This window comes from Neoarius graeffei, chromosome 1 (assembly GCF_027579695.1).
Source record: "Neoarius graeffei isolate fNeoGra1 chromosome 1, fNeoGra1.pri, whole genome shotgun sequence".
In the NCBI taxonomy this organism is placed as follows: Eukaryota; Metazoa; Chordata; class Actinopteri; order Siluriformes; family Ariidae; genus Neoarius; species Neoarius graeffei.
Window position 1 is genome coordinate 93,793,936 of NC_083569.1, and position 144,179 is coordinate 93,938,114.

The following is a 144,179-nucleotide window of genomic DNA, read 5'->3' on the forward strand; positions in this document are numbered from 1 at the left end:
TTGGCGTTGCTGTGTGCACGCGAATCGTTTTAAAAACGTTAATCTGATGATCCGGTGATATGGTCTAATGTAAACACCACCTTGGTGTCCTGATCCCCAGATCTTTAACCCAGCCACATATAAAAAGTTGTTCTCCTCCATGCTCTTCCAGGTTTTCATCTGTTTGTCCGTGTAGAATGATGTCTGCAGCACCAGGGTGTTTGAGATGTCGGGGAACTCAAAGGATGGATAATTTTCCAATTCATAGGAAAAATCCTTCTTTACTAGCGAGTAAGGATCTATCCCATCGCAAAGAGCAACTTTCTGAAGGTATCCTGACCGTGTATTGGCCTCTAAACTGTGAAAACTGTCAGAGACAGTTTCACTCACTCTTTACATGACAACAGCCAAATCAGTTTGCCTGAACACCACTTCATTCACCGGAAGTAAACTCACAAGCAAAAGTCATGTGACTGAATACAACCTACACGGCCGGCCCAAGGCATAAGCGAATTAAGCGCCCGCTTAGGGCCCCACACACCACCAGGGGCCCCCAAGAGCAGTTGGAATGCCCACCTGCGAAAATATTTTTAATTAAAAAAAGTAATATCAATGACATGATATAGCAGAAACAAAAGACACAAAAATAAGACACAAAATAAAGTTTTTTGTATCATTTTCATAGTTGGTACATTAGGTTAACTAATCCTTGCTGCTGGTTGCTGCCACTGCGCTCCTGCACAACCAGACGCACGTGACGTGACAGGAGTTATTCACTTCGGAAGATAGGTGGACTAGATGGCTAAGCCATGTCTCAAAAAAGAAATTATCCATCTGGGGCAGAGAAGAGGAAGAGACAAAAGGAAGAAAAAAGCAGCAAGAAAAAGGTAAATTTGAATGTCCAATGTTACTATTTTTGTGTCATTAAGGTTGTCTATGTTCTGGCTAGGTTGGCTGGATTAGCTAACAGAATGTCTGTCATAGTAGCTAACGTTATGCTACCCAACACAACAAAATGTAGCCTCGGATATCATCTTTAGTTCTAAGCTGAGAGCCCTCGCTTTACTTACAAACTCCAACCTAAATGTCATGACCGATATTAGCTCAAGTGGACAAAGTCATATCAATTTATTAAGATTGGCGCAGTAGTGTGTTCAATAAGGTGAGTGCAAGTTCTTGATAATTGCTGTCAGATCACTAGTGTGAGTTTAACAATCTGTCAATAGCTGTTATTATTAGCCTTTCTGCCTGCAGGATAGTCTATTGCCATTAACTGGTACTGCCCTCTGCTGGACGACACAATGCAATACATAATTCTGCCTCACCAATGTTGGCTTGGATGATTTTAAAATTTGAGTTCACTGTTATTGATAGTGTGTAGGCCTGCATGTATGAAATGCATAGTAATTAAATCCTGTTACACAATGTAGGCAAAAGTCATCGCCAGATATGTCAGCCTACTCTTAAGCATGAGTAATTGTACGCTCTTGAATATAAGTAAAGATACTAAATTAATTACATTAAAATAATTTATTAATGATGTACTGGTGTACCATTATTTTGCAGGAGCCCTGCTGAGGTTTTTTGGGACACAATCAACCACATCTGCCCAGGCAGATCTGGGTACCTCCGCCTCCTGCTCCTTTGATGAAAGTGCTCCAAGTGAGTCATAATATGTTACTACCAAATCATGAATTAATCACACTTTTATTTCAAAATAATGTTGTTGAAACACAGTTGAATATTTATTTTGAATGACATGACACATTTTACACATTTTGCCTGTTTTTATTTTTTACACATTTGGCCTGTTTTTATGAGTTTTCATATTTTCTCCTATAAATAGTTTTAAGTGCAACATAATAGGTTGTTGTTGTGTTATTGTTGATGTTATTATGCTGCAAATTTCTCTGTTCATTTTGTGAATTTAAGATTTCTTTTAAGATGTAAGGTTTATTCCAGATTTTAAGATTTATTTATCTGTTTGTTATTTAATAACATTAGAAGTACAAGTACTAAGTACTGTTTGTAAGAACTGTGTATGTTAGGTTTTGTTTTGCACATTAGTGCAAAATAAACTGGTTAACTTGTTTACATATACAGTGTCTTGTCTACTGATTTGTTGTTTTACTTACAAATATGCCACACATCACTCTGAATATTTTATATTGCAATAGCCACAAGTTGCAGTATAATGTAAACCAACTGAGGCCCACTTTACACGGGGACGGTATAAAACAAACGCAAAAGTCCGTTTTTGTTCTCACTTTTTTCCGCGTCTACACGACCGTTTTCAAGGAGGAAATCTGCGTCTATACGGTGACGCATAAATGTCTCCGCTATGTCTGCACGCATGCGCAACGTCTTCCGTCTTGTCTGATCTGCACATCTGCGCCGCTGTTCTGTCAAGTTATCCTACCAAGCCTACTATGCATGCGCGAAATCCAGGAGGGTAGGAAAATTCAACAGTAGTTTTGTCCCACCGATCAGCTGGGCTGATAGAAAATCGGTGAGAATTTCACGCATTTGCCGATTTTTATGTTTTGTGCGTATTGGTCGAGTCTTTGGCCGAGTCAAATAATTTGTAATGACTTGTTTTGAATAATAAAACGGTCTGTATGAGAACTTGCTAGGATAACTTTACAGAACACCGGTCCGGCTGAGGTACTGTAGTGCTCGAGGGAGGAGCAGGAGCAAACCGAAACTCTTTTAATCTGCCTTTATTAAGTAACACTCACTCTTGTTTCGGTGAAGAAGAGAAAAGGCAGTGTCCATCTCAGCAAAATAAACCCGTTCGGCTGCTAGTTTTGTTTTCAGTCTCGGGTTTATGGTTTCACGAGCGGCTTGAATAGGCGGCGCGCGCGCGTGTGTGTGTAACTTGGCGACACCAAACTGAGGAGCTCTAGCTGGGCGGGTGAGCAGGAAAACACATCTACTGCATTTAAAACACAGAGCAGCTTGAAGGTCCGTTGGATCGATGTAATCAGACATGCTCTTACTTTTTTACTTACTTTCTTACTTTCCGGGCTGGCATGTACAGTATATGACACATGTATGACGTAAACACGTACCCGACGTGAGCAGATCCGAGCGGAGTTTCGCGTATTGGGTAGTTTAGACGGATACGCAACGGGGGCCGTTTTTAAACTTATCCACTTTGGAAGGCGTTTTCAATTTTATCCGTTTTTCAGCCTCGGAAACGCCGTCCTCGTGTAAACGAAAGGCACTTCTGATAAAATATTTAGTCGTTTTTACCCGACAGCGTCCTCGTGTAAACGGGCCCTAAAAACGCAGATTATGGTGGGTGGCTAGACTAACTAGACTAACTGTGTAGCCTAAGAAATAATAAGGCAGCTAGCAGTGTAGTTTTGGTGGTGTGGGGGGGCCCCCAAATCAAATTCTGCTTAGGTCCCCTTAAAGGCTTGGGCCGGCCCTGACAACCTATATTCTATTCCAGGTTAACCACTCGCAAAGAACGACTGAAAAATCTTCAACTCCGTGGACTGTCAGTGAAGAAATTGGCAGGATGGTGGCTGCACGCTGTGACTGTATGGCAGGCCTCGGAGAAAGCTGTTCTCACACAGCATCGTTATTGTGGGCTTGAAGCTAGAGTGAAACAAAGGGATTCACTGACAGTGACAGATAAAAAGGCGGACTGGGTTCTTCCTACTGCTGTGAAAAAAAGTCTCCTACTCCCAGATCAGAGATATTTCCTTTCTAAAGAAATGCCCAAGTCAAGTTCCTCAGCCACAATCAGAAGTTCAAGACAAAGTTCTAGGGAAAGAAAAGAAAGAAAGCACAACTTTATTCATCACACACTTGTGAAATTTCCTCTCTGCATTTAATCCATCTGGGGCAGTGAAGACACACACGTAAGCAATGAGCACACACACATACCCAGAGCAGTGGGCAGTCATGCTAACAGCACCCGGGGAGCAGTTGGGAGTAAGGTGCCTCGCTCAAGGGCACCTCAGCCCAAGGCTGTCCCATATTAACCTAACCGCATGTCTTTGGATTGTGGGGGAAACCAGAGCACCCAGAGGAAACCCATGCAGACATGGGGAGAACACGCAAACTCCACACAGAAAGGCCCTTGCTGGCCGCTGGGTTTGAACCCAGAACCTTCTTGCTGTGAGGCGACTGTGCTCACCCCTACACCACCGTGCTGCCATTATGTGAAAGGGGAGAGCACAAACGCAGTCCCCCACTACCAGAAATTATGTAGTTGAGATTCCTGCATTTGAGGAATTCACAAAGGTCAGCACAGCCTGAGTGCAATGGCTGGGCCTCACTTTGGGCAAACCACCTTCTTGATCATGGTGTTGCCCCTGCCAGGGAGACGGTAATACTGTTTATCTTTTTCTCTGTTTGAATGATTGGAACCACAAACAGTGCAAACATGAACCATATTTAAGACAGATTAATCCTTGCTTACAGGAAAGACGATGTCTGGTTGTCCCCCAGTAGACGCTATCATGTGATGTGTGACGTCATGTGCAAGGAGTCTATAATATCAGCCAAATTCATCCAGATGACAGACAACTGTGTGATCAAAATATGACCATCGAAGAAGTCTCTTATGCAATTGACCATCTAAAGGTGAACAGATCTCCCGGTGCTGATGGTCCCTCTGCTGAATTTGAGGAGACCTTTCCAGAAGAGTTGGCCCCCTTTATAACTGAAGTCATATTAGAAAGTATTGAAGTAGACACTCTCCCTCCTTCAGTGACTCAGGGCTTGATTACTTTAATTCCCAAACCCAAAAACCATCTCATGTCTATTGATAACTGGCGACCTATTTTAATTCCTGAATAATGACTACAAGATTTTTGCCTCCATAATTGCTGAACAAATTAAAAATGTATTAGATTCAGTTATTGATGTTCAGTCAGGATTTTTAAGAAAAAATACATATTTCTAATAATATCAGGCTTGTCCTTGATTTGATTGATTATTTCCTTCTTCTGTCCTGGTGACAGCTACATCCTCTTTTTGGACTTCTATAAAGTATTTAATATGATGGAGCATCATTTTTTTATTCAGGTCCATCAAAAAATTTGGATTTGGGAGCTTCTTCTGTAAAGCTGTTAAAACGATGTACACAAATGGAAACAGCTCCATCAGATTAAAAGGTGATATCTCCCCAAGATCTGACCTGAAAAGGGGCATCTGTCAGGGCTGTCCAGCTTCCCCACATTTATTCATTCTCTGTACATGACTTCTTACCAGTCATAATAAAAACAGCACACTATAGGGAATATCCATCGCAGGCAGAAGCATCATAATATGTCAACTTACAGATGATCCAACCTTGTTTTTAAAGAAGGCCAGTCAAGTGCCTATTGCTCTCACAGTCACAGAGTCGTTCTCTGTAGCGTCTGGTCTTCATTCAAACTTCCTCTGAAAGAATGTAATATACCTCATGTTTACAACGTACCAGTTAAAGAAAAGGTGACTTACTTGGGGATCACGATCCTGAAGAATGAGGAAACACGATGCTCTGAAAACTTTAGCCAAATTGTTGATAAGACGAGGAAAAAGCTTAATCAGAGGTTACAGAGAGATTTATCTTTAAAAGGCAGAGTGTTGTTGATGAAGGCAGAAGGTTTATTGCGTCTCATTTCTGCAGCGATTCTTTTGTTTGTTAGGAAGCAGCCTTGTGACACAATCGCAATCGATAAATTACTCTTCATCTTCCTCTGGAAAAACAAGACTCCCTATGGAAATAAATCTGTTATCATGAATAGCTCGGATTCTGGTGGACTCAACTTCCTGGACTTCACAAGTCTTCATCATACTTTTAAAACCAACTGGATAAAGCAGTTCTTGACCAAACCGACATCTCTCTGGAGTTTTATTCCCAATTATATTTTGTCTAAGATTGGTGCTCTGGAGTTTGTACTTTTATGTGATTACAAAATAGAGAAACTTCCCTTAAAGTTCTCTGAATTTCACCAGCAAATGCTTTTCACAGTCTTTAATTTACAAACACTATTTTCCTCCCCATAAATGCTGCATTTGGAACAATCGCAGTGTGACATTTAAAAATAAATCCCTTTTATAAAAACTGGGTGGATAAAAATATAATTTTAGTAAATCAGTTATTAAATGTGGAGCTCTGTCACTCACCATCTTTATTTTCTTTCTCTCCCATACACAGCCACTGCTCTACACACACACACAAATCTGGAGCAGAGGATCATAGGAACTTCCGCATACATTAACAACTGTTAACAAAAACACTTTCAAACACTAGCGTTAGCACGCTAACTTAACAAAACTGCTGTCAAAAATGAGCATCAATGCACTTACTTTTAAAAAAAAAAGCAACCGCTGTCAAACTCTAGCATTAGCTTGCTAACTGTTAACAAAATGCTGTCATGCTCTAGCATTAGTGCACTAACTTTGAACAAAAACACTGTCATACACTAGTGTTAGCATGTTAACTTAACCCTATCAAAAACAAGCATCAACGTGCCAACTTAACAAAAATGCTGTCAAGTTCTAGTGTTAGTGCGCTAACTTTTAACACTAGTGTTAGCATGCTGACTTAACGAAACCCTATGAAAAATGAGCATCAACGCGCTTACTTAAAAAGAAAATGCTGTCAAACTTGAGCGTTAGTGCGCTAACTTAACAAAAACGCTTTTAATAACGAGCATCAACATGCTACCTGTTAACAAAAAAGCTGTCAAACTCTAATTTTATTCTGCTAATTTAACAAAATGCTGTCAAGAACCAGTGTTAACACACTAACTGTTAACTAAACACTTTCAGAACATGAATGTTGGTGCGCTGTTAAAAACGCTGTCAAACTCTAGAATTAACGTGCTAACCATTGTAGGTGCAATTAGTCTTAAGTGATCAATCTCATTAAATCATTAAATCAGTCTCATTAAATCTCATTAAATCAGTCTCATTGAATCAGTCTCATTAATTAATACCATTAATTTTGGTGCTTAATAATAAATTACCAAACAGCTAAATTATGGTATATTCCAAATTATTATGATCACTTACCGTATTACATAACTCATATGCACCTTGGAATTCTTTTGAGATTGGGCGACTTCAACTATATTAGGAACAACAAATAAACACACGGTTTCAATAATAATTGAATTTATTATAACAATGATAAAAATTGAATAATAGCAGTTGAAATATATACAAATATGATATGGTCATATACTTGATGAGCGCGTGTGTGTGTGTGTGTGTGTGCGCGCGCGCGAGGGGAGAAAGAGAGAGCAAGGGCGTGTGTGTGTGTGTCTCTGTGTGTGAGGGAGAGAAAGGGGGGTGAGACAGAGATTTCCTCCTTACTACTACTACACGGGCCACTGAGCTCTTAGGATGTGTCTCGTATGCGACTGCGCAGTATGAGGAGGAGGAGATAAAGAGGGTTTGAATGTGGGCGCGGGAGAATGTGCTATAAAGTTTGAATTGAATCAGAGCATGGAATGTTATCTAAGTAGAACAAAGGATTAGCTCTGTTGCTAACTAAGGTGTGTTTGTGGGGGGAGGGTGACGACCTCATGGTCCCTTGAGACAATACAATTAGCCCTGGATGCTAATGAGACAAAAGAATTAGCCGTAGCAGCTAATTCCACTAGCTTATAACATTACTAAATCCACTGAAATCTTGATGAGGTCAAAATATGTGTAATAATGAAATTTAGGTGTTAGGAAGGAATAGAGAGCATGCAAAAGCCTATCTATTTAGCAATTGAGAGATCAAAACAAAATAGAACAATCATCAATTCAACTCTGCGTGTCTACAGTGTAAACAATTAAACCGTTCCTGAGTTTAAATTCACACTACTTAATAAAACTAATTCGTAAGACTAGTCTTTTTGCCCAAAATGCCAATCTTATGTCAGTATCTTGCCTTGACGCAAGATTATGAGGAGGGGTTCTGGAGAGACGGAGTGTCCCAGTTTGGAGGCCTCCGTGAAGCACAGAGAATTTCTTGGTCCGACGTGTTGTCGTTCGTGAAGAAAAGAAGTCTCTGATCAAACAATGTGCACAGCGCTTTTAGTTAGAAGGAATCCGGTCGCTTCTAACTTTAATTAACTGCTTTGGGCTGCAGTCGTACGTACTTATAATGAACAAATGAAAAAAACGGTTGTAACTCATCCGAGTTAAAATCGCGCGATTCTGGATTTTTACCGTGGCCAGTGGTAAACAAAGAAAATGCGCTAAATCGTGGATGCTCTGAGAGCAGATGTCTCCTTTGTCTGTTACTGTGTGGTTCACAGAGCCGAGGAGATAGTGTCTCTTTATGCCTACGGATCCAAGTCCTAGAACCAAAGAGAAAGAGCAGAAGTTTACTGAGTCACTTATAGCTTCCTGGAGGATGTGACGTAGGTGATCCCGCCCAGGCGTGACGTAGGTCAGCGTGGAAGTTGGTTGGTGGGATCTGTAGTTTTAAAAGGGACTGTGATTGTACTTACACCATTAACAAAAACGCTTTCAAAAACAAGCATCAGCATGCTGTTAACAAAAATGCTGTCAAACTCCAGTGGTAGTGTGCTAACTGTTCACAAAAATGCTTTCAAACACTAGCATTAGCATGCTAACAAAAAATGCTGTCAAAAATGAGCATCAATGCGCTTACTTAAAAAAAAAAAACGCTGTCAAAATGTAGCATCGGTGCACTAACTTAACAAAAACGCTGTCAAACTCTAGCATTAGTGTGCTAACTATTCACAAAAATTCTTTCAAACACTAGCAGTAGCATGCTAACTGTTAACAAAAACGCTTTCAAACACTATCATTAACACTCTAACTGTTAAAACATTGTCAAACTCTAGAATTAGGATGTTAACATAAAAACACAGTCAAATTCTAGCATTAGAGCACTAATTGTTGATAAAAATGCTTTCAAACTCTAGAATTGGCGTGCTAACTGTTGACAAAAATGCTTTCAAAAATGAGCATCAGCGTGCCAAGTTAACAAAAACGCTGTCAAAGTCTAGTGGTAGTGCACTAACTGTTCACAAAAACACTTTCAAACACTAGTGCTAACTTAAAAAAAACACTTAACTGTCAAACTGTAGCCTTAGTGCGCTAACTGTTCACAAAAACGCTTTCAAAAACAAGTGTCAGCATGCTAACTATTAATAAAAACAAAAACATTGTCAAACTCTAATGTTAGTGTGTTAACTTAAAAACAATGTCAAACTTTAGCATTAGCGTGCTATCTTAAAAATATGAGAGTTACGGCGCTAACTGTTAACAAAAATGCTGTCACACGAATGTTAGTGTGCTAACTTAACAAAAATGCTGTCAAATACAAATGTCAGCATGCCAACTTAACAAAAATGCTCTCAAACTCTAGTGTTAGTGAGCTAACTGTGAAACAGTCAAATATGAGTGTTAGTATGCTAACTGAACAAAAACACTGTCAAACTTCACCATGAGTGCGCTGTTCACAAAATCAGCATCAAACACAAAAATGAGCAGCGCGCTAACTGTTAACAAAAACACTGTCAAACTCTAGCATTAGTGTGCTGCTCATTTTTGGAAGTGTTTTTGTTAACAGTTAACATGCAAACAAGTATTTGATGGCAATTTTGTGAACAGTGCACTCACGCTAGAGTTTGACTGTTTTTGTTCAGTTAGCATACTAACACTCATATTTGACTTTCTTTTAACAGTTAGCACACCGACGCTAGAGTTTGAGAGTGTTTTTGTTAACAGTTAGCGTGCTAACATTCGTATTTGACAGCATTTTTGTTAAGTTAGTGCACTAATGTTCGTGTGACAGCATTTTTGTTAAGTTAGCGCCGTAACGTTCGTATCTGACAGCATTTTTGTTAACAGATAGCACACTAACACTTGCATTTGACTGTTTCTTTTAACAGTTAGCATGCTAAGTGTTAATAAAACACTCAAATTCTTTCATTAGTGTGCTGACTTAACAAAAAAGCCATCAAACATGAGTGTTAGTGTGCTAACTTAACAAAAACAAGCCTCAGCGCATTAACAAAAACGTTATCAAGCAGAGGTGTTAGCATGCTAACTGTTAAAAAAATCACCATCAAACTCTAGTGTTAGTGCACCAACTTAACAAAAACACTTTCAAAACCAAGCATCAACACGTTCATAAAAATGCTGTCAAACTCTAGTGTTAGCATGCTAGCTTAACAAAAACCCTGTCAAAAACAAGCATTAGCATGCTAAATGTTAACAAAAATGCTTTCAAAATTGAGCATCAGTGCGTTAACAAAAACGCAGTCAAACTCGAGCGTGACTGTGCTAACTGTTCACAACAATGCTTTCAAGCACTAGTGCTAGCACACTAACTTAACAAAAAGCTGTCAAACATGTTAACTATTGACAAAACGCTGTCAAACTCTAGTGTTAGTGTGCGAACTGTTCACAAACATTGTCAAACTCCAGCGTTAACATACTAACTTAACAAAACGCTTTCAGAACGTGAGCGTTAGCATGCTAAATGTTAAAATGCTTTCAAAAACAAGCATCAACGCACTGTTAACAAAAACGTTGTCAAATTTTTGCATTAGTGCACTAACTGTTGGCAAAAATGCTGTCAAACTCTAACATTAGCATGCTAACTTAACAAAAATGCTTTTAAACTAATGTTAGCATGCTAACTGTTGACAAAAACGCTGTCAAACTTTAATGTTAGCATACTAACTTAACAAAAATGCTGTCAAACATGCTAGTGTGCTAAATGTTAACAAAAACACTGTCAAACATTAGTGTTGGCACGCTAACTGTTAAAGTGCCATCAAACACTTGCGTTAGTGTGCTAACCGTTAACAAAAACACTTCCAAAAAAAAGGATTAGCGCATTAACAAAAACCCTGTCAAGCTCCAGCATTAGCGTGCTAACTGGTAACAAAACATTTATTCATTTCATTTATTTATGTCAAGAAGAGAATGTGCCTGCAGTGTTTGTTTGTAAATAAAAGCTGAAGTTGATGGTGTTTGTGTGTGATGAAGTGTGAAGGAGAAACACAGTGGTGGTTGGTTTTATCTACACAGACATCAGCAGCTGAACTTCATCCATTTTATTGATCAGATTCAATTCTGCAGTAAATCTCAGTGTGAACTGTAAATCAGCTTTATTCAGATTTGATTCGGAACGACAAACTTCCACAATCATAATGTGTAAAAAACAGACTGTAGGATTCAAATTATTTATTGATGAGAAAACAAACCCCAGGCATTAAAATAAACTGTACAGCACTTTAAAAGGGGAAATGTCTTTCTAACATTCACCAGAAAAAGTAAAATATTTCTTTTGATTCTCACCATTTAATAGATGATTAAATCTGTGAGGTGAAAATTCATTCAGGTTTAAATACAGGAGAGATGATCAGTGGGGCTGCATTTTTGCCTTCATCGTTGAACCAAGTATCAAAATATGGATAAAGTTTCTCAGTGAAATGCTGATCAGTGAAAGAGTAGATATGAGATCTGGACTTCACATCATAAAAGGAGACCAGACCCTCATCATAATCCACAAACACCCCCACCGTCTCCAGCTTCTCTCTCAGTGGGAGGGGAACATCGGGATCAGCATTAGCCCAGTACTGATTCTCCTTCCTGAGTCCCACAGTCCAGACTCCATACTGAGGTTTCTGTGTAATCCACTCCTTCCTGTTAATGTTCTCACTCACAACTCCTAATGTCCACAATGTTTTCCCTCTGACCTGCACCTCATAATAAAATCTCCCTGAGGAGAAACTCTGCTTTCCCACAACACTATGATGGTATTTAAACCTCTGTGGTGTATCAGTGAGTTTCTGCCGCTCGCCTCCACATCTCGCTTGTTTTCCATCAGCAGACAGGATGAGTTCAGGATGAGCTGTATCAGGATCCAGAGTCACATCCACTGAGAGAAACACACAGTGTGTGATGTGAGTTTGAAGGTAAAAAAGATTAAATCATCATCCAGTGGATCAGATTTATTCAGATTTATGAGAGGATTTGTAGAAAATAATTCAACATTTTTAAATGATCTCTTGTAAAAAGAGAAAACTTGTCCACACTGTTCCAAATGTCTGTCGTTTTCACAGCATTTTTACTGAATAATGAACAAATGCTGACTGTCGAACCTGTAGACAGCATGTTGCTGTAGACCTGAAAAGCATCATGGTCTAAACTCTCTGCTGGGTGAATTCCACACTCAATAGATTTTTCCTGTGAAATACAACACCGTCATTTTGAGAGGGATTTTTTTAGCAGGACCTTTTTCACCTGCTTTTCTCCAGACAGTTTTGTTGTCAGAGTTTACTGATAAGATTCCACAATTTCTTCAGCCTTTGACTTCAGTAAGGTCACTGAGCTCATTATTTTACGATTGTACGGTAATTGATCAGTTTTCAGGTTCCCTGTGTGTGCAAGTTTAAAAGCGCACTGGGAGAGAGAAGGAGAGAGACACACCTTCATTAGCTCGTAGGTGAGTGTGTATAATATTCCTAAAATAAACAATTTACACACAGCATTGTGAGAGATTTTATTATCTGGAGGCATTTAGTTGATGTCATCAGTTTGGGGTTCAAGTAACATTACTGGATAAAAGTTAAAGTGGAATCGTGTGTGTGTGTGTCACTGAGCTCTGTATAAAAATCTGGAGGGCTCAGAGCCCATCCCGTGCTGTAGAAACGAGTGAAGCCACCTGGCCGCCATCTTACTGCTCACATCGCATGTATTTGGTTTGTGTGTTAAAGCGTCGTATCCGATCAAATTTGCCCCAAGAAAAGTAGCTCCTGACTTTTTCCTCTTTCATTCCCTCCTCTTATTTTCTCCACTTTACCCCCCATTCCTTACAGTTCTTTATCACACTCCGCTTCACTGTTATTGTTGTTTTTTCCCTTTTCCAGTTCAGTCTCTGATAATTTTTTTGAACGGTTCTGTTACTACTATAATTATTTTTATGGAGATTTCAGTTTCTCTTATACAGTGGATGTTTCTCTTTCGTATATTTCTTCTTCCTTTCTATCTATCTAGAGCAGCGGCCACAATTATCGGCAGTCCATAATTATCGACACCTTTTCAGATTTACCAATAAAAAACAATTTTACAAAGATGAGTTTCAGTTATAACAGTTATTATTGGTTAATTAATCAACCGGAAGACCTGCTTCACCCTTTGATCTTGTCGTCTGATGATGCAGCTCGTTACCTGAGATGGAATTTTTTTTAGCACAATCAGCAATTTGAGGAAAACCTGGGTGTTATCGCAGGTAAGCATGGTGGAAAGATCATGGACATGTTTTTACTGATCAAATTCACCAATATTTCATGATCTCCTTATCGAAACCTACTTTGTTTCTTACTCTTTCATTTGACAGTCGCCATTTTGTATCTAAATGCACGTTTGAGAGTCACGTGAGGAGTCGATAATAGTGATCACTTTCACCGGTGTCCACCATTATCGACACCCTGTGGAATTAAGGGACATTTACAACTGTTATGGATCGATCTTTGTGTAACATTGCTGAAGTGCTTTTATTTTTTTAAAGTGCTGTGATTTATAATAATTTTTTTCTGATTGATAACAGAATGGAATGTTTATAGAGTATTTGGAATTTGGAATCTGATTGTAATAAATAGAATTAGAGCAGAATTAGTGTGAATGGTTGTCTGTGTCTATGTGTTAGCCATGTGATGACCTGGCGACTTGTCCAGGGTGTACCCCTCCTTTTGCCCGTAGTCAGCTGGGATAGGCTCCAGCTTGCCTGCGACCCTGTAGAACAGGATAAAGCGGCTAGAGATAATGAGATGAGACATTTAAAATAGTTTTCACTGACCAAAGTGCTGTACATAAGGTAGCTAAGAAATCAGAAGTAAAATGGACAAACAAACACAAAAAGAAAAGATGCATTAATAGCTGCAACAAAAATACACATTACAAACACAGAGATTGACAGATAGACAAAGAGGCCAGAATTACACAAACAACAAATAACAACAACATTGAATAACACCCACTACAAAAATAACTCGGGAATGGGCAGCTAAGAGGATGCAAAAGCCAGTGAGTAGAGGTGAGTTTTGAGCCTGGATTTAAAAGAGGAGATAGAGGGGGCAAGTCTAATGTCTGGGGGCAAACAGTTCCACAGACTTGGAGCCGCTACTGCAAATGCCCTATCACCTTTTTGTTTGAAGTGAGCCCGGGGCACATGGAGGAGACCTTTATCAGCAGATCTGAGGGACCTAGGTGCAGGGGGTGGTTTTAGAAGATCTGAGATGTAAATAGGGGCTTGACCATGCAGCGCCTTGTAGACTATTAGTAGGACTTTAAATTGGATCCTAAAACTAATGGGGAGCCAGTGTAAAGAAGCCAGGACAGGGGTAATGTGCTCTCTCTTCTTGGTACTTGTCAGCAGTCTAGCAGCTGCATTTTGCACCAACTGTAAATGTATTAATTGAGACTGGGGGAGACCAAGATAGAGGGAATTGCAGTAATCTAGCCGGGATGTAATAAAGGCATGGATGACTTTTTCTAGGTCTTCAAAGGATCAACTGTGACTGAACGATGTTTTTCCCCTTTTGTGGAAAACACATGAACCACAAAATGAAACTCTGTCCATTCCAGCAGAATAACCATGTCCATCATATAAACAGTTCCTGGAGTACAGAAGCTCAAAGACAGAAGAACGACAGTCCTGTAACTGTGGGCCAAAAGGAAGATATCGACCAAAACAAGGAAGGAAACATGTCCAGGTAAGTTGTATTGGCCGTTCTATATATAGCATTGCAAAACTGTATGTATATCATATTTTATCTGTGTATATGATATATGAAATTAATTTTATCTTTCTATTATTTTCCTAGATAAACATAAAATTGATGGTGCCACATGGAACTGATTTAAAAGCTCTAAGAGGGAAAACACTCCCGTTATTTACAGACCCGGAGGTAGCAGCACCTGATCTACTGAAACAAGCTGTCCAGAAAATGTGAACTTTCAACAAGGACATGCGTGATAGACTGTATATTCTTTTCTCTAGACTGCTCAGTGGTGATCCATGTGCCTGGGTCAGAAAGGCCATTCAAACTGGCAGAATATAAAAATGAAACAGGAAAAGCATATTCCAGGATTACTTTTTTCATTTGCATAGAAAGACACTTTAAAGGAGGTTTGTGGAGCTCATGATTCAATATTTTTTACATAATTACATACTCTACTGTAGGATACATAATAATCTGTTGGATTTTTTTGTTTTTACAACAGTGGATGATACGTCAGACTCTGATTCTGAGATTGTCATCACATCAAGGAGCACAGGTAAATTCAATCAAGCTGACATTGTGGTACATACATTTATTATGTATTTAATTTTTTTAAAACAAGTATGTATGTATTCATTCATTTATAGAGATCTTGCAGTCACGTGACCGGAAAGTACACAACCGCCATCGTGTCGGTCAAAAACACAGCTGAATACTGCTGCACTTGTGTACAGAATGGATCAATTTCAACCGACGGACTACACGGCTCATTTTTCTAATGAACAGATAACTAGATATATGTATAAAATAAATGATCTACAGATTTGTGACCCTTATGGCTTTCCGGACGGAGTTTTCACGACCAGATTTTGAACTGCCAGCGGAATACCCGGACGTGTATGATTACCTCATCAACTTTCCCTCGCTGTTCAGTGGTGAAGCACTGCGTGCTTATAAATCTCTGGACAGTTATCTTTACAGAAATTCAGGATTTGTCAGCGACTCAGATGTGGCATCTTGTAAACAAGAAAATGATCCTCAGTGGATGGGTAAGTCACTTAAGTATTGAATATAGCACTGACCAGCCGATTATAGAATAGAATAAGGTAATTCCAAATCGTCCGTCTTGTTTACATGGATCTGGCGTTGGAGAGGTAGAGGCTTGGCAGTGGAGATTTGAGTGGCTGTTTTCTGAGCTTAGTCAACAGGCCGGCTCTGCCTGTAGCCTCGCTTTTGCTTCGGCTCCCGGCGCCGCCTCCTTCGCTTTGCTTCCGATAACAATCCACAGAGGGGTGCTGGTCTCGCAATCTGGTCTTGTCCGGAATGTTTTTTTTTTTTTCTCGTCCGGAATGTTGTGCATGCGATGGAAATCGCTACAAACCGTCATTTTCTGCTGGAAACCAATGTCCGGTAAGTCCATACGGTTGTAGTGGATATTGAAGTCCGGTACAGACGAACAACACGCAAAAATACACACAAAAAACAAAAAACATGCACAGGTAGGGAGAGCTTGTAGCCACAGCCGTTGTAGTAGAATTGTATATAGTAGGGTTTTCCAGAAGAAAAGGTAGAAGTAAAAGCAGAAGTAGAACCAGAAGTAGAAGTAGAAGGCGGAATATGGCGTTTGACCGACACGATGGCGTCTGTCACAATCTGGATCGGCTGTGACGTCACATGCAAGATCTCTATTGGATCTACATTTTAAGTGTAAAACCTAAGTCCTGGTCTATATTTTAGAACAAGGCTTGTTTTGATTTTGCAGTTACTATCAGAAACACGGACAACCTTTAACCATCGATATATGTAGGAGCCATGAAGGTATTTATTATGATGAAATGTATTATATATAATTTTGTGGTTTATATTATGGGTTATTTAGTTTATTATGTTTTGTTATTTTTTTGTTGTCGTTTATTTTGATATCACAGTAATTGGGTGACGAGCATAGCCTATGGGCGGTAACATTTAGCTAATATAGTCACAGGTGCAATGGCACGGGCAGAAGTAATTAAGACGAGAGGGTGAGCTACTGGGAGGCCGTATTTTTTGTTGACCGCTGTTATTTTCTTTATACTTTGAGCACTTTATGTTAACTTGTCATACTTTTTCAATAAAACCCGGTAAACGGATTCCTGGATCTCAGCGGATATTTTGTTTAGTAGCCTACAGCGCGTCAGACAATCAGCTAACACCCGTCCCTCAGCCTCTCAGCGACTGCTTCGGATACTAGTCGCTACATTTTTGTCAACAACAAAAAAAAACGGCATTAGGAAAGCAACTTGAGGCGTATCAAGGATCAAATGGGAGAAAGGATCATCAGAGATAACAAAAGAAGGAAGGCACTGACTCTCAATCATTACAGCCACGAGCCGAAGCACTCAAAGCCAGGTAGGGCTGGTTATGCCCATTAAGCTGTGTGCTAATTGGAAGGAATGTGGCTCGCATAGCCTATGCTGTTGTCTGTCCATAGGGGACATTGTTCGATTGAACACCGGTTGGAAGAGTTGGTCATACCAATCGCTGGCATTGATTGTGTGGATCCAGTGCTGTAGCCTAATATTTCTGTACTGTCAGGAGGATAAATCTCTGCTTTGTCTCTTTGAAATCGCCGCTGCTCTGCCAATGTGCGTGATGTTTTGGATCTGTGGAAGTGTTTGGATGCGTAACTGTAACCTCCATGCTACCGGTATGTTGAATCTCTGCTTTGTCTCTTTGAAATTGCCGCTGCTCTGTTAATGTGTGTGACGTTTTTGGATCTGTTGAAGTGTCTGGATGCATAAGAGTATTGAAAAGGAACTAGGAAAAAAAATAGTCAAAAGAGTGTTATTTCAAGTTTTGAAATGGAGAGTGGGAAAAGGCAATCTAAGCCCACTGCAAAGGCTTTGTATAACTAAACTGAAAAGCTTCAAAATGAAAGGAAAATGAGTGTGAATAAAATTAAAGGGTTCATACCACAAATGAAATCATTCATGCAAAAAAGAATGTTTTACAGGCACGATCTCTTTTAGAGAGTTTAACTGAACAGCGTGGAAATGCCACCATGTCACATGATACGCTAATTCCTTTACTCCCTGAGGAGGAGCAGAGGAAACATAATGAATGGTTTTCTAACATTATGGACTACAGCAACACATTTCAAAGGAGCGTTGAGCAGTGGTTGAATGAACCAGAGGAGCAGCTTGTGTCACATGATCAAACTGATTCTGGTGAAATTAATGAACAGGTATGTACTAGGTCCTAAACGAAGTCTAGTACTGGTTGCTAACACGGAGGATTTAGTTTAGACGTGCGCCCAGTGCACGCGAACATAGAAAAACGGAGAGTTCAGTATAGTTATAATTACCTCTAAGGTTTATTTTCCTTCACATATCATATAGCGGCAATAACGTTAACTCATAATACATGTAACTAAAAACAACAAACCGAATTGCTATCAAACCACAAAGGCACATAGGCACAGTCGAAAAACTGTTTGCTTCCTAACTCCGCAACACCTGTGTCTGGGTTTCCCTAGACTAAATGGCCTAATTGGGCTGACCTGAGGTCAGTTGAGCTACACAGCAATTACAGCCCCCTAGTGACATGGAGTACAATTACATAAAGCAAAATGAATATGGCTCATACACTCCAGCCCCTAATTGCATCTGTCAGAGCAATTACACCAAATTCAAATGAGCCATAAATAAAGAGAAAAAATAAAAATATATAGCCCATTTTCAAATGGGAATCAATTACTCTTTAGCTTCATTAAGCAAGCATATTTTGGTTATGGGTCGTTCAATGATGTTTGTTTTGGTTTTTAAATGAACCACACGTACCAGACCTCTCTTATCAGGGAAGGTTTCCAGGATTCTTCCTAGCATCCATGACCCATGTGGTGCTGTGGCGTCAGCAACCATGACCAGGTCTCCAGGAATAAAACTCCTCTTCTCTCGGTTCCATTTTTGATGCTCCTGTAAAAGCGGTAAGTACTCGTGGATCCACCTCTTCCAAAAGAGATCGGAGATGTACTGGGTTTGTTTCCACCTTCTCCTTGTGTAAACATCTCTTTTGTCAAACAGTCCTGGTGGGAGAACTGGTTTTCCTTTGAGGAGTAGCAGATGGTTTGGCATCAACGCCTCAAGGTCGTTGGGGTCCTCTGACAGCCTTGTGATGGGGCGATCGCTGAGCATAGCTTCAGCCTCACAGAGCACTGTATGGAACCCTTCATCATCCAAGGTTTGTTGATGGAGCACAAAATCTTCCTGATCATCCGTATAATGTGCTCCCAAGCACCACTGTGATGTGATGCAGCTGGAGGGTTAAAGCACCACTTGATTCCCTTCTTGGACAAGGCTCTTTCAATGCGGTCATGATTCAAAGAGGCTAAGGCTTCTCACAACTCTTTCTGCACCCACAAAGTTGGTGCCATTGTCGGATCTCAAGTGCGAGACTTGTCCTCTTCGACAGATGAACCTACACAGTGCGTTGATGCACGAGTCTGTGTCAAGAGAATAGGCCACTTCCAGATGCACGGCCCTGCTTGTCATGCAAGTGAACACTACTCCATATCTTTTCATGATGCTCTTTTCACATCAACTGGCCCAAAGTAATCTACGCCAACGTTGGTGAACGGCGGTAGATCAGAAACCACTCTCTCTTCTGGCAGGTCTGCCATTTTTTGTTCACCGGTCTTTCCACCATGGAGCTTACAGATGAGGCATCTTGATATGATCTTCCTCACTGCAGTAGGTCCACTTGTGATCCAATATTTTCTCCTTGTAGTGGAAAGAACGTGATTTCTACCTCCATGTCCAAGCTGTAGGTGGAGGTGACGGAGGATAAGGTCAGAGATGTGCTGGTCTTTTGACAAGATGAGGGGATGTTTAATGTCCTCAGGGATTGCTGCCTTATTCAGCCGTCCCCCAACTCGTAGAAGTCCTCCTTCTAGAACCGGATCCAGTTTGAAGATGCTGCTACTTCTCGGCACTTGTGGCTTACCAGAGGTTAGTGCAGCAAATTCAGTGGGGAATCTCTCTTGCTGACAAAAAGCAATTATGGAGGTCTCAGCTGCCAAGAGATCTTCCAGCGTCACCTTCTGATTCCCAAGCGATATTGAGAAAGCTTGCATCTCCTTTTGCATGTCCAACTTTGGTGCTCCATTAGCACTGGTGTTTGCAAGCTCCAACTCTTTTTTTTTTTTTTTCTTACTCAATTTGAGCAGAGTTCCTTTCAGCTTAAGGAGCCACGCAACTGCAACCTTCAATCTTTGCCAAGCAGAGAAATGGGTAATCAGTTGTGATGTGGCGTTGGTGTCCACAAGTATTGCATTGACTGTCAGATTTCTTTTTACTTCTGGGTCGTTGGCAGTGACACTTGTATCCACAGGAAATGTTGGTCACGTTTCTTCAGGTTCCTGTAGGAATTCCGGGCCTTCTATCCATCTTTGCTTCACAAGATCTTCTGCCTTCAATCCACATGAAGCATCATCATCAGGGTTCAGAGATGTGGGAATGTATCTCCACTGCTCAACTTCCGAGTTGTCCCTGATGGTGGTTACCCTGTTTGCGACAGGTTTGAAATCTTCAGTCCTCATTCTTTATCTACTTAAGAACTGATGTGCTGTCAGTCCAAAAGCAGGTCTTTTTCAGTGGAAGCTGGAGCTCTGATTGAAGCATCTTGTCTACTCGTACCGCAACAACAGCAGCGGTGAGCTCCAAACGGGGAATGGTGACAGGCTTCAGGGGAGCCACTCTGGCTTTGCCAAATAGGAAGGCAACATGAACTTTCTCATCCATGTTCTGCATCCTCAGGTAAGTAGTCGTACCATATCCATTCTCACTTGCGTCGGCGAAGTGGTGCAATTGGGCACTGACAGTCCTCCAAATCCTTCAGGCTTCACACATCTGGGGATCTTGAAATATGCCACCTTCTCAAGATCTGTCAGCCATTTGTTCCACTTTTGCTGGAAAGTTGGAGGTATTGGATCGTTCCAATCACACTTCGTCCTACATAACTCCCGCAACAGCAGCTTGGCGGGGAGTACGAGGGGTGCCAAGAATCCCAATGGATCGTAGACAGAACTGATGATGGATAGCATGCCTCGCTTGGTTGGCGGCTTCTCCTTGGCTTTCAGCTTGAATTTGAAAGTGTCCGTCTCGATGCACCACTGCAAACCCAAAGCTCTGTCCAATGGCAGCTTATCCCTGTCCAGATCAAGCTCATGCAGGTTCTTAGACTTGAGATCCTCTGGGAGGCTTTGAAGCATTTCTTGACTGTTACTGATCCATTGAGTGAGGGTGAAACCTCCTTTGCTGCAAATAGTTATAAGGTTCTTAACCATGGTAACTGCATCCTCTTCAGAGGGCAGACTCTTCAGGAGGTCATCTATATAGAAGTTTCGGTTGACCGTTTCGATCACTTCTGTTGGAAAGTTGGCCTGGTTGTCTTCAGCAGTCTTTCTAAGAGCAAAGCAGGTGACACTGGGTGATGAAACCGCTCCAAATAAATGGACAGTCATGCGATGCTCTACAAGATCTTGCTCCAGGTTACCTTGAGGCCACCATAAGAATCTCAAGTAGTCCTGGTGTTCCTCTGCCACCTTGACCTGGTGGAACATAGCCTTTATGTCTGCCATTATGGCCACTTGTTTTTGTCTGAACCTCAAAAGAACTCCAACTAACGAGCTGGTGAGGTTCGGTCCTTGCAAGAGCTGACGGTTGAGCGAGACCCCTTTGTACTCTGCTCCACAGTCAAACACCACTCGTAGCTTTCCCTTCCGTGGATGGTACACACCATGGTGCAGGATATACCACACCTTCCTGTTGGTGTTTCAAGCTGATGTTGCGGCACTTTTTCGGCGTAGCCATTGCTAATGACATCAGCAAGAAAGTTCTTGTACTCCACATAAAAGCTTATGTCTTTCTGAAATCTCCTTTTGAGACCACAAACACGTTGCATGGCAACACAGAGGTTATTCGGCATTGAAACATCTTTCCCTTTGAAAGGCAGTTGAAACGTGTAGTGTCCATTCTGAAGCTGAGCAGAGCTTTCCATTATCTCCACAAACTTCTTTTCTTCCCTTGGCATTTCTTCCTGTTCTGCAGAAGCTTGCTCATTGAAGTCGTAGTTGTACTGGCTGGTTAACAGTTCAAGTCTGTCAATGGCGATTCTGTTGGCATGAACTGAAGGGTGGTCATTTCCACAGTCGCTACTTCCCCGTAACGGGCCATTTATTATCCACCCCAGTAGGGTTCTGATAGCATAGGGTCCATCTTCACCTTCACGACTGTTAATCACCTCCCAAGGCTCCATCAGCTTGGAGGCGTTTGTGCCAATTAACAGGTTAACATCAGCATTTATTTGGGGAAGCTTTACATCCTCTAAATAAGGCCATTTTCTCAGCTCCCTTTTGCTGATTATGTTGGCTGGAGAAACGGGCATCTCTTTCTGGGTACACACTTTAGGCAGTGGATAGAAGCACTCACCAGAAAATCCTGAGATCTCCAGACTGTCAACAATAGAGCTTTCTACTGTGTTATTATGGCCCAAGGTGCGGATATGAATCTTGAATTTACATCCTTCCATGTTCAACTTGTCAATGAGCTTCCTGGTGCAGAAAGTTCCTGTACTCCCTGGGTCCAGAAAGGCATAGGTTTCAATAACCTTGTTTCCCTTTGAGCACTTCACCTTAACAGGCAAAATGGGAAAAATTCCATTGCAGTGGTCAGCCCCTGTAAGACCACAAGCGGAGGATGTTGTACAGCTGTCAGAAGTCTTTGAATGCTCAGTGTTCTTCTGATCCTTCTGAGTAACCCTTTCCTTCTCTCCAATATGCAAAACAGTGGGATGCGTTCGGTTGCACTTTTTGCAAGTGATGCGCCTGTCGCAATTCTTGCTCAAGTGTCCTGTGCACAAGCAACTGAAACACGGACCTTTCTCCTTTAGATAGTCCAGTTTCTCCCTGTGTCTTTCTTCCCAGTTTAAAACATTGTTCCAAGACATGACCACCAGCATCACAATACAGGCAGGAAATAGAATCAGTCTTGGTAAAGGACATCACTTTGTTCTGAGCCTTTTCTTTCTTGTCACAATCTGGTTTGCTTTATCCATCCTCATTCTTGTGAGCGCCTGCATTGCATCCATCCTCAATGACCACCTGTGTTGCAAAGCTGTTTCTTCTCAGCTGTGGTTTCACCTGTGACAGTTTCACCTGTAACTTGCTTGCTTTTATAGCTCCTTTGATAACAGGTGAAGTGTCCTGTATGTCACCAAAGACTGGATTTGAAGTGATTCTGACCTGGTGCTCAATGAACTTCACAATGTCTGAGAATCGTGCTCTTCGACCAATTTTTTTTTTTGAGTATTTCACGTCTTTGTTCTCCACTTGTCTCGGAGTTTATACGGAAGCTTCTGACTCAATCTTTGTTTGCTGGCATGTTAAGTTCCTCCAAGTACCAAAGATCATCCATAGTGTTGGAACACTCAAGGAGGAAAAGTCCATAAGCTTTGAGCGCTTTGGTGTCCTCAGCTTTGATACTTGGCCATCCTGTGACCACCTCCATGTAGGCCGCTGTTATCTTAAACTCATTTCCAAAGTGCTCCTTGAGCAACTTTTTGGCAACAGCAAGTCCTTTATCTGCAGTCATATGAAGGCAGCTGCGTACAATATCCCTTGGCTGCCCCCAGTGTACTGCTCAAGATAGTACAAACAGTCTCCTTTACAGCTGGTCTTTGCTTCCAAACAGTGCTCAAATGCCTTCATGAATGTGTTGAACTACAGAGGATCTCCATCATACGTTGGAATTTCTCGGTGCGGCAGCAGTTGTGACGTTTGCATTTGAACAAGGAGAGCTGTTATGTCGTTCTGTTGTTGCAGCAGAGTATAGAGACCTGCTGTCTGATTTTGGTCTTGCAGGGGTTGAAACGCTTGTTGGCCTAGAGTGGGTTTAAAGGGTTGAAAGCTTTGACTGAAGGTTGTCTTTGATTGTAACAGAGAGGGTTGAGAGCCTTGACTCACAGTTGGCTTTGGTTGTGCTGCAAAATGAGTGGGTAAGGATGTTGTAATGGCAACTTGTTTTTTCACTAAATTTGGCATAACAGTTGGTATTACCAATGTCGAGGCATTGCTTTGCTGTGGTAGAGGTGCATGCTGCTGTGAGGGTGTAGCCACAAATATTGAGGCCTGTGGATTGAGAGAGGTGAGTGAGAGCTTAGGTCTAGCCCCTTTCCTGAAGTAAGAAGCCATTTCATCAAATTGCCTTGAATGGACACTGCTACCAACCTGTAGCACTGCTAGCTTAGCAAAAGTGGCAGCTATTTCAGTGTCCAGCTCAAGCTGCTCCCTTTTTCTCCTCAAGATGAGCTCCTGCTCCTCCAGTGCATGCTTATCCTTTAAAGCAGCAGCTCGAGCCAAGAGCGCGGCCTGTTCCGCCTCTGCATTGCATCTGGCTGAAGAAGTGGAGAATTTGCTACTTGAAGATCCGCAACTTGAGCCATAGTGCCTTGACTGCACATTTGAAATGCTGTCTTGAGGTTGAATCTGATCATCTTCTCCCTTATCCTTTCCAACAGCAGCTCCATTTCCATTGCTGGCATCAACCTCCTTTCCATCTCCAGCATTGACATCAACAGTTTGAGAATCATCCCGTTCAAGTTCCTTTAAAGTGTTGTCAACAACCATGTGTGTGTGTTTCTGTTGGTCCAATTTCATTTTCACTTTGGACAGTTTGAGACTGCTCAGTTTGAGTTTCAGTTTGACGCGGTAAATCATCATCAAAATCACCACCCACTTTGGTAGCTGGACAAGCTTTAGTGTCAGACAACCATTGATTTGTACCCACAATAAACTCATTGATCTTCAACATTTTAGCTTGGTACCATATTTCATGTTTGTTTACTTCATCAGCAGGCAATAAACCCAATAAAGATTTATGCACCTGCTGTATTTTGTCGCACAACTCATTGAATGTTTTAAATTGATGTTCAACCACATTTACATGCTCTTTATCACCCATCAATTTAGCAATAGATTCTTTTACTTTTGACAGTTTACCAAAATTAGACTTTCTTTTTCTAAAATGCTTATTTTTTCCAACAAAACTTTGGGTGTTAATTTAACCACACGTTTTTCAGTTACAGATTTTACTCCTGCACCCACAACAAGTTCAGTCTCATGGCCAAGTTGGCCTTTTTCCTCTTCGGCCATAATGACCACGCAGAGTGAATTGGCTTCTTAATCAATATGCCTGCAAAATAGTTAGTTGTGCAACAACTTATCTAGACACGCAGAGTTATTTTTAGACGGTTGCGAGTCTGCTACCAATGCATTGGGTTTACGTGAATGTGTGTGCACACAAATTACCATGGCCATTCATAATATTAACACTGATCAACACGTACCCCAATCGAGTGTTGGCCGGCTTTGATGAATGATGTCCCGGTGTGATGATGCTGGTATTCCGCTGGCCCTGTAGCTCGCTCTGGTACAGCTCCAACTAGACTGCATTTCCGCAGAGAAAATGCAAAGTGTGCTTGCTGAGCTGTAGCGGAACAGCTATCATGCTAACAGCTATCATGCTAACAGCTAGCTAGAATGCTAACGGGTGCATCGATCCAAAAGCTGTATACAAGCACACTACACCAGTGGATATGTGGTGAAGTGTTACTGAGCAAAACTCCATTCATATGAAAGGGGCCAAAAATCAATGGAAGCCTATGGACGGAAAAAAGGATGTGTGAAACCCAAGAAAAAGACGAGTGCAGGTCTCAGATGAGGGGATGGATATGTGTGGGGACTTGCCCTGAGGCATCATATGAAGTCTCTTGAAGTTTGGTCACTCAGTTAAAAAAATTTGACGGAGAGTGAAAGCTTTTTTCCCGAAACGCCATTAATGTTCAATGGGGCCAGAAATGAATGGAAGTGAATGGATGAAAAAGTGGGGGATGAAAAGAAAGGAGAAAATGAGTGCGGGTCAGAACCGAATGCATATACATGTCTGGGGAGCTCGATTCGTGAGCCCTATTCATTCTCTATGGGAAAAAAAAGACAGAAAAACGACAAGAATGAGAGAACGGGTGTGTCGATCCAAAAGCTGAGAACAAGCACGCCATTCCAGATTGGGCCCCTACATTTCAGCGTTGGAACAGTGTCTCTATCTCGAAAGCCCTAGAAGGAGGAGTGGATCCAAAAAACAGGTGAAAACGAATAATAATAATAATAATAATAATAATAAAAACTTAAGAAGAACAATAGTGTGCTTTTTCAAGCACACTAATTAGCAAACGGCAATTCCAAACATTTGGCCACCTCACATCCGTGATTTCCAAACGAACACGTAAATCCGCAATGTAACAGGTCCGCGTCCTCTTGATGAACAGTAATCCAAATTGAAACAGTTTTTCGACCTAAATAGTACTGACTAAGTCCTAAGCGAAGTCTAGTACTGTTTGCTAATACGGAGGATTTAGTTTAGACGTGCGCCCAGTGCACGCGAACATAGAAAAACAGAGAGTTCAGTATAGTTACAATTATCTCGAAGGTTTATTTTCCTTCACATATCATACAGCGGCAATAATGTTAACTCATAATACATGTAACTAAAAACAACTGAAGAAACTCAGCTACAGGCTGCTTCCATAATTAATACAGATGATCTGCAAGACAATGTAAAACCAGATGACAGTGTGTCAGATGTGGGAAGCAGAGTGTCTAAATCACAAAACTCTGCTACAGGAAGAGGGTCTGTTGCTTCCAGTATTTCTTCTGCACATCTCAGAGCAGAGGCTGACTTGGCAGCTTTAAGGATGAGACAAAAAATTATTAAAAGACAAACATGAACTGGAAGAGGAGGAGGAACGGCTACATAAAAAGAAGGAGCAACTTAAATTGGATGAGAAAATTGCAGCAAACATGGCTAAATTGGATGTGCTCAAGTCTCAGAGCATCTTAAGTGGGAAAACCTCTGTATCAAAGCGCTCAGATGGAATGAACTCCTACCTGGCAAAAGGACAAGGGAAAACAGACCCTCAGTGCTAAAGCAAAGTCATTTGTACCACAAAGGTCACAACGTGAAATCAACCATATTCATCTGGATGCAGGTACAAGACCTAAGGAGAAAAATCCATCTGTTAATTAATTTATAACCTATGTCACTTACTTCCTATGAACCAAACTGATATGCAGTGAATCACAGTCCTCAAGAAGGGATGCAAATGCAAGATGGAAATGCCTTGAATGCAAATATTGGTCCAAATGAAGATCAAAGCAATATGTTTGGCATTATGAGCAAACAAAATGAAATAACATCACTGTTGGTACAGCAGCAATGCCTTTCATCCTTGCCTAAGAGGGAGATACCAATTTTTGACGGTGATCCATTACAATTTCATGCGTTTGTGAAGGCCTTCGAGAATGGTGTGGAGAGGAACACTGCAAATCACAGTGACAGACTGTATTTCTTGGAACAGCACACAAGGGATCACCCCAAAGAACTGATCCGAAGCTGCCAGCATATGGAGCCTGAAAGAGGATATGCTAAGGCAAAAGCGTTATTAAAGGAGCAGTTTGGAAATGAGGAGAGGATTTCATACGCATATGTCACCCCTCACCGAATCCAGGGACACATGTCGGCCAAAACGAATCCGAGATAATTGCAAAAGAAGCATTTTTTTTTTTAAATTTGTGATTTTTGTTTTTTTCCATCATGTGCAAGTTGAGATCTTGAAGAATGCAATCAGTATTTCAGATAATAGATTTTGTTGGAAATGCATACATTTTTTGTTGCAAATTGTCTCATTTTTGTCAGGACTGTAGCCTGCTGGGTGGTGTGGGTAAATTACCATATGGGCCATTCACATGATGATTTAAGTCTTTTTTTTTTTTTGCGAATCAGCTGTATGATACGAGCTGAGCACATGGCTACTTAACCTGCATACAGGCGTGTGATTTCACTATGGAATGAGGAAGCTAGACAGAGCGCAGAGGAGCTGAAACACCGCGAAGCAAACAGACACACGGTTTTTACATCGGAGACAACCATTTCTAGCAAAAAAAACCCCGCAACCTCATTTTCCAGATTGAATGGAATACTTGAATGATCGGATGATACACGGACTGTTCTAGGACTACTTTCCATCGGAGGCATTGGTGTGTGCAAGGCGCCGTTTCTCTTTCTGATGGGGTAAGTTTATTAATCGAAGGCTGTGTGGTTATTTTTGCATGTAACGGAGTGTGTTGTGGTTTGGTTAAGCCTAGGTCACAACCGGACGTACGATTTTTTGGCCGTGCGATTTTTGGCGTTTCCCAAATCGCTGCAGTTTTTTTTTTGTTCATGGAGAAAGACGCGCATTGGCCGTAAGTTTGTCTTGCAACCTGAAAAAAACGTAAGCGCCCGTAGAGTTTGACATGACAAAGAACCTCTGCGGAAATCCTCTGCTCCTCCTACTCAAGCGAGTAGGACGCTTCTTTGCTTTGCTCCTGCTTTCTTAATCTTTATTTCTATACTTTACTTTCTCATTGAATTTCCACTATTTTTTTCTCATTTTATTTTTCATCTTTATAAGCTTTTAATTTAATTTTAATTTAATTTCCACTTTTTTTTTTTTTTTTAATGCCAGGGAGCAAAAAATCCTGCAGAAAATGCATGGAATTAGAACAGAGGATTTCTATTCTGGAATCAAAGATTAATGCTCTGCCAAAGACGGATGAATTAAAAGCGATATCTCAGGAAAGGAGTACAGAAACAGTGGCTGAGAATGCAGAGACTGCACTCCGACAGACTGAGGACATTGCAGATCAAGTGGAAGAATTCATAACTCAAGCTGTGCAAAATGTGAGTACTGAAAACTGGCAAATGATGGGTGCTAAGCCCAAAAACAAAAACAGAAGAGTAATTACTTCAACACCAGCTCGTTCTACAAATTACAATAGGATCTACAATCCTATGGAAAATCCACAGCCCATAAGGCTTCAGAACAAATTTGAATGCCTCAGGGATGTGGAAGAGGATTTGTCAAGCGGACAAACACATAGTAAAAAGAGATCACACCAAGATCGAAGAGCTGTGAGAAGAGGCAAAAAGCAGCTCGTAACACCACCTGATCCCACAACCCTTGTTCTTGGTGATTCCACTGTAAGACAATTAAAAGGTTATGAGATGATTATTTGTTGTCTTCCAAATGCATCCATCTCTGACACCAAAGACAGCATTTTGAAACTCATGTCCGAGCATAAAACTATTAAACGTATTGTTGTGCATGTGGGAGCAAATGATGTTTTCAGAGAACAGCTGTTTGTCCAAGATGATTTCAGAAAACTTTTTTTTTAGCTCTATAAGACTGGAATTCAATCTTTTATCAGTGGCCCACTCCCAGCAAGAGGAAGTCTTGCTTTTTCTCGACTCTTCAGTCTTAACACCTGGCTTGGAAAAACTTGTTCTTCATTTGGTATGAACTTCATAGACAATTTTAACCTTTTTTGGAATTGCAGAGAATTTTACAAGCCAAATAGCACTGAACTCAGCTGGATTGGAGCCAAAGTCTTAGCAGACCACTACAAACTTGCAATCTTTTCTCAGCCAGCACCGAGGAAAACAGTTGATAAGATGTCGCAGACTGACATAGTTACAAAGCCTAAACAATCATCTTTGCAAGTCATCATCAAGGACACACAAACATCTGACTTGCAGGCCTCCCAACATTCAAGGACAGACGACTCCACTTCTCCTCAGATGGATTTCCCAAATAGCATGAAAAAATTGCTCCCAATGGCTACACTCTCTTTTTCCAGCCCAAATCTGTCACGACAAGCAGTGTACCCAGTTCATCAAAATTGTGTTCATCCAGGACTTTCAGCTGACTACAAATCTTTTTCACCATCCAAAAGATACAGGTCATCTCCAATCCTTTCACCCTCAAACCAAATGGAACATTTAGAAAGTCTTGTTTGATGTACTCTGGGTCCCTGCAAATGGGTGTAGTGTTGAAAACAAGCTGGGACCCAATGTTGACACTATTCCTGTGTTGATAAGAAACAGAAAACATAGAGCACATTTAACCCTGGGGGTGAACCAATCTAATCTCCTTCCTGTTTTAAAACAGCATCAGAGTGCACAACCAGATATTACTTCTAGAATTTCTGTAAAGCTAGCTCTTCTGAACATTAGATCACTTTTAAACAAGTCATTTTTAATTACTGATCTTATTTGCAAACACAATCTTGATTTTTTGCTTCTAACTGAAACCTGGCTGGATCAAGCAAATAGTGCTACCACCCTTATTGAAGCAGCTCCCCCAAATTTTAATTTTTTGAATGTTACCCGACAAGGGAAAGGTGGAGGGATCGCAAATATATTCAAAGTCTCTTTTCAATGTAAACAATCCTCACTTGGTGATTTTATGTCCTTTGAACACTTATGTGCACTTGTTACATGCTCTCCTAACATATTATTATTAACTATTTATAGGCCTCTGAGACATTCAGCCAAAGTCTTTCTTGAAGAGTTTGGTGAACTGTTATCAGTCATTTGCTTAGAGTTTGATTGTCTTATTATATCTGGGGATTTTAACTTGCATGTAGGTAATACTGATAACATTTATGCCAGAGAACTACTTGCAATTATTGATAACTTTAACCTAGTACATGTACAGGGGCCGACCCACTCTCGTGGTCATACTCTTGACCTCGTCATCACAAAGGGTCTTACTGTTTCTAATACTGTTGTTGACCTGGCCTTATCTGATCATTTCTGTGTTTTCTTTGAAGTTTCTATGTCTCCTCACATTCAGAATAGCTCAACGACTATAGGTAGGAGAGTCATAAAAGACAACACATGTGCTCTTTTTGAGCAAGCTCTCTCACAGAACTCAACCAAAATGTCAGACTCTGTAGATGATTTACTGGAATTTTTTAATTTAAATATGACCCAAATTATGGATGATATTGCTCCATTCAAAATAAAAAAGAGTCAATGATAAGCAGAAAGCACCATGGAAGCAGTACCCGGCTGTTAAACTGCTAAAGAGAGAATGTAGAAAGACTGAAAGAAAATGGCGCAAATCTAAACTTCACATCCATTATCAAATCCATAAAGAGATGCTTTGTAATTATAATTATGAAATTCATAAAGCAAGACAGTCTTTCTTCTCCAACATCATCAGCAGGAATATGAACAATGCCTGTGTGCTATTTTCAACAGTAGAGAAGCTAACTAATCCCCCACCACAATTAGCACCTGAACTTCTCTCAGTTAATAAATGCAATGAGTTTGCATCCTTTTTCAAAGGTAAAATTGATAAAATACGACAGAATATTTCTCATAATATATCTCAGTTGCAAAAAATTGAAAAACTGCAATCACCAATGACAGAGATAGATAACTTCAACACAATGTCAGAATTTTGTTTAATTGATTATGAGACTCTTGAAAAAACTGTACAAAATCTCAGTTCCTCAACATCTGAACTGGACATTCTGCCCACCAACTTTTTTAAGTCTGTTCTTCATCTTATAATTACAGATGTGCTTCAAATTATAAATACATCCTTGGAGACTGGCGTTGTTCCTGTGTCCCTAAAAAAAGCTGTTGTAAAGCCCCTTCTTAAAAAAAAATAATCTGGATCCTTCAGTGTTAAATAACTACAGGCCAATATCAAATCTACCATTCATCGGGAAAATCCTGGAAAAAATTGTCTTCAATCAATTAACTGCCTTCTTGATATCAAACAGCCGTTTTGATAATTTTCAGTCAGGATTTCGTGCCAATCACAGCACTGAAACAGCGCTGATTAAAGTTATAAATGACATACGTCTTAATACTGATGCAGGCAAAACATCGGTCCTGGTATTACTGGACCTCAGTGCAGCTTTTGATACTGTTGATCACAACATACTGCTATATCGACTTGAACACTGGGTTGGATTGACTGGTAAAGTTATCAATTGGTTAAAATCATACTTAGAAGCTTCTTTGTTACCCTGGGAAATTGTTCCTCAACGTCAATGTCCTTGACCTGTGGTGTCCCCCAGGGGTCGATTCTTGGACCATTACTTTTCAACCTTTATATGCTCCCACTTGGGCAAATTATCAATAAAAATTCAATTTTTTATCACTGCTATGCAGATGATACCCAAATTTATTTTGCTCTATCATCTAATGATTATGCCCCCCTTGAATGTCTCTACCAGTGTATCGATCAAATCAATAGCTGGATGTCACAAAATTTTCTTCAGCTGAACACAGATAAAACAGAAGTAATTCTATTTGGAAAAAAAGATGAAAGACTCAGGATTACCACTATTCTTGACACAAAAGGGATTAAAACTAAAGAAATGGTTAAAAATCTTGGTGTTTTCATTGACAGCGAGCTAAACTTTGACAGTCACATGAAAGCAATCACTAAAACGGCATTTTATCACCTAAAAAACATTTCCAAACTAAGAGGACTTATGTCAAAAAATGATCTGGAAAAACTAATACATGCCTTCATCTCTAGTAGGGTTGATTACTGCAATGGCCTTTTCACAGGCCTGCCAAAAAAGACCATCAAACGACTTCAGCTGGTTCAAAATGCAGCGGCGAGGGTTCTCACACGAACAAAAAGAACAGAGCACATTACTCCAATTCTAAGGTCCCTTCACTGGCTTCCAGTAATTGACTTTAAAGTATTGCTGTTGGTATACAAATCTCTAAATGGTACAGGGCCCAATTACCTCTCTGATATGTTGCAGCGGCCTAACCCAATCAGATCTACCAGATCAAAACAGAAAAATTTACTATTAAAACCAGTTGTTAAAACAAAGTGTGGTGAAGCAGCTTTTACCTACTATGCAGTACAGCTATGGAACTAACTCCCAGAGGACATTAAAAATGCTCATGCTGTTGGCAGCTTCAAATCTAGGTTAAAGACCAAGCTGTTTTCAGATGCTTTCTGTTAAATAATTAATATTGTCTTCTTTACATCCTTTATAATTTTTACTTCTCTGCATGTTTTAAATTTACTTTAACTTTATCCTATTTTATTCTTTATTCTATTCTGCTGGTTTTTTTTTCCTTTCTCATCCTATTTGAACTACTACTTCATTTTATTATTTTATTTTTACTATTGTTTAATTCTTATTTTCTTTTAATTTCTTTTAATTCTTTTAATTAATTGTTTTAGAATAAAAATAAAATTATTTTATGTAATTTTATTTCTCTATTGTTTACTGTTTTTGTTTTTACTTCTGTAAAGCACATTGAACTGCCATTGTGTATGAAATGTGCTATATAAATAAACTTGCCTTGTGGCCGGTCTGCGGCTCGAAAATCAGCACATCACATGCGCGCTCTTGTGCGTTTCTTGTGTTTTTTGCATGTAGACCGGCTGTAGGAGCACATACGGCCGGTTGTGACCGAGGCTTTACATGAAACTAGCGTTGTGTTAGTTGTGTCATCATTGTGCTATCTTTCTTTCTTACGGTGTGAGTAATTTTTCAACCACAAAACGTTAAAGTATACTTTAGGACTTATTTTTGTACTTCATAATTGTTTTGGGCATACTTTGCATGGAAGGAAAATTGACGTGGTGATCTTTGTTTACATGAAAGTAGTATCGTGCTAGCTAGTAGGGGGTAGGGCTTTCCTTAATGTCATGCAGATGAGCACCATTATGTGCCCGCCCTACACCCAGAGTAGCTGAGATGGAAAACTTTGAGGGCGATTTTCTCCCTTTCCTGTTTTAAGAGGTATACACTTTCAAAAGGCCACACATTCTTCAAATATTGTCAGATCTCCACATGGAAGGCATCATTGGAAAGCTTAGAAACTGTACTTTCTGAATCTGTCAATAACTCAAAATGCCCCCGGGCAGACGTGTGTCCCTGGATTCTGTTTTCTGACACATATATGGAAAAAGCTCTTTCATGGCCGTCAATCAAGAATGAGGATGTAAAGGCTTTTCGAGATTACAGCCTTTTCCTCAGAGGTTGCTGTAACGTCATGGAAAAGGTGCAATATCTGCATGAACTGAACATCCCAGCTAACATGCTAACCATCATAAAGTTGCCCTACAAATTCCGAGACAAGTGGCGTTCTGCAGCCTGTGAACTACAGGAAAGGTGCAGCCAGAGAGCTACATTCATTGACCTCACAAGCTTCATTGAGAAACAAGTGTGGATTCTAACTGATCCAGTGTTTGGAAGCATACAGGACGCTCCATCACTGACGACAAATAAAGGAGTGAAACAAGCCTAATCCACAAACTCGTTCTGGAATTAGGGAAACCAGCTTTGCAACCACTGTAGCCCCTGTGATGAACAGAACTCAGCCTGGAACTAAAGGAAAGGAGCATTACGAGTCTGCAAGGAGGACATGCATGTGTTGTGGAGGAGGACATGCTTTGGATTCGTGTCCACAGTTGGGGAAGAAGGCACACAAAGAGAAGATAGGCTTCTTAAGAGAGAAGGGTGTCTGTTTTGGCTGTCTGTGTATTGGACACGTCAGCAAAGTTTGCAGAAAACGGATTTCCTGTATAAAATGTGGTCTCAAACATCCAACTGTTCTTCACATTCCTCAAAAGGAAAAAGAGTCGGACCAAGCTGAGAGAAAATCAGAGGTGTCCGTCGACAGCGCTCTGATGTCAAGTGGGCTTACAGGGGCTGGTGATGACTGCAAACTCCCTATAGTTCTAGTGCAAGTTAAGTCCAAGAAGGGCAGTAAGATAGTCACCACCTATGCTTTCTTGGACCCAGGAAGCACTGCAGTATTCTGTACAGAAGCTTTAAGGGAAAAACTTAATGTTGCAGGAAAGAAAGTCCATATTCTCCTACAGACGATGGGCCAAGAGAAAGTGGTGAGCAGCTACATGGTGCAAGGACTGGAAGTGGCTGGCTTGAATGGGGAGCATTTCTGTGAGCTGCCCAACGCTTACACTCAAGCACACATGCCTGTTCACAAGGGAATTATTCCAAAACAGAGTGATATTCAGAAATGGCCTAATTTGAAGCATGTTCATTTACCTGAGATTGATGCAGGGATTGAGCTGTTGATTGGGACAAATGTCTCTAAAGCCTTGGAACCCTTGCAAGTTATCCGCAGTGCTGGAGATGGACCCTATGCAATCCGAACAATGCTGGGCTGGACAGTGAATGGGCCGCTGAGAGAAGACAGTGGTGATGCAGTGGGTGGTGAGCAGCCAGAGTTAACAGTGAACAGAGTGTCAGTTGTGACTTTGGATGAACTTTGGCAGCAGCAGTTTAAGACTGATTTCCCTGAATGCAGTTTGGAGGAACAGCCTGGCATGTCAAGAGAACAAAAGTTCATGGAGCTGGCTATGAGTTCAGCAAAGCAGGTCAATGGCCATTATCAGATCAACCTGCCATTGAGGAATAAGGACGTCAGTATGCCGAATAATAGGAAAATCATTGAGCAGTGTGCCTTACACCTGAAGAAGAGGCTTCAGAAGGATTCCTCATTTCATGCTGACTATATGGCCTTCATGAATGATCTTGTTGTCAAAGGCTATGCTGAAAGGGTGCCAGAAGAGGATTTGGAACATAGTGATGGCAGAGTTTGGTACATCCCACACCAAGGTGTTTACCATCCTACAAAGATGATCAGGGTTGTTTTTGACTGTGGAGCAAGTTTCCAAGGAACATCACTCAATGCTCAGCTCTTACAGGGCCCAGATCTTACAAGTTCGCTGATTGGAGTGATGAGCAGGTTTAGGAAAGAACCAGTGGTTATTGTGGCAGATGTGGAGGCAATGTTTCACCAGGTCAGAGTACCACCAGAGGATGCTGACCTCTTGAGGTTCCTCTGGTGGCCTGCTGGAGATTTAAGTCAAGATCATGTGGACTTCAGGATGTTGGTGCATCTCTTTGGGGCAACGTCCTCTCCCAGTTGTGCCAATTTTGCCCTCAGGAAATGTGCAGAGGATAACAAAGAACAGTTCAGCCAGGAAGCAGTGGACAAGGTCCTACACAGCTTTTATGTGGATGATTGCCTAGTGTCTGTGGCTTCAGAGGAGAAAGCTGTGTCTCTTTATCATGAGCTCATCGCAATCTGTGCAAAAGGTGGGTTTCGACTCACGAAGTGGATAAGCAACAGGCATGATGTTCTAAATGCAATACCTGAAGAGCACAGAGCCAAAGACATGGAAAATGTTGAACATGGACCAGGATTTGCCACCTGTTGAGAGAGTGCTTGGTGTGGAGTGGTGCATTCAGTCTGATACTTTTAAGTTCAAGATTGTTGTTAAGGACAGACCACTCACTAGGAGAGGAATTCTCTCAATGGTTGGCTCCATCTATGATCCTCTTGGCATCGTGAGTCCTGTCGTCTTGTCCGCAAAGAAGATCTTAAGGGATCTGTGCAGGAGAGCACTTGGCTGGGACGATGTCATACCCCAGACTGTGGCTCAGGAGTGGACAAATTGGCTGGATGAACTTTGCCATCTGGAGAAATGTAACATCATGAGGTGTCTGAAACCATCCGACTTTGGTGAAGTGACGACAGCACAATTACATCATTTCTGTGATGCAAGCGAGGATGGCTATGGAGCAGTGACCTACCTGTTGTTAAGAAATGCACACTCACAGGTGCACAGTGCTTTTGTCATGGGAAAGGCAAGAGTGGCACTGTTGAAACCTGTTACCATCCCCCGAATGGAGCTTATCGCTGCCACCATGGCTAGTCACATTGATATCTTGTGGAAGAAAGAGCTGCACATGCATCTTCAGGACTCTGTATTTTGGACCGACAGCACTTCGGTGCTCAAATATATCAGGAATGAGACATCCAGGTTCAGAGTCTGTTGCTAACCAAGTCACAGAAATTCGCAAGGCTTCACAACCCTCTCAGTGGAGGTATGTTGGAATGGCAAGTAATCCAGCAGATGTTGCCTCCAGAGGTGTGAAAGGCGATGCATTTCTCAAGGATGCAACATGGGTGTCAGGGCCTCATTTTCTCCTCCAACCTGAGAATGAGTGGCCTGTTGACCCTGAGGATGTTCAACTTCCAGCAGATGACCCTGAGGTCAAGAAGGAAGCCACAGTGAATGCTGTACATGCCAGCGAGGAGGCTGATGCAGTGACTCACCTGATCCACCACTTCAGCTCTTGGATCCATCTGAGAAAGTCTGTAGCTTGGATCTTGAGATTTAAAACTTGGCTCTCATCTCTCTGTCAGAAGAGGAGACAATTGAATATGGCTCTTGCACAATCTGATTTGGATATGGAATAATGACGACGTTCATTGGAGAAGGATATGAAAACATTCAAGAGAAAGATGCTTTCAAGTTGTCTTTCAGTGGAGGAGCTGGAGATCATCAAGTTCAGCCAAAGGAGGAGGTTTCCAGAGGAATTCTCCATGCTGGAAAAAGGCAAAAGTGTCAAGGGTCATAGTCACATCCACACACTGTCCACTAATGGAAGATGGGGTTCTGAGAGTTAGTGGTCGGCTCAGCAGGTTATCTATGCCAGTAGAAGCTAAGCATCCAATAATACTGGCAAAAGATTTATATATCTCAACCCTTCTGCTGAGACACATCCATGAAGAGGTGGGACACGGCGGGTGAAACTACATGTTGTCCAAGCTGCGTGAGAAATACTGGATCTCAGGAGCTAGTACAGCCATAAGGAGTGTTCTGTCAAAGTGTGTGAGCTGTCGACGTTTGAATGCTCAGCCAGTGTCTCAGCTAATGGCAGACTTGCCATCTGAAAGGGTGACTCCAGATGAACCTCCATTTACTCGGGTAGGAGTAGACTATTTTGGACCTTTTTGAGGTGAAGAGCAGAAGAAGTGTTGTAAAGAGGTATGGGGTAATTTTTTACCTGCATGGCCATAAGAGCAATCCACACTGAAGTAGCATTTTCACTCGACACAGACGCCTTCATAAATGCTCTCAGGCGCTTTATAGAAAGACGTGGTCAAGTACGGGAATTGCACTCAGATAATGGGACAAATTTCAGGGGAGCAGAATACGAATTGAAAACATCCATTGAGCAGTGGAATCAGGCACATGTCCTCCTTCAGAAAGGGATAAAATGGACTTTTAATCCCCCAGCTGGCTCACATCATGGAGGGTCTTGGGAGAGGTTAATTCGATCAGTCCGTAAAGTCCTCAGCTCCACCTTGAATGTGCAAAGTTTGGATGAAGAAGGACTTCACACAGTTCTCTGTGAAGTGGAAGCCATTATCAATGGCTGACTGATAATAAAAGCTTCCATGGATCCTCGTGACCTGGAAGCATTGACGTCTAATCACCTGCTGCTTTTGAAGGCATTATCATCTTTGCCACCAGGAGTTTTCCAGGAAGCCGACATGTACACACGCAGGCGATGGAAGCAAGTCCAGTACATGTCAGACCTGTTCTGGAAGAGATGGGTTAAGGAGTACTTACCTCAATTGCAGGAGAGGCAGAGATGGTCAGGAGCGAAGCGCAATCTTGTTCCTGGAGATCTGGTGCTGGACAGCACAGCACCTCGTAACTCCTGGGTCATAGGACAAGTCCTACAAACCTTTCCGGACAGAAGGGGCTTTGTGCGTCAGGTGCGCATCAAGACTAAGAGTAGCTGCTTGAACTGGCCTATGACCAAGGTCTGTCTGCTGCAGGAGGCAGGTCCTGGAGGTGGGGCAGCTGTTATGAATGACGATGCCTAGTCCTTTGACTAGACCTCTGACTTTAACTTGGACACTTGATTGGTAGTGACTGTGGTGAACACAAATCACAGGGCTACGTGCTAGTAACCTCTGGCCCTACTGACTGACCTTTTCACAGGATCGTGAAGACGGAAGAAGACAAAGAATGTAGTGTGATTATGTGGACTGTTAGTTTTAATTATTTCATGACTCCTATTGTGTATAATTATTGAGTGATAGCTTAATAATTAGGGGCTGGTGTGTAGGAGCCATTAAGGTATTTATTATATGTATTATAGATAATTTTGTGGTTTATATGATGGGTTATTTGGTTTTTATTTTTTTTTGTTGTCGTTTTATTTTGATATCACAGTAATTGGGTGATGAGCATATGGGCGGTAACATTTAGCTAATATACAGTAGTTACAGGTGTAATGGCATGGGCGGAAGTAACTAAGACGAGAGGGTGAGCTACTGGGAGGCCGTATTTTTTGTTGACCGCTGTTTTTTCGCTGTTTATACTTTGATCGCTGTGATTTTTCTATATACTTTGAGCACTTTATGTTGTCATACTTTTTCAATAAAACCCGGTAAACGGATTCCTGGATCTCAGCGGATATTTTGTTTAGTAGCCTACAGCACATCAGACAATCAGCTAACACTCGGCCCTCAGCCTCTCAGAGACTGCTTCGAACACTAGTCGCTACACTGTATGTGGGAAGGGAACAATAATGGAAGCTGTTAAAAATTGTTGATAATTGTATGCGTTTCCTCTCAGGTTTTTGAACCACAAAACCAAAGTACTCCCCAACACAAACCTGATGATGAAAGGTAAGTACTCACTTTTATACAATCAGTAGTTTATCTTTAAATTGTTGATGTGATTATCCCAGAGCATTTGCTTTGATGAACATGTAGCAGAAAACACTATACATGTAATGTGATGAATAAAAAATAATCTCTTATTTATAAATCTTACAGTTCTTCCGACTACTAAATGTTACTCAGAGCTCTACTGTAGCCTGTATCATGAACGTAGTAATTTTATGAATTTTATCATGTTTCCGAGATGGACCGGGACATTCAGCCACAAATCAGCCTGGACAGGTATTAAGGCAGACTGTGGCAGCCTGATGTTTCTTGCTTTCAGTGTTGTTTCATACATTTTAAATTGTTTTTCAGATAGTAAGATCTGATACTGAGGATCTGGATCCACCTGAAACAAATCCAGACAAGACTTTTTGCTACAGGAAAGTTAAAAAAAATGATAAGAACTCAATTTTAATTCATGGATTCCATGGGAAAGAAATTTGCATTTGTAAGATGTTTTAACATGAAAATGGTAATTTCCCAACAGTAAATACACAGACCTGTACACACCAGATGTTGAGGAAGAGGATGAGGAGCTGGCTGCAGTCAGTGTGAAAAAATTTACAAAAAAACACAGCAATGTAAACTAACAGCTATTAACTGTAGCATTCCAGTTTTTCACTGTACAATGTACACCACTGTACAGCTGTGGGTGACAAATTGGTGTTCAGGCATAGACAGCAATGTTTCACTCCAAATCAGATGACGGGGCTCACCACGGTCTGGTTTCATAGTTTGTCAAGATGCATTTTCACTTTTCCCTGTGATGTTTCCAACTGATTCAGATACCTCTTCACCAAATGTTACGTTAATAAACAACAAAAATTCAGATATCACCTTTTAATTATTTCTGTGATAGACTGGTCATGAGATTTTCTCAATCCATTTTAAAACAACAAAAGTGCATTTTCAAATGTACATGATTCTCAGGCTAGAAAATTTTACTTCTAGAGCACCAAATTACAACATGGTCATCTCTTGGCATACATTAAAAAAATGCAGGAAGAAAACACAACAACATAACCATCAGCGTGCCACATGTAGTTCGGTTCCACTGAGTGGTAGGTTCTTCTTACAGTGGGGCAAAAAAGTATTTAGTCAGTCACCAATTGTGCAATTTCTCCCACTTAAAGATGAGAGAGGCCTGTAATTTTCAAGTGGGAGAACTTGCACAATTGGTGGCTGACTAAATACTTTTTTGCCCCACTGTATAAGAACCTTCTGTGTGCTCTCCTCTCACACCCTCGAGGATTAAGGTCCCAGAGCAAATTCATCACATCATCTCTCTTCACTCAAAGATTGTACTTTTGTTCGAGTACCTGCCACATCATGCGTCAGACAAACAGTTGTCCAGGTCCACAAAGTTCCAATCTGATGGCGTTAATTATAGCGTTTGCAGAGGAATAATCCTTTCTGCGGTACAACCCGGCTTCATTGATTACTTTTAAAAGTCCCTGATGTTTACACTGTGTGAACTTGACATCATACCCATGATCAGGGTTTTTTCTAGAAAAATTTAGTATGAGGGCGCTCACCATGGCGAGGGAGCGAAGTGGGGGGGGGATGGTGCCGGTTGTCCCCCCCCCACCGTGCAAAGCCTTTGAAAAATGCTCCAATGGGACATTCTGAGGCTATCTGAGAGGGAAATTGTAACAAATTGTCTGTCAACATTGAAAAAGAAAGAAGTAATCATCTTCTGCCCCGGACAGTCTTTGGCTTTCTTCCGTTTCGTGCCGCAGGATGACATCTTTAAATACCCAAGTGTCAACAAAAACAACTCGCGAACTACTTCTGTCAAAAGCTCCCGCGCCGGTGGGTGAAAGGTCATTCAGTCTCGAGAAATCTCGCTCTACAAGTCAGCTGACCTTGTATGTAACCCATGTCAAATCTCGCGAGAGCAGCCGTGACAAGTAAACAACTAAACAACATGGCGCCTCAGTCTGGAAAACGCCAATTCGGATTGTTTTTGCACCGTCTGGCGGTGTATCTACTATGATTGGAATATTTTTGGAGCAATTATAACGTATTTGATGATCAGACACACGGTCACGTAGTGTTGCTGGGATGTTTTCACGGAGTTGGTAAGGGGGCGCACGCCGAGAGTAAGAGGGCGCAGCGCCCCTGTTCCCCCGTTTAGATGAAAACCTGCATGATTACATCATACGAGTGGCCCTCATTCAAATATTGTACATAATGTCAAGGCATATCTGGTCCTTCTGTCTGGTCCGTGCCCTTTTAAAACCTCTAGAGACCGTCCACACGAAAAGCAAAGCAGTGTTAAGTGGTTCGTGTGTTTTTCCACAAAAGGGGCAAAACATCATTCAGTCATAGTTGAAGTTCTTTCACCATAAACTCCATAGAAGACGACACGAATTGACCGCTCACTCCATCACCTCCCGGCCACCGTACTTCCAAGTCGCTTGCGGCATTTGGTACATTCCCCTTCCGTCAAGATTTTTGTTTGTACATTTGTTTCGGGACTCGTAAAAGTGTTCTCCACTTGTAGATTTGTCTCAGTGCTTGTAAAAGTGTTTCGCATCTTGTCAATTTGTTTTCTAAGATGTCAATTTGTTTTGTCCTTGGTAAAAGTGTTTTGCTAATTTAATTTTGTTTTATAAAATGTAAAAATGTTTCACAGTTTGTAATTTTGTTTTGCACTTCCCAGCCACCATACTAATGTTTGTAAACAAATGAACTGATAATATTTAACCTGTCAGAAAATCTTTTTGTTCCACTTTCTCAGTATTTTCGTAGATCACATTTTGTTAATCATTCGATGTCATTTGTATTAATTTCTAGTTTTGTAGTTTACCAATAATTCAAAAGAATGCTCTAATTTGTTCCAATTAGATTCAGGTTGGTGAAGATTCAGTATTTTCAAGCAAGTGTTTTTTTTTTTATAGAGATTTTAAATTTAGATCTAAAAATATAAAAATCTACTGATATTGTAATATGTGGTAGATATTTACAACAAACTGCAAAAAAAAATCTGAAAAATAGAAATCTGAATATTTCAAGCATGTAATTTTTTTATATACTAGGAATTTAACTCTGTTCTAATTCTATTTATTGTAATAGGATTCCAAATACTCTATAAACATCCCATTCTGTTATCAATCAGAAAAAAAAATTATAAATCACAGCACTTTTATTTTTTTAAAGTACTTCATCTACTTCAATGTTACACAAAGATCGATCCATAACAGTTGTAAATGTCCCTTAATTCCACAGGGTGTCGATAATGGTGGACATTGGTGAACGTGATCACTATTATCGACACCTCACGTGACTTCTCAAACGTGCGTTTAGATACAAAATGGCGACCAGTCAAATGAAAGCGTAAGAAACAAAATAGGTTTCAACAAGGAGATCATGAAATATCGGTGAATTTGATCAGTAAAAACATGTCCATGATCTTTCCCCCATGCTTACCTGCGATGATAATGTCCGGGTTTTCCTCAAATTGCTGATCGTGCTGAAAAAAATTCCATCAGACGACAAGATCAAAGGGTGAGGGCGGGTCTTCCGGTTGATTAATTAACCAATAATAACTGTTGTAACTGAAACTCACCTTTGTAAAGTTGTTGTTTATTGGTAAATCTGAAAAGGTGTCAATAATTATGAACTGTCATAATACCTGTGTATGGCGATGGGTTTTTAACGACATAGGTATACAGATCATGTGGGCCGAAGTCAGGTAAAGACGAGGGCTTCGTGTACTTCCGTACGTCAGTAAACAATCCTGGTGGAAGCAGGTAAATGTCGTTCTCTAAGCCTGCTAACCTCAATTTTTGCAAATACCTCTCCCTCTGCTCGCCCTGTAAATGCCCTACGTCGCTGGATAGTGAAGGTGTTTTCTGCATCTCGCTCCTTTTTCTTTTATGTTTTTCGTTTGTCGCCTTCCTCGCATTCAAACTGATTCGAGCTGTGACGTCCAAAATGGCAGCTTTACATGACTTGGTCACGTGGGTGAAAAACCTCAATTGAGACAGAATGTTTATCTCATTGTATTTATGCTCATTGTATTTTGTTTTGGTTTTAAATAAACTAAACAAAAATTTTGAACGCTTAAATATTGCCATGTTTTGTCCATATGTGCCCCCCTGAAAAAACACTGGCCCCACCTTGGCCCCCCTAGTAATTTTGGTCTAGAACTGCCACTGTGTCCTGTGGGGAAATTTTGACTGACTTTCCGCTTCTTTGTAAAGAATGTCCTTATGTCCATTGTGTCTGGGGAGGAGCAAATACTGCAAACAATTCATCATCAACCAAGAATACCCCATTAGGCTAAGCTTATTTCACTGTTTAGTTGAATATTAATTTAACGTGTCCTAGGGTTAATTTTGAGGGCACATAAAAGAATAAGGTTTTAGCAAAAGCTAGACATTGTGAGGTTGCAATGGGGATGACGTCACCTCCTCCACTTTCCAGCAGCTGCACCAACATTTCTGTGCTCGCGCTGAGATTCACTTCACTTGCGCGCGGTGAGCTGTTGTAGGGAGCGCCCGGAAAAGCCGGAGTGGATTTTCAGTGGTCTGTGTTTTCTCTTATCGGTCAAGTGGAATGGATTCTTTCACGAAGCAATAGAAACGGCGCTGGGTGAACTAATATTTTATGTTAAATGTGGGGGGTCCAAACGAAGAATTATGAAATGTGAGGGGGACATGTCCCCTTCACATTCAATGGTGGCGACGCCCATGCTTAGCTTCAATCAGATATATGAAACACAATGTTATTAAGCCGTTGTGGTTATGAAATGATTCAATGCCCTGTGCGTTTGATATGGTGTTCAGTGTGTTCACTCTCCCCTCGTTTGTAACATGAATTGCGTGCCGCGCGTGCCTTGGTTGGGGTTACTTTATGGGGCTGGAAAAAGTTGGCTGTGTCTTACCTGGCTCAGCTGCCCCACTGCCTTTGCTAGTACCTGCTGCATCATCCGAATCTTTTTAAAAATATTTATGCAGTGAGCCCCTGAGTCTCTTGGTTTCTTCCTCTCTTTTTCTCTTTTCTTTTCTGTGCTCCTGACTTGTGCATGTTGGCAAATGGCACCCACGCTGATTGTCGAAGTGCTATGATCGAACGATGTCGTTTTTCCCCCTTAATCGAAGGCTACGTTCACACTGCAGGCTGAAGTGACTCAAATCCGATCTTTTCGCCCATATGTGACCTGTATCCGATCTTTTATTGACAATATGAACGACACAGATCCGATTTTTTCAAATCCGACCCAGGCCGTTTGGATATGTGGTCCTAATTCCGATCCCTATCCGCTCTTTTCATATGCGACTCCAGTCTGAACCGCCAGGTCGCATTCATCCGACTTACACGTCATCAACAAGCCACAAACGTCACTATTCTGCGCTGAAGTAGGCGGCGGGTCTCTCAAAAAAAGTTACAATAACATGGCGCATAATCACGGGCGCAGATAGAGGGGGGGACGGGTGGGATTCGTCCCACCCAGATTTAAATTCACCTCGCTCGGTCCCCCCGACTTATAGGAAGGAAAAAACGTCTATGCTGTCTTTCTTTGCATAAGGCAAACCTCACGGAAAAATCAAAAGACTAATTACCATTCGGTTTATTGAGGTGCACGGCAGTGTTTACATAGTTGCAACAACTCACACAAAATAAAACAAAGACTGATATTCGGTTGGTTGAGCTGCGCAGACTGCACAGGTTTCGAGCTCGAGCTTGGTTGCTATGGTAACCCACAACAAGTTTGACAGGCATATCGGGGTTGGGGTTGGTTTGCTGGCAGCTTTGTCCCCCCCAGTTTTTTGTCCCCCCCAGTTCAAAAAACGTATCTGCGCCCCTGCGCATGACATCAATGCGAGGGATGCTTCGGGCTGTGAAGGTTCTGAATCTTCTCAATGGAAGGACGCAGAGGTTAGGGAGCTGATTTCCATTTGGGGGGATATAGCTATTCAAGCTAGATTGGATGAATCATACCGCAACCGGGCAGTTTTACTTCCGTAAACACTGGCCATGCTCACTGCATGTGACATCGTCGTATCCTGCAATGCGCATGCGGAACACTTTTAGGTCGCTTTTCGTTCATACTGAGGATCACATACAAGTCGCATATATTTGTTAATGTGAACGACCTCACAAAAAAATCGGATTTCACAAAAAAATCGGAATTGAGCATTAAGCCTTGCAGTGTGAACGTAGCGAAAGAGTCAGACCAAACCATTTTTGTGTAACGAGTGCAAATAGGCACTGTGCCTTTAAGAGATGAGAGTTTCATGAACGCACTTGGGTGTGCACGAGCAGTGGGAGAGATAGAAAAAAAAAGCGGGATTGAGCGCTCCGGTGTGCGCGGTAGCTAGGCGAGAGCTACACTGTGCTAAAGATTAAATAAAGTAAAGTTTAGAGAACTGCATAAGTGAGTACATACGTTTGAAGTTGGTACCACGGTTACTCTTATGTTTGCGTTTTCTTTGATACTGCGAGCACCGAAGTGGGCTGCCTTTAAGTTAATTTTCCCATTAGCTTTACAAAGTGGCATGGAGATGCACAGATGGGCTACACGGGTGAAGACGCCTGGAAGAGCGTAAAGGTGTGAGTCTAGTGCAATTGTTTATCGTCCAGGTCGCTTGAAGTAATAGAAAAGTTTTATTTCGTCATAGTTTCGTTTGGTTAAGTGAGTGCTACCCAGAGGAGAGCTAACAGTGGAATCCCGCCACCCTGCTGTACTACCACAAGGCGCCGCCATTTTCAAGCTCAGCTTCCTTTCTCCTGCAAGTGGAGCCTGCATTTGTTTCGTGAGCCTGCAGTTATAGCTACGAAAAGGTTTTCCCTGCCATCCTCCAGACATCCACGACGTGATCTCTGCTGTTTGAGGGTAATATCGGTACATTGCACGTCCCCATTTATACTGACTAATACATGCGTACTTGCGCGGCCTGAACTGAAGCTGCGCTCGTACACCTACAAGCACACATGCCACTCGCGCTTGGAGAGAGCCGGGACTACCTTTAGCTGCACTCTCCGCGCAGACTCAAACCGTGCCCGCCTCAGCATACTGCAACAGAGCTCACACAGGACATTCTCACTCATACTGACACTGTTTATTGCCCTTTTGAATGTTTGTGAAAAGAAGGATATAGCCTAATGTCTGGAAATTGATATTGTTTTGAGAAAACAAATGTTTTTTTTTGTAAACTGGATGATTATTTTGAATGTTACCTTGTCTTGAGAGAGACATCAAGGGGATGCCTTTTGTTCCATTGATATGGTTCATTGATATAAGTGAATGTCATTTGAGATGAATGTTGTATGTGAAGAGAATTCATTCAGTGAAGTTTATTTTGAAACTAGTTTAAAGTACCACCTCCCATAAGTGTATGGTTAAAAATGGCCTGTGTTATGGTATAGTAAATGAAAGAAAGGTTTGGTTTACTGACAGCTGGTGGTAATATAGTCAACAGTAGAAGTACTCCTTTGTTAAAAGAAACATTGATCTTTATTTTTGTTTTTTTATTTTTTTTAATTATCTTTCTAAAACAAAGCTCTGCTACAAAGGGGCTATAGACCCTGTAATCATTTTTCTTTAATCATCCCGGTAATAAATGTTACTATTGCTTATTACTTTAGCGTCTTGGGCTACTTATCTGGGGGTAGGGGCGCCTCACCTGTTCAGCTGGATTGGGAAAGTAGGGAGTGGTGCCGAGTCGATTTAGTACTCACCTTTTACACACTACACACACTTCAGGCAGCCACCGGACACTCTATATATCCTGAAGCCCACTTTACCCTATCCAAGCAAGTCAGTGCCAGGGCCAGGCTGCTGAACAGGAGACAACCTGCTCATATTTTTGAACACTGAGGCTAAAGGCATTGAGCGAGGAGGACTTGGATCCTGTCCTGCTCAGTCCACCCCAGACTTAAATATTTGGTAACCCCTACAAGGCGGCGGCAATACCCCCGACCGCCACATTTGCATTAGGGGTGGTAGGGGGTTCTTGACGCCTTTTTCAAAGACAATAAAGGCAAAAGATCTAGAAATCATTTATTGAATGCAAATATAGCACATTTCTCCCCCAAATCAACACATTTTGAAATGGAAATAAAATAATTTAATCGCAACTTCATGAGAGCCCAGTTCTGGGCCCTCCCCATTCCTGGGCCCGGGACAACATACCCGTTTGTCCCCCCCTGTCGGCAGGCCTGATCACAAATAATCCTCTTTAAAACATTGGTGTGACGCAGATAAGATGATGTGATGCACAAAATGAAACCTTAGATATTTTTTTAACCTTTGAAAGATGGGCGGGGCTTATCCCTGCTAGCCCATTGATCCGAGCTGCCCCTGCATTACTGTAGAATGGATTTATTTACAGAAAACTATCATCATGATATTGTGTTCATATAAATCTATTATCGAGCTAAAGTGTGAAGCTGTAGTTCAGTATAATGGTGAGTTTAATCCTGTAGGATCAGACTTTACATTCTTTCTTCTAACAGACACCCAGTAAACTCCCAGTGTAGGTGATAGAAACCACAGCAACCCAATAACAATAACAACTATTGTTACTCCATGATTAATGAACTGTGGATTTAAACACAGGTTACACTGAAGTTTTCCAGACAAAACGGAGGAGTTAAAAAACCTTCAACCTTTAAACCACTTGATTTAAAATTCATTTATTTTTCCCCTCAGCACTTTTGTTTCAAAACAAAATCATGTCCATGTTCTCTCTCTCTCTCTCTCTCTCTCTTTCTCACACCCAGCAGAGACTGTGATTTACCTGTACTGAAGAAAAAACAAATTGTTCTTACCTGCCAACAACCCTTTTATAAACTCTGAAACAAGAAGCCATATTTTAGATTAATTTATCCAAAAACAAGTCAATAAAAATAATAATTATGTGAATAATATTTACACTACAGACAAAAAAAACAGTACAAATATTTAAAATACCAAAAACGTTTGTTTTTTTCCATCAGTAGAGTTTCCCTAAAAATAGAGAAGGTAAAGAAAGGATATATATAGCATATGAACCATCAAATGGTGTTGTGTATTTCCCGTCAGTGACAGTGAGACCAATAATGAGATACACATCGCATTTATGATGCATATTTATTCCTTTCTTTGACACCACATGCCATGCACCAGAAACAAGACCACGGCATTTATTATGGTGTGACTCTGCTGGATGCCTGGTGGACAGCAGTGAACCAGCACTTTCACTTTACATCAATACTGTATAGTTATGATCGAATATCAAACATGATAAAGTATGTCAAACAGTTTTCTGGTTACATCTTTCACGTCCACGTGTGTTGGAGCTCGGAGCGCACAGCCACAGACTGCAACATGCGTGCACACCATGAGGATGAATTATAGTGTCTTGCAAAAGTATTCATCCCCCTTGGTGTTTGTCCTGTTTTGCCGCATTACAAGGTGGAATTAAAATGGATTTTCGCGGGGTTAGCACCATTTGATTTACACAACATGCCTACCACTTTAAAGGTGAAAATTATTTTATTGTGACACAAACAATAGTTAAGATGAAAAAACAAATCTGGAGTGTGCATAGGTATTCACCCCTAAAGTCAATACTTTGTAGAGCCACCTTTTGCTGCAATTACAGCTGCAAGTCTGATGGGGTATGCATCTATTAGCTTAGCACATCTAACCACTGGGATTTTTGCCCATTCCTCAAGGCAAAGCTGCTCCAACTCCTTCAAGTTAGATGGGTTGCATTGGTGTCCAGCAATCTTCAAGTTATGCCACAGATTCTTAATAGGATTGAGGTCTGAGCTTTGACAAGGCCATTCCAATACATTTAAATGTTTCCCTTTAAACTACTCCAGTGTAGCTTTAGCGGTATGTTTAGGGTCATTGTCCTGCTGGAACGTAAACCTTCGTCCCAGTCTCAAACCTCTGGCCGACTCAAACAGGTTTTCCTCCAGAATTGCCCTGTATTTAGTGCCATCCATCTTTCCTTCAGTCCTGACCAGCTTTCCTGTCCCTGCAGATGAAAAACATTCCCACAGCATGATGCTGCCACCACCATGCTTCACTGTAGGAATGTGTTCTGAAGGTGTTGGGAAGTGTTGGGTTTGTGCCACACATGGCATTTCCCATGATGGCCAAAAGGTTCAATTTTAGTCTCATTTGACCAGAGAATCTTCTTCCATGTGTTTGGGGAGTCTGCCACATGCTGTTGGGCAAACTCCAAACGTGTTTTTTTTTTTTTTTTCCCTTTAAGCAATGGCTTTTTTTCTGGCCACTCTTCCATAAAGCCCCGCTCTGTGGAGTGTGGTACTTGGCCTCACTCAACCACTGCCTGGTTTTCGAATCTGCCTTTGTCCATGTTTTGGATCTGTTTGCTAGCGTGTTTTTAATAAAACTCTTCCTGCAATTTGTAAACTCGCATGTTGCTTGTTGCGTTGTCACTGTTGCTGAAATCGCAGCTCTGTGTCATGTGTGTATATAGAACATGAATGGCTGCCTGTTGCTTTGTTGCACGTGAGTGTGAACATATCTTTCCAGCTGACTGAGGCAAATCTTACAGAGCAGAAGTTTCACAAACTGGCTTGTGGTAAAAGCAGCATCCTCTGACAGAGCCATGTTTAAAGTCACTGAGCTCTTTAGTCCGACCCATTCTACTGCCAGTGTTTGTCTGTGGAGATTGTACAGCTATGGGCTTGAGTTTATTCACCTGTTAGTAATGAGTGCAGCTGAAACAGCTGAATTAGGAGGGGTGTCTACATACTTTTGGCCGTGCAGTGTACAGCAGAGCTAATGTTATGTCAAAATGATCATTCATATCAGTAATCTTTGTATTTACTGAAGTTCCTTTCAGACCACACACACACACACCATTTCTTATGTGTAGACCTTTGAAAGTGCTTTATCTTACATTTGATTATTCAGTATGATTTTAAAGCACAAAAGGTTTATTCTCACCTGTGTATCTTTTCTCCTTTTGAAGCTCTGAGGCTGAAACAGATAAAATACTTTTGAGTATTTTGTGTAAATTCTATATCAATAAAAGTATAAATAGATGAAGCAGTGTAATATAGTGATAAAGTAAATGAACAACACATCAGGTTGCGGTTATGAAATATAAGTGTCCTCTGATGTTCTATATTTGTTAAATGATGAAGCACACTTCACACAGTGGAACATGATGTTACAGGTCAGTTATGACTCCGATAGAAAACAAGTCATTTAATGTATTGTGAGTGATGTGTTTGTGTCTCTGCTCTTCTTACAGAACCCTCGATGGAGTGAAATCAGAGTCAGTAGAAACTCAACCTGAATTTGTAATGCTTGAAAAGAAATGTGTAAATGTGATGATTGAAAACTGAGTGTGTGAATTTTAGGATATTTGAATATAATTGTCCTAAATTAAACTATCTGAAATTCTGACACTGAAAATTTAGGTTAAGAAATTCAAGGTTTCAGAAATTCTGGTTTAAAAAATTCAGGTCATAATAAAATGTAGTATAATATCGGGTTCTGCTGACTCTGATTTCACTCCATAAGCCTCCTTCCTGTTTGCTTCCTGTTGTCCAAATCTGGATACATGACCTGAGCTGCTCATAATCTGGTAGCATTCATTTCAATAAACATGAGGAGCAGCTGTAATTTCTGCCCTCTGCCCCGATCTGCACCTTCTCATGAACCTTCACCATGTTAAATTGTGTCTCTATAAGTCCTGGGTACTGAGGGGAAGGGGTTGATAAAACACTACTGAGTCAGTGTTAGTGCGAGTTCAGCACAATCACTACCACATTTAATATCACACAGTGCCTTACTGCTGCACAATATGATAGAAAATCATCAAATACACTACCAGGACAAAAAAGTCACAGTTTGGATTTAAATTAGTAAATACTTAAGAGCCTTTGATTGGATAATTACTGAGGTCATTAATATGTTTCAGCTGGCAGCAATTATTTTCAACAAATACAATTAGATTCAATAACAATAAAAATGTGTGTAGTGCACCATGTGAATAATATTTACACTACAAACCAAAAGTTCAAATTAGAGATAAGACATACTTGTAGGATCCTGTTTAATACACTTATTATTTCCCCCAAACTCTCGCGGTTACCAGAGGACTAGCCCCCCACTGTAACCCTAGCTATGTAACAGGCAAGAGGCCGAGGGCTACAGAAACGGAGATCGGCGCCGCCCTATGCACCATATGGTGCGAGAAAGGACTTTCGACTTTATTATTTCCCATGGTGTTAGTTGTACGTGTTGAATAAAACCAGATTTCACTTGATTGAACTTGAGATTTCTACTTCACGATAATGCAGGGTGTCCATAAAGTCTCTTTACAATTAAAAAAAAAATATTGCAAAGGCAGTTGTTGAGATATTGTAACTAGATTTATTTTATTTTAATCAGTGTTGATTAAAGTTGTTATTCACATTACAATTTTGTGTTTCAGATACTGTGTTGATGGAAACTGAACCCCACCCCTATAAAATGGCTACTCCTCAAGAAAAGACACAATGTGTATCCTGGTTTGAGTACCGTCTTGATGTGCTTCGTGCAACTAATGGTGCCCATATAGATGTCTATTAACTGCAGTTGAAAAAAAATTAATAAACACTGATTAAAATAAAATAAATCTAGTTACAATATCTCAATAACTGCCTTTGTAATAATTTTTTTAAATTGTAAAGAGACTTTATGGACACCCTGTACATTTCATGGAGTAAAAATGTGGTGTTGAATACATGAATGGGTTCATATGGATATGGACAAAAGTATTTGGACACATGACCATCACACCTCCTGTATATGAGCTTGTTGGACGTCCCATTCCAAAACCATGGGTGTTAATATGGAGTTGGCATTGCGCATAGTGATCTGAAGCTTGTGTGCAGCTGTTGGCCATGGAAACCTATTTCATGAAGCTCCTGATGCACATTTCTTGTGTTGATGTTGCTTCCAGAGGCAGTTTGGATCTCTGTAGTGAGTGATGCAGCAGAGGGTTTTTCTGCACTACATGCTTCAGCACTCAGCGGCCCTGCTCTGTCAGTTTCTGTGGACTATCACTTCGTGCTTGAACTGTTGTTGCTCCTTGATGATTCACAATAATAGCACTAACCCTATGGCCCCTGATGTTACAAGTCACTCATGTCGCTTGTATTTTATCTCTTGTGGGCATGGAGTGAGCACGACTGTTGTCCCCGGTGGGTGTGTACCGTCCATTCAGCTCCAATGAGGAGGAGTCCTGAACAAAATGTCGCTTCCAGCACACACGTTACGACAAGATATGATTTACTTGTCTTTAAAATATACTTTTAATTTTAACATTTTATCAAAGTGGAAAAAGTGAGAAATTGTTTTTGTTGTACGCTATATAACATGCATTTTTGTATTAGCGGAACAGAGCTCCATACTTAAGAGAATATGGGGCTGCATCAACCTAATTTTTGATGGCTTTTGACTGTACAATGTCCATCTGTATGTATGAACATATCTCATGAACACTTGACCACCAGACAACGAGATTTGTATCTTTATTTACATACGACATATTTTTTCCCCCAGTGCTTATTTTTAATTTCATCTCATTATCTCTAGCCGCTTTATCCTGTTCTATAGGGTCGCAGGCACGGACAAAACTCTACAATCATTTTACACTAATCAGGAGCACCACTGTTAGGCAGTGCCCCATATATTATATAAAAAACAAAATAGAGAAAATACTTCAATTTGTACGCATAACTTTATTGCGCACGACAAGCCTGTTTCGAGAGCGACTTGCACTCTCATCAGGTGCGTCATCAATACACGGCTGCTTTTATACTCGAGGTGTTTGCTAAAATAAACCTACTATTGCGCTTGTTTAGCGTGCCTTGGTGTGGTTTGCATACAATGTAATATTTTTCTGCGAGGCACAAGTTACAGCGCTTAGTGCTATTATTCAGACCCTCCAGGATTTCGCGATGTTGCGATTTGCAACTTCAACGCAAATTCAACCAATCCCCGTGAATTCAGGGCGGTGTTGCAATTATATCCAATCACTGCAACTTTCCCGCAAATTTGACCAATCGTTGGTGTCGTCTTGAGGTGACGTCGACAAACTACCTTCCGTCTTACTTCCATGTATACGTTCAAGAGAAGCAGCATGTGCGCAGTGTTGCCAGATTGGGCGGTTTTAAGTGCATTTTGGCGGGTTTTGAACATATTTTGGGCTGGAAAACGTCAGCAGTATCTGGCAACATTGCATGATGTCAGTCAGTCAGTGTTTATGTAGGCTTAAATTCTGTTACTGAAAGTGTGTTATGTTTACAGTGAAGGACTGTGTGCACTTTACATTATTTTTACTTAATACAAGAAATTAATGGATGCCAACATTTTGCCAAAATGGTATTTTATATTCCATTGTTTAGGCAGCTTCAGCATCATACTGTGAGATTCTGTTCAAATTGTTTTTTTTTTTTTCTTCTATGAAGCCTGAGCCATTTATTTTATTAGTTTATAATTATTGTTTAATTTAGTCTTCAGGAGAGACTGCCTGCACACAGTACTAGTATTAAGTTTTTTTTTTTTCTTACATGAAAGCTGAGGCATTTATATTATATTTTAAGGTAACTTCATGTTGTGCTGTGAGGTTCTATGCACTTTAACTTTTGAACCAACAGGTGCATTTGGATAAGTAAAGCCTATTTTTCTGCATTTTTGTAGTCCTGGTAATCTTTTATATTGGTAAAGTTGTTTATAGGACCATTTCTCAGTGTCTTTTTGTTTTTTTAATCAATAGTTTTTCAGTAATAACTTAATATTTAACATATCACTCAATTTTAATCACAAAAAGAGAAAATCGCAATAATTTCTCGCAACTTTCACTTCCTCCTGCAATGTAATCGCAACAAAAACCTAAAAAGCACTGCAACTTTCTTCGCAATTTTTTGGAACCCCCCGCAACATCAGACATTTTAGCCCACAACAATCACACAAAAGGCCCGCGAAATCCTGGGGGGACTGATTATTGCATGCCGGGGCATGTGCTATAATGTCCCATGCCAATGTGTAATTTTCTCCGGATTCCTTTAGAATCCATATATGTTTACTCAGCTCTGTTGTGTGACGCTTGCCCACGTGATGGAATGACGCAGTGTGATTATTGTAGCGTGACTAGAATGTATCCCCCATAAGCCCGATATAGGTTTCCTTACCGCGCTTGCTCTCAACGGTGGCTTGGTAAATAACGTTCTTTGTAAGGCACGCACCGTTGAGGGGACAGGTCGTCTTATTGTGGTAGTTACACATCTTGGGCAGCTCCGGTGTTTCCGTCAGTATTTTCTTGTTGTGTGCACTGATTTTGGCGGCCAGACTTGGCATACAGGAATAACTCAACTTGAGGGTGTTCTTGTTGAAAATCCTGGCCAAGGGATGCCCACGTCTAAAGCAATCCTTAATTGTTGCGAGGAATTTTCTCCCCACGTTTGTTTTAACCTGTTTGTTGTAAGGGGGGTTAAACCAGGTTATCTTCCGGCCATGGTTTCGTCTGGCATGGAGTCTTTGGGCGTTGGCCGCATCAAAGCGTAGGCGGTGCCCATAGCTGCTGCTATCAAGGGCATGTTGCACCGCTCTGTCGAAACATTCGGCAGACGAAGATATTTCGTTGAGGCATTTATTTACCCCTACTGGAATGTTCTTGGTGGTGGTGGGGGGGTTGCTCTCCTTGTGTACAGAGATAGATTTGCTATTAGCAACACAAGCTAACTGTACTAGTTAGTTTTGTTTGTAATGTCTCGATACAGGTTGTGGCAGCGGGGGCGTGGTCAAGCATCGGTCTGTGACCGGAGGGCAGAGTCAGGGAAGGTAAGTGGCAGAATCACTACACCTGATGTCAATTAACCTGTTTGCGTGTCTTCCCAGTGACCGCGTCCTATATAAGGAGAGAGAGCGCAGAGGAAGAGAGCTCTCTCCCCAACCAGACGGCTGATGTGCGTGTGTCTGAGTGAGTGAAAAAACTGAAAAGTGTTATAATAAAGAGTTTTTGGAAACTCAGTTCTGGCCTGCCGTACTTCTGTGCTCCACCCACCCGCTCAAAGTTCTACACGGGTTTAATGAGAAATCATCAAGGACAGGTTAAATTGAATCTATTGTGAAGAGTCCCCCCCCCCCCCCCCCCCATTTTATTTTAGTGAAGCAGTAAATAGGAACTAATTGCAGGTCGGAAATAAAATGAGGCAGGAAAGAAAAAAATAGCCAAGAGGAAATCATCGTTATGCTGCGGGGGCGAGGTCTGCTATCTCTGATTGCCTTGTTTTCTTTGTAATGTCTCAAAACAGGTTTAATGAGAAATCAGTTAAAATTAAACCACTTATGAGTTTTTTCCCCATTTTATTCTAGTTAAGCAGTACAGGAACTAATTGCAGGGAATGAAAAAATATTGTACTACGTGCCCCAAACGATTAGTCTGAGGAATCATTTGAGCCAGTTGTTTGGATTTACCACTTTATTACCTAATTTGCATAAAGTTGAGAAAATGTAAACTCGCATGTTGCTTGTTGCGTTGTCACTGTCGCTGAAATCGCAGCTCTGTGTCATGTGTGTATAGAGAACATGACTGGCTGCCTGTTGCTTTGTTGCTCGTGAGTGTGAACATATCTTTCTAGCTGACTGAGGCAAATCTAGCAGAGCAGAAATTTCACAAACTGGCTTGTGGTAAAAGCGGCATCCTCTGACAGAGCCGTGTTTAAAGGCACTGAGCTCTTTAGTTCGACCCATTCTACACTGAAAAAAATATCTTAGCAAGTGAAAATATCTAGAAAATAGTTGAAACGATCTAACATTTCCTCTTACAAGAATACAAGACACCACTTCTGAGATTATTAAACTTAGTTCTAGATTGCAACCAACTTATTCTAAGATGTCTTATCAAGTAAAAATATCTGCCAGTGCAGCAAGGTAATTTCACTAGTATTAAGTAATTTCCTCCTCAAATTCAGTTTTCAATTTTTTGCAGTGTACTGCCAGTGTTTGTCTGTGGAGATTGTCAGCTATGGGCTTGAGTTTATTCACCTGTTAGTAATGAGTGTGGCTGAAACAGCTGAATTAGGAGGGGTGTCCACATACTTTTGGCCATGTAGTGCACAGCAGAGCTAATGTTATGTCAAAATGATCATTCATATCAGTAATTTGTGTATTTATTGAAATTCCTTTCAGGCCACACACACACACACACACACACACACACTTTATTCTCACCTGCATTTTGCTTCTTTCGAAGCTCTGAGGCTGAAACAGATAAAATGGTTGAGTATTCTCTGTAAATTGTATATAAATAAAAGTATAAATAGATGAAGCAGTGTAATATAGTGATAAAGTAAATGAACAACACATCAGATTGCAGTTATGAAATGTAAGTGTCCTCTGATGATATGTATTTGTTAAATGATGAAGCACACTTCACACAGTGGAACATGATGTTACAGGTCAGTTATGACTCCGATAGAAAACAAGCCATTTAATGTATTGTGAGTGATGTTTGTGTCTACTCTTCTTACAGAACCCTCGATGGAGTGAAATCAGAGTCAGTAGAAACTCAACCTGAATTTGTAATGCTTGAAAAGAAATGTGTAAATGTGGTGATTGAAAACTGAGAGTGCGAATCTTAAGATATTTGAATATAATTGTCCTAAATTAAACCATCTGAAATTCAGATACTGAAAATTCTCATCTTATCTCATTATCTCTAGCCGCTTTATCCTTCTACAGGGTCGCAGGCAAGCTGGAGCCTATCCCAGCTGACTACGGGCGAAAGGCGGGGTACACCCTGGACAAGTCGCCAGGTCATCACAGGGCTGACACATAGACACAGACAACCATTCACACTCACATTCACACCTATGGTCAATTTAGAGTCACCAGTTAACCTAACCTGCATGTCTTTGGACTGTGGGGGAAACCGGAGCACCCGGAGGAAACCCACGCGGACACGGGGAAAACATGCAAACTCCACACAGAAAGGCCCTCGCCGGCCCCGGGGCTCGAACCCAGGACCTTCTTGCTGTGAGGCGACAGCGCTAACCACTACACCACCGTGCCGCCCATACTGAAAATTTAGAGTAAGAAATTCAAGGTTTCAGAAATTCTGGTTTCAAGAATTCAGGTCGTAATAAAATGATGTAGTATAATATCGGGTTCTGCTGACTCTGATTTCACTCCATAAACCTCCTTCCTGTTTGCTTCCTGTTGTCCAAATCTGGATACATGACCTGAGCTGCACATAATCTGGTAGCATTCATTTCAATAAACATGAGAAGGAGCTGTAATTTCTGCCCTCTGCCCCGATCTGCACCTTATCATGAACCTTCACCATACTAAATTGTGTCTCTAAGTCAGAGGTCCAAACAGTGTAACAACCTCCCAGTTACCTTTGTGATTATGTGATCAGGATAATATGGTCTGTTCAAGGTTCTGACTACAAAGTTGAATTCTGGGTAAAATGTTTTATTTCTGTTGCTGTTGGAGTTTGGAGATGTTTCGCTGCTGCACACGCCGTGTATCCTGTATGTAAATGTTTTGCAGAGATGAAAAGTGTCCTGCATTTTACGATTCCAGAGACTGCCAACGCAAGTGAGCACCAATATCACGTGACCACTGTGGGGTGTGTCCGACCTACTTTTAACCAAAACAAGTCAGTGTGGGCAAACATGGAGGACTCGACTCTCCCTCCAGCTAAAAGCCAGCGGAAAAGAAAAGGAAAGTCTGCCTAGTGAGTGCAACTGCAAGATAGAGCAAGATTAGATGACGTCATTTTTCTGGACAGATAACTAAATTATTCTAGCTAGCGCTTAGCGATCTTAGCCTTAGAATGTGTGGTCTTGACTCCATGGTAGTGAGTATGGAGTTATACACCTAATGTTTTGGTCTTACAGAGAAAGAAATGATAAAAACAGTAACAGAGAAAAGATAGATTCCTCTTTTGTTTCATGGATCTATAGGTTGCTTTCATCCGACATCACATCCGCCTTATTAGATATGCAAGACATGAAGTGGTGGTCAGCGAAACTCACTGTTTACAAAGCGTTACTATCACTGGGGCACCTTGCGAGTCGTTAAAATGCCTGACACTTGCATTGTTTTGGGCTGATCGAATTGAACAAACCATACAACTGATAAGTTTCTTCTGGGTTCCCCATCAAATGATAAAAAAGGATGAAAAAGTCAAGTTTCAAATCAAATCAAGTTTATTTGTACAGCGCTTTTAACAATAAACATTGTCGCAAAGCAGCTTTACAGAATTTGAACGAATTAAAACATGAGCTAATTTTATCCCTAATCTATCCCCAATGAGCAAGCCTGTGGCGACGGTGGCAAGGAAAAACTCCCTCAGACGACATGAGGAAGAAACCTCGAGAGGAACCAGACTCAAAAGGGAACCCATCCTCATTTGGGCAACAACAGACAGCCTGACTATAATATTAACAGTTTTAACAGATATAACCCTCAACTGTCCTCATGGGGCCGTCCTTCACAGGAGTGGGGCGATAAAACTCCGACCAGACACAGGGCACCAGGATGGATCAAGCAGATCCGAGGGGCAGAAGAGGCCAGCATCTCAATCCCAGGATCAACATGTAACTCAGAGGGACAGATGGGGGGGGGGGGGAGAGAGAGAGAGAGAGAGAAAGAAAACACGTTGTTAGGTATGCCCTAAAAATGACAAGTATTAAATCTGTGTGGTAGGCTCGCAGAGACGAGAGTCTTTACATCAGGCATAACACACAATGGCATGTTAATATGGTAAAAAATATATCATGACCTGCTCTGGCTGGATGCTTGATTGGGTGATGGGAGCACACTCCTCAGCAATGATGAGATGCAGATGGGACCCTTAGGCCTGGCCAAGACAATTCAGTTACATTTCACCGGGTCTGGGACATGCGACAGAATGTCTGACGGCCGATTCCCTGCAGGCTACGATAGCCAGTCGAGGTCCCCACCGTCTCCACCAAAAGATTTCCTGTTGACTCCATGTAACTCAGAGGGACAGATTTGGGGTGGGGGGGAGAGAAAGAAAACACAGGTGGTTAGGTATGCCCAATGTCACCTGAATAAGTAGGAACAGTATACATATTGCACCGAGTACAAGCAGGGACTCCGGCAACTAACTATGACAGCATAACTAAAAGGAGAGAGCCAGAAGGTAACACAGGCATGAGGGAGCCCCGGGACATAAAGCAGCCAGCCACTACACCGTCAACAAACTCGAGTGAGCAAGCGAGTGGGGACTGACAGCATCCATACATCCCAGTTTACCAAAACACTCTATGTCTGAGGACCCTCCAGATCTACTCCTTTACCTCATAAACACCATTAACAAAAGGCTTGACTAAACAGATATGTTTTCAGCCTAGACTTAAATGCTGAGACTGTGTCTGATTCCCGAACATTACTTGGAAGGCTGTTCCATAACAGTGGGGCTTTGTAAGAAAAGGCTCTGCCCCCTGATGTAGCCTTCACTATACGAGGTACCAGCAGATAGCCTGCACCTTTTGATCTAAGTAGGCGTGGCGGGTCATAGAGGAGCAGAAGTTCACTCAGGTACTGTGGTGCGAGACCATTTAGTGCTTTAAAGGTCAATAGTAGTATTTTATAATCAATACGAAATTTGATTGGGAGCCAATGCAGTGTGGATAAGACAGGCGTGATGTGGTCATATTTTCTAGTTCTAGTAAGGACTCTTGTTGCGGCATTTTGAACTAACTGGAGCTTGTTTATGCACTTATTGGAACATCCAGACAGTAAGGCATTACAATAATCCAACCTGGAGGTAACGAAAGCATGGACTAGTTTTTCTGCATCATGCAATGACATTAAATTTCTTATCTTTGCAATATTTCTGAGATGAAAGAAAGCTATCCGGGTGATGTTATCAATGTGAGTTTCGGATGAAAGACTGGGGTCAATAATCACTCCGAGGTCTTTTACTGCTGCACGTGAAGAAACAGAAAGGCCATCCAGAGTTACTGTGTAATCAGAAAACTTACTTCTAGCTATATGTGGTCCTAGCACAAGTACTTCAGTCTTGTCAGAGTTAAGCAGAAGGAAATTTATAAGCATCCAGTGTCTAATGTCCTTAACACATTCCTCAATTTTATTAAGCTGGTGTCTCTCATCAGGTTTTGCAGAGACATACAACTGTGTGTCATCAGCATAACAGTGGAAACTAATACAATGTTTACGAATAATATCGCCCAGAGGTAACATATATAGAGAAAAAAGCAGTGGACCCAAGACAGAACCTTGTGGAACACCAAACTTTACCTCGGTACGTCTAGAAATATCACCATTTATATCAACATACTGATAACGATCAGTTAGATAAGACCTGAGCCAGGAGAGGGCCATTCCCTTAACTCCCACAACATTTTCTAGTCTATCCAGAAGAATGTAATGATCAATGGTATCAAATGCTGCACTAAGGCAAGGCAAGGCAAGTTTATTTATATAGCACATTTCATACACAATGGCAGTTCAATGTGCTTTACAGAAGTAAAAACAAAAACAGTAAACAATAGAGAAATAAAATTACATAAAATAATTTTATCTTTATTCTAAAATAATTAATTAAAAGAATTAAAAGAAAATAATAAGAATTAAACAATAGTAGAAATAAAATATTAAAATGCCAAAAAGAAAAAGGAGAAAGAGAAAGAGAAAAAAAAACCTAGCAGAATAAAATAGAATAAAGTTGAAATAAATTTAAAACATGCAGAGAAAAAGATTATAAAAAATGTAAAATATTAATTATTTAACAGAAAGCATCTGAAAACAGCTTGGTCTTTAACCTAGATTTGAAGCTGCCAACAGCAGGAGCATTTTTAATGTCCTCTGGGAGTTAGTTCCATAGCTGTACTGCATAGTAGCTAAAAGCTGCTTCACCACACTTTGTTTTAACAACTGGTTTTAATAGTAAATTTTTCTGTTGCGATCTGGTAGATCTGATTGGGTTAGGCCGCTGCAACATATCAGAGAGGTAATTGGGCCCTGTACCATTTAGAGATTTGTACACCAGCAGCAATGCTTTAAAGTCAATTCTGTAGCTTACTGGAAGCCAGTGAAGGGACCTTAGAATTGGAGTAATGTGCTCTGTTCTTTTTGTTCGTGTGAGAACCCTCGCCGCTGCATTTTGAACCAGCTGAAGTCGTTTAATGGTCTTTTTTGGCAGGCCTGTGAAAAGGCCATTGCAGTAATCAACCCTACTAGAGATGAAGGCATGTATTAGTTTTTCCAGATCATGTTTTGACATAAGTCCTCTTAGTTTGGAAATGTTTTTTAGGTGATAAAATGCCGTTTTAGTGATTGCTTTCATGTGACTGTCAAAGTTTAGCTCGCTGTCAATGAAAACACCAAGATTTTTAACCATTTCTTTAGTTTTAATCCCTTTTGTGTCAAGAATAGTGGTAATCCTGAGTCTTTCATCTTTTTTTCCAAATAGAATTATTTCTGTTTTATCTGTGTTCAGCTGAAGAAAATTTTGTGACATCCAGCTATTGATTTGATCGATACACTGGTAGAGACATTCAAGGGGGGCATAATCATTTGGTGATAGAGCAAAATAAATTTGGGTATCATCTGCATAGCAGTGATACAAAATTGAATTTTTATTGATAATTTGCCCAAGTGGGAGCATATAAAGGTTGAAAAGTAATGGTCCAAGAATCGACCCCTGGGGGACACCACAGGTCAAGGGCATTGACGTTGAGGAACAATTTCCCAGGGTAACAAAGAAGCTTCTATCTTTTAAGTATGATTTTAACCAATTGATAACTTTACCAGTCAATCCAACCCAGTGTTCAAGTCGATATAGCAGTATGTTGTGATCAACAGTATCAAAAGCTGCACTGAGGTCCAGTAATACCAGGACCGATGTTTTGCCTGCATCAGTATTAAGACGTATGTCATTTATAACTTTAATCAGCGCTGTTTCAGTGCTATGATTGGCACGAAATCCTGACTGAAAATTATCAAAACGGCTGTTTGATATCAAGAAGGCAGTTAATTGATTGAAGACAATTTTTTCCAGGATTTTCCCGATAAATGGTAGATTTGATATTGGCCTGTAATTATTTAACACTGAAGGATCCAGATTATTTTTTTTAAGAAGGGGCTTTACAACAGCTTTTTTTAGGGACACAGGAACAACACCAGTCTCCAAGGATGTATTTATAATTTGAAGCACATCTGTAATTATAAGATGAAGAACAGACTTAAAAAAGTTGGTGGGCAGAATGTCCAGTTCAGATGTTGAGGAACTGAGATTTTGTACAGTTTTTTCAAGAGTCTCATAATCAATTAAACAAAATTCTGACATTGTGTTAAAGTTATCTATCTGTGTCATTGGTGATTGCAGTTTTTCAATTTTTTGCAACTGAGATATATTATGAGACATATTCTGCCGTATTTTATCAATTTTACCTTTGAAGAAGGATGCAAACTCATTGCATTTATTAACTGAGAGAAGTTCAGGTGCTAATTGTGGTGGGGGATTAGTTAGCTTCTCTACTGTTGAAAATAGCACACGGGCATTGTTCATATTCCTGCTGATGATATTGGAGAAGAAAGACTGTCTTGCTTTACGAATTTCATAATTATAATTACAAAGCATCTCTTTATGGATTTGATAATGGATGTGAAGTTTAGATTTGCGCCATTTTCTTTCAGTCTTTCTACATTCTCTCTTTAGCAGTTTAACAGCCGGGTAAGCAACACAAGGTCAAGCAACAAGGTCAAGCAACACAAGTAGCGAGACACAGCCCTGATCAGACGCCAACAGTAGGTCGTTTACTACTTTAACCAGTGCTGTCTCTGTGCTGTGATGAGGTCTAAATCCTGACTGATACATTTCATGGATGTTATTCCTATGTAAATATGAGCATAACTGCTGTGCCACAGCTTTTTCAAGGATCTTGGAGATAAAGGGGAGGTTTGATATTGGCCGATAATTGGACAGCTGACAGGGATCAAGGTCAGGTTTTTTAATCAGGGGTTTGATAACTGCTAGTTTAAAGGATTTGGGTACATAGCCAATCATAAGAGAAGAATTTATTATTTTTAGAAGCGGTTCAATTACTCCAGGCATTATCTGTTTGAATAGATGTGTCGGTAAGGGATCTAGTACGCAAGTTGAGGCTTTTGATGTAGAGATTAATGAAAGTAATTCAGTTTCTTTTAGGGGAGTAAAACATTCTAACTGATGATCTGATACAGTTATATTGTTAACTACAAGGTCACTTTCATTGTCTAACCTTAAATTAGTAGTTTGAATTTTTTGTCGGATATTCTCAATTTTGTCATTAAAAAAATTCATGAAGTCGTTGCTACTACATACTGCAGGTGTGCATGTGTTGATAGTGGACTTATTCCTGGTTAATTTTGCTACAGTATTAAATAGGAATCTAGGATTATTTTTGTTATCTTCTATTAGGGAGGAGAAATATGTTGATCTCGCAGCACTAAGAGCTTTTCTGTACTTTAGGAAGCTCTCCTTCCAAGCTAATTTGAACACTACCAATTTTGTTTGACGCCATTTACGTTCCAATTTTCGAGTGGTCTGTTTTAATGTGCGAGTGTCATCATTATACCAGGGTGCTAATTTTTTGTCTCTGACCATTTTCCTTTTTAGAGGAGCTACATTATCTAAAGTATGGCGGAATGTTGACTCTAAGCATTCAGTTGCCTGATCAAGTTCTGCAGGGGCTGACAGTGACCCAATCAAAGTTGACAGCTCTGGGAGATCATTTATAAAGCTCTGTGCAGTAGTTGACGTGAAAGTACGTTTAATACAGTAGCGTGGTGAGGTGCATATATTATTACTCAGACATATTTTGAATGAGATGAGACAATGATCTGAGATAACTTCAGACTGTGGAAGTATGACTATATTGTCTACGTTTAATCTGAATGTTAGTATTAGATCAAGGGTGTGACCACCATTATGGGTCGGTCCTATGACATTCTGCTTAATCCCAACTGAATCTAAGATGGACACAAACGCTGTTTTTAAAGGGTCTTCTGGGTTATCGAAGTGAATATTAAAATCTCCGACAACTAAAGCTTTGTCTAAGGAAATAACCAGATCTGAGATAAAATCTGCAAATTCAGAAAGAAACTCAGAATATGGCCCCGGGGGCCTGTAAATAATAAGCAATGGAATTAACTGGGTAGACTTATTTTTCGAGGCTACATACATTATGAGTATGAAGAACTTCAAATGTATTAAATTTATAACCAGGTTTGTGTGTTACACCTAGATAATCGTTATAAATAACCGCGACGCCTCCTCCTCTGCCAGTTAGACGAGGCTGGTGTATATAACTGTATCCAGGAGGACTCGCTTCATTTAATGCTATATATTCATTTGGCTTAATCCATGTTTCTGTTAAACACAGTACATTAAACTCCTGATCAGTAATGAGTTCATTAACCATTAGCGCTTTAGATGTAAGAGATCTAATATTTAATAGCCCCACCTTTAGATCAAAGGTGCTGGCAGCAGCTGTACAGTCAGTCTGATCTAATTTTATATTGATTAGGTTACTGGAACAAACTCTCTGAAAATTTCTACCTTTTTGTTGAGCTCGGGGAACAGACACAGTCTCGATGTAGTGGGCCCTGAGTGACGACTCTGTGCAGCTAGCAGACAGTCGGTTTAGCCTGTTCGTCTGCTCCCTGGCCTTGGCTCTGGATTGTCAGAAATTAACTAGGCCTGTTCTGAGACTATGACCTATGCTGCAGGAAATGAGAGCAGCACCTTCCCGAGTGGGATGGATACCGTCCCGCCCTAACAGGCCAGCAGTGCCCTCAAAATTAGCCCAATTATCTATAAAGCCCACACTGTTTTCAGAGCACCACCTGGACAGCCAGCAGTTCAGCGACCATAACCTGCTGTAAGCTACATCGCCACGCCGCATTGGGATGGGGCCAGAGCATACTACAGCATCGGACATCGCCTTCGCTAATTTAAACACCTCTACAAAGTTACTCTTAGTAACCTCAGACTGACGAAGGCGTATATCATTAGCTCCTGCATGGATAACTATCTTTGAGAACCTGTGCTTGCCTAGGACCCTAAGATTACCTGCTATGTCCGGCGCCCTGGCTCCCGGTATACACCTGACTAAAGCTGCTGGTGCCCCTAAAGGCTGAGCTAATTTCACGTGCCGTATGATAGAGTTCCCTATAACCAGAGCTCTTTCAGGTTTCTCAGTGGGTGCATCACTAAGGAGAGCAAACCTGTTCGACACGTGACGCGGAGAGGAGTGGTGCTCCCGTGGGCGAGCCTCAGCGGTAGCTTTGGCTCTACGCTTATGCCGCCGAGCCGTCACCCATTCGCCCCGCTGTAAGGGCTCTAATGCCGGAGTTGGGGGATTGCTAACTCCACCTAGGGCGTCCAGACTTTCCCTAACAGAAACTACACTGTTCTCACGCTCACTAACCTGCTCTAAAGCCTGGACACGCGCTTCTAGCACTGAAATCTTCTCCGTCAGAGAGCTAACTAATCTGCACTTATCACAAGTAAAGCTAATAGAGCTATCGCTAGTGACGGAGGAAGAATGACTAAACATCCTGCACTCAGCACACTGAACAGGCTGAAGGTGTGCCATGATGAAAAGATTCACGTACCTTAAATGAAGATCTGTTGATATTAAAGCAGATCAGATGGCCTCCGCTTGTGGACTTTACACAGGAGGAGAGAAAAAGAAAGCTTCCGGTCTCGGCGTTCTTCCGAAAAAAGAAAGAGAAAAAAACCGGAAAAAGGAAAGCGAAAGTGAAAAGTACAAAAATGAAAGCGACAGTATAATAAAAATGAAGAGGATACTGGAAATTTATTTATAGAAAAAAAGTTAAAGGATTAGTAATTAACGCCGGCACTCGCGGGAAAAAGGACTCTGCGCGAACAACTCAGGAAAAAGCAAAGGATTTAACCAAAAGACGATGAGAGAGGCGGCTCTTTAATGTTTTGTTGCAATTAATGGGAACAGAGTCGAAGAACGCTCCAGTTTGCAGTGACCACTTTGTGAAAGGTTGATAAATTCCTCTGATTTATTTTGTTCGGATTCGCAAATGACTTTTCTCACCATTTTCTGTTATTTCTTGGTGTTCTGAAGTTGAGGAGATGCTTCAGTCCTCAGGTGTGTTTTTGGTTACTGTTTCCATATTGTAAATGAAGACATATGTTTCCACTTTATTTATCAGGATGTCCTCACAATCTTGACAATATGCAGCATTTATTTATTCTCGCTGCACTTTCTCTGTTTTAATAAAAAAATTGTTTGCTGGAATAGAAGAGCAGGGAGGATTGAGAATCAAGTGGCTGTGGTTTGTTTACACCCAATACTAAAACTTGTAGCATCCTAGCAACCATCGCAAAGATGGGTACAAAAAGCCACAAAATTCCTCCTTACCCAGGTATAAATGATACAGGATTCATACTGTAGTGTCCTGATCCCCAGATCCTTAACCCAACAACATATAAAAAGTTGTTCTCCTCCATGCTCTTCCAGGTTTTCATCTGTTTGTCCGTGTAGAACGATGTCTGCAGCACCAGAGTGTTTGAGATGTTGGGGAACTCAATGGATGGATAATTTTCCAACTCGGAGGAAAAATCCTTCTTTACTAGCAGGTTAGGATCTATTCCATTGCAAACAGCAACTTTCTGAAGGTATCTTGACTGTGTATTGGCCTCTAAACTGCAAAAATAATCAGAGACGGTTTCACTAGCTCTTTACAAAATGGCAGCCAAATTGGTTTTTCTGACCACCACTTCACTCACCAGAAGTAAACTCACAAGCAAAAGTCACGTGACTGACATTCGTGAATAGCTTCTATTCAACTACAAATTACATCCCTGTGACTCAAAACTCTCTGAGGTCGATGCAGACTCAGGCTACATCCACACGACAACGGCAACGAGATTTTTTTTTTTTTTAATATCGCGTCCACATGGGCAATGGATCAGTAAAATATCAGGTACATATGGCAACGCAACGCTTGCTGAAAACGATGCAATACACATGCCACACCTCTACGTGCGCTGTAAAACAGTCCCATCGGAGAGCCCAGAACAATAGAAGAACGACGCATGCGCATAAACCCCTTCTTCTACCCGGCGTGAAGCACTTACAGGAACAAACACACAACAACAAGAAGAAGATGGCTGCGACTACACGAGGAAAAACCGACTCTCTTGTCTGGACCGATGACAAGGTGGAGTTACTCCTGCGAGTGACTCTGAACTATAAAACCTCTAAATATCAGGAGAATGTGGACTGGGAGACATGCCAAACCAAGTACGGAGATATTGCGCTCGCCTTTCGGCAGCAGTATACCACTGGGGACATGGCTGCAGGGAAGGACTTTCCTCACGACCCCAGCAACATCTCAAAGGCCCAGATTACTGCAAAACTGAAGGGGATAAGAAATAAATATCGGCATGCCATCGACTCTGGGCGTCGGAGTGGCCACGGACGTGTGGTTCTAATATTCTTTGAACTGTGCGAAGAGATCTGGGGTGGATCACCTGGAACCTACAACATCCCATCGGGCATCGAGAGTGCTGATATGGTGGAAGATTCGGCCTCCTCCTCGACATCTGATTCTCCCTGGTTGCCTGTCGAACTAGAAGTTTCTTCTGCTGCAGAGGTCAACCGTCGGAGAAATTTGCTTCAGGTAAACAAGCTCATGGTTTCAATCTTGAAGGGCTACTTGCTGTGAGTTATATGTTATGCTACTTCAAAGCTGGCACGGTGTAACGTTTGATATGTTCATGTTGCTTTAGGGTGTTGCAAGTGGATAAAGGATGTCCAAGGCACTCTTCTTCTTCCATAAAAAGCTTTTAATCAGTATAGCTAGTTCATTTTGAACATTAAAAAAGCCAACATGTTTCAGCCTCAGTCCAGGCCTTCTTCAGGGCTTAAAAATACAAACTGCTTTAGGGTGGTGTTGTAAAGTGTTTGCTACTGGGTGGTGATGCATTCTAAAATCTATTAACTTTGTTTTTTAAGGCAAAACTCGATAGCCACAGAGGTGACAGGCTAAAGAGGAAGGCCCCAGCGGATGCAGCCGTGCAGGAGGATCTCCAGATAAAGAGGAGAATGCTGCAGCTCATGGAGGAGTCAGAGAAGCGTGCCAGTGAGAACATGGAGCGGGTGAACAACAATATTGAACTCATCACAAACACCATTAAGAATGGGTTCGAACTGCTTCAGACACTTGTGCTCCAGCAACAACCACAAGCCCCTGCTCCACATCCATATACTGTAGCAGTGTTGTGCAAGTTCACACTTTTTTTGAACTAGTTCAAGTTCAGTTCAAACATGTTAAAAGTGAACTGTTCACGTTCATAGTTCAGTTTTAATTCTGAACTAGTTCAAAGTTCAGTTCATTTTACTTTTAGGTGGGATATGAAAATAAAGACTAAAATCATATGCTACATTCTAGCTCAAAACTACTCACATATTATAGATATTATATTCTATCACACAAAATGGAAGTTATTGTACATACTATATATGGAAAAAAGGACAAAATATTTTGATTTCTTCACTGACTCAACCACTGCTACCAAAACGTTACACGTGACTTCAAACAAATGCTTTCAGTTTCAACTAACAGTAACTTCTAATAAACGACAACTAGACTTCCTCATAAATGTGTGTTTCTAAAAAGATGACTGCCAATATGTATATACACTGAAGGAGTGCTATTTTAAGATCCATATCAACAGCATTGACCAGATCAACCATATTGATCAGACAGAGGGATGCATGCTCAAGGGCTTTTTATTTCTCAAAATACAAAACAGGAAAACTTCAGATAGCCTCATTCTTTAGTACACATCTGTGTATGCACACAACAATCAAATTTCTAAAATTATTTGGCATTGTACTCATCTGTGTTCTCCGTGCCGCTACTTGAACTTTCACTGGCCATGTTGCTGTGAGTGTGCGCCGGCTGTGGTGTGCGCGCTGTCTGCTGCCTGTAGCTAGGGAACGCTGGGTTACGCCTACTCTGCTCTGCTGCATCATGGGTAACGTAGTATGGAGCCAAATCATAGAGCCATCCACTATCTCCGGCTTCACACTGCGTTATCCATGATGCATTGCACACACGCGGCACCTCAGGGCAGTGAGTGACAACAACATCAGACTGACAGTGAAGTAGTAGAACGTAAAATATCTTGCAAGTAGACGTGCCACTCGATTCATCAGGTTTCATGTTTCGTTCATCTTCATATTTGTTGTTCATGTCGCATAATTTGAACGAATTCACGTTCAAGTTCTTTCATTACAAAGTTGTTGCGTTCAGTTCAAAGTTCATGGAAAAACGAGCGTGTTCAGTGAACGCGTTCTTTTGAACGCGTTCATGCACAACACTGTACTGTAGGCCATACATGCCAGCACACCATGCAGCACCACCTTACTTGCACACACCGCATCATCCTGCAGATGCATACACACCATTACACAGCACAACAAGCTACACACCATCACACACCACTCCACGTACACACACTGCTCCAGGTTTCTCTTGCAGAAGGGCACTGCTGCAAGAGGAAGATGTGGACACGTAAAGACTGTGCCTCATTGTGCTGGTTTCTTTTTCCCATGTGTGTACAGAATTTGGAAATCGTGCCTTCTGTGTGTACAAATTTAGTTTTATTAGTGTGCATAGTTTTATATAACTTTATTTTCTTATTGTGTGTGAACATTTTGAAAAGCATTTTTATATAATTTATATAACTTTTTATATTGTGTGTGAACATTTTGAAAAGCAGTCTTATCCAATAAAAAAAAGAAATTCAAGAAATGGTTCAGTTACTTGTTTATTTAAAAGAAAAGCTGTATACAAAAGTGAATGCAATGCAGTGGTTCATACAAAACAGTCTGTTGAAGGGTCTTCTGACCCTTTTCCCCTCTGCCTCCATTATAGTCAGGTAACTGTTGCTTTGTGTGGAAGGCTGTACTTTCTGTTCATCAAAGCAGGTGTAAATTGTCTGTCTGGCAGGTCAGTCAGGTTAATGTGTAAACAATTTCAAAAGATTCTTATCCAATAGAAAGCAGGCAAGAAATGGTTTGAGTCACTTGTCTATGTACAACATCCACACAGTTTACTAAATCCACACTAAAGAATACTATATACAAAAGTGATTGGTACATTAAAAAAGCAGTGAACAGAAGTGACAGTGGTACATACAAAATACTGTTCAAGAGTCAAGGAACTTTGTAAGGACTCTTCTTACCCTTCTCCCCTTTGCCTCATTACAGTCAGTCAGGTAACTGTTGCTTTGTGTGGAAGGCTGTACTTCCTGGTCACATTGTACAGCACTCACCACACAGTGTTCGTCCATGGTCTCACTGTTTTCTTTACAGTAGTTGTGGAGAGCAAAGCAGGCGTAAATTACACAGGGCAAGTCATTCAGGTTAATGTCCATTGCTCTTCTCAGGGATGCAAATCTGGCCTTCAGCCGACCAAAAGCACACTCAATGACCATGCGTGCCCTACACAAACATAACCCAAAGTACTGTTCTTGTGGCGTGGAGCCACCGTTTGAATATTCCTTCATCAGCAAAGGTAGTAATGGATAGGCTGGGTCACCCAGGAGAAATATGGGGATGGGTTCCTCATCATCCACTATCTGCTTTTTTAATGTTGGAATCTTGCCGGTTTTAAAGTAGGTGCTGATCTTTGCATTTGCAAACACTCGTGCATCCTGCATACTGCCAGGCCACTTTATAACTACATCCATAAATCCAGACCTGGGCATTTTACGGCCCGCGGGCCGCATCCGGCCCTTTGGTTCATTCTGACCGGCCCGCGTAAGGTTAATTAGAAATTACAAAATAAACGTATTTTCTAATTTTACCTCATGCATGGACTGAATGTGCATTGCTTTTATTTTGAAGTTGTGTTCAACAAAAACGCAATGCGCACGACAGGAACATGACATGAAATCCCATGAAACCTAATCCCGCGATAACTACTTCCGTAATTTGTCCAGACCAACCACAAACTTGTACGTCATCCTTCAAACGGTCCAGCCAATCACATAGTGTGACGTCACCAGCAGGCGCCGGAGCCCGAGCCGATCTGATACCTACACCGAATCGACACAGCATCATCATTATAATATGATGTATCTTGCTTGATATTTGGAGTAGAAAGACAATATTGTGATGTCTTTATTGTGTTTTGGGGTGAATGTGACTGAAAAAAAAATGGTACAAACGTTCACATTTTGTTAACCATTGTTTTGGGAAATTTGATTGAATAAATGACATTTTTTGTAAGGCAACCTCGTTTTTTCCATACTCTTACCAGACTTGGCAGCTTGTAAAAACAATGCTATTTACTGCTTTATATAAAGAAATACAATTAATATTATGCAGAATCTAGTTCAGCCTTTTGGTCCGGCCCTCCACAAAATTTTCTGTTTCTCATGTGGCCCCATGGAAAAAATAATTGCCCACCCCTGCATAAATCTGTACTTGTAGTCACACACTGCTTGTACATTTAAGGAATGTTTACCCTTTCTGTTGATGTAGTCCATGGCGTGGGATGATGGCTGCCTGATTTCAATGTGGGTCCTGTCGACCGCTCCCAAACACTGTGGCATGCCATGCATGTACACAGTGAAAGCCAGACACAAGCTCCTCTGCCTCGGGTTCTGTGAAGGGCAGCTTGATATATTTCAGACCGAGGTGGAGAGCGATGGCTTTGCATGTCTGCCTCACGACGACGGAGACAGCCTGCCGCAACAGGCCGAAGGAGTTTGCCGTCTTCCGTAGCCTTCCCTCGTCGCTCAGGTAGTACAGCGTACAAGCAACCTTCTTTAACGGTCCAATTGCTTCTCTCAGCCTTCAATATGAGGATGAAGTTCTTCGCTCAGGGCCACAAGTGAAGCTCTGGACATCCGAAAGTTCTCTCTCCACTCTGCGTCCACGACAACACCATTCACAAAGTTGTCCCACCAGCTACTGGTTCTTCCAGGTCTCACCCAAAATCATCTTCTTTTGGCCCGTCTAGTTACACGCCGTGGTGGGTTTAAAAGAATCTGACGCGCGTGGCCATGTAAGCGTCTCCGCCGCTCGCCTAGTTGGTCTAACACCTGTACATTTTGCTTCAATAATGTGAATAAACTTAGCAGCGACTGCAGCACTGAAACTACTACTACTCTGGGGACCGCCATTGTTGCTGTTACGAATGATGCGCGCGAGAGTGCTGCTTGTTCTAGTCACGTGGTTGTGATGTCATCGTAAACAAATCCGTTCTACTCATCCAGACGACTTCGCAACGGCGCCGTTGCCAGATTTTTCCACTCTGGAACCCGTTCTCAAAAGATTTCATTTTGGGGCACCCAAAACGCCGGTGCCGTGTAGACGCCAGGCCGAAACGATAAACAATTTTATCAGATTCACCTGAATCCGTTGCAGTGTGGACAGGGCCTCAGTGTTTTCTGTATGATCTTGGTGTGACTCAGTTCCATAGTTATGCTAATTAGCTAAAGCTCGTCACATTTGGCTGTTTCCGTGGGGCCATACTGTTTACCTCAAGAAGTAGGAAAACAGTCCCAAAATGGAGAAAAGCAACCCTCATCCACGTGATATTGTTCTTGCGAGACACAGGAAAATGCCATGCACAATTAAAAAAAAAAAAATTATTTCAGGTGACTTTGCAGTCAGCACCTTTAAGTTTCCTTCAATTAATTAATCAGTGTGATTTTAAAAGGACAAAAAGCTCATTCTTACCTGCTTTTTGCTTCTGCTTTTGAAGCTCTGAGGAGAAAACAGGTCCATTATTTTAACAAACAAACATTAGTCAATTAATTCCAGAGTAAATAATATCATATACCGTGAGTGATCTGAAGCCTTGCTGAAATTCTCTGTAAATTCAGTTGTGGATTTACTGATAAATCATCTGTTCTACTGTTTTGTGTTTATCCGTCAGTGTATTGTTTTTTGAAGATCATATTCTCTTTAAATTCTGTTTTCTGGATTTCTCTGTCTGCAGCTCTTTAATAAGTCTGCAGTACTGTGTCTATAATGCAGTCCGCCACAGAAGCACTGGGCAGCAACACTGTGACTGCTGTGCTGAGAAACTTCAGAGCTGCCCACTGTGGCAGTGGCTCGGCTATGTGGAAAATCAGCAGCAGTAGCATGCAGTGCTGACAGACACAGCAACATGCTCTCGACTCACAGTTCTTTCAGCTCCTGATTACTGCTGAATGTAGGCTGGAGTTCACTAGTACACTCGTGTATAGCTCATGAACAAACTGTGTGTGATTGGCGACCCCTGTATATTTTTTAAAAATCACTGCAGCCACTTTTGGTTGTGTGTGTGTGTGTGTGTGTGTGTGTGTGTGTGTGTGTGTGTGTGTATTATAATATCCTCTTTATTTTGAAAAAAGGGAGCCCAGTTGGTGGCATCTGGTGACTTTCAGGAGCATTCTATATTGGTACTGACACTGTCACTTTTTACTGTTAACATGGTTGAAAAGTTTACTACAATAAGTAGAGGTCTGTGATGCTGTGGTTTGCAGCATGGGGTTCACATGAGCAATAAAGTCATCTGACGACAATGTAGTATAAAATAATGCTGTTTTATTACCGGAACCACTGCCAGAACACCATGAACCAAAAGTTTAAATAAGTTCTGTTGCAGTTCAAAAAAATTAATAATACCCCCTGCAGACTGCATTTACTGCACAAATGCCACAATTTTGAGTAGTACCTTTATACTTCAGCCTACTTAATACTTCAAACTTCTATTTTGGTTTCACTTCTTTCCTCTTCTCTTTCTGGCTCTTCTGTCCTACTCTCACATTTAACTGTCAAAAATCCAAATCTATGGGGCGCTGAGCGCCATTCACACCTCTTTTTGGCATGATTGAAAGGTGGAGATGTATACCCACCACACAAAAACCATAAACCATGATCTCGCCCACACACTGAAACGTCATGGTACCAGTGTAGCAGCAAAGTGATTGAGGGCATTTGTTGTGATTGGGGATTTCCCAGGGGTATTTCTGGTCTGCCTGAGTGCATCATGGCAGCAAACCGACCCAACACACTGATTTTCCTTCAAAATATGCCCCAAATATCACAAGGTAGGAATCTGACGTGATTTTTCAGCAAGTGTTAGAGCAAAAATATAGCATGTCGGCAAATTTAAAGGGTGTCAGCCCCGACACACAAAAGCACTCTGGGGAGAACAATGCATATATTACACACACACACACACACACACACACACACACATTATCGAGGTTCCTGGCCTGCCTATATAGAAACTTGAGTTTGGTATTGGCCTTACGTATAATATTGTCAGCTATATGGTTACCACTAAGAGACTGGTCTAAATCAACGCCTGAGTATTTAACACAGGATTTGCTGGTAATTTTTTGACCATTACATGTGATGTCCAGAGATTCGTTACTATTAAGTCTATGTTTGGAGCCAAAAAGTACTGTATGGATTCTGTCTTGCCAAGGTGCAGAGACAACTTGTTGAGCCTGTGATCTGTGAGATAATTAATAAGTTGTACAGATACAGCTTTTTCCAAAACTTTACTTACAATACTGAGGATTGAGACCTGACGATAGTTGCCAGCTTCAGTTTTGCTATGTTTCTTACAGATAGGGGAAATTTTTAGCAGACTTAAAGTCAGAAGGGATCTTACCAGTAGAAAGGGACAGATTTAGAAGATGAGTGAGTGAAGAGGTTATGAACTCCGCTCCATCTTTGAAAAGATGTGTGGGAATCTGATCCAGTCCAGTAACCTTATTCGGATTTAGATTGAGGAGAGTCTTTTGGATGAATTCCTCAGAGATTGGTTCAAATGAGAACTGAGAGACGCACCTGTTCATAGCACTTATACACATGATTAGGGCCATATTTTCCACATCCGGATGGTAACTGCAGTTGCAGAGATGATGCAGTGATTGAAAAGAAGTTATTGAATTTCTCTGCTACCTTGGTCTTATCAAAACAGATCTGGTTATCAATGTTTAAACCAATAATCTGAGGGTTTGCCTTTACCTTAGAAGTGCCAAGTTTTTTTTTTTTTAATTCACCAAAGTTCAGTTAAAGTTAAACAACACTGATGACATTTTAAATTAAGAGCTTTTGTTTTAACTTTAAACTTTAAGGTATAACTACATAGTTTTTTCTTGTGAAATGTGCTGTAAACCTCCTTGTCCTTTTACTTTTCACTTTTGCAGAAAGGGTTTGTGGTAATGGAAATGAATAGATAAAGAAATAGAGGTGAGTGTTTGAGACAGGACTGAATTAAATCATGCTCTTCACAGAGAGCACGGCCAACTGGACTCCTGTGGACTGCTGACTAAAGCACAGGTTCTTTACCCTGGTCCTGGAGAACCCACTGTCCGACATATTAATGTTTTCTGTGCTCTAACACACCTGATCCAGACAATCAGCTCATTAACAGCCCTTCCTGAGTTAAAGTGTGTTAGAGCAGGAAAAGCACTGAAATATGTAGGACAGGGGCTTCTCCAGGACCAGGGCTGGGAATCTGTGGACTAAAGTTATGGGATAAACTGCAATATAATTGAAGCTAGAAATGTTATGAAGGTAACTGATTTAAATATTACCTTTCTTGTAATAGATAACTGCAATTATCAATCCCACAGCAATAAGACATGCTGAAACTGAAATGCCAACAATCCACCTCCAAGCATCAAAGACTTTACCTAAAATGAAACCAAGATTAGTGTTAGAGGTATTTTTAAGAAACCTGTGAAGAATCTGATAACTACTAAACACACACTTACTGACAGAACTGTAGCAAAAATAACCAGTAGATATACAGGAATAAAAATAATGAAAAAATCGTGTGTTCATCATGCTCATGCTTCATCTTTAATCACCTCATCTGTGATGATTACAGTAGAATCTTACAATATAAATATAAGAGCTTTTAATAATAGACACTTACGATTAATGATGACCTCTGTCTCCATCATGTGATGTTCTTGTACAAGTCTGTAATGATATCTGTTGGAGTCGCTATAATCATAAACAGTGGTGCGGCTTTTCACACTGAAGCCCTCAGTGTCTCTGTGTGTCTGTGTATCTTCAGCAGGCAGAGCGGCTCCTTCTCTGTCCAGCCACACAACCTCAGGTTCAGGTTTCCAGCCTCTGGACTCACACACTAGATTAATTAAAAAAAAGAAAGAAAGCACAACTTTATTCATCACACACTTGTGAAATTTCCTCTGCATTTAATCCATCTGAAGCAGTGAACACACACATGAGCAATGAGCACACACCCAGAGCAGTGGGCAGCCATACTAACAGCACCCAGGGAGCAGTTGGGAGTTAGGTGCCTTGCTCAAGGGCACCTCAGCCGAAGGCCATCCCATATTAACCTAACCGCATGTCTTTGAACTGTGGGGGAAACCAGAGCACCCGGAGGAAACCTATGCAGACATGGGGAGAACATGTAAACTCCACACAGAAAGGCCCTCGCCGGCCGCTGGGTTCAAACCCAGAACCTTCTTGCTGTGAGGCGACTATACTAACCACTTACACCACCATGCCGCCCCTCCTGAGTGATCATAACTCTCCATCATGATCACTGGGTGGCTTCCCTGAGCTACAGGCAATCAACAAAAAGTATTGCTTTAAATATACTGAAATCATGTTCAACTGTTAACCCCCATAGAGGTGATTATTTCACGCTCATTTTCAGTTTAAAGACTGTTTCTGACACGATCAAAGATCTGATGTCTCATCTCTAGCCACTTTATCCTGTTCTACAGGGTCGCAGGCAAGCTGGAGCCTATCCCAGCTGACTATGGGCGAAAGGTGGGGTACACCCTGGACAAGTCGCCAGGTCATCACAGGGCTGACACATAGACACAGACAACCATTCACATTCACACCCACGGTCAAGTTAGAGTCACCAGTTAACCTAACCTGCATGTCTTTGGACTGTGGGGGAAACCGGAGCACCCGGAGGAAACCCACGCGGACACGGGGAGAACATGCAAACTCCACACAGAAAGGCCCTCGCCGACCACGGGGCTCAAACCTGGACCTTCTTGCTGTGAGGCGACAGCGCTAACCACTACACCTCCGTGCTGCCCTATACTATGATGTGTGTAAATATAAAACAGAACCATTTTCACTCATTTCATCAAAATCATCAACTTGTGTACTTGATCTCATACTGACATGTTTTTCATACCGATAATACCAGGAACAATCGAACCTCTTCTAAAAATAATCCGTTCTTCCTTTTGCACTGGCTATGTACTTAAATCCTTTAAACTAGCAGTTATCAAACCCCTGATTAAAAAAAAAAAAGACCTCAATATTAGACACTGGGTGCTTATTAACTTCCTTCTACTTAAATCTGACAACATAGAAGTCCTTGTACTCAGAACACATATACGGTAGGTAAGCTCTCGGATTACATAGTAACTCTGGATGGTCATCCTGTTTCATCATGTGCAGCAGTAAAAGACCTTGGTGTGATGATTGACTCCAGACTTTCATTTAAAGCTCATGTAGATATTATGAGGATCGCCTTCTTTCATCTCAGAAATCTTGCTAAGATCAAAAATATGTCACTCCATGATGGAGAAAAACTAGTTCATAATTTTGTTACCTCTCGGTTGGATTATAGTAATGCCTTACTGTCTGGATGTTCCAATAGGTGCATAAACAAGCTCCAGTTAGGAAAGAACACATCAGTGAAAAGTCCTTAATAGAACCAGAAGACATGACCACATCACCCCATCTTATTCACATTGCATTGTCTCCCAGTGAAATTTCTCATTGATTATCAAATACCATTTCCTTATTGACCTACAAAGCAGTAAACGGTCTTGCGCCACATTATCTGAGCAAACTTCTGGTCTTTTATGATCTGCTATGCCTACTTCGATCAAAAGGTGCAGGATATTTGTTGCTGCCTCAAATATTGAAGCCTTCCAGTTCGTATCTCGGACACATTCTCAGTGTTGAAGTCTAGATTGATAACATTTGTTTAGTCAAATCTTTTGTTAATAGATATTTATGAGGTAAAGGAGCAGATCTGGAGGGTTCATGGGCATAGAGTGTTTTGGTAAACAATTTACTCAGGTTTGTTGATGGTGGAGTTGCTGGACGCTTGATGTCTCAGGACGCCCTCATATCTGTGTCACTGTCTGTCTGTCCCGTTCAGTGATGCCGTCATAGCTAGTCTTGCCAAAGTCCCCGCTTGCACTCAGTGCACAATATATATTGTTCTTCACCATTATGTGACAATGAGCATACCTCATAATCTGTGTTTCTCTCTCCCTCTGTTGAGCTGCACATGCTACTCCTGAGATAACAGTGACCCTGACCACTTCTGCTCTCCAGACCTGCCTGATCCATCCTGATGCGCTGATGGTTGGAGTTCTCATCACTTTGCTACTGCTGAGGATGGCCCAGTATGGACAGCCTAAAGATGCACTTAGAAACTATGAAGATGGCTTTGGACTACAAACAGTTTTGCTCTGACGGCTTAGGCATACAATTGCCTTGATAACTTTAGGACTGCACCTATAATTGCCACAAACAGTCTTGCATTCAGGTCTCCATCAGTGAACAGTTGATAACTTCATCAAAACAGACTTCATGTGGTAATGAATTTCCTGGTTACACAATTGCACTTTTTGATCATATAGCACACAAAGAAGCAAATTATCTATAATCACACTATCCAGTGTCACCCATAAGAAGAAGGGTTTCATTTTGAGTCTACTTCCTCTTAAGGTATACTCCTTATGTCATTTTTGGGAGTTTTTTTTCTTGCCACCATCACCTTCTGGTTTGCTCATTAGTAAAAAATTTATAAATGAATATATGTAAAATTTATATTTCTGTCAAACTGCTTTGTGCCAATGCCCATTTTTCAAAGTGTTATACAAATAAAACTGAAAAAAAAAAATACTGGCCAACTTCAGTTTTGGGAAACTATAATCTGTCAAAAGCAGAATCTGAGACGGTCTATGTATTCAATCTAATCTCTTTTGCTGGGCAGAGGAAACAGACCAGCATCCTTTATCATTTCCTAATTTTGCTTTCTTAACTCCAAGCCATAGATGGTTGGGGCATCATCAGGATTTGAACTGGTACTCTCTGTAGGAGCGGGTGAGAACTTTTCTGTTGTACCACTTGAGAGCATGAGGTGCTAGGACCATTTTGATAAAAAAAAAAAATGTTAGCAATGGTAACAATATTTTAATTAATTTTACATTATAAATCTACTCATAATGTAATTAACAATAACTGACTTGTGTTTGGTAACTGCATTTTCAGGCAAATAAACAAATAATAGGTTGTTAAGCTCCTAAACATGTCAAATTATTGATGTTTTAAACAATTAACAATTCTTCCAGGTGCTTAATTGTAAAAAAGTTTGACTTGTAACCTGTTGATAAAGAAATGCTCTTCATTTCGACAGTACCACACTCATTCACTGAAACAAACTTGCACATCCTGATGAAGTGTTACCTGCTTAGACAGTGAAGGAGCTTCCTGATGTAAATTTATCACTGAATATTTTTATAGGAGGCTCAAGCATCTGGACATTTTCATGGACTTAAATCAGCAGTCGTTGAGTGCTCAGAGCCTCACACTTATCCTGTTCTGTAGATACACCTTCCATAGTCTGGGCCTATTAAAACCCCTTCGTGTATGAGATGAGTCAAAAGAATTCTGAGAGACATGGAAAAAAAGTGATTAAGATTCTTAATACCTGGATAGTGGAGCAGGACAGTGGTGTAGTGATTAGCACTGTCGCCTCACAGCAAGAAGGTCCTGGGTTTGAGCCCAGCGGCCGGTGAGGGCCTTTCTGTGCGGAGTTTGCATGTTCTCCCCGTGTCTGCGTGGGTTTCCTCCAGGTAATCCGGTTTCCCCCACAGTCCAAAGACATGCAGGTTAAGCTAATTGGTGGCTCTAAATTGACCGTAGGTGTGAATGGTTGTTTGTCTCTGTGTCAGCCCTGCAATAACCTGGCAACTTGTCCAGAGTGTACCCCGCCTCTCACCCATAGTCAGCTGGGATAGGCTCCAGCTTGCTTTTGACCCTGTAGAACAGGATAAGTGGCTACAGATAATGGATGGATGGATACCTGATAGTGCTCAAATTCAAGAGAGTTCAAGAAAAGTCAGGATGAGTTAGAAGTTGATAAACAGCTGTAGTCAGACACAAAGCATGTATTTTTAGGAAATCTTTCAAACAGCCAAAATGATCATCTCATCTCATTATCTCTAGCCGCTTTATCCTTCTACAGGGTCGCAGGCAAGCTGGAGCCTATCCCAGCTGACTACGGGCGAAAGGCGGGGTACACCCTGGACAAGTCACCAGGTCATCACAGGGCTGACACAGACACAGACAACCATTCACACTCACATTCACACCTATGGTCAATTTAGAGTCACCAGTTAACCTAACCTGCATGTCTTTGGACTGTGGGGGAAACCGGAGCACCCGGAGGAAACCCACGCGGACACGGGGAGAACATGCAAACTCCGCACAGAAAGGCCCTCGCCGGCCCCGGGGCTCGAACCCAGGACCTTCTTGCTGTGAGGCGACAGCGCTAACCACTACACCACCGTGCCGCCCCCAAAATGATCATGAAATAACTAAATGAAAATTGTCTAATTTTTGTGACGGAACTGATTTCTTCATCTTAAAAACAGAGAAAATGCATCATAGTGCTGGAGTGATTATTTGAGCACATCAGAAGAGAATAGATGGAGAATACTGTGTCCAGCACTACCATCTGCAAAGACCCGAAGATTCATCACTATGAAATCACAGTAGAGGACATACAGAGTCAGAAATAGGGGTACAGTAGGAGTCCATTTCTGTCCCCCAAGCCACAATCTACATGAATGAGCCCTAGGGGGTACATTATTGGACCTCAAGGTAAGTATGTGCACCTTTTTAGTGCAAAAAAGTGACATACATGTTCCCTAGCAGTATTTAAAGTGTACAAATAAGTACCTTAGAGGGTACTGCCCCAGTGACAAGCCGTTGTGCCCCGAAAAGTACAATAATGTACTTTATTTTCTGAGAGCATACTTTCTCCACAAGCTGAGGGAGCACAACCTGCCGAATTCCTATGCCAATTCTACAGGGCTACCACTGAATCCATATGGTGCTCATCAATTACGGCCCATGTTTACATTAGACCGTATCAGCGGATCATCAGATTAACGTTTTTAAAACGATTAGTGTGCATACAGCAACACCAATACACGATTTGCGTGCACACAGCAACGCCAATACACGGATACGCTCGGCTCCGCAGGCATCCTGCGCTCCAAATCACTACGCCCTGAACAGCGAGTGCCCTCTGGAGGGTGCGCACTCTGGCCCTGCGCAGCTCACAGAGCACACGAGTGAAGCACACTAGCAGTGTTTTCGGGACTGAGCCGCTGTGTGTGTGATCCCAGTGCATATCACTTACCACTTGCAAGTGGAAGGATGGCAAGCCTAAAGACAATCATAACTACACAATGGGCAGTATTTGCATCAGTATTTGCAGTATTTTCATACTTTTATACTCTTTAATGAAAGGTGATACAAGGCGGAAGTCCGCGCCGTTTTTCAGCAGTCGCGTCACATGACCAACGCCAGCGAATCAGGAAGGTGGATGTCACAGTGACGTTGTCCAATGAGACGCCAGCTAGAGCTCAGCACAGCGTATCCACGTATTCTGAATGTTTACACAGTACCGGACCAGACACGATCTGGATTGAATACATGGACGCTGGCGGATTCCTGTTTCCCGGCGTTTCCAGGCGGTTTAATGTAAACGGACAGTGCATCCGCGAAGAAAACGAGACAGATACGGTCTAATGTAAACGTAGCCACAGTCTGGTTCAGCTCTGATACCCAACTGGATAAGTGCAGACTTCAAAGTGTAGTCAGGTCAGAAGAATGACCTGCCCTTCCTCCAGGTCCTATACACAACCTGTGTTAGGAAATGGGCTGGGAGAGTTATAAGGGACCCCTTAATAATTAATATAGTTAACTAAGAGTAAAACTAAAACTAGCCCTGCAATCATAACTTTGTTAGAGCAACATTAGGGAGGAATTTTACCTTAAATTATCAGTTTCAAAATAATTTTGCTGGTACACTGACTTGTAAGAGGGAAAATAGCTCGTCTTCCATTCCAAGTCTGTGCCCAGTTCACCGGTTACAGCACTATGTAACTCTGGTGGTGTGTCCCTGAGACCTCTCACAAGAACTGCATAACGCTTTACAGTGTCATGCGCAGCTTTTAAAATCAGGAAGCTTATAAGAAGTTATTAAATGGATATGTTCAGTACCAACATGGCAGTCGAAGTTTAGAGAGCAAAGAAGACGATGTTGGAGGAAGCCGGAAAGAGAGAGTGACCAAGAAACAGACCGGACAATAGTAAATCTTGGCTTTTAACTCACTGGCGAGAGACAACAGACACCGAGCTGGGCTTCTTTCTATTAAATATATACATGCCTCAAAGCCCACAAAACAGGTACTACACAGTTAGTTCCTCATCTGCATCTCTCCTGATATTTCTCCCTTTGCCTCTCATACTCATCTACCCCTTTCTCATCATACTTCACACATACAACACATTAGTCTTCTCCACTCCTGCCTGTTTTCTACAATGGAACACCAAAGATCAAGAACACCACCAGTCTTTAGTGTGTCTTTAAATCTAAACTTCAAGTCCTGTAATATTACTCTACCTTGTATTATTGTAGCTTGTAAACCAATGCATGAGCACAACTGTCCATGAGGGGAGCTTGTGCAACTTGTATTTAACAGTGGCATAAAAGTGAATTACACTCCGCAACTGTAGGGGGAGCCCGAGAGCAAAAATACCAATTATTGCGTAATAGGGCTTTAACTGAAATAAGCATTAAAATGACAGTTTTCAGGAAAAAAACAGAAACTAAATAAAAACTACAGTGAACAATGCAACACAAACTAAATGAAATAGAATTAAAGGTAAAATCAGCTTCGTTTTCATTTTTGTTTCATTTTCCCCCTCAAGATAGTAACAGACTAGTTCCAGACGGTGACAGTATTGTAATGCTGGCTGCCGTAATACCAGAGACATTATAAGGGAGGAGACATCCTGCTTTAAGGATCCTTAATAGAAACCTCTAAGAAAAGTCTGTAATGCCAAAGATGGCGGTTGTATACACATATCCCCACCCCCTCCCCAAAAAGCCAATCATCTGTTGAACCAGGAAACCAATCATACCGTTGCACTAATGCAAGTAGGCAGCTGTGCATGCATAGTAGAAATACTGTGACCTCATCACAACCTTGCACATTTGTAGTAAAAGTATAACCTGTGAGGGGGAAAAAAACTTTTGAAACCTAATTTTGGTGCAGAATCACCAAACTTTTTCAGCAGTTTTGGTCAGATTTGACTGGCGAGTCTATATATGCAGTTCTGTTTCATTTCTATTGACTGCCAGAGATGGTGCTTTAAGCACCTGGATGTCCATCACGCGTACGTGCAAGTCAAGTATTTGTATCAACAAAGTCACCTGTGACCTGGGTGATGTATGCCCTCTGCCCTGGCACTAAAGGCATGCTCACACAGGAAGTGACCTCTTGCCATTCTTCTCACATTGGTAAGTAGGTTTCAGGACTGTACAGGCATTGCTGGTAGTCTTGTAACTCGAGACAAGTTGGAGCTAGGGATGGTGAAAACTAAAAAAAATCTTGACCGACCACTGAGCCTCATTAGCCAGTTAAAGTCGGTTAACCTACGAGTTTAAAATTCTAGAATTGGAATTATTACAGGGATGCAAACAGCGCGCCTTTTGTCGGATGCCGCCTTTTTCACGGCTGAATCGCGCAGATCCGATTTTTTTTAAGGGGGGCGTTGGAGTGTCTGATTATAATTTCATCAAAGTAAATTCTGTATATAAGCAAATGCCTTACAGTCCATGAAACATAGGAAGCACAAGTATGAGAAGAAAACAGTAAATCAGAAAGCTGCGCACTTTTGCGCAGAAGAAAACAGTAAATCAGAAAGCTGCGCACGTTTGCGCAGCTTTGGCGCAAACATGCGCAGCTTTCTGATTTACTGTTTTCTTTTCATACTTATACTTCCTATGTTTCATGGACTGTAACGGCATTTGCTTATTTAGTAATTTTAATACAGAATTTACTTTGAAATTATAGTCAGACACTCCAACGCCCCCCCCCCCCCCAAAAAAAAATAGGATCTGCGCGATTCAGCCGTGAAAAAGGCGGCATCTGCGCCTTTAGTTTGTGTGGAGAGAGATGATCTGCAATAACATGCATTGTTGGCTACAGACCGAAACATACTTTCAGAATGCACTGGCCAAGGCAGGACTAAACTCGATGTGCCTTCTAATAATAATAAAAAAAAAAAAACAGAATAGTAATTTGTAAGCTAAAAAGCCTGCGTCTACACTTTTCTTTTGCCGAGTGGCAGCTTTCTGGGGCGGGACATGACTGAATGGGTGTTTCTGATTTGTCAGCTGTCGTCCTTACACCGCAAGGCATGCCCCAAGCGTTTACAACACAGAATTCCAGGTTCTCCGCTCCAAAATCGGCAGCTTCAAAACGATTGATTTTTTTTTAACTGACAACCAAAAAAAAATAAAAATTAACCGGTTGACGTTGATTCGGTCAACCATCGGTCAAATGGTCATCGGTTAACATCCCTAGTTGGAGCTGCGAACTTTCACCCTCCAGAGACTGCGATTAGCCTTTTATTTACAGTTAATTGTTTTCTGTAGCCTTTCAAGCAAACTATGGATGGTGTTGGATGACAAAAGGTAAGAAAACCTTTTTAAGCTGTACGGTATATATGAGTGGACTCGCTCTGATTTGGCAGTCTAAGGGCCTCTGCATGCTCTTGCGACAAGGCTTTCGCAGATAGCTTTTTGCAGATAGTTGTAATTTATCGTTGAGCAGGGAGTAATAGGCGTGTGTGATGTTATTCACCGCCACAACGCAAGGGGGCGCGAAATCGCTAGGAGTAGTTGGTGGGTGTGGTTAGTGGAGTGTTTATCCTCCGGTATCCTCTGCGCTGTCCTTATAATGACTAGAACTGGAGTCGTATAGATGTATGTACTTCCTCACTTCCTCGATCAACCGCTCTTCGTGCTGCTCCATCTTCGCTCGTGTTTTTAAAAATGGCGGTCGTGAAAACAAACCAAACCAGGAAAGTAGGGAAGCGGAAGTGTGTGTACAGCGGATGTAGAGTGGACCAATCAGAGCCCTCTTGTCTGCGATGCTGTCTGCGGTGGTCACAATTTTTGGGAGGTGCACGCAGAGCGTCTGTGAAGGGGGGGGGGCTTCGCAGACGCTATCTGTGACGCCATCTGCGAGGACTGGGTTGTCAGCATAAATTGGCCTTAAGAGGAATAACGAAGTTCATGATCAGGTGATGTCTCTCGCCTTAACTCTGATCTCGAATGCAATTAATTTGCATGCCTTTGAACTGTGGGGGAAACTGGAGCACCCAGAGGAAACCCACACAGACAGGAGGAGAACATGCAAACTCCACACAGAAAGGTCCCCGTCCACTGCTAGGCTTGAACCTTCTTACTGTGAGGCAACAGTACTAACCACTACACCACCATGCTGCCCAGTTAAGGGTTATTCCCTGCAGTTTTCATTTATATTGTAGAATTAACACATTGTTTGTAGGGAAGTCGAATTACATAATTAGTCAGTGTATATTTCTTATTAACCAGGTGCAAGGCGGATGTTTGTCCCTAACTGCACAGTATTTCATGTACATAGCTACCTCAGAGAAACCCTCTGAAGAGGCTAGTAATTAGGCTACTGCATCAACCTAGGTGGCGGCACGGTGGTGTAGTGGTTAGCGCTGTCGCCTCACAGCAAGAAGGTCCGGGTTCGAGCCCCGTGGCTGACAAGGGCCTTTCTGTGCGGAGTTTGCATGTTCTCCCCGTGTCCGCGTGGGTTTCCTCCGGGTGCTCCGGTTTCCCCCACAGTCCAAAGACATGCAGGTTAGGTTAACTGGTGACTCTAAATTGACCGTAGGTGTGAATGTGGGTGTGAATGGTTGTCTGTGTCCATGTGTCAGCCCTGTGATGACCTGGCGACTTGTCCAGGGTGTACCCCGCCTTTCGCCTGTAGTCAGCTGGGATAGGCTCCAGCTTGCCTGCGACCCTGTAGAACAGGATAAAGCGGCTAGAGATAATGAGATGAGATGAGATCAACCTAGGTTTAGTGGAAGCAGTAGCTGATAATGTTTATGACGTGCACTGATTGCCAAGCCCTTCTTGAGCTAGATGATGGCCATGATCAATGTCCCTCTTGCCTTGGGGTGGAACACTGAAGGCAGGAACTGACAGAGTTGGTGTGCATGAATTGCAGCTGCATGAGTCTAGCAACATGGTTGGCCAGGCTAGCACAACTAGAGAGCAAAATAAGTTCTCAATTGCCTTCTGCACAGAGGAACAGCGCTGTGTCTCCTAGTGGAGATGGATGCAGCACCAGGCCAGTTGACTCCTCAAAGTGCCTTTTTCAAGAAGACCTCCCAGTCTGCACCTTTCTTTATCCCACCTTCAGCCCCCATATATTGAGGAGCTGCAGAGATGCTGGACTGACCCCAGAAGTTTCTCTCATCTTCCCAGCGCACTGGCGAACATGCAGGATGCATCTAGTCATGGCCTGGACTGCATGGTCAATATGGAGCCAGCTGTCGCTGTCCTGGTGCTGTTACCTGATGAGGCACTTAGGCTCAATGCATGCTGTCCCTGGTCACAATGCCATTGGACAGATGATCTGATCATAAGGAGCTACGACACAGCAGCCTGTATTGGACTCACATTGGGAATTCTATGTCACACTTATACTTGCCCTGTCCCAGACATTGCACCTCTGAGGTTGACCCTTCTGCCAAGAGCCTGAGTGATTCCTCCTTGCAGGCATTTGCCTATATGACCAGAGAGTTGGGTAGACTAATGCCTTTGCTAACCATTGCTTGGCGTCAGGTATGGCTTGCCCACTCTTTGCTTCTGGAACCCTACAGGAAAGCCCTCCACTCTCTTCCTGTCATTCTGGGACAGCTATTTGGACCTGCTGCGCAGCAAGCCCTGGCGTGTAGCCTAAAGGTTACACAGGCCAGACAGCAGGTTGCCAGTCTACGCTGTGACCCCCCCCCCAGACAGAGGCCCACTGTGTCAATAAATATGGCTCAGACAATACCATGGCCAACAATGCGGCTGAGGGCACAATGCTCAGACAGGCTTCGCTCATCAACCCACACACACTCAGCCCCCTTGCTTGGTACAGCGCAGCCAGTCTTCTGGCCGTTGCCCCTCTAGGAAGGGGCGAGAGGGCAGACAATGACTGTATCTCTCCCGTGGTCGGGTGCTTCAACAAGTAGCAGCTCAGGTGCTGGAAAGCACTTGCATCAGACCCCTGGGTTGCATCAACCCTGTCACAGGGTTACAACAACCAATTCAGATGTCGACTGCTGAGGTTCTGTGGGGTCAAAATGACCATTGTCAAGAACTTGAACAAGGCTCTGACCCTATGCCAAGAGGCCTTGACTCTCCTGGAGAAGGGTGTGATCAAGCCATTAAACAGTTGTTCACAGAACAGTGGATTCTATTCCACTTATTTTATTATCCCAAAAAAGGATGGTGGACTTCGCCCCATGTTGGATTTGAGGCCTCTGAACAAGTGCCTCAAGGTTTTCAAGTTCCATATGTTAAGAACAGTGGATGTGCTGCAGGGCATCAGGCAGAACGACTGGTTTACAACCATCAACCTGAAAGATTCCTACTTTCACATTCCCATCATACCTCAGCACAGAGAGTTCCTATGTTTTGCCTTTGAGGGCAGGGCTTACCAGTTCATGTGCTCCCATTCGAAATCTCACAAGCACCAAGAGTCTTTACAAAGTGTGTAGCAGCAGTGTTGTCCCCACTACAGGTCAGAGAGGTTGGAATTGAAGTATGCGTCTATGAAGACAGCCTTTCTCTTAGCCATGGCTTCGGCCAGACAAGTAAGTGAGTTGCATGCCTTGTCAGTGAGCCAAGAGTGCCTACATTGGAATGCTGTTGGCACGGGGTAAACCTTATGGCCTGACTCTTCCTTTCTCCCAAAAACCTTTTCATCTTACACAAGCCAGCCCCTCAGTCTGGCAGATTTTGAGCCCCCAACTCAAGAGGATGAGCAGGGGCAGAGTGCATACTTAATGAGCCCAGTCCAAGCATTAAAGACTTGTATTCAAACCACTGCTGACTTGCTGCAGTTAAAGTACTTCCCGCACCGTGTGGTGCATCAGGCAGCGCCAATCTCCGTTTCCACAGCCCTCAGCCTCTCACCTATTACATAGCTAGGGTTACAGAGGGTGGGGGGCTAGTCCTCTGGTAACCACGACAGTTTAACTCCCCACTCGCATCTGTATTGCAGCATGCCTTGCCAGATGGCAGTAGGTACCGTTTTTATGATAGTCTTTGGTATGACCTGACCGTGAATAGAACTCACGATCTCCCGATTGAGAGGCGGACACACTACCGCTAGGCCACTAGCCGGTCCAACTTCCAGCAGTCAGATTCACTATTTGTCTGTCATACAGGGCATAGGTGAGGTCATGCCTTGTCCAAACAACAGCGGTCTCCCAATCCCTCAGGTGAGGGGTCACTCAACAAGGAGAGTATCTGTGTCATGGACAGCCTTAAGAGGGGTTCCTCATTCAGATATCTGTGTAGCTACATCATGGACATCAACCTGCACATTTGCAAGGTTCTTTCAGGTTAATGTGGTCTCATAACCCAGTGGCAAAAGCCAGTCTTCCTACTCCTTCACAGCTCTCTTAAAGAGGTAAATAGATCTTCCTCAGGATTTTGTTGGTATTAGTCATCCAGGTGCTTAAAGCACCACCTCTGGTGGTCAGTAGAAATTAAATAGAATGATGGTTACCTATGTAACAGCGGTTCTATGAATTTCAGATGACCTACAGAGCTTGGCAGTCGCTCGGAATACTTGTGAGAAGATTGCCAAGGGTGAATGTGCTTTTAGTGTCGGGGCAGGGGGCATATGTCCTCCAGGTCACATGATGCTCGAGCTGCACATACGCATGATGGACATCCAGATGCTTAAAGCACCACCTCTGGCGGTCATCCAAAATTCATAGCACCGCGGTTACATACATAACCATCATTTTTATTTCCTGGAGGCCATTGAAAGTCCAGTTATGGCTCTCTCCCCATACATTTAGATAGGCACTTGATCTTCTCATCTCATCTCATTATCTCTAGCCGCTTTATCCTGTTCTACAGGGTCGCAGGCAAGCTGGAGTCTATCCCAGCTGACTATGGGCGAAAGGCGGGGTACACCCTGGACAAGTTGCCAGGTCATCACAGGGCTGACACACACACACACAGACAACCATTCACACTCACACCTACAGTCAATTTAGAGTCACCAGTTAACCTAACCTGCATGTCTTTGGACTGTGGGGGAAACCAGAGCACCCGGAAGAAACCCACGCGGACACGGGGAGAACATGCAAACTCCGCACAGAAAGGCCCTCGCCGGCCACGGGGCTCGAACCCGGACCTCCTTGCTGTGAGGAGACAGCGCTAACCACTACACCACCGTGCCGCCACACTTGATCTTGTTAGCGCAAAATAACTGCCTGGGTGCTGTGTGGCAAGACCTGCCTATCATAGACTGCATGCTGAACCTCAACATTGTGCTTTTTTGTGACCACTGTCTGGCAAATAAAAGATATTTTCTTTTACTGTATAAAAGTATATTTTGATAATCATGTGAAACTTGTCAATTGTTAAAATTGCACATAACAGAAAAACAAAATTAAAATTAATTTATTTCATGAGAAATATCAAATTAAAATGCATGTCTTATTATGATTCCCTGTTGTGCTGCTTTCTACAACCAATCACGTGTCTCCTGATGTTCACCCTGTCCCCAGCACAGCACAACACTGTTGCCTGTGTCATCAGAAGCAGGTGATTCTGAAGGAAAATTGTCCACATTTTGTGACATGCACACAACGAAGTCACATTGTAAAAGTTCTTCCTTTTAGTGAAAAGTGTTTCAAAAAATTCAAAGAGTGCACTGCATTGTGGAAAGAGTTGGAAGAAAAACTAAAATAGTGGTGTGTTTTTGTGTGTGTGTAAGATGAGATGCCGAAACTGGGCAGGGCATTGATTGCAGAAATTTAGCTTCTGCAGAATATGATGCAGGTGTCTTTGGAGAAGAGTCTGATATTGAAGAGGAGATTTAGGTCTTTAAGAATCCACTGATGTTCACAGAAAAGATGTAAACTAAACAGTTTTTAGCCCAGTGCATTCTAACATGGGTCTTGATTGCATAGCCTCACGTTTTCTCATTTTGTTTGGAAAAAGAGAGAATATTGTAAATAAAGAAAGAATGTGCAACTGACTCTCATTAGAAAGAAGAATGAGACACCAAAGTGATTTTTTTTTATTCATAGCGTTTTTCACACTTATCAGATTATCTACTTTTTATAATGAAAAACCTAAACAGCTTTCAATTTGTATGTCACAAGAGCAAGTATAATTTGATGTTTTCCCTTTAAAAAAACAAAACAAAAAAACCCACAATATTATAATATTTCAACATATTACAACATATCAAAAATCCCTTAGCAATTCAACTTCAGCAATACCTTGGCATCATGTTTGCCAAGTTTGACATCAATCCGATGAACCGTCTAGAAGGAGTACGTTAAAAATGACCATGTGTAATTTCACTCCAAATGGCCTTATGACATCATCATTCCAAAGTTCTACCCATTCATTTCAATGGGAAATGGAAAAAGGGGCACTATGAAGTCCCTGGGCCATGCCCGGGGCCAAAAGTCTGTGGCTGAGTAGCAAGGACAATGACTGATGTGTGTATCAAATTTCATGAGTTTTCGTGCATGGGAAATGCCTCAAATAAGGCCAAATGCAGCAGAATAAGAAGAAGAAGAAAAATTAAAGCCGCTAGCGGCCTTGACGGGCCCTCGCACGTGTGGTTCCGCAACCCAGGACATCCCGCCACCCAACAAAACAGTCACATGTCATATATTCATCAAATGTATCAAGTTCAACAATATCTTGGCATATTATATGTTATAATATTTCAACATGGGCGGCACGGTGGTGTAGTGGTTAGCATTGTCGCCTCACAGCAAGAAGGTCCTGGGTTCGAGCCCCGGGGCCGGCGAGGGCCTTTCTGTGTGGAGTTTGCATGTTCTCCCCGTGGCCGCGTGGGTTTCCTCTGGGTGCTCCGGTTTCCCCCACAGTCCAAAGACATGCAGGTTAGGTTAACTGGTGACTCTAAATTGACCGTAGGTGTGAATGAGAGTGTGAATGGTTGTCTGTGTCTATGTGTCAGCCCTGTGATGACCTGGCGACTTGTCCAGGGCGTACCCCGCCTTTCACCCGTAGTCAGCTGGGACAGGCTCCAGCTTGCCTGTGACCCTGTAGAAGGATAAAGCAGCTAGAGATAATGAGATGAGATGAGATATTTCAACATATTACAACATATCAAAAATCCCTTAGCAATTCAACTTCAGCAATATCTTGGCATCATGTTTGCCAAGTTTGACATGAATTTGATGAACCGTCTAGGAGGAGTACATTAGAAATGACCATGTGTAATTTCATTCCAAATGGCCTTATGACATCATCACTCCAAAGTTCTACCCATTCATTTCAATGGGAAATGGAAAAAGGGGCGCTATGAAGTCCCTGGGCCATGCCTGGGGCCAAAAGTCTGTGGCTGAGTAGCGATGACAATGACTGATGTGTGTATCAAATTTCATGAGTTTTCATGCATGGGAAATGCCTCAAATAAGGCCAAACGTGGCATAATAATAATCCTTAGAAAAACAATAGGGTCTTCGCACTGAACGGTGCTCGGGCCCTAATAATCCTTTGAAAAACAATAGGGTCTCGCACCGAACGGTGCTCGGGCCCTAATAATAATAATAATAATAATCCTTCGAAAAACAATAGGGTCTTCACACCGAACGGTGCTCGGGCCCTAATAACTAATGAATGTGCAAATTTCAAATTTGAGGATTTTGTGTGCTTATTCACTATATTTTTATCTACATTTTTGCAAAAAATTCAAGTACAGGTAGTTGTCGACTTACGATTGTGTTTGGTTATGACTGACCGGTCGTAAACCGATCTGGTCGTAAGTCGGCCTATGTTAAATGAACGCAAGTACCTATATTGTGATGTGTAATGATATTGTAATCATCTTAAAGTCTTATTTTATCAACATTTTCTTATTTCATTACCTTGGCTCATTATTTGGTTTAAGTCAAACACTGCATACTACACTGCGTACAGTACAATTCGTTTAATATGTGCAAAACAAAAAATACGAAATACAGGTGTGAAAAATAGAAAACATTTTAGTTTGAAACATTCCAAAATACAAATGTAAAACATAGCAAAATACAAAATTTAGTGACCACCGTCATCACTGGTGCTTGGCTGTGGGTCGTCTACATCATCATCAGCTGTTGCAGCACTCGCGCTGGCGGGAGCATTTGCTCGTTTCATAAACCTGGAGCTGGGGCGGAAACTGTATGACTGAGTGCGCGAGGGAGCACAAGAGAGACTGCGTATGTGCCTGGAGCGGAAACTGTATGACGGAGTGCACGAGGGAGCGCGAGAGAGACTGCGCATGTGCCTGGAGCTGGGGCGGAAACTGTTGTACGCGGCGAGAGGCGCTGTCGGGAGCTGGGACGGAAACTGTCGTACGCTCAGCTGGGAAACACTTGCCAGTCATAACCAGACGGTCGTAAAGTCGATCGGTCGTAAGTCGACGACCAGCTCCTGCAATAGCGACTGCTACGCGCACTGCATCACTCTCACAATTTCCCACAAGGGAATTGTCTCTAGTTTAAATATCTTACTCAATATCCCAGATGTAATTCATATGAAACATACGAGTGGCGTATTTCCCAGTACAACACTCATGTCTATATAATAAAACATACTGTACATTCTTACATGATTGCCATTATAATGATTTATATGTGGAAGAAGAGTATAGAATAGATTTAATGGATGGATGGATGGATGGATGGATGGATGGATGGATGGATGGATGGGAGGATTGAAGTGTACAATGATTTTATAGCTTGCTGAAATTTGAACAGCTAAACACAAACTAACTTTACTGGAGGGATTTATGCATAAACAAACAATGTTAAGCAAGACAATTAGCTCTAAAACAGATTGAAATGTTTTTATCTACAATGTTAATTCTCACTGTCACGACAGGTGTGACAACTGACAAGTCACCAAGATTTACAAGAAAATACTATTGACAATTTTAATTTAAGCAGTATTTAGTGACATTTAAACATATAAAGCTTATATTTGTTAGGAACAAAGGAGAATTATTGATCAGAAAGACCGACAATAAAACACATGATAGTCTGACCTGCTATAATATTCAGTTTCATTTAATTGAGCAAACATGGATTTCTTTGAATGTCTGCTATAAAAACATACAAAAACCTGCTCGCCAACACTCCTGTTTAACGCCTTCAGAGTGATCACACGCCCTCGGTCACATTTTCATTATTGTTAAGCATTATTTTGGTGTTAAAATGTCTATTTTCATCGATATAGTGTAAGGGAAAATTTTAAGTATTTAAGATGATTTCAAACATCTAGCTAAGTTTAAAATCTTTCATTTCAACCATCTAAGCAGAACAATTTTTGTCCTTGAGTGTGTGTGTGTGACGGTTTGCATTCATTTGGTTTCTGTTAGATTAATGCTTGCATGCAGCTTCACGGTTTTCACACATTGAGGCTATAAAGGAAGCACCAAAGAGAGGAGATGTGCTCTTCACTGAAGAAATGTTATGTCTGTGAGTGAGAGCCCAAACTTGCAAGATTGAATAAAACCTATTTCTTCTGTTGCTTCAGGTTCTGGGTTTCAGCGTGTTAATTCTTTTTTCCACCACAGTAGTTAACGGCACAATATACAAAATGAGCTGTCTATGACAAAAATAAGTAAACCAGTATGGTGCCTAATTGTGCCAGAAGTAAACAGCTTGTGTTTTAGTTATCTTGTTATTATGGAACATGTCTGGCTGTACAATACCGAAGACTAAACAAAAAATAAACTAAAACTAATAAATTCCTCAAAATAAATATAAAACTACTGATGCACTTGTAAAACTAACTAAAACAAAAATAAAGATGAAATAAAAACTAATGAAAATTACAAAGCTATAATAATTCTGGCACACACACACACACACACACCCTATTCAGACCTCTTCCCTCTGGACGGTGTTACAGACAAATCAGGACAAGAACTTCCAGGCACCAGAATAGTTTTTCCTTTCAGCCATAAAGACTATAAACAGCCTCCCATAAACCTCCATTCACTACTGAACCTCAATGCATGACTGAGATTTAACATTTACAATAAACTTTTTGTGCAACATCTTACATACGTACAATCAATACCATGTGAAATATATTTATTTACTCCTATGATGCCACTGGTATGTGCCAGTGTGTGAACTGGTGTGTGTGATTATGTTTGCACTGTAAATTGTCATGTGATAGCTGTCATTCTGTGTTTTATTTCTGTCAGGCTCTGTTGCATAGTGTCTATACTGTATGTGCAAATGTGAACTGTAGGATCTTTATAAACTGGAAGCAGATTTTTTTGTACACTCAGGCACACTTGGCCAATAAAGCAGATTCTGATTCGGATGTTTGAGCTGCACACCACCACCTAGTGAGTGCATGTCTGAGTGACTCCTGTGCTGGGGATCATGTACGTAGACCACAGGTTCACATCCCTGGTCCTGAAATACTCTGTCCTGCATATTTTAGTGTTTCCCTTCTCCCAGCACACCGGATTCATCTAATCAGCTAATTAACAGCCCTTCCTGAGTTAAATCAGGTGAGTTAGAACAGCAAAAACACATTTCACTGCATAAAGCTTCAGTGCAGAAATGGATCTTACCCTCGACAGTGATGTGAACAGTGATGTCATCATACCAGGATTTGTCCTCAATGAGACACTTGTATCTTCCTTCATCAGAGAGTCGGAGAGCTGAGAGTTTGAGTGAAGCGTTGCCTTTCTGTAGCTCCTCTTTAAATAGTGATGTTCTTCCTCTGTAGGGCTGAGCCTGCTCTTCATTTCTGTCTTCATGATCCTTATAGAGATGCACTAATGAAGCTCCTTCCTCTAGTCTCATCCATTCCACTGTCATGTCCACAGCGCTGGTGCTGGGTTTGAGAAAACAGGGCAGAACCAGATCTTCACCAGTGACAGCAATAAGACGAGCTTCTGGACCAACCACCTGGAATCTCTCTTTTTTTTTTCAAAAAAATAAAAATACAGTTAAAAAAAGAAAAATATATAAATACAATACAAATTCTACCTGTCTGTCTATCTCAGTGTGTAAAAAAAAAAAAAGCTTATTTAATTGTTCTTTGTGGAAGCAAGGTCATACTTCCTTTTTTGTGTGTGGTCACCTTAAAGCAAAACAAGGTAGGGAATTTTCCTTCAAATATCAGCTTCAAAATAATTTTTGATGGTACTCTGGCATGTAATAGAGAGAATGACTTGTCTTCCATTCCGAGTCTGTGCCCGGTTTGCCAGTTACAGCACCATGTAACTCTGGTGGGGCGTCTCCGAGTCCTCTTGTGAGAATTACGTAATGCTTTATGGCACCATGAGAGTTGCATAAGGCTTTATGGTACGCCGGCCAGCTTCCAAAATAAAATAGCTAAATAACTTCCCATAAAAATAAGCTAAATCGGTATTCTCAGTACAGAAATAACAGCAGTCGAGGTGAAAAGACCAAAGAAGATGCTGTTGGAGGAAGCCAGGGGGAGAAAAAGAGAGAATTATGTTTTTTTTTTCAAATCAGTGGCATAAAAGTGAATTACACACCACAACTGTAGGGGGAGCCTGAGAGCAAAAAATACCAATTCTCACATAATGGGGCTTTAACTAATATATACAATAGTTACATGGTCAAAGCAGTAAGAATAAGTCTGTCTGAACTAATTTATAATTTACGAAGTGTAAAAAAAAAAACATTTAAGGTCTTGTGTATTGCTAATTTACTTCAAGTTCCCATGCTGTAGATTTTTTTTTTAAAATAAAGACGTGTCAGTGTGACTTGGGGATGTACTTGGCCTTTCAAAGTAGACCGTTACCTTCCCAGTCTGTAATGGCGAGAGAAAATAAATAAGCAGAGAGAAAAAGGCCAAACAGAAAAGTGCATGTTTCCTATATACTGTCAAAACGTCCCTGGTACCACCATATTAATATATGGCCGCCCACAGCAATCTGAATTAAAAAGATGGGGAGGAGCCATCTAGTTATTCAGCAGAACCTGTCTCTCTCAGGACCTCACATAGACTATTAACACCACTGCTCTTGTGAAAAAAGCACAGCAGAGACTGTACTTTCTGAGGTCACTGAGGAAAGTCAACCTGTCCCAGAAACTGCTGTTGTCTTTTTACAAATGTTCTGTGGAAAGCATCATCACCCATGACATCTTGGTGTGGTTTAAGAGCTGCACCATGGCTGACAAAAAGCTCTGGAGAGAGTCAGGAAGTCAGCACAGGACATTATATGGACACAGCTGCCCTCACTGATGGACATATAGAACACCAGATGCTTGCGCCGCGCAGAAATCATCATAAAGGACTGTGCTCACCCAGGAAACAGCCTGTTTATGCTGCTGCCTTCTGGGAGGCGCTCTCTGAAACAACTAACGGAAAAGAAAACAGAATGGGAATGGAGTCATGAACATGAAAAGGTATGGAGAGAGCTGAAGACACTGCTCACATTGGAGCTGGTGCTGAGGTTTTATGACCCAACGAAGCCTATCAAAATCTCACTTGATGTGTCACAGAGTGAGCTCGGAGCTGTTCTTCGACAGAGGTTCGACAACTGGTAACCGATCATATACGCATCATGCTCAATGACAGACGCGGAGACGCGTTATGCACAAATCAAAAAAAGAACTTTTAAGCATAATGTATGCCTGCGAACGATTTCATCAGTTTGTGTCAGGACAGGAAATTAGCGTTGAAAGAGACCATAAGCCGCTGATTGCATTGTTTCAAAAGCCACTCAATGACTGTCCACTGAGAATCCAAAGGATGATGATCTGGCTGCAACGCTACTCCCTGACAGTGATGTACATGCTGGGGAAGCTGATGCACACAGCGGACACCTTGTCAAAGTCAGATGACCCAAAGGAGCCGGCGAACACCAAGGTAAATGATGACATGGACGCTTATGTGGACATGATCACAAGTGTGCTGCCTGTGGCAGATGGAAAGATGGAGCTTATAAAAACAGAGACAACCAAAGATGAAACTTTAAAAAAACTGCATCAAATCATCATAGGTGGATGGCTCAACACTAAACAAGGTTGTTCACCTGAAATCACAGAGTACTGGAACTGCAGGGCAGAACTGTCAGTGGTAGGAGACATCATCTACAAAGGCAGCAAGATAGTCATCCCAAAAAGCCTGCGAAAAGAAATGCTCAAGAAGATACATGCAGGGCATCTTGGGATTGAAAAATGCACGAAAAGACCACGTGAGGTGATTGATTCACAGCCAATACATCAAGACATAGCAAATCAGGTGTTGAACTGCCCAACATGTCTGAGATATCAACCAAGCAATCCTGCTGAGCCATTTAAACCACACCCGGTGCCCGACAGCCCATATCAGCTGATCTGTTTGTTCACGGAGGGAAAGATTACATTGTGATGACAGACTATTATTCCCTTTAGCCAGAGGTCTGTAGACTGCACACACACAGCAGAGGCGGTGATGACATCCATGAAAGCCATCTTTTCCAGACATGGGGTGCCAAATGAGGTCTTCACAGATAATGGACCTGCTTGTGTACCGCAAAACACCACTGGAGCATGGTATGTCACCATCTTGACTTTTCATGGGACGTCAGCTAAGATCAAGCCTGCCCATTCAAGAAAAACTACTGAAAACAAAGGAGGGGGAAAAGATAAAAAGAGGTTCAAGTAACATAAAAAAGCAAAGCAGAAGTTCTATGACAGAGGAACATGAAACCTACCAGAACTGCACACTGGCAACCATGTGAGGCTCAAAGACAAAACAAGTACATGGGCACAGAAAGCAACCGCTCTCAATGGTTCAACCAAGGTCATACAGCATTCAGACTGAAGATGGTGCTGTGCTGAGACGGAATCGGCGTGGTATTATGGGACCAGCCGAAGTAGATCAGAGGACTGATGATGCTGCCAAGCAACCTCAACACTCAGGGAGTCCATCATCTGAGGCACCAAGTCCTGTGTAAGAACCACCCCTCAAAAGATCTTTAAGGAATGTGAAGCCACCAGAGAGACTCATTGAACAGATTTAGAATAATAATTGCTTAGTTGTAGTCATGGGTTGATAATCTTTCTGGAAGCATTATAGTTTAACACGGGAGTTGAATAGATTAAAATAAGAGTATCTGCTAAGTTTAAGGAAGTTACTGAAGAGTTAAAAGATGTGTATGTGTTGTCTTCATAAAAGTATGAAAAATGCCTTATGCTTGCGTTGTTTTAGGTTGTTCAAATCGATCAAACCGTGAAACTGATAAAAGTTTCTTCAGGGTTCCCTGTGAACTAATGAAAAAAAAAAGGGTGAACGAACACAGGATTTCACAAGAAGACATCGAGGAAGGTGGCTTTTGAAGCTCTCAGTGAAATCGAAGGGAGCCGAGTCGAAGCATGCTCAAGTTTACAGTGATCACTTGGTGAAAGGTTTGCATATCTCTCTCAGCTATGTCCTTAGTGTTTTCCAAGTACTTTTCTTGCTACATGTCGTTATTTTATGGTACTTTTTTTAAGGTCACGAAGCGCTAAAGTCCCCAGCTGTTTCTTTGTTTACTCCTCACAAAGTCCATATGCATGAAGGTTGCAACAAAATTCTTACCCAGCCATACAGTTATAATGGGCCGTGATCACTTCTCCATCTTGTTTAACTAAGATCCAGGTCTTTAAAGAGGTTTTTGATGATCTTTGTGAATGATTTACCTGAGAGATAAGAGCCAACACAAGCAAGAATCAAGCGAACTGTTGTTTGTTTACACTTCAACTTGCGGCGCTTCGTTGTAAAGACGCGAATGAAAAGCTTAAAAAAAAAAAAAAAAAAACACCACATACTTACACAGGCAAAAACAATGTAGGATTCATTCAGCACCGACTTGATGCCGAGGTCCTTTACCCAGCCACATACAAAAAAAAGTTGTAAGCCTCCATACTGTTCCACGCTTTCATCTGTTTTGCGGTGTAGAAGGATGTCTGCAACACCAGATAGTTCGAGATGTCGGGGAACTCGACTGAAGGGTAGTTTTCGATATCGTATGACCAATCCTTCTTTCCCAGACTGTAGGGGGCTAGTCCATTGCTCATAGCAATCTTCTGAATATATCTAAAGCGAGCAGTGGCTTTTAGATTATGAGCATACTCTGATAAGTTATCATCACTAGTTGTCTGCACTACGGCAGCCGTTTTGGTTTGCTAGACCACCAGCTGTTTCACTTCCGGTAAAACTGCTACGAAAAGTCACGTGACTGAAACCCAAGAATACAGCATGTTATGTCGATATATGGGCGGCATGGTGGTGTAGTGGTTAGCGCTGTCGCCTCACAGCAAGAAGGTCCGGGTTCGAGCCCCGTGGCCGGCGAGGGCCTTTCTGTGTGGAGTTTGCATGTTTGCATGTCCGTGTGGGTTTCCTCCGGGTGCTCTGGTTTCCCCCACAGTCCAAAGACATGCAGGTTAGGTTAACTGGTGACTCTAAATTGACCGTGAGTGTAAATGGTTGTCTGTGTCTATATGTCGGCCCTGTGATGACCTGGCGACTTGTCTAGGGTGTACCCCACCTTTCACCCGTAGTCAGCTAGGATAGGCTCCAGCTTGCCTGCGACCCTGTAGAACAGGATAAAGCGGCGAGAGATAATGAGATGAGATGTCGATATACAAAGTTCCCGCACCCTGTTAAAATCCAACAGGACTCGCCCAGCTCGCTTTTCACTGCATTCATGTCACAAGCGAGAAAACCTAAGCTAGGACCTACGATTAAATATAAATTTATACCATAAACTCTTCAGCTCAATCCCACATAATTTCTTTATTTTTTAAACATTATTATTCAATAACAAACAAACAAACAAACAAACAAACAAACAAACAAACATCGGGCATATCTCGGTATCTGCAAGACTAAAACTTTTTTTTTTAATCCACGCCATATTTTGATGGGCAAGATGCTAAATTTAGAGAACACTTGTTGTTTAACACATGTAGTTTTCGAGGCTACATGATGTGAATTGACCATAGATAGTACTGGAGAAATAAACTCCCTCACTTCAGGCAGTTAGCTGTTGCTCGGTCACTTAGCTTGATAAAGGTATCTTACCCAACGTTATAGATGTGACAGGGTACACAGCCTAATTAAATATTATATGTTTATAGTTTTGGGAATATTTGTTTTATATCAGCTACAAGTACCAATTACTGTTAGTATCGAGTATCTGTATCCTACATCATGTGAGTTTGCTTGTCTATCATGAAGAGTAAATGGAAATTATGTAACGATGTTGGATCTAAAATCCCTGAAAAAATTGTGGAAATCGATCAATCGAGTCCAAAGTTATGACCAATTATGTGATCCAAATTTATCATAAATTTGATATAATGATGTTGCACTTGCTACTTATTGATATTTTAAATGTAAAAATGTTTAAATGAATTACAAATATTAGTAAAATTCATGTTGTTTTTTTCTTTTATCACTTATTTTTTTCATGTTCATTGAGTAAAATGTGTCACACAGTATTATATAAAAAAAATTTAAAAATGAAATCATGCGTCAAGCATCATTTTGCATGATTATATATTTTCTGACAAAAACTACTCTTTCTAAAAGACTAAACGTGTAAGATATGTCATCAAAGTGTAATTTATAAGCAAGCATATGATGTCTCTGTTGTGTGTGAATCAGTCATTATCCGATTGTTTACAAATACTAGGTCTTGTCACCTGATCCTGAACCCATGTAATTTTGCCTAAAAATCTGTAGTGTCCGTAGGCCCCAAGCATTCTCGTTCCTATTTTGCAGTAATTTATCTACAAACAAGTATTCAAGTTTTACCACTGTATGTATTAATCCAATTTATGTTGAGTGCTTATGTTTGATAAAAAATATCCAACAACAAATAGCAACATACCATTAAATTTACAAATTTTGTTAAAAATAAGTAAATAAATTTTATACATGTGCAAATACAATGAAGGAACAGTAAATGGTATGAGTGTCAAATTAATGAAAATGATTTAACATGAGAGCAAACAAAGAATAAATTTTAACATTTTGAGTTATATGATTAGCACTGTAGTGCTGCCTGTTTTTAGTCTACAATGCTAGTTGTCAAATCTCATCTCATCTCATTATCTCTAGCTGCTTTATCCTGTTCTACAGGGTCGCAGGCAAGCTGGAGCCTATCCCAGCTGACTACGGGCGAAAGGCGGGGTACACCCTGGACAAGTCGCCAGGTCATCACAGGGCTGACACATAGACACAGACAACCATTCACACTCACATTCACACCTACGGTCAATTTAGAGTCACCAGTTAACCTAACCTGCATGTCTTTGGACTGTGGGGGAAACCGGAGCACCCGGAGGAAACCCACGCGGACACGGGGAGAACATGCAAACTCCGCACAGAAAGGCCCTCGCCGGCCACGGGGCTCGAACCCGGACCTTCTTGCTGTGAGGCGACAGCGCTAACCACTACACCACCATGCCACCTAGTTGTCAAATCACATCAATCAATATAAATATATATTTTTTTGTTATAAAATCAGTAAAAATAACAGGCTACTTGTAGTGTCCGTAGGTCCAAAGCTTCACCGATCTTGTTCCCATTGTTTAACATCAGTAGTAAACATACATTCTGTATTTACAATGGCAGTTGCTTTATTTCACATCCACCTACATAAAGATACGTAAATAAGTTATTTTTTAAATCACAAAATAATTCCTGTGTGAATGATGTACAGAACTACAGCACTTCCTACAAGTCATGCCTTTACCTTTCAACTTGATCCAGAAATGTGTAATTTAAAAAATTAATTTTAAATACTGAGTAATTTACTTAATACTAAATCATAGGCTGGGAACGTAATTTCACACATGTTCATGAACGTAATTTCATTATGTTAGACCTAAGAAATACATAATGACATTCTGATATGGATTTATAAGCATTTATTTCACATGTTCTGTTTTAAAGTTTATGAATAAAGGTTATTTTACACTGAATATTGTATATAATCATTGCCATTTATTGATAAATAAAACTTCATTATGAGTATGTAGTGTCCGTAGGCCCTCAATACATGGCTCCATATATCTGGATTTTTTTTTAAATGTAGGTCCGAATAAGAAAACAAAACAAACAAACAAAAAAACCTTTCAGTACCACATTCCCAATATATTTGGCAGCAAAAAATAATCACTTTACTTCGTGAAACTGCTTAATCAAATTTTGACCATTTTTGCAACACAATGCGTACACCTGATTGTACTGTTGCCGTATGTATACAAGCATCTGGATGTCATCATAAAAACAACATGAAGACTGGAGCAAAAACAATTCTGTGTCAGTGTGAACGAGTCATCTCTTTTTGGTGAATGTTGAGAGGAGACTCTCAGATGAAAGACTTTCTTTTGCTGCACATCTGCACTAAACTTTCAGTAAGGTAGATGGCATTATAAAATTATCTTAAAAGGGACATGCATCCACTTTTCAATTATTTTATCTTATTCCCTGAAGTTCTTTTGTAAAGTTTGTGAGAGGTGTTTTTTTTAAGCCTTGGATCTTTTTATTCATGGCGTTTTAGCATGGTATGAAACCCCAATCATGATGAAACGCTGATTCTGCAGCTGTGCCTTTAAGCGTAAACATGTAAATAGTTTTGATCTGATCGGCTAACATCTTTCAACTGTCATCAACATGCACAGGTACCGTTAGCCAATCAGAAAGATGTCTAACGAGAGTCTGACTGCAGGCTGGAGCTCACTGAGCTCGATATAGATTTTATATAGAGCTGGATAAAACAGTTTCTACATAATCCCACATCCACATGGAACTTTATACCCAGGTACATTTTCTCTACGATTGGAGGCCTTGAATATGAACTTTTATGTGATTATAAAATAGAGAAACTTCCCCTAATCCTGTCCAATTTCCATAAACAAATGCTCTTGGCATGGTCATTAATTTATAAACAACTTCTCCCCACATCAATGCTTCATCTGGAATAATCAGCACATTAAATATAAAAACAAATCCTTTTTTTCAATCCTGGTTCAATAACAATGTAATTCTACACTGCAAAAAACTAAAAACTAAATTTGAGGAGAAAATTCCTTAATACTAGTGAAATTATCTTGCTGCATCAACAGATAATTTTCCTTGACAAGACATCTTGGAATAAATTGGTTATAATCTAGAACTAGTTTTAATAATCTCAGAGTTGGTGTCTTGTATTCTTCTAGTAGGAAATGCTAGATCATTTCAACTATATTCAAGATATTCTAACTTGTTAAGATATCATTTTTGCAGTGTAGTAACCCAACTACTCAATGATGATGGAAGTCTGCTAAATTATTCTTAGTTCCTCCAAACATTTGGTATTCCTGTTACCCCAAAAGGGTTTGCCATTGTAATGGATGCCATTCCCTCTGGTATCCTAACTCCAAGAGGGGCTGAGAAACCAGTTTGTTTACCATCTCTGGACCCCATATTGACCTCAGTGGGTCATGTATGCTTCTCTGTCACATCCAAGAACAATAATCGCAATATTCGTGCATTATTCCAGACAGATATCACCACTATCCCCTCTGTGGTTCAGTACTGGATTGGTCTTATTGATGACCTGAACTGGAGCAGCGTGTGGAACCTCCCATACAGATACTTCCTTACAAACAAAGTAAGAGAGGTGTCTTTCAAACTGATTCATAGATACTATCCTGCCAAGCATTATCTGCTTAAGTTTAAGAGAGACATTTATGTGGACTGTTCATTGTGTGAGATGGATCCGGAAACAGTAATGCACCTGTTCTGGCAATGTCCCTTTACCATCACATTCTGGATAGAAATAACCCGGTACATTACAGCCAAGCTTGACTCTGATTTTTCTCGCTGTTGAGTTATATATAATAAAATGTGTTGATCGTTTTAGGAAAATACCATATTCATAAAGCCAAGTTTAGTCGTTGAAAACCTTCATAGGTTTTGAAGATAGTGAACCAAACTGAACAGAAGGGTGATTTTGTATACAAATATAAACACAAATCATTGATGCCTCGCTGTCTTGTTAATTATGTTAAATATTCCTTCAGCTCATGACATTTTCCATCGAGGTCAAAGTTAGACTTAGACAACCTTTGTCATTCAGTATGCAACAAGTGTACAGAATGAAATTTTGTTGCAATTTGGCTCAACACAGAATTAAATATGAAAGTGTATTAAATTATGCAACAGCAAAAATATTATAAAGTGCAATAGTATAAAGTGCAATAGTATAACGTGACCTGTGGAATTAGGAATTGTTCAAGTATCAATAAAAGTTTAGAGTTTGGATTTGGTGTTCAGCAGTCTGGTGACCTGGGGGGGGGGGACAAGCTGTTACAGAACCTGGTGGTCCTGCACCAAATGCTGCGGAACCTCTTTCCAGAGGCCAGAGGAGAGAACAGTCCATAGTGAGGGTGTGAGGGGTCACTGATGAGGTTTCTGGCTTGAGATACACAGCGCCTTGGTGCAATGTCCTGAATAGAGGGAAGTCCCAATGATTTTCTCTGCTGTCCTCACCACTCTCCTCACAGTCTTCCAGTCAGAGGCACTGTAGCCTCCACACCACACAGAGATGCAGCTGGTCAGAACGCTCTCTATGAGTAAAATGACCAAGGCAAAAATAAATGAATGTCACCGAGCAGTGACTAGATTTGTGGTGAAAGGTTTGCACCCCTTTGCCATGGTGGAAGCCCCTGAATTTCGGTAGGATAATTTCCTGCATATTATCTGGCATGGCTCAAATGAATAGATAGGCAACTTCAGACAACTTTGAAATTAGAATTGTTAATTGCATGTTGTTATTTTAACCAGTACAGTTCTGTTTCATTCATTCCCATTACATATTCTCTGTAGGGAGATGACAAAGGCTACGTTTACATTACGTCGAATCAGCGGATCATCAGATTAACGTTCTTAAAATGATTCGCATTTACACTAAAACCGTTAGCCGTGCACACAGCAACACCAATACGCGGATACGCTCGGCTCCGCAGGCATCCTGCGCTCCAAATCACTCCGCCCTGAACAGCGAGTGCCCTCTGGAGGGTGCGCACTCCGGCCCTGCGCAGCTCACAGAGCGCGCGAGTGAAGTGAACAAGCCACGATTCGGGACTGAGCCGCTGTGTGCGAGATCCCAGCGCATATCACTTATTACTTGTAAGTGGAAGGATGGCAAGCCTAAAGACAATCATAACTACACAATGGGCAGTATTTGCATCAGTATTTGCAGTATTTTCATACTTTTATACTCTTTAATGAAAGGTGATACAAGGCGGAAGTCTGCGCCGTTTTTCAGCAGTCGCGTCACATGACCAACGCCAGCGAATCAGGAAGGTGGATGTCACAGTGACGTTGTCCAATGAGACGCCAGCTAGAGCTCAGCACAGCGTATTCGCGTATTCTCAATGTTTACACAGCACCGGAGCTGATACGATCTAGATTGAATACGTGGACGCTGGCGGATTCCCGTTTCCCCGCTTTTTCAGGGGGGTTAATGTAAACGGACAGTGCATCCGCGAAGAAAACGAGACAGATACGGTCTAGTGTAAACGTAGCCAAAGACTCTGGACTCAAAATACCATCCCCCAAGCAGAGACAGTTTAACAAACCATCTGATCCCTGCTTGGTAGGGGGTTGAAAAGAGCAATCTGATCTCAGACCTGAAACAAGTCACAAAGGCAGCCATCACAGCTGATGGTTGGACAAGTTTTACTCAAGACCATTACCTCACTAACATGGCACTATGGAGCACTTGCATGTGACGTCACAGCCGATCCAGATTGTGACAGACGCCATCTTGTCAGTCAAACGCCATATTCCGCCTTCTACTGGAAAACCCTACTATATACAATTCTACTACAACGGCTGCGGCTACAAGCTCTCCCTACCTGTGCACGCTTTTTATGTTTTTTGTGTGTATTTTTGCGTGTTGTTCGTCTGTACCGGACTTCAATATCCACTACAACCATATGGACTTACTGGACATTGGTTTCCAGCAGAAAATGACGGTTTGTAGCGATTTCCATCGCATGCACAACATTCCGGACGAGATAGCGAGACCAGCGGGGTCTCCGTGGATTGTTATCGGAAGCAAAGCGAAGGAGGCGGCGCCGGGAGCGGAAGCAAAAGCGAGGCTGCAGAGCCGGCCTGTTGACTAAGCTCAGAAAACAGCCACTCAAACCTCCACTGCTAAGCCTCTATCTCTCCAACGCCAGATCCATGTAAACAAGACGGACGATTTGGAATTACAGCTGGAATTACCTTATTCTATTCTATAATCGGCTGGTCAGTGCTATACTCAATACTTAAGTGACTTACCCATCCAATGAGGATTCTTGTTTACAAGATGCCACATCTAAGTCGCTGACAAATCCTGAATTTCTGTAAAGATAACTGTCCAGAGATTTATAAGCACGCAGTGCTTCACCACTGAACAGCGAGGGAAAGTTAATGAGGTAATTATACACGTCCGGGTATTCCGCTGGCAGTTCAAAATCCGGTCGTGAAAACTCCGTCCGGTAAGCCATAAGGGTCACTAATCTGTAGATCATTTATTTTAGACATATATCTAGTTATCTGTTCATTAGAAAAATGAGCCGTGTAGTCCATCGGTTGAAATTGATCCATTCTGTACACGAGTGCAGCAGTATTCAGCAGTGTTTTTGACCGACAAGATGGCGGTTGTGTACTTTCCGGTCACGTGACTGCAAGATCTCTATATCAGAGAAAGTCAGAATAAGGAAAAAGTCCTCAAAACCAAATCAGTGTATGAATCACAGACAGGGACAGCTGTGGCAGAGAAGATTGAGGGGGTCCTGGAGGAGTTTGGTGTAAAAGAAAAGGGTGTGGCAGCCACTGTGGAAAATGCAGCAAATATGGATGTAGCTGTGAAAAAGCTGAATATTATCAAGTTTCCATGTTTCGCGCACACGCTAAACCTTGCAGCTCAAAAGCTGTACACCTGCAGTACAATTTACAACTGGGCAGCAAGGATTCGTTCTGTGATTGTATGGATTAAGAGATCCCACATGGCAAAAGTAGTCCTCAAGGAGAAGCAGCAACTCTTCGGTAAGAGTATTTTCAATACTGTAATCAAAGCCAGCCAAAATGTAAATGAACAGATTAGGGTCAATCTAAAATTATAAATGATAATATAAACGTTGTTTATACTAATCTCATCATGTAATTTGTGCACGTGCGTGCCTTTCAGAGCTGCCCCAGCACATGCTCCTCTTAGATATGAGGACAAGATGGAACTCTGTTTTTGATGATGGAGAGGTTCTGTGAGCAATTTTCTGCCATCCAAGCTGCAGCTATAGACCCAAGGTGAAGAAAGCCCATGGAGAAGGAGAAATTGGCCAGAATTGGCAATGAGGACCTGAGGAAAGCAGAGGAGTTTGTGCTGCTGATGCAGAAGCATTACACATCTACACTTGCAGTCTGTAGTGAAAAAAGTCTGACCTGTGGCCAGATACTGCCCATCATTTAGAAGCTGCACAAACATTACACAGTGCAGGCAGATGACTCTGCATTCACCAGGGGCATCAAGGAAAACATTTGGAATGATCTTTCTAAACGTTACAAGGATGATGACATCCAAGCATTCCTGGAGGAAGTAATTGTATTAGACCCCAGATTTAAATCCAGAATGGATGGGGATGAAATCTGGGACAGGATCAGGGCAGCAGCAGTGGCAGCAAACACACAGGCAGCAGCAACAGAAGAGCTATCAGAGCTGTGAGAGACACACAGGCAGGCAGAAGAAGATGAAAAAGAATGTCTATACACCACCCATAAAGCAGCAAAAAAAAAAAAGCCCAAGAAGAACTTTTTGCGGAAGAGGACAGCGAGCTTCTGTCCTTGCAGCAGCAGCCACCCTGTCTCCGTTGCCCAAAGAGTAGATCAAGAAGTTCAACTATATAGAAGCCTTCCTCCCATTCCAACCAAGGACAGCCCCACTCTCTGGTGGTGGATGAAGAGGGACACATTACCAAATGTTATCAGCTTTAGCTGAGAAGTATCTCTGTGTCCAAGCATCCTCTACCCCATCTGAGAGGGTGTTCTCCACAGCTGGAAATACCTTAAGTCCAGAAAGATCTCTCATCTTTCCTGAGAAAGCAAACATGCTAATTTTTCTGCACAAAAATTGTTAATTTGCCACTCAGGGCCAAATAGAGCCAGCAGAGACGATACAGAAGTCATGCTAATTTTTCTGCACAAAAATTGTAAATTCTTGCTTTTTCATGCCAGTTTTAATTTTATTTGAATTTTGATACACTTTACACTAAAGACAATGTAAACAAACCCATTTCTACTATATTTTATTTCCTAACCCAATGAGAGTTGATGAGAATCAATAAGGAATCGAATCGATAAGTGATATTGACAGTGGAATCGGAATTGCTAAATTCTCATCAATTCCCATCCCTACTCTCTATGGTGCTTCTGTAGACTCTAGTGAGGATGGGCAGGGGCAGGTGTGCTCTCCTCATCCTACACAGAAAGTGCAGACGCTGCTGTGCCTTCTTGACCAGTGATGCGGTGTTCACAGACCAGGTGAAGTTGTGTGTGATGTGCACCCCCAGGAACTTGGTGCTATTGACCACCTCCACAGCCATGTTGTTGACAAGTGGAGCGTGGCTGGGCTGGTTTTTCCTGAAGTCAACAATGATCACTTTAGTTTTGTTCACGTTCAGGATCAGGTTGTTTTCCCTGCACCAGCCCACCAGCTGCTCCACCTCCTCTCTATCGGCCAGGTCATTGTCATCCCTGATGAGGCCCACCAGTGTTGTGTCATCCGCAAACTTCACAATGTGGTTGCTGGCAGCCCTGGGGACACAGTCGTGTGTCATCAGAGTGAACAGCAGAGGGCTCAGGATACAGCCCTGAGGGGAGCCTCTGTTGAGGGTGAGGACACTGGAGATGTTCTGTCCGACCCGCACTGACTGTGGTCTTTCAGCGAGGAAGTCTAGCAGCCAGTTGCACAGGGTGTGTGTGTGTGTGTGTGCTGAAACCCAGGGGACCGAGTTTGTTCACCAGATGCTATGGAATGATGGTAATATATAGATTTAGGCACTGCCTAAAAGCAGAGCTCCCATCTGTTTCTGGGTTGAAGAATTCTCTTATATCATAGCCAGCCTCTTTTGTTTTATTTCTTTACTGGCTAACACTGGCCACTAAGTGGTGCATAGGACTGGCAATTACCAACACTGGCCACTAGGCGGTGCGTAGGACTGGCAATTACCAACACTGGCCACTAGGCGGTGCGTAGGACTGGCAAGTTCCAACACTGGCCACTAGGCAGTGCGTAGGACTGGCAATTACCAACACTGGCCACGAGGCAGTGCATAGGACTGGCAATTACCAACACTGGCCACGAGGCGGTGCGTAGGACTGGCAATTACCAACACTGGCCACTAGGCGGTGCGTACGACTGGCAATTACCAACACTGGCCATTAGGCGGTGCGTAGGACTGGCAATTACTAACACTGGTGTGGTGAAAACAACTTGATGGGTTTCTTTATGTATCCACACTATTCCTATGGGGCTCCGCTTTCACAGGCCGAGTTCCGCTATAATGGCCAGGGTTCCTTCTGGCGCTCGTCACACTTGTCACTGACGCACATAATCCGTCAGTGACGAAGTGAAAATTACTAGCAGTCATCACGGTGACGAATGTGTGTCATTATCATCAGTCATCGTTTATAGAAATCCCTCCGTTTGCTGAAATCCAACATGTTCAAAAAATTTGTGCAACAAAATTTCTCTCAAAATAGCCGCAAATGCGTCGCTGGTGTCGCAAAGCCGTTGCAAACCCTTCTCAAGTTAGTTTCCATGAGGCTTCCTCTACTTCCCTGCCTGCTGAGGGAAAGCCGGGCTGCGACAGCCTGCGACTAGTTGGAGACACAACAACAATTGCGGTAAAATATGTGGATATCAATTCAGTGTGATTCCAAGTGAAAATTCACATATTTTATCGCAATTGTATCTCCAACTAGTCATGGGCTGTCGCAGCCCAGTGAGATACTACCCTAAAAAGTGGCAGCTTCCTTGAACATGTCCCAGCCCCCATAGAAAAAGCCCTCAGTGTGAGCGGATTGCAGCTCACTGATGGTGCAGTAGAGAACACTCACAGCCTGCGACTGTGTTTTCACGCTGGGGGGCTCAGACACAGCAGTGATGGAAATAAAGTAACATGACCAAACGTCCTGGTTTGACCGGGACAGTCCCGATTTTGAGTTGCATGTCCCCAGTCCCGACAAAGGTCCGTTAGGATGCTGAAATGTCCCGGTTTACACCAAACAGTAACAAACTGCCCTGGTTACTTCGATCATATATAGCCAATGAGATGGCAATAAAGCTTCTAGCAATTCAGCATCAATGTGCATGTGTGCGCAGTCAACCTTACAATGTATCTATTTGTACAATGTTGCAATATAGAAGCCGCGTTATAACGGTTTTTTCGCTAGCAGCTGTCAACTACTACGCAACAATGCTGAAGAGAAAATGTTCATTTTCAAAAGATTTGCAGGTTGCTTACCCCTTTCTCTGAGAAGTCCAGGGTGCTGAACATGAAGCTTACTGCACACACTGCAAGTGCTCCTTCTCCATTGCTCATGGTGGTAGTGCTAATGTTAAAGACCACCTCAAAACAGCGAAGCACAAGCAGTGGGTAGAGGCAGGGGCTAGCAGTGTGGCCACTTACTTCAGTCAAGTTAGCGCTGGCAGTGCTGAACTCAAACGGGCTGCTGAGGAGGGTACTTTTGCCTATCATTTGGTGAACCATAACCAAGGTTTCAGGTCCATGGACTGCACCGCAGGCCTGATAAGGAAGTTTTACGACGAACGCTTCACTTGTGCACGAACCAAGGCCGAAGCGATCGTGACAAGTGTCATCTCACCCCATGCCATGGATCTGTTAAAGGCAGACCTAAGAGTGGTTCATTACGTCTCAGTGGCTATCGATACATCCAATCACAAAGCGGTGAAGCTTATTCCCATCGTGATCTGCTACTTCAAGGATACAGACGGGGTGCAGGTGAAAATCCTGGAATTCACATCAGTTCCAGGTGAGACATCTGACATTCTTGTTGGGGAGGTCAGTCGCAGTCTCCGAGCTTTTAACCTGCTTGACAAAGTTGTTGGGTTCTGTGCTGACAACACCAACTTTGGTGGGAGAGCTAGGGCTGGCGTGAACGTTTTTTTTCAAATTAAACGAGGCCTCCACCAACGAGTTAGTGGGAGTGGGCTGTGCCGCACACATTGCTCACAATGCTCTCCAAACTGCTGCAGATACCCTTCTCTGTGACATCGAGAGCTTTATTGTGAAAGTTTTCAGACATTTCCATATCTTTACTGTCCAAACTGAGCAATTAAAAGAGTTCTGCGACTTTGTCGAGCTTGAGTACGCAACGATCCTTGGGACAAGTAAGACGCGGTGGCTGTCCCTAGGTCCGGCCGTCGAAAGAGTGCTGAAGCTTTATCCTGCGCTGCAGTCCTACTTCGCCTCTCAAGACAGACCACCTGTGGCGATCGCTGAATTCTTACAGAACCCGCTTAATGAGGCCTGGATGTGGTTTCTGCACAATCAGCTGTCGTTGCTCAACGATACCGTCAAGGCGCTGGAGAGGCAGAAAAACACAGTCGCGAACTCCGCCCATCTCCAGCGCAACCTGCAAGGCAAACTGCAGGAGAGAAAGTTGGCTGTGTTCACAGGTCTCAAGGTAAGCGTGAAAGCCCAAAGACATCTGCCCCCCTGCAGGAAAATATAATTTAAAAATGGGCCTACACTATACCATCTTTGTACACAATACAATAATGAAATCAAATTGAAGGCTGAGCAGTTAAAATAAAAGAGGAAAATGATCAGGGAGTAAAGGCTAAGGAAAAAAAAATAAGTTTTTAGACAGTAAGTGAAATATTTCTAGCCATGAGCCTATTTGTGCTAATTTTGATATGGCTTACAGCTAAAGAAAATCCCAAATTCAGCATCTCATAAAATTAGAATATTGTAATTTAACCAGGTTTTTCGGCTACTTTTGGCAGTGTGGGCAGGTGCCAAGTCCTGCTGGATGAATGAAATCAGCATCTCCATAAAGTTTGTCAGCATCTCCATAAAGCATAATTCTTCCTACTTTGCCCTAACATTAGGCTTAGATTATATGTAGTGTGTGAAAATAAACATGAAACATTAGCCAATAAAGTGATTTGAAACTTATTTATTTGTTAATAATTTGGAAAATTTGGAAATTTTTCACTTTTATAGGTGAAGAATCTTCTGAGCGCCCTTGATGATCCACGAAAGGCAGCAGAATTTCGCAACACCGTCTGCGCCTTTTACGACTGTTGCATTTCATACCTGAAGGAATGGGGAGCTCCGTTTAAGGAGATAGAGGTCCTCTCCTGGACTCTCCTCAACACTGTCCCTCAATGGGATGAGGTTGAATCGTCCCTCCAGTACGTGTCGTCAAGAATGCATCGATGTCACGTTGACGAGACCCAGCTGTTTGACGAGACGTCATCTGTGCGGCTATATACCACTGAGAAGGTGGCTCAGTGGAGCGCTGATGGCAAGCCAATGGATGAACACTGGGCAGAGATGTTCACACACTTCAAGAGTAGGGAGATCCCTTACAGCAATGTCAGCCAGCTTTCCCAGTTTGCCATGTGCCTACCTGGCACCAATGCTCCAGTTGAGCGAATATTTTCACTCATGAGCAACACCTGGACTGACGAGAGGAATCAGATGACTGTGCCTACTCTCAAAGCCTTGCTCATTACCCGGGCCAATTTCGACGATACTTGCTTGCAGTTTCACAGCAGGCTCTCAGGCAATAAAGCGCTACTGGAGCAAATTCACTCATCATGTAAATATATGCAATTAAATGGCATCTTCTTTAGGGTGGGTGGGTTGGTTGGCTGCATTTCTGAAACATTTTTTGTTGTCTTTCATCTGTTTCATCTGTCTTTAATCTGTATCACAGATTGTCTTGACTTGTTTGATGCTGTTGTCAACTCGGGGTTCACGTTTTCAAAATAGTTAATAGCGGAGCTCCGAGCGGAGCACCATACCTAAGAAAAAATGGTAAACCATTGAGTCGATTTTTTTGTGGTTTGTCTGTGTACGTGTACCACCAGTTAGTAATTACCAGTCATACACACCGCCTAGAGGCGGCACAGTGGTGTAGTGGTTAGCGCTGTCGCCTCACAGCAAGAAGGTCCGAGTTCGAGCCCCGTGGCCGGCGAGGGCCTTTCTGTGTGGAGTTTGCATGTTCTCCCCATGTCCACGTGGGTTTCCTCTGGGTGCTCCGGTTTCCCCCACAGTCCAAAGACATGCAGGTTAGGTTAACTGGTGGCTCTAAATTGACCGTAGGTGTGAATGTGAGTGTGAATGGTTGTCTGTGTCTATGTGTCAGCTCTGTGATGACCTGGCGACTTGTCCAGGGTGTACCCCGCCTTTCGCCCGTAGTCAGCTGGGATAGGCTCCAGCTTGCCTGCGATCCTGTAGAACAGGATAAAGCGGCTAGAGATGATGAGAATGAGATGAGAAACACACCGCCTAGTGGTCAGTGTTAGTAATTACCAGTCATACACACCGCCTAGTGGTCAGTGTTAGTAATTACCAGTCATACACACCGCCTAGTGGTCAGTGTTAGTAATTACCAGTCATACACACCGCCTAGTGGTCAGTGTTAGTAATTACCAGTTATACACACTGCCTCGTGGCCAGTGTTAGTAATGACCAGTCATACACACCACCTAGTGGCCTGTGTTAGTAATGACCAGTCATACACACCGCCTAGTGGTCAGTGTTAGTAATGGGAAGGTTCCACTATGTTACATTTTAGCTGTATTCAGCAGGTGGCGCTGTGATCAGTCTTCCACTTCGGGGTCATTCCCAGCCAAAACAATACTCAATGTGACATTGGTTTGTATAACGTTTCGCTGAAATGAGATAGAATTAATAAATTTTATTGATGTTTAACTGGAATAGACGCTTAGAAAATGTTGTCAAACGTACAAATACGCAAATTATCGCCCATGCCACATCCATTATTGTGCTTAAGTTAGGGCTTGTGGTCTGGGTAACCACGTCTACTTCACGCGGCCTGTAAGATATATTTGTGCTTATCATGCTTATTGATGGGCCAGTTATTGTGAAATCATAATGATGTTTGATTTTTTTTATATTAATCACATACTTGAATAATCAAACAAATATTTCCTCAAAAGAATGCATACAGAGCAAAAGAATGCATACATTTAAATTTTGATGAGTGCTGATTCTATATTGGTGTATAGTTCATATATTTGGGGATAAAAATTCTGGTAACAGAAATTAACACACATGGCTAAATTGGCTGCTGAACTCATTAACATAACAATAATATGCTTTTTTATAGGCATTATAGTTATTTGAGGCTCGGCCTGAATGATTTGAAGCCCAAGCGATAATTTATTTGTTTTATTAGGTGTGATTAATGTTTGCATGTTTTAATATTAATCTGGTTTATAAAAGGCAGCACTTTGTCAGAGGGTAGCGTGTCACACAACTTAACTCTGTATGCTTCAACTGGTACCCATGAACATGTTAATATCCATTCATAGTTTAAATGCCTCTGTTGGTGTACACGTGCATACATATGCCTTCAACACTGTACAAGATTCAGCAACTTAAGGCTTTCACAATACCTGACGGTCACAGATCATATGGAATTAACTGGCAGATGCACAGTCATAAAATGCATTGTGTTTTTCAGGCTCGTCTTCGTAGCATGCAAGCTGCTGTCCATGATGAACTGGCAAGCAAATTTAAACAATCCTCTCTCTATTTATGGCTTCGTATCTTTAAAATTTACAAGATGTTATTAAACTTAAAATAAACCACAATAAACCCTGAATAAACACTTTACTTTTGTTGGTTTGGGCTGTGGCGTCCACTGTTGTTGACATTGTTGAACGACCCAGTGACGCGCGCGCCACCTGTTGACTACTCCGCACAAATCATAGCGGAACCTTCCCATTACCAGTCATACACACCGCCTAGTGGCCAGTGTTAGTAATTACCAGTCATACACACCGCCTAGTGGCCAGTGCTAGCCAGTAAAGAAATAAAACAAAAAAAGAGACTGGCTATGATATAAGAAAATTCTACAACCCAGAAACAGATGGGAGCTCCGCTTTTAGGCAGTGCCTAAATCTATATATTAGCCTACACTGGTTAAGATTAAACTGAGGCATTTTGGGTAAAGGTTCGGAGGTGACAATGATTAGGCTCATGCGCTCATTCCTGTTACAATGCATAGCCTATTGTTAAAAAAAAAAAGCTCATCGCATAAAATGTTGACGTTAATATACAAGCATTGCATTTTCTTGGCATTTTCACAAAGGTGAAATAAATCAGTTGAAATTTAGGCTATTGGTCTACTCCCCATCATCACATCTGTTGCCTGATTTTCTTACTTTAATTGAATTGTGTTAGAAGTACATGTAGATAACAAGAAAAATACTTGATTATTCTCTGAAATGTTGATAAAAGTGAGCTTCTACAAAATGATAAAAGCACCTGTCTGAGCCATGGTTTGAGCCGGCGCATGTTTACATCAAAACGCGTGTGCGTGCACGAGTATCACGGTCACGCGCAAAGTGTCCCAGTTTTCGACTCGGGAAATCTGGTCACCCTAAAATAAAGTCAACTCCCTGGGCAGATAGAACGGTCTACAGTTTACAGTCAGAAGCTCAGTATCCGGTGGGCAATGGCTTGAGACAAACTTAGCATTTTTACACCAACTGTTATTGATATAAATCCACAAACCACCCCCTCGGGATTGACCGCTTAGTGCGCAGCTCCTGTCGGCACGAAACGTAGCTAGCCCCTCGATGCTAACAACATTGTCCGGGACTGAAGAGTTAAGCCATGTTTCCGTCAGAATTATAGCGCAGCAGTTCCTCATCTCTCGTTTTGATGTTAATTCCAGCTGCAGATGATCCATTTTGTTCTCCAGGGAGCGAACGTTAGCGAGGAAGACGGATGGAAGCGGCGTTTTATAGAGGTTAGCTTTTAGCTTAGCTGTTAGCCCCCCGACAACCGCGCTTCCGCCTTCGGTCACACCGCCTCCGCTTGCTCCTCCGTCGGCTTGTGCTGCTCGGGGAGTCCGCTGCACTGTAGGCCCCTGGGTCTTGCCGGTGTAGCACTCCGAGGCTACACAAAACACTCCCGAGTAGTCGTGTCTACGAAGCCGAAGTCACTGGATGATCGAAATTCCAGCAAGTGCTGGCGACTATAGACTAACTTACTGAGAGCGCTGACTATTACATTACGGACATTCTATGCGGCGTATTATGGTTGAAAAACCCGTAACTGTCGCGAACCCAGTGGTGAGGAAAGGACATAGAACCTCAGAACACAGTTATTTCCATACCTGACTGAGATTCCACAAAGCTGGAGAGAATCAGGAGAGTCACACAAATAACCCCTGAAAGAAAGGTTCTCATTATTGCTTCAGTCTGTTTCACAAGATAAATAACACTTTACACATTACACTTGTTTTAGCGCAATTTAACACATCACTTCTCTCAAAAAATCAAAATACTCATTTTAAGACGAATATTTTCTCAATAAGAAGACGCTAAAAGGAAAAGCGCTTTGTTCAAGCTTTCAGTTTGTGTACTTTCGTTTTTGTGATTTGGTAAGCCACGCCCTTTATTCCAACAGGAGGCTGTGATTTATGCAGGCCTCTAGGTGGGGAGAAAGAGAGAGAAAGAAAGAAGGGAGAGACAGAGGGAGAATTGTGTCTGGAATAGCCTCCCATGTTTTTCCACTTACATCTAGAGCACCATCATTAAACACAAGAACTTGCCTTTGGCATCTTGTTTAGTTTGTTTTGATTTTGTTGCTGGTCCCACCAGAAATATGGATGAAATTTGAAATGAAAGGGAATATATATATATATATATATATATATATATATATATATATATAATGTGTGTGTGTGTATAAAATCTGAAATGGTGTGTATACATGTTATATATGTTAGCTTTTCATATTTTGATGGCACTTAAAATCAAATGACAGCAAGTACTTGAAAAGAAACCACTCTATTTTTGTTAAGATGCTTATACTTAATTCTGATTGATTGTGCAATACGCAGGATGCATGGCCTGGATGAGCGCCTGAAACATATGAACATATTGGTGAAGTCATGGCTGGATACGGTACACATGCAAGAAAATACCTTGCTCTGTGGCAGATCAGCAACGTGGAGGAAGAAGCTGGCACCAGTCCAGGTAAACACTTGCAGTGTTGGTGTGTGGTTATCACCCACAGCCCATGGTGTTGCCAGAAGCTAACGTTGCTACTTCAGTAGCTAACCAACCAACTAGCATTACCCTAACCTTCTGTAGGGGAGACCAAGGACAGTTGGAACACTTTTTTGTGATTTTCTCAATAAATCAAAACACATTTACATTTGAATAGCCAATTTGCTATATTATAAAGTTTAATGTGTCATCTATTGAAATGATGTATTTGAGTACTAATGTATTAATGTACAGGTTGCAAAATTTATTTAAATACAGTCACTCCATTCTTACAACTGTCCCAGTGTACAGGGATGGTTGTAACGCATGCCAGGGACGGTTGTCACATGTCTAAAGTATATATTATTTAATCAACCAAAATGAAATATTATTTATCATTCACTTTATTGTGACTATTAATTTCTTTTTTGAAACAATGATTACCTTTTTCACATAAATAATAAAAAAGAGGGGAAACAAATTATAATGCAAGAAAATGTCACATGGCAAATGCCATATGATTTGGCCACTCCTTGGACTGATTTGCCCTGTTTTATGTCATCTGAAGCCCTCTCCAGTAAAGGAAGAGGTACTCCCCTCTCTGTCTTCCTCTTTCTGTTATTTGGCATTCTGTGAGCAAACACTTCCACTGAATGCAACTGATTATAATTAACTTAGCATGTAATATACAGGGGGTTTCAAAAAATTTGATATCATTTCACAATCTAATAACTTTGCCAATTCTTGTTCAGTCGACCTCAAATTTTAACAGCATGTGTGCAAACAGGTCAAAATTTTGTTTTTATCTTTTTACAGGCGTGCAAACGGCGCGCTTTTCGGCGCATTCCGCTTTTTCCCCGGCATTTTGGGCGACTTGTGTAATTCGTGCAGATCCGAAGAGGTTTTTTTTTTTTTTGGGGGGGGTTGCTCTCCGGTAATCCACTCTGGTAGTAATGATAGACCCGAGTACTGTGCAGACCATACAACGTTTGGTTCCCCCTGGTGGATATATGGAACCATTGACAGTAAGATTGACAGTGTAGCTGCTGGCTGCTATTATAATTCAACAGCATTCCGTTACAAACTGCTAGCTGCTACACTGTCAGTGGATGGAACCGATGGCTGGGCAATCTGGTTGCTAAGGAACGTGACTCCCGGGCTTTTCCTCAGATCGGTGTGTTAATTTATCAACTTGCTGAATTTCATCTACTAGTGTGTATTTCTTTGGAGCCTCGGTGACTGGGAGTAAACGATCAGCGTTGAAGTGGAAGTCATTTACTTGTCTACAATCAAAGCGTAAGTGTTAAAATAATTGTGCATATATTAACTTTGTCTCTCATAACCTAGCCTCCTTCATCTAACCATATTAGCCATGACCTATCCTTGGGGTAAAAAACGCCTGAAAAACGTAATGTTATTTGAGGAGTTGCATGATGACTGTATATGTTCTCAACGTAGTGTCTACATGGGTTAATGACTTTTGCTTTTTGTTCCTAGATAATATTTAAGTGCCGTAATACCATTCTATACCTGCAAGAATTGGTCTTATTAAAGCTTGTGGCTGTCTGGCTTAGTTAAAATGCTAACCGTTAGCACCCGACTAGCTGCTATTTTAGAACATCGAGTGATCAAATGGTAATGTGTAACCCATGTGTGTGTTATATGAGTTCGTGGTGCATACATCCATCCGTGGTAGCCTAGGGCTGCACAATTAATCGAATTTAATCGAAAATCGCGACTTTGGCTGCCACGATTAAATTAAATGAAAATTGCGATTTATTTCCATTTAAAATGCGAGCTCTGCTGCATCTGATCAAGCACTTTTTGACCAGTACTCCGCCAAACCATTAGGGGGCGAACCGACGCATGTAAGGTTTCATTACTCCGCCTAAATAAGCAAGCAAGCCAAGTCACAGTAATGAAACCTTACATGCGTCGGTTCGCCCCCTAATGGCGTGAGAGTAGGTAACAGGTTGAGGTGAGAGAGAAAAGCTAACTATGGTGGAACAACAGACTATTTAGCACTGGAGGCAATGCTGTGACCTGCCTTCGCTCATGTTTAAAGCCAGAGCATGTTGATAGGCTGGTCTTTCTAGCTAAAAACTTGTAGGCCTCAGTATAATGCTATGTAATTGTTGCAATTGAGTTTTCAGTTCCTTCATCCTTTGGTAATTTATTGGATAAATTTCATTTATTTGTCATTTGGAAATCAGAATTTCTCTTTTAAATTTCATTCTGCACTGAAAGCTGTTCATATTGTTTGTTTGAATATAGTGAAATAAAATTTAAGTGATTTCCCTAACATCAAGAATAATTGTGATTATTAATCGTGATTACAATTTTGATCAAGATAATCGTGATTATCATTTTTTCCATAATCGTGCAGCCCTATGGTAGCCACAACATTACAGTCACTTAGGCTGTCTAAATTAAGCAAAAACATTGGCGAATTTCGCCTCCTTTCAAAGTCAATGAGAGCGAAGCGAAATTCGTTTGTGTTGGGATGGACCGTAATGAAGTCTGACTGATATTTTGGGTGTGTGTGTGTGTGGTGGTGGTGGTGGGGGGGTCCGCGTCGCCGCGCTACCTCACTCTTTTTTGACCATGGTTGTGTTTGCATCCCTGTTTTTAGGTGGGCGGCACGGTGGTGTAGTGGTTAGCGCTGTCGCCTCACAGCAAGAAGGTCCGGGTTCGAGCCCCGTGGCCGGCGAGGGCCTTTCTGTGCGGAGTTTGCATGTTCTCCCCGTGTCCGCGTGGGTTTCCTCCGGGTGCTCCGGTTTCCCCCACAGTCCAAAGACCTGCAGGTTAGGTTAACTGGTGACTCTAAATTGACCGTAGGTGTGAATGTGAGTGTGAATGGTTGTTTGTCTATGTGTCAGCCCTGTGATGACCTGGCGACTTGTCCAGGGTGCACCCCGCCTTTCGCCCATAGTCAGCTGGGATAGGCTCCAGCTTGCCTGCGACCCTGTAGAAGGATAAAGCGGCTAGAGATAATGAGATGAGATGAGATCTTTTTAGGTATAGAAATGCCATTCACTGGAAAAGAAAAGGCGTTTTGTGTGTTAGAGTACGCTCAAACACAGTCAAACAAGACTGTGCAGCGTGCATTTATGAGAGAATTCTGTAAAAATGCACCAACTGCAATGCAGATTTGGACATGGCACAAAAAGTTCAAAGGGGAAGGCTGTGTGTGTGTGTGAATTTCTTCGAGGCCGACTGATAGTCCTCCTTCATGGCCTCACCAAACTCCTCCCAGTTCTGAGTTTTTGCCTCCGCAACTGCCCGAGCTGCGGCACGCCTGGCCTGCTGATACCCGTCAGCTGCCTCAGGAGTCTCGGAGGCCAACATGGCCTGATAGGACTCCTTCTTCAGCTTGATGGCATCCCTTACTTCTGGTTTCCACCACCGGGTTCAGGGATTGCCGCCACGACAGGCACCGGAGACCAGGGGCGATTTCTCAGAGACAACAAGGGAAGCCGAGCTTCCCCTAAAATTCTCTCCCCAAACTGCAGCATCTATGACGTTGAATTCTCATTAAAACAATAACTTGCATAACATAATATATGCCCAAGATTGTATTTACGTTCATAACTATCCTGTAACTTATTTGAGTGATGTCTGACGAACTTGCAGTTCGCTATGAGAATCACCTTTGCTGCCAGGCTGTAACCAGCATTGCCAGATACTGCTGACGTTTTCCAGCCAAAATATGTTCAAAACCCGCAAAAATGCACTTAAAACAGCCCAATCTGGCAACACGCTGTAACCTTTCTTATTTCAATGGGCTCTATGCGCTAGCAGCCGGGTATCCGTTGCAGTCTATGAGAGGGCTCTGAACAGCCAATTTCGGCTAGTTGTTATTGGTTAAAATCGACAAAATCGTCACTTCCAGGGAAGCCGGGCTTCTCTGGGACAAAACGAGACAGTGGGAGGGACAAGAAGCTGGGCTGATGAAGGATTATTGGAGGTAGTGAGGAGGGCGGGCTCTGTACTTCGGCGTAGGTGAGGAACACGGAAGTATGATCAGTCCCTAGTGGATGTTGAGAAAGTGTAGTTGTGTGCCAAAGTGCTGTTTGAATTTCTTTTCATATAAACGTTTCTTCTCATTGATGTATCTGTACATTACTCTGTAAATAAATGTAAATATTACTCGTTGTGCTCCGTTAACTTTCATCCATTCTATCAGTTTGATCATTCGCGAATTCACTCGTTTATTTCATTTGTAGTTCAATCTGGTTGTAGGCTAGCTTGAGGCTTATTGGGATCTGCAGTGCTAGCTGCTAACAGAAATTGGTGAAGTCTCTGGAAAGCACAACCAGCTAGTATGACAGGGTCACAGACCATTTTCTGGAAAAGGAGCGGAGGGCAGAATTTGTGCATAAATAGTGTGCATCATATAATGTTCATGAATCTGAAGTGTGTATATTGTTCAGTAATGTTAAGAGAATGGTGCACTGCGAAAAGTAAAATCTAACCAAGATTAAATATCTTAAATCAAGACAAAATATGCTTGTTATTTGTCTGCCAAGATAATTCTCCTTTCCAGGCAGGTTTTGTGTAAGAGTATTTCACTTACTTTAAGCATTTTTCCCTCAATTATCTTAATAAGGTATTATAACTTATTGAGATTTTATTACTGGTTATGAGTAAGTTCTGTCTTAAAATGAGAATTACCATCATTTCATCGGTGTTATATTAACCATGACAAGTTTGTCAAAGTCAGAATTTCTTATTTCAAGCATCTTATCCTTTCTTTTAATCTCTTAACACAAAACAGATAACTAAATTAAATGAATTGTTGTATTGTCAATCTGGCAACAAAAATAGGCTACAAAATGGATTGGTTTGTTGTTTTGATTTTGACTTATTTGGCGGTCTCAGTTGGTATAAACACTTACTTAAACAGAGCACACCAATATGCCCAGATGAAATAGTCAAACTGTTGGTTGGGGGACAAAGTATCTAGCATGTTAAAATGAGTAGAACAACTTTACTTGTTTTTAGTATAAATACACTAGTTTTAAGACATCTGTGGGGTTTCTAAAGCTAGATATATTTACTTGTTTTTTAAAAATCTTGCCAATTCAAATTTTCTTGTTCTGTTGGCAGATAATTTTGCTTATTTTAAGTAAAATATTCCTAATTTTATTACTTTTTTTTCTTGTTTTTGTAAGCCAGGTTTTTGCAGTGTGGGCTCTGTGTTATAGGTTATACCTGGGTATAATATTCAAGGTTCTGTGTGTTGCATAGCCTACGTGGTTATGAATTTCCAGACTGTGTTGCAGAAGATGTTCAAGGATGTGTTGCACAGCTGGGTGTTGTGTTAAAGACTCTGTGTTGCATATCAGGGTATGATTGTTCAAGGCTCTTTGTTGAATAGCCAGTGATTTTTGGATGTTTGATATTTTTGATTAAGGATATGAGGCACTAGCCTGGCAAGCCAGACTATAACATGAAATGTACAAGCAAAAATACTTTCTGCCACTAGGTAGGGTTGTCTAGTTCACTATGCTAATGAGCAGCACCTTTCTATGCTTTGATATCCGGCCTACAGGTTTTACGATGAATACGTAAAATGGGCTTCCCCTGTTTTAAAAACCAGCAGCCGCCACTGCCGGAGACCTTGCGGCCACAGCTCTGAGCAGCCGCATCTACAATGAAGGTAGAGAATATGGTCCTCTCAGACTCAATGTCCCCCACCTCCCTCGGAAGCTGGGAGAAGCTCTCCTGGAGGTGGGAGTTAAAGACCTCCCCAACAGAGTGCTCAGCCAGACGTTCCCAGCAGACCCTCACCATATGCCAGGTCTGTCCAGCTTCCTCCTCTGCCAGCGAATCCAACTCACCACCAGGTGGTGATCAGTTGACAGCTCAGCCCCTCTCTTCACCCGAGTGTCCAAGACATAGGGCCGGAGATCAGATGAAATGACAACCAAGTCGATCATCGACCTCCGGCCTAAGGTGTCCTGGTGCCACGTGCACTTATGGACACCCCTATACTCGAAGATGGTGTTCGTTATGGACAAACTGTGATTAGCACAGAAGTCCAATAACAAAACACCACTCGGGTTCAGATCGGTGAGGCCGTTCCTCCCAGTCATGCCTCTCTAGGTGTCACTGTCGTTGCCCACGTGAGCATTGAAGTCCCCCAGTAGAACAATGGAGTCCCCAGTCTGAGCACCTCTCAGTACCTCTCCCAGGGACTCCAAAAAGGCCGGATACTGTATACTGCTGTTCGGCCCGTAGGCACAAACAACAGCAAGAGCCCTCTCCCCAACCCGAAGGCGCAGAGAGGCGACCCTCTCATTCACTGGGGTAAACTCCAACACATGACGGGTGATCTGGGGAGCTATAAGCAAGCCCACACCAGCCCGCTGCCGCTCACCGTGGGCAACTCCAGAGAAGTGGAGAGTCCAGCTCCTCTCAAGGAGCTGGGTTCCAGAGCCCAAGCTGTGCATGGAGGTGAGCCTGACTATCTCTAGCCGGTACCTCTCAACCTCCCGCACAAGCTCAGGCTCTTTCCCCCCCAGCGAAGTGACATTCCATGTCCCAACAGCTAGCTGCTGTGTTCAGGGATCAGGTCGTCGAGGCCCCTGCCTTTGACTGCCGCCCAATCGACACTTCACCGGTCCCCTACGGCTACCTCTGTGGATGGTGAACCCACAGGAGGTCGGGCCCACGTCACCGCTTCGGGCTGAGCCCGGCCGGGCCCCGTGGGCAAAGGCCCGGCCACCAGGCACTAGCATACGAGCCCCAACCCCGGGCCTGGCTCCAGGGTGGGGCCCCAGCTGCACCATACCGGGCAATGTCACGGTCCTTGTTCTTTTAATATCCATAAGGGGTTTGGTGAACTGCTCTTGGTCTGGCCTGTCACCTAGGACCTGTCTGCCTTGGGAGACCCTAACAGGGGCGTAATGCCCCCGACAACATAGCTCCTAGGATCATTCAAGCACACAAACCCCTCCACCACAATAAGGTGGCAGTTCTAGGAGGGGATAAGGTGGCAGTTCTAGGAGGGGGCATTAACAAATAACTGTATTGAGACAAAATCGTGGTTTTAAGCTGAGCTTTGCTGATCTACCTTTGGACAGTTTTTGGCTGACTGCTGCCAAGGAGTTCCCCATTCTGGCAAGCAGAGCTCTTTCAGCTCTGCTCCCATTTTCCACAACCTATCTATGCGAGCTGGGCTTTTCAAGCATGACTGCTATAAATACTAAAAAAAAAAAAAGAGACTCAGAGCTGTTGAGGAAGATCTTCGTGTATGTTTTTCTTCAATTCCTGTGAGTATATCAGCTTTGTGTTCAACTAAACAGGCCAGGTTTCACAAGGAGTAAGTAAATTGTGAGTAAATTGAGACTAGATGATCATTATATTTCATTATATATACTTTTTGTGACATTTTTGTTTGGTGGCGTGGGATTTTTCTAATGTAAAATATGTGCCGTGGCTCAAGAAAGGTTGGGAAACACTGGTCTAAGTATGCCGCCGCATATGCATTGTGGGGATGGAGAATTCGGTCCATGAGATGCTGAAATGTCGCTGGAGCCCCAAACAACCCGAAAGGAAGGGTGACAAATTGGTGTAAACGAAACAGAGTGGAAAAGGCTATTTTCTCACAGAATAATGGAGTCAAGCGGATCTGCAAGGGGACTTACTGTACCTCCTGTCCCAGCTCTGCCCTCTCTGGAACTACCATTGCCAGAGACACAGGAACCTCTTCTCTCCATGGTTTCAGCAGATTGAGGTGGCAAATTTGACATGTGTCACCCCTATCTGGCCATTTGACCTCATAGTCGACCTCCCCAATTCGCCATGTGACCTCAAAGGGCCCTTGCCAATTAGCGAGCAATTTTGAGCTTGAGGTGGGCAGTAAAATGAGGACTTTATCTCCTGGTGCAAATTCCTTTAGCTGTGCCCCTCTGTTGTACAGGTGAGCTTGATGTTCTTGGGCCTGTAACAAATTCTCCTGGATTATGTGACTCAGTGCATGGAGTTTTTTGCTCTCAGGTCAAGAACATACTGAATTTCATTTTTACTTTGAGAAGGCCCCTCCTCCCAATTTTCTTTAATGAAGTCTAAGACACCACGGGACTTGTGCCCATACAGCAATTCAAACTGGGAAAACCCAGTGGAGGCTTGTGGGACCTCACGCACTGCAAACAACAGAGGGTCTAGCCACCTGTCCCAATTTTTAGCATCCCCATGAATGAACTTACGAATCATGTTCTTAAGTGTTTGGTTAAATTGTAAGACCAGCCTGTTCATTTGTGGATGATAAACACTAATACGAGTCAATTTAATCCCCAATAATTTGTATAATTTGCAGAGTGTGCATGACATGAAAGTAGTGTCTTGATCAGTCAGGATTTCTTTCAGAATCCTGACTCGGGAGATAATGCGGAAGAGCACCTCTGCAACACTGTGTACTGAGATGTTGCAGAGAGGCACTGCTTCCATTCCTGACTGTCTGAAAGACACACAGAGATACAGGTTAATAGACAGCCAGTAATTTGACACGTGCACCTCATCACATGTTACCCACTGGTTCAACCTGCCTCCTCGCCATTCACAGCCAACGTTCGGCCACGCCCCTGCTGCCACAATATTATACATAATTTGTTTATATTGTGGGCGGCACGGTGGTGTAGTGGTTAGCACTGTCACCTCACAGCAAGAAGGTCCTGGGTCCGAACCCAGTTGCTGGTGAGGGCCTTTCTGTGTGGAGTTTGCATGTTCTCCCCATGTCTGTGTGGGTTTCCTCCCACACAGACATGGGGAGGTACTCCGGTTTCCCCCACAGTCCAAAGACATGCAGGTTAGGCTAACTGGTGAATCTAAACAGCTCTAAATGTGCATGTGAGTGTGAATGGTTGTTTGTCTCTGTGTCAACCCTGTAATGACCTGGCGACTTGTCCAGGGTGTACCCCGCCTCTCACCTATAGTCAGCTGGGATAGGCTCCAGCTTGCCTGCGACCCTGTAGAACAGGATAAGCGGCTAGAGATAATGAGATGAGATATTACATAGGCTTTCAAAAAAAATCATGAAGACATGGTACTGTCAAAGAACTCGCTTTGTGCTCACTTCATATTTTTTTTGTGTCAGAAAAAGTGGATTGGATTGGTACCTCACATTACCAATCAACACAGTTGGGCTCTTGGAGAATGTGAACATGGCTTGCTTGAGGATAAAGAGTGAGATAGAGTGGTGAGAACTTGGATCTGCACTGCATAGGGCAGTGGCAAGCCTTGTTTATGACAACAGATTCATGAAATCCCTCCCCTACTTTGTAAATTTCAGGTATGTATACCTACAAACGTACCTGTGACAATTCTGAAAATAAGTTTCTGAGAAGAATATGAGAGAATGATAATAAGATGGTTATTTTGTACTGATTATGATATGGTTTACAGTTTATCTATTATCAGCAGTTTTGTTAGTAAGGCTGAATTTTGCAATAAATGCCTTGTGATCGACTAAAACCTGCACAGTGGTCTTGTTCCAGTGGTACAATATTTTCTTTCTGTAAGCTTTTTCATAGATTTTCATGACTAAGCTTATATAATATATTATTATATTATTAGTAGTGTGATTTTTGACTGTTCTTTCATCTGTTTGTCAATTATTATACTGTACTGTGTTATGCTCAATATGAATTTTTGCAGGATGACTTCAGAACTGGAAACTTTCCACAACTATTCGTTGATGTTGATGTATACATCTAAGCAGTTTGCATATGGGTATGCTTTGTGTCTCCATTTTTATTTTTTTTTCTTTTCAAGTTAACTCATAATTGTCATTTTAGAATAACGGCTGGCAATTCAGCAAAATATCATCAGAATTATGCTTTCTGTAATGAGTGTTACATATGTCAAACTGAAAAATTATTTAAATCTAACACAAGTAAGATTTAGATATTCTTGTACTTGTATCATCAGTTTTGTAAAAGTACATCAACATTGATGGATGGAATAATCATATCAAACTATTTTTATATGCTGTATTTGTTTATTCTTTTCATATATAATTTGACTTTGTGTACAGATATCCAGGCTACAAGGCAAGATGTCTTCTTGCAGCCATAGACTACAACGCTCACCTCAATAGACCACTCATGCTCAACAAAAAGGGAGAAATTGTGTAAGTATTCCATTAATACAGTATGTTCAGTAAGGTCAAATTTGTCAGCAGTACCAAGGCACTGTGAGAATTTACATTTTGAAACAAACTGGGGGTGCTCATTTCTCAGCTTTTCCAGAATTCAGATCTTCCAAAAATACAGGAAAATTCTTGGTCTTGCTTATTTTTTTTCAAGGATGCACAGCTTTCCAGATTTTTTACCAAGACAAACTGGCACCTCTGCCGCTGCTAAGTTTATGCTTTCAGTTGGTTTCTGTCCCCACCATGATGGCTGCTGTGAATGCATGTATGCAACTGTTGGTCCAGTTGTGTTCAAATTTGGTATCCAGGTTGCAGACTAACTTTTGGTAGCAATCAATCAAAAAAACTGGGTTCTGGCAGTCATCTTGTTTTTGTTGTTGTTGATTTTTCCCTTGGCCCTTCAGGTCAGAGGAGTGTTGTCATTCCATGTGGCATCCTTACCCTGCCACACTTTCTAATGGTGACCATTCAAAAACCATTGGGGGGATCTACTTCAAAACTGTAATGACTTGCACCTGTGACAATTTTTAATGACTCTTTGTGGCTATGTGTCAAGGGCACAACACTATGGAGCAAACTATAAGTTCACTGCTGAAATAACTCTGGAAACACTTGTCCAGTTACTTTCAATTTGGTGCAAGAGTTGCACAATCCTTGAAAAAGTAACTGGATCACAGTGACCATCTTGCATTTTCTTTTCTTTTTTTTCTTGCATTTCTCACATTCTGACTGTTCTAACGAACCTGACACCTCATGATTATAACTACAATATTTCAAGGAATTACACTCAAGCAATCAGGCTGAAACCAGTTTTATATAGTTTTTGGCGTGTGTGAATTTGTTTTCATGTAGGCCATGGCAGCCATCTTGAATTTCAAGATCTTCTGAAATCACTCTTGTGCTCACTCGATCAGGCTGAAACTTGGTAAATTTAGGCACACAAATGAACCTTGGAACTATATATCTCCTCCAGTCTTGGTGGTATTTTGGAGAGCTCTTGATGGAAGCAGTGTGTTCTTGGGCAAATTTGAAGATGGGGATAGCACATGAAACATGTATAATTTTATTTTCACTTCCTGCAAACATATAAAACAATTTTGGAAGAATCCACAAAGAAAGTTCCCAAAGTACATGAATTTCTGGAAAGTGATCACTTGAACAAATCTGACCATTTTATTTTTTTTGCTGTGAACAAAATGTTTTATCCAATATCATTTCACAATCTATTTAGCATGCAGCATATAATAAAAACAGGTCAGCAATTACATGAAACATACTAATGTGATTATTTCCTGCTAACTGTTCTTTTTTTTCCCAGGATGAACAGAATATATTCAAAGAGTGCTCAGCATTGGCTTGCTGTGCCATGCAAGACACCAAAAAATATACTTATATACCAGAAATGATAAAGGGTATGTGGAAACTGCTCATGGCATCAGAACTATCTTCAAAAGTGACAATAAGTGAAGATGACCCAAGATGTATAAAGGCCACCATAGCTCCATCAACACCTCCACCAACCCGAGAACTTGTCCAGCAAAGGAGAAGCTGCTTTGAGCTACATAATCCAGAAGCATCATAAAAAAACATCACATCAGGAGATAAACAGACATTTATTTGTATAACATGGACTGGTTTACCATTTATTGTAAGTAAACAACTCAAATGATAGAATAACAAGGTAATAAGCATGTCAAATATTATATGAAATTAAGAATCCATCCATCATCTGTAGCCACTTATCCTGTGCAGGGTTGCAGGCAAGCTGGAGCCTATCCCAGCTGACTATGGGTGAGAGGCGGGGTACACCCTGGACAAGTCGCCAGGTCATTACAGGGTTGACACAGAGATAAAGAACCATTCACACTCACATGCACATTTAGAGCTGTTTAGATTCACCAGTTAGCCTAACCTGCATGTCTTTGGACTGTGGGGGAAACCGGAGTACCTGGAGGAAACCCACGCAGACACAGGGAGAACATGCAAACTCCACACAGAAAGGCCCTTGTCAGCTGCTGGGCTAGAACCCAGAACCTTCTTGCTGTGAGGCAACAGTGCTAACCACTACACCACTGTGCCACCCACTGAGAATACACATTAAAGATTTTATACAGACATTATTATGCATTATTTATTACATCTCTATGATCACTGCGGAAAGAGTCCAATTATATCAAATCTCAGTTTAGAAGTCCTTGAACATATCCAGTGTAGGTGTTTGTGCTGTCTGGAAATTTGTCACGAATTCTCCAGACAGCACAGCTGGGGATCACATGATGGTCTCCTACTGTCAGTCGGCCATACTGCCACAAAATAAACTGTCGATAGGCTGCATGGTGGTGGGTCTTGCTGACGTCATCTTCAATAGCAGTATGGAGTGCAAGGAAGTCATTTCGTAATAGCTTCTGTAGGTGAAGGACTACTTCGTCCAAAATGAAATGGTCCATCTCCTGAAATAAAATATGCGGGAATTCATGAATATAACATTAGCCAGTAAATTGTGTATCTAAATGTACATGCTTGGAAAGTGTAAAAAAAAACATATTATGAATGACAACTAAGCTAGAAACTTGATTGAAGTAATAAGCATGTCAAAAGCTGGTGCTGCAGCACTGTATGTTTGTGCAGGATGTTTATTTACTGGGATTTTCCTAAATACAGTAAGATAGCAGTATAATGACACTTGCAGTAAACATTTACAGTAAACAAATTTTGTGAATATAAAATTTTCACAGACTGGCTGTGATGTTTCTAACTTTCTGAAAGGGTGCAATATCTATCTGATAGTACCTGTATAAATACATATGGGCATAATGCTGATGCAGTGTCCAGAGTGATTCCCACAGCACTTCCTCTCCAGATCAGTCGGCATCTCGCAACACCGATGACACACACACACCAGCTCGGCACATCATGCTGAGGATCAGGCTGGGGAGCACCAGCAGAGTCAAACACCTTCCCTGCTGCCAACTTCTTCAGCAGCTCCTTCGAGTCCTCAGGTGAGAGTTGGTTGATAAGGCTGTTGATCCTCTCAGTCTTTTCCCTGTTTTCTCTGAGCACATGTCCTCTTTGGTGGAGGGGCCTCCCTATGGTCCTGAGAGCTGGAGGACTCTGATGCAAGGTACATAGGACTGGATGGTGCTGCCCTCTTACGTGGCTGATCAGGGGCCGTATTTGCAAAGAATTTTAAGGCTAAAAGTAGCTCCTAACAGGCAAATTTAGGAGAAACTCCTAAAAATAATGGGCGTGTCAGTTGTAACTTTAGGACTCCTAATTTTTAAAAATAAGAGTTATTCACAAAACATTTTAGGCCTAAAAGTAGCACTTAAGCCTGGGAGAGCTTAGAAGTAGCCCAGAGGACTCCTAACTCACTAAGACCTATTCACAAAAAGTCCTAAAATGGCTACTATCATTCCACGATGCAATGTTTTACAGACGTTAGATGATAAAGAATTATTAAAAAGATACCGAATGGATCGTGAAGGAATAGAAGTTGTAGTTGAGTTGGTGAGGGATGCAATAACGTCCCCAACCAACCGAAACAACCCAATAATGCCGGAGTTGAAGTGTTTGTCAACACTCTGGTATTTGGCTACGGGGAAAATGCAGCTCTGCAACGCGGACAATTTAGGACCATCACAGCCATCAGTAAGCCGTTCCATCAATCGAACCATCAACGCGCTCTGTAGACCCCATATAATCCGTCAGTTTATCCGGTTCCCTTTAGACCATCGCCATCAGCAAAGGATCAAAGGCAACTTTATGGAGATCGCAGGTATGCCCGGTGTGATCGGTGCCATTGATGGGACGCATATAAGAATAATTGCACCCTCTCAGGATTAATACGTCTTTGTCAATCGCAAAAAAATTCCATTCAATAAATACACAAATTGTCTTTGACTCACGTTACACCATACTGGACATTGTTGCGAAATGGCCCGGATCAACACATGATTCAAGAATATTGATGGAGAGTGGTTTGAGGCAGCTTTTCGAGGGGCACCACATACCAGCTGGATGTCATTTGCTGGGGGACAGTGGATATCCATGCAAAAGGCGGCTACTGACTCCTTACGGTACCTCGATCCACAGCTGGGACCACAGTTAAGTTATAACAGGTAAAGGCCAATTTATGCTGACAACCCAGTCCTCGCAGATAGCGTCATGGACAGTGTCTGCGTAGCCCCCCCACCTTCGCAGACGCTCTGCGCGCACCTCCCAAAAATTGTGACCACCGCAGAAGCCTCGCAGACAAGAGGGCTCTGATTGGTCCACTCTACATCCGCTGTACACACACTTCCACTTCCCTACTTTCCCGGTTTGGTTTGTTTTCATGACCGCCATTTTTAAAAACACGAGCGAAGATGGAGCAGCACGAAGAGCGGTTGATCGAGGAAGTCAGGAAGTACGTACATCTATACGACTCCAGTTCTAGTCATTATAAGTAACCGGAGGATAAACACTCCATTAACCACACCCACCAACTACTCCTAGCGATTTCGCGACTTCGCACCCCCTTGCATTGTGGCAGTGAATAACATCACGCACGCCTACTCCCCGCTCAACGATAAATTACAACTGTCTGCGAAAAGCTGTCTGTGAAAGCCTTGTCGCAAGAGCATGCAGAGGCCTTAAGGTTGTCATGACTGTACAGTATTAAGGCTATTTACAATTCATACAGTTCCATATCATGACTTAAAGACTGCACACACATTTAACAATGTTTACTGTTTTCTTGGTGTATGTTAGAGCACATAAAAGGACACACAGTGTTGTGGAGAGGAATAGGCCAAATGAAACGCAGACTTCATGTACTACACAGTGAAATAAGACTCAGCGCAGAGAGAGCCAGCAGAGTTATCACTGCGTGTGGTATTCTTCACAACCTCTGCCGGCAAAGGAAGATCCCACAGCCGGAGGATAGTGATGATGACAATGATGACAACAATGATGATGATGATGGCAATGAAAATGTGATAAACTTGGATGAAGTGGAACAAAGTGGACTGGCATACAGGGATCACTTTGTGAATACACACTGGTAAGAAAAGAAACAGCAAAACATTTCATCCTGGGTCATTTATTTGGTGTCATTTTTCATTTTATCTATTAGCAATGTGTAATATTCACTCTTTAATTTCAAGAGCCTCTCTTTTTCCTTCAAAACCTTCTTTTGCCTTCTAAGCATGCATATTTCCATCTTCATTTTTTTTTCCATCAGGGGTGAGGAACTGGCACCTGCAGCAGGAAGGAGAGAGGTGGCAGGAGGAGACAGAGGCCCACTGGAGGGAGACGCTGCAGCTGGAAGAGGAAGAGTGCATGGAGGAGATGGAAGAGGACATGGGAGACGAGGAGGAGGAGGTGGGAGAGGAAGAGGAGGTCGTGGGAGAGGAAGAGGAGTATCTTCTGGGTGTTGATCCTCCTGTGCCCTAGGGAGGCGATATTATTAGGATAACTTTGTGAGCACATTTTTGGGAGCTGGGTGTTGTTTGCTCTTTCATTAAATATCACTATGCATACATTTCAGTGTCTGATTATTGCACAATGCTTATGCCTCAATCTATAACAATAACTGCATTGCTGGGTCAGCAGAACCCTCAATACCAGTGATGCTTGTATCTGACCCCAGCACGCTGTACACCACTGATGTAACTGGGGACAGAGGCTTTGGTGCTGAGCCTTCTCCTAAAATATGCATAGAATATTTCAATGACATGCAAAGCAGGCTACCTCACATAAACATCTTCATATCACTATAGCACTTTGGATAAAAGAGTCTACCAAGAACCTAAACATAAATATTATGTTGCATTTAGCTTTTGTAAATTGCATGGTAGGCTAAATAAGCAATGTTAATTCCTACCTGTTTTACTGATGGCTCGTTTGTAGGCTGCAGTCTCAGTCCTCGAATGAGATTGCAGCGAATACCATCTCTTTTCACAGTCGTCTGCTGTGCGGGAGACTCCAGGGAACGCAGCATTCATATTGAACGAGACACTTTCCCATGCATCCCTCTTAGTTTTGTTTGTTACCCCGGAGCCAAATTTCTCATCTCATCTCATCTCATCTCATCTCATCTCATCTCATTATCTCTAGCCGCTTTATCCTGTTCTACAGGGTCGCAGGCAAGCTGGAGCCTATCCCAGCTGACTATGGGCGAAAGGCGGGGTACACCCTGGACAAGTCGCCAGGTCATCACAGGGCTGACACATAGACACAGACAACCATTCACACTCACATTCACACCTACAGTCAATTTAGAGTCACCAGTTAACCTAACCTGCATGTCTTTGGACTGTGGGGGAAACTGGAGCACCCGGAGGAAACCCACGCGGACACGGGGAGAACATGCAAACTCCGCACAGAAAGGCCCTCGCCGGCCACGGGGCTCGAACCCGGACCTTCTTGCTGTGAGGCGACAGCGCTAACCACTACACCACTGTGCCACCCCCGGAGCCAAATTTTCCTTTTATTATTGTTTTGCGTTCAAGCACCAACTGGGCCAGGAGCAGCAACTGGTCCTGGGACCAACTGGGCTTTCATTTCCATCTAGACATTTCATCCATTATGGAAAACAAATCTGGGTTACATGCGTGCTGAGATTTAAAGTATGCAACATACTGTCCTAAACTGGATAATTGTCCTATTTAATAAGTGGCCTACGTGAACAACTAACAAGGCAAAAGGCGCTTTTATTCCCTTGACAATTTACGCACCACAATCTTCTTATTTTTATTTGTCAAAAGCATCATTTTTGGGTTTGCACTTAATTCTCTTCATACATGTATTTCTCTATCCATTATCTTTTCATAGGCTTTCTCATTCAGCTTTGAAGACTATTTTCACTTGATGCATTACGTATGACTTTCCAATGAGCCGCCCTGTCACTCAACAACCAACCACCGTTGTCATTGCGTCTCAGCTCATGCATGTGAATTGACGTCATCCATAGCAACAAAGAGTTACTCTTAGGTGGGGTTTACATTAGACCGTATCAGCGGATCATCAGATTAACGTTTTTAAAACGATTAGTGTGCACACAGCAACGCCAATACACGATTCGCGTGCACACAGCAACGCCAATACACGGATACGCTCGGCTCCGCAGGCATCCTGCGCTCCAAATCACTCCGCCCTGAACAGCGAGTGCCCTCTGGAGGGTGCGCACTCCGGCCCTGCGCAGCTCACAGAGCGAGTGGAGCGCACAAGCAGTGATTTGGGACTGAGCCGCTGTGTGTGTGATCTCAGTGCATGTCGGGCATGCGCGTCACTTACCACTTACAAGTGGAAGGATGGCAAGCCTAAAGACAATCATAAGTACACAATGGGCAGTATTTGCATCAGTATTTGCAGTATTTTCAAACTTTTATACTCTTTAATGAAAGGTGATACAAGGCGGAAGTCCGCGCTGTTTTTCAGCAGTCACGTCACATGACCAACGCCAGTGAATCAGGAAGGTGGATGTCACAGTGACGTTGTCCAATGACGACGGCAGCTAGAGCTCAGCACAGCGTATCTGCGTATTCTCAATGTTTACACAGCACCGGACCAGACACGATCTGGATTGAATACGTGGACCCTGGTGGATTCCCGTTTCCCGGCGTTTCCAGGCGTTTTAATGTAAACGGACAGTGCATCCGCGAAGAAAATGAGACAGATACGGTCTAATGTAAACTTGGCCTTAGTTTAAGAGTTCACAGTTTTCTTAACTAAAAGTAGGTCTCAGTGGCTTTGTGAATTACTTTTAAGAAACAACTCCTACATAAAAACTTTTAGTGCGATTTAGGAGTACTCCTAACGTTAAGATAAAATTCTTTGTGAATACGGCCCCAGGTCTCTTTGCTTTTGGAGGTTGGCCACGTTTCCTCCCTGCCTCCGGAGCGTGCTTTCTCTGTTTTTGTTTTTTTTGCTGGCCAACCTCGCCTTTTAGGTTGCCTTTGATATGTGCTCAGCTCTTCCGTTTGCTGTAATAGATATATACTGCATGTGTGTGTATTTTATATATATATATATATATATATATATATATATATATATATATGGGTGGCACGGTGGTGTAGTGGTTAGCGCTGTCACCTCACAGCAAGAAGGTCCTGGGTTCGAGCCCCGGGGCCGGCGAGGGCCTTTCTGTGTGGAGTTTGCATGTTCTCCCCGTGTCCGCGTGGGTTTCCTCCGGGTGCTCCGGTTTCCCCCACAGCCCAAAGACATGCAGGTTAGGTTAACTGGTGACTCTAAATTGACCGTAGGTGTGAATGTGAGTGTGAATGGTTGTCTGTGTCTATGTGTCAGCCCTGTGATGACCTGGCGACTTGTCCAGGGTGTACCCCGCCTTTCGCCCGTAGTCAACTGGGATAGGCTCCAGCTTGCCTGCGACCCTGTAGAAGGATAAAGCGGCTAGAGATAATGAGATGAGATGAGATTAGTGCTGTCAAGCGATTAAAATATTTAATTGCGATTAATGTCGCGACTGTCATAGTTAACTCGCGATTAATCGCAATTTAATCGCACATTTTTGTCACATGAAAAACCATTGTAATTCTCTTATCAGCATAAAAAAAGTGAATGGGCTTGCTTTGTACCAATGTTTTTTTTATTGTAAAGCATAACACGTCTTGATACAGCCACTGCAAAGTGAAACCTAAGCCAAGCACCGGTGCTAGCAAAAGAACCATGAGTGAAGTGATCTACTGCTTGAGTTAGTCTACAACTCACAGTAACGGTAGGCTTGACATGCTTGATTATAATATAAAGTACACTGTTATATTAACTTTAAGTTGTTCGTTGATAAATATTGCATTGAATCTGATCTTTACTGTTTCAGCTCTCTTAACACATTTTGTACTTTTACACTTTCTGCCTGTTGATGCGTCGCGCTGTCCAATCAGAGGTGGCCAAATTTGCATATTACAGGAAGGATTTCTGGGATAGCATTGAGTTTACAGTTCAGAGAGATCTGGCTTCTTTAGACGCTGTCTTCTTAAAATTGAATAAATATTTAAAAAGAGCCAAATGAGCCAGTCTTTTGAACGGCTCTTTTCAAAGAACGGATCACAAAGATGCGGATCCCATCAAAGAGCCATAAATCCCATCTCTACGAGCGCGCCCTGCCCGCGCTGGTTCTTGGGGGGGGGGCAGAGGACTCTGGCTGTGCGGGGCGTGGTAGCTGCTATCGGTTTTCTAAGCAAAGTCTCTGTTCCAAGTTCCTGGCAGTTTCAAAAGCTTATGAAAAACCTACATCATGTCACAGAGCATTAATCTTGCGATAAAAAAATTATCGCCGTTAAAATTGAGTCAAGTTAACGCATTAATAACGTGACATTTTTGACAGCACTAATATATATATATATATATATATGCAGGTGTGTGTGTAGATAGATAGATAGATAGATAGATAGATAGATAGATAGATAGATAGATAGATAGATAGATAGATAGATAAAATCCTATCACCTCTTCAATCAAACTTTTTTTTTCTCTCCTTGGGCTCATATCTAAAATGGGTGGGTTTTACAGGAAATTCACAAGGTTATACTAAAGTTGAGTTTAGGAAAGTCCATTAGTGGCATTACAAAGATCGTGGAGTATTCGTATTCACACAGGGCATCATACACACACACACACACCCTAAGGGACATTCCCTGGTGAAAATCTTTCAAGGATCTTCAAGGATACGTAAAGTTATTTGTGAGGGTCTTTGAGGATCTTAAAGATCCTCAAAAGATCTTCAAGGATCTTTAAAATTCTTGGCAAGATCTTCAATTTTCTAAGATCTTTGAAAGATCCTTGTTGAATCCTTGAGGATCTTTACAAATGAGTTTGCATATGAAGATCTTTGAACAGAAGGTTCTGGGTTCTAACCCAGTGGCCGGCGAGGGCCTTTCTGTGTGGAGTTTGCATGTTCTCCCCATGTCTGTGTGGGTTTCCTCCAGGTGCTCCGGTTTCCCCCACAATCCAAAGGCATGCAGTTAGGTTGACGTGGGGCAGCCTTGGGCTGAAGTTCCCTTGAGCAAGGTATCTGACCCCTGACTGCTCCCTGGGCACTCCGGTGTGGCTGCCCACTGCTCTGAGTGCGTGTGTTCACTGCTTCAGATGGGTTAAATGCAGAGAATGAATTTCACTGTGCTTGAAGTGTGCATGTGACAAATAAAGGTTTCTTCTTCTTCATGGATCCTTAAAGATCCTGTAAAGTTTTTCCCCAGGGATTAGCTCAGAAAGGAAAGAATTTTCACAGAGTTCCATGGATTTTTTCCTTTTATTTCCACTCTTTGGTTGAATTAGCAAACTGAATGCAGAAAGAAGAATGGACCATAGTATGTGTTTATTCTCATTTATGTGTCTCAGGTATCTCATCGATCCAGCATCCATCAAAATTGCAAAACAACACGACCTCAAACAATCAACTGTTAAAGCATTATGTCATAAAAATCTTATCACTACTCAGTGAAGTTAGTTGTCTATCCAGACTTTAGTAAGCCAGGAATTTCATGTAGCTGAATGTTTACAAACTTTAGTTGAATACCCCTGCTCTCGAGCATTAAAAAAAATAATCCAAGGTGGCGGTCTCAGTGTATGAATCTGCCATTAAAGAGACACCCATGCTCTCGGCATCGTGCTCATACACAATGTTTCCCATGCCAGATCTGTTAGGAGCATCTAATCAGACTGAGAAGCATATTAAAAAAAAAAAGTAACGTGTTGTGATAACTTGAGCTATAGCACTTCACATCAAAGCTGAGCAGCTGTCTGTGTGCAAATGTGTGCAATAACACACACACACACACGTATTACTGATGGAACCCCACACTTCCTGTTGAGGTGGTGAGACAAACAAGTGAAATGGGTTCAAAAATGATCACTAGATCATATGGTGATACCAGAACACAGTAATTAAGGGTGACTGTGTGAATAATGAGACATTACTGCAACACTGGCATGGCTGAGGGTTCTTGTTTAAAAGGCAGTCAGCCGTGTTCAGTAGAGATAAGAAATGTAACTGGGCTTGTGTCAAGTTCACTGTGCCCACTTCCTTAGCAGTATCCCCCTGATAAACCCAATCAGGGACTGTTCATCAAGCTGAGCACAGAAACCTCATGTAGATGTTTTTTTTTTAAACAGACTGTGCTGCAAATCATCTCAGGTGCTACAAGACAAGTGACTGAAATTACATTTTATTATCCTGACTAAAAGGACATATTGTCAAAACATCAGAAAATTGTCCATGCATGAAAGAGGAAGGGAATTCCTCAGGTTACACAGTTGCATAAAAAGTGGCAACATGTAAACTACAGGGTCACTAACTTCGAGTCAACACTGGAAAGAAAAAAAATAAACAAATAAATAAACAAACAACAACAGCACGGCTTGCAACTCAGGATGTTTTAAAAGCAGATACCCAAACAAAACAACTCACCCAAACCTCTCTGTTGCACTTCTCCGAACAAATGCATGACTAAGAAAGAGTTTTATGTTTTATCCATCCGGACTCACAGAGATTTCCACTCAAACTCTGCTGTCAGAACCACCCCAACTCTGTGCGCATGCGCAGTCAAATCAATCCAACATGGTCGAATGCAGTACTACTATACTCAGTTGTATTATACACACACTGTTTTGAAATATTCATATTTCATTCATTTTCTGAATGCAGGTTTTTTTGTTTGTTTATTTATTTGTTTGTTTGCAAGCATTAAGCCTAGGAGAACAGCATGAGGGAGGTCTGGGAAGGTGTGAAAACCATCACAGGCCACAATACAAAGACCAGAGTCATTGAGGGGACAGTGGAGAGGACAAACGAGTTGAATGACTTCTTCAACAGGTTCAACCAACCCACGTCCCCCCACCCTCCCCCTCACTACATCTATCCTTTTTCCCTCAACACACCTCCCCCCAGTCATCGCAGCAGCCCCCTCCTCCCCCTCCTTGCAACCTTGCACCGTGCCACCGTGGGCAGCATGGTGGTGTAGTGGTTAGCATGGTCGCCTCACAGCAAGAAGGTTCTGGGCTCAAACCCAGCGGCTAGCAAGGGCCTTTCTGTGTGAAATTTGCATGTTCTCCCTGTGTCTGCGTGGGTTTCCTCCGGGTGCTCCGGTTTCCCCCACAGTCCAAAGGCATGCGGTTAGGTTAATATGGGATGGCCTTGGGCTGAGGTGCCCTTGAGCGAGGCACCTAACTCCCAACTGCTCCCCGGGCGCTGTTAACATGGCTGCCCACTGCTCTGGGTATGTGTGTGTGCTCATTGTGCATGTGTGTGTTCACTGCTTCAGATGGGTTAAATGCAGAGAGGAAATTTCACAAGTGTGTGATGAATAAAGTTGTGCTTTCTTTCTTTCTTTCTTTCTTTCTTTCTTTCTTTCTTTCTTCTAGTACATATTATTTAGTATGCAATAATAATGTAGTAGTGTCATCTTTTTAGTGAGGCTGAAAGTAGTTTTTGTTTATATACTGTAACTCTATTTAGACTTAAAGAGACATTTTATGTACTTTTTCTTTTCACTTCTATTGCTGGATTTGTTTAGATGAGGTGTCTATAAACAGCACAGAGCGGTGTTAGAACAGGCGTGCCTTCTCACGGCTATAGAAACTTCACCGTGATTACATACGGGGTTTTGCGGTAACCATGAGATGCTCGTGGGTCTCTACGTAAACTATCTGGACAGCTCATAGGCTCGGCAGAGTGAAGCCATCTGGCTGCCAAATTACCACGCACATCGGATCGGTCTGGTCATATCTCTGCCCAGGAAGCTACACAAAGCTGGACATGTTATTCATGTAACTGGACATGTTGTTTATACACGTGCGAATGGTTGATTTTTATGGGAGTGTTTGTATTTTAATCATAATGTACAGTATTCAATAGATTTTATCATCATAGATACATTCAGGGGCACAGTGGTGTAGTGGTTAGCACGGTTGCCTCACAGCAAGAAGGTCCTGGGTTTGAGTCTAGCGGCCGGCGATGGCCTTTCTGTGTGGAGTTTGCATGTTCTCCCCATGTCTGAATGGGTTTCCTCCGGGTGCTCCGGTTTCCCCCACAGTATTCCAAGATGGCGGCGCGCGTGGTTGCAGCGGCTTACGGCTCTCCTCTTCAGGTCAGGTGATAGAGCTCTGTACAGAGCTGCTCGAGCTGATCTAAAAAGAGGTATAAATAAAGCCAAGGCAGACCACAGGCTGTGCATAGAGTCCCACCTGTCCAGCAACAACATATGGGAGGTGTGGCAGGGCATTCAGGACATCACAAACTTCAGAGACTGTGACGCGCCAACAGGAGACTGGAGTGTGCTGCTAGCAGAGGAGCTAAATTGCTTCTTTGCTCGCTTTGAAACATCTCAGCAGCACTCATCTGCTCCTGCCCTGCCTCCACCACCACACAGTTCCCACACCACTCCTTTCACTGTACAGGAGCACGATGTCAGACGGGTGCTCCTGGCAGTGAACCCCAAGAAAGCTGCCGGCCCAGATGGTGTACCTGGTAAGGTGCTAAGGTGCTCAGAGCGTGCGCCCACCAGCTCGCCCCTACCTTCATCAGAATCTTTAACCTCTCTCTGGCTCAGGCAGTCATCCCACCCTGCCTAAAATCTGCAACAATAATCCCAGTGCTGAAGAAGTCTCCCATCACCAGTCTGAATGATTACCGTCCTGTGGCCCTCACCCCGGTAATCATGAAGTGCTTCGAGAGACTAGTTCTTCAGCACATCAAGGACCACCTCCCCCCAGACTTCGACCCCTACCAGTTTGCATATCGCACAAACAGATCCACAGAGGACGCCACTGCCGTAGCTCTCCACTCTGCACTAAATCACCTGGAGCAGCAGCAGAGCTATGTCCGCATACTCTTTGTGGATTACAGTTCAGCTTTTAATACAATAATCCCGGACATCCTTATTAGAAAACTGGACACTCTCGGCCTCCCCCCTCTCACATGTGCCTGGTTAAAGGACTTCCTTACTAACCGGCCCCAGACTGTGAGACTTGGCCCCCACTTCTCCTCCACCCGCACGTTGAGCACCAGCTCTCCACAGGGCTGTGTGCTGAGCCCCCTCCTGTACTGCCTCTACACCCATGACTGTAGTCCGACCCACAACAACAACAACCTTATTGTCAAGTTTGCTGACGACACCACAGTGGTCGGACTCATCTCAAAGGGAGACGAGGCAGCCTACAGAAAGGAGGTCCTGAAGTTGGCAGCCTGGTGTTCAGAAAATAACCTTGCTCTGAACACCAAGAAAACCAAAGAGCTCATTGTTGACTTCAGGAAGCACAGCACCGACCTAGCCCCCTTCTATATCAACAACAAGTATGTGGAGAGGGTCCACACCTTCAGGTTTCTCGGTGTCCTCATCTCCGCCGACATCTCCTGGTCAGAGAACATAACAGCAGTCATTAAGAAGGTGCAGCAGTGGCTACACTTCCTGAGAGTCCTCAGGAAGTACAACTTAAGCTCCAACCTGCTGCTGACCTTCTACTGCTCATCCATCGAGAGCATACTGACATACTGTATTACAGTATGGTACGGCAGCTGCACTGCTGTAGACAGGGAGAGGCTCCAGAGGGTAGTAAAGGCAGCACAGAGGATCATTGGCTGCCCTCTCTCCTCCCTGATGGACATTTACACCTCCCGCTACCTTAGCAGAGCTAAGAATATCATCAAGGACCGCTCCCACCCTGGCTTTGATCTGTTCGACCTGTTGCCCTCAGGGAGGCGCTACAGGTGCATCAGGGCAAAGACAAATAGATTAAAAAACAGCTTCTTTCCAAAAGCCATAACCGCCCTGAACTCAGATATGCTCTGACTTTATAGTCTATTTTATTTTACTATTTACTATTTTACTAATTCATAAATGTGCAGTACTTTATAAGGTGACTCTCAATACAATACTTTTTATAATGTGCAATACCACACTCCAAAATGTGAAATGCAACACATGCACTTCAGGACTATGCACCTTACACACAACACATGTACCTCAGGACTGTGCACCTTACACACAACACATACACCTCAGGACTGTGCATCTTACACACAGCACATATACCTCAAGTCTGTGCACCTTACCTTACCTTGCAATAATTCAAATGTGTAATATTTTATCTTTTAATGTGACTCTCTCATGCAATAATTTACAGTGTGACTGTCTCTGTACAATACTTTATATGTGCAATACCTCACTCCATAATGTGCAACACAACACATACACCTCAGGACTGTGCATCTTACACACAGCACATATACCTCAAGTCTGTGCACCTTACCTTACCTTGCAATAATTCAAATGTGTAATATTTTATCTTTTAATGTGACTCTCTCATGCAATAATTTACAATGTGACTGTCTCTGTACAATACTTTATATGTGCAATACCTCACTCCATAATGTGCAACACAACACATACACCTCAGGACTGTGCATCTTACACACAGCACATATACCTCAAGTCTGTGCACCTTACCTTACCTTGCAATAATTCAAATGTGTAATATTTTATCTTTTAATGTGACTCTCTCATGCAATAATTTACAATGTGACTGTCTCTGTACAATACTTTATATGTGCAATACCTCACTCCATAATGTGCAACACAACACATACACCTCAGACTGTGCACCATACACCCCCCCTTTTTCCCCTCCCCCCCACATTCCCCTCTCTCCCTCTCTACACGCTGTTTGCACTGTTATTGGAGATGCTTTAATCTCATTGTACATGTGTATAGTGACAATAAAGGTATTCTATTCTATTCTACAGTCCAAAGACATGCAGGTTAGGTTAATTTGTGGCTCTTAATTGACCATAGGTGTGAATGTGAGTGTGAATGGTTGTTTGTGTCAGCCCTGTGATGACCTGGCGACTTGTCCAGGGTGTACCCCGCCTCTCGCCCATAGGCTCCAGCTTGCTTTCGACCCTGTAGAACAGGATAAGTGGCTACATATAATGGATGGATAGATGGATGATGGATGGATACCTGATAGTGCTCAAATTCAAGAGAGTTCAAGAAAAGTCAGAACGAGTTAGAAGTTGATAAAACAGCTGTAGTCAGACACAAAGCATGTATTTTAAGGACAGGATAAGCAGCTACAGATAATGGATGGATGGATGGATGGATGGATGGATGGATGGATGGATGGATGGAGATACATTCAGGAAAATTACTGCAGATTC

At 42.1% G+C, this 144,179-nt stretch overlaps 3 protein-coding genes and 1 non-coding gene across 7 annotated transcripts; all 4 read right to left on the minus strand.

The window, feature by feature from the left end:
- Positions 1-4,158: 4,158 nt before the first annotated feature.
- Positions 4,159-4,322, minus strand: LOC132896835 (U1 spliceosomal RNA). The gene has a single exon (XR_009656182.1). It is a non-coding gene; the product is annotated as a U1 spliceosomal RNA (small nuclear RNA).
- Positions 4,323-11,003: 6,681 nt separating this feature from the next.
- LOC132870885 (butyrophilin subfamily 1 member A1-like) lies at positions 11,004-117,230 on the minus strand. Of its 4 annotated transcripts, none has more exons than XM_060905123.1 (10): positions 116,991-117,230; positions 95,170-95,520; positions 76,721-76,772; positions 76,113-76,339; positions 75,769-75,867; positions 72,908-72,934; positions 56,358-56,387; positions 50,076-50,108; positions 47,939-47,962; positions 11,004-11,845 (listed from the first exon to the last, which is right to left on the minus strand). In XM_060905123.1, the coding sequence occupies exons 1-10, from the start codon at positions 117,061-117,063 to the stop codon at positions 11,298-11,300; spliced, it is 1,464 nt and encodes a 487-aa protein (XP_060761106.1). In that variant the 5' UTR covers positions 117,064-117,230; the 3' UTR covers positions 11,004-11,297. The 4 variants fall into 4 exon arrangements, with proteins under 4 accessions (XP_060761106.1, XP_060760921.1, XP_060761007.1 ...); XM_060904938.1 differs by lacking the exon at positions 76,721-76,772 and having other exon boundaries at positions 76,113-76,328; positions 116,991-117,044; positions 117,162-117,229; XM_060905024.1 differs by lacking the exons at positions 76,721-76,772; positions 116,991-117,230 and adding exons at positions 99,141-99,241; positions 99,375-99,818 and having other exon boundaries at positions 76,113-76,328.
- Positions 64,848-65,793, minus strand: LOC132871044 (uncharacterized). Its single transcript, XM_060905210.1, has one exon. It carries the CDS (start codon positions 65,762-65,764, stop codon positions 64,850-64,852), a length of 915 nt encoding a protein of 304 aa, XP_060761193.1. The 5' UTR covers positions 65,765-65,793; the 3' UTR covers positions 64,848-64,849.
- A 12,973-nt stretch (positions 117,231-130,203) lies between the features above and the next one.
- Positions 130,204-131,836, minus strand: zgc:195170 (uncharacterized protein LOC100170800 homolog). The gene is made up of 3 exons (XM_060920215.1): positions 131,753-131,836; positions 130,814-131,134; positions 130,204-130,473 (listed from the first exon to the last, which is right to left on the minus strand). Exons 1-3 carry the CDS (start codon positions 131,834-131,836, stop codon positions 130,204-130,206), a joined length of 675 nt encoding a protein of 224 aa, XP_060776198.1.
- Positions 131,837-144,179: the final 12,343 nt, after the last annotated feature.

Bases quoted from the DNA above. Each gene is read 5' to 3' on its own strand.
- LOC132870885 (XM_060905123.1), bottom strand. From the start codon at position 117,063: ATGAGAACCTTTCTTTCAGGGGTTATTTGTGTGACTCTCCTGATTCTC. The intron at 95,521-116,990 runs GTATGGAAATAA...GAAAAAAAAAAG, and splicing joins CTTTGTGGAATCTCAGTCAG to AGAGATTCCAGGTGGTTGGT. The intron at 72,935-75,768 runs GTAATATTTAAA...TTTTCTCCTCAG, and splicing joins AGTTATCTATTACAAGAAAG to AGCTTCAAAAGCAGAAGCAA.
- zgc:195170 (XM_060920215.1), bottom strand. From the start codon at position 131,836: ATGCGTCCCATCAATGGCACCGATCACACCGGGCATACCTGCGATCTC. The intron at 131,135-131,752 runs GTCTAAAGGGAA...ACCTTGCATCAG, and splicing joins ATCCTTTGCTGATGGCGATG to AGTCCTCCAGCTCTCAGGAC. The intron at 130,474-130,813 runs GTACTATCAGAT...ATTTTATTTCAG, and splicing joins GCCCATATGTATTTATACAG to GAGATGGACCATTTCATTTT.
- LOC132871044 (XM_060905210.1), bottom strand. From the start codon at position 65,764: ATGGCACACCTTCAGCCTGTTCAGTGTGCTGAGTGCAGGATGTTTAGT.